The sequence below is a fragment of the Lampetra fluviatilis genome, chromosome 41, assembly GCF_964198595.1.
Source record: "Lampetra fluviatilis chromosome 41, kcLamFluv1.1, whole genome shotgun sequence".
Taxonomy (NCBI): Eukaryota; Metazoa; Chordata; class Hyperoartia; order Petromyzontiformes; family Petromyzontidae; genus Lampetra; species Lampetra fluviatilis.
This window is the reverse complement of record NC_136315.1, coordinates 196558-340095: the sequence shown is the minus strand read 5'-3', so window position 1 is coordinate 340095 and position 143538 is coordinate 196558. Positions and strand designations below refer to the sequence as shown.

General features: G+C 46.6%; 7 protein-coding genes, 1 long non-coding RNA gene and 2 other non-coding genes across 18 annotated transcripts; 2 read left to right on the top strand and 8 right to left on the bottom strand.

The window, feature by feature from the left end:
* Window positions 1-5329: 5329 nt before the first annotated feature.
* LOC144946567 (glycine N-acyltransferase-like) lies at window positions 5330-12873 on the bottom strand. The gene is made up of 5 exons (XM_078875580.1): window positions 12797-12873; window positions 10290-10398; window positions 8689-8797; window positions 7598-7715; window positions 5330-5741 (listed from the first exon to the last, which is right to left on the bottom strand). The coding sequence occupies exons 1-5, from the start codon at window positions 12871-12873 to the stop codon at window positions 5330-5332; spliced, it is 825 nt and encodes a 274-aa protein (XP_078731706.1).
* Window positions 12874-34105: 21232 nt separating this feature from the next.
* LOC144946586 (adiponectin-like) lies at window positions 34106-36902 on the bottom strand. Its single transcript, XM_078875603.1, has 3 exons — window positions 36842-36902; window positions 35563-35875; window positions 34106-34674 (listed from the first exon to the last, which is right to left on the bottom strand). The coding sequence occupies exons 2-3, from the start codon at window positions 35861-35863 to the stop codon at window positions 34181-34183; spliced, it is 795 nt and encodes a 264-aa protein (XP_078731729.1). The 5' UTR covers window positions 35864-35875; window positions 36842-36902; the 3' UTR covers window positions 34106-34180.
* A 6671-nt stretch (window positions 36903-43573) lies between these two features.
* OCSTAMP (osteoclast stimulatory transmembrane protein) lies at window positions 43574-47513 on the bottom strand. Its single transcript, XM_078875579.1, has 2 exons — window positions 46440-47513; window positions 43574-44107 (listed from the first exon to the last, which is right to left on the bottom strand). Exons 1-2 carry the CDS (start codon window positions 47511-47513, stop codon window positions 43574-43576), a joined length of 1608 nt encoding a protein of 535 aa, XP_078731705.1.
* A 791-nt stretch (window positions 47514-48304) lies between these two features.
* On the top strand, window positions 48305-61711 carry DCSTAMP (dendrocyte expressed seven transmembrane protein). The gene is made up of 4 exons (XM_078875578.1): window positions 48305-48311; window positions 53541-54595; window positions 58428-58762; window positions 61308-61711. Exons 1-4 carry the CDS (start codon window positions 48305-48307, stop codon window positions 61366-61368), a joined length of 1458 nt encoding a protein of 485 aa, XP_078731704.1. The 3' UTR covers window positions 61369-61711.
* Window positions 61712-63034: 1323 nt separating this feature from the next.
* CCAR1 (cell division cycle and apoptosis regulator 1) lies at window positions 63035-96515 on the bottom strand. 8 transcript variants are annotated; one of them, XM_078875197.1, is made up of 26 exons: window positions 96507-96515; window positions 88648-88733; window positions 87167-87366; window positions 85685-85726; window positions 85277-85560; window positions 84430-84544; window positions 83585-83689; window positions 79973-80201; window positions 79555-79620; window positions 78455-78584; window positions 77806-77955; window positions 76799-77027; window positions 75770-75883; window positions 75013-75179; window positions 73455-73665; window positions 72189-72266; window positions 71476-71661; window positions 69675-69866; window positions 69061-69456; window positions 68163-68283; window positions 67867-67928; window positions 66783-66917; window positions 66047-66182; window positions 65669-65866; window positions 65088-65293; window positions 63035-64570 (listed from the first exon to the last, which is right to left on the bottom strand). In XM_078875197.1, exons 2-26 carry the CDS (start codon window positions 88715-88717, stop codon window positions 64508-64510), a joined length of 3885 nt encoding a protein of 1294 aa, XP_078731323.1. In that variant the 5' UTR covers window positions 88718-88733; window positions 96507-96515; the 3' UTR covers window positions 63035-64507. The 8 variants fall into 8 exon arrangements, with proteins under 8 accessions (XP_078731323.1, XP_078731320.1, XP_078731327.1 ...); XM_078875194.1 differs by lacking the exon at window positions 96507-96515 and adding an exon at window positions 90703-90870; XM_078875201.1 differs by lacking the exon at window positions 96507-96515 and adding an exon at window positions 90703-90870 and having other exon boundaries at window positions 73470-73665.
* Window positions 84902-85049, bottom strand: LOC144946620 (small nucleolar RNA SNORA79). Its single transcript, XR_013639919.1, has one exon. It is a non-coding gene; the product is annotated as a small nucleolar RNA SNORA79 (small nucleolar RNA).
* LOC144946621 (small nucleolar RNA SNORA79) lies at window positions 88221-88368 on the bottom strand. Its single transcript, XR_013639920.1, has one exon. It is a non-coding gene; the product is annotated as a small nucleolar RNA SNORA79 (small nucleolar RNA).
* Window positions 95860-118322, top strand: CFAP96 (cilia and flagella associated protein 96). Of its 2 annotated transcripts, none has more exons than XM_078875203.1 (8): window positions 95860-96013; window positions 96336-96451; window positions 97884-98103; window positions 99453-99590; window positions 100891-100966; window positions 107756-107935; window positions 114141-114328; window positions 117582-118322. In XM_078875203.1, exons 2-8 carry the CDS (start codon window positions 96355-96357, stop codon window positions 117631-117633), a joined length of 951 nt encoding a protein of 316 aa, XP_078731329.1. In that variant the 5' UTR covers window positions 95860-96013; window positions 96336-96354; the 3' UTR covers window positions 117634-118322. The 2 variants fall into 2 exon arrangements, with proteins under 2 accessions (XP_078731329.1, XP_078731330.1); XM_078875204.1 differs by having other exon boundaries at window positions 114141-114344; window positions 117582-117629.
* A 5065-nt stretch (window positions 118323-123387) lies between these two features.
* On the bottom strand, window positions 123388-133453 carry LOC144946585 (uncharacterized). Its single transcript, XM_078875602.1, has 4 exons — window positions 133043-133453; window positions 129494-129688; window positions 128063-128255; window positions 123388-124278 (listed from the first exon to the last, which is right to left on the bottom strand). Exons 1-4 carry the CDS (start codon window positions 133118-133120, stop codon window positions 124163-124165), a joined length of 582 nt encoding a protein of 193 aa, XP_078731728.1. The 5' UTR covers window positions 133121-133453; the 3' UTR covers window positions 123388-124162.
* A 174-nt stretch (window positions 133454-133627) lies between these two features.
* LOC144946584 (uncharacterized) lies at window positions 133628-139908 on the bottom strand. Its single transcript, XR_013639907.1, has 3 exons — window positions 139803-139908; window positions 137961-138119; window positions 133628-133743 (listed from the first exon to the last, which is right to left on the bottom strand). It is a non-coding gene; the product is annotated as an uncharacterized LOC144946584 (long non-coding RNA).
* Between the last annotated feature and the right edge of the window lie 3630 nt (window positions 139909-143538).

Below are 143538 nucleotides of genomic sequence, written 5' to 3'. Positions count from 1 at the left end.
AGTCACTTATAACTGCTTTGCCGTTACTTATTGCCAGTTATGAGCTCAGACTACTGTCCTATCATCTCAGAGTCCCTGACACGTAATAATATGCTACACAGTGGCAGTGGGGGTCGCAAAATGCCGATTTATTACTAATAAACCGCAATGATCCGATCGAAATGAGGGATTTTCAATCGGATCATTGGGAGTGGCACGTATCCAGCAGCATCGAGTAACACATCCGCAATCCAGCAACCAGGAGATGGGAGTTGTATATGTATGTTCAACTTCTTCCGCACCCAAACGTGCTAATCTGAGTTCGCGGTTTACACAAATATCGCCGCGCTATTGATGCACTCACCAGGCACGCAGCCACCATTTACGAGAGTTTTAACCCAGAAGTACGGTGCGCATGAAGTTCGACATCTAGTACATATTCTTGGTGCTTTCGGTAAAGCCACGTAAATGTAAAACTAAATATAACAAATAAAATAAAAATAAAAATTGCGCAGCCCTTTCCCCCGCCCACTCACTTTGGAAGCCCTTATAAGCAGCTACATTTGGGGGCTTGCCCCCACTTTTCTCTCCTCCTGATGAAGACCGCTTGTGTTGCGATCGAAACGTCGTGGGTTTTTTGCTTTTATTATTTTCAATTTTTTATTTTATCTTATTATTTTTATTTTATTTTCATTTTTTTTCTATTTACGTGACCTTACCGAAAGTACCAAGAATATGAATTCCTGCAGTCACGAAAGTTTTAAGTCTCGATATAGAGTACATAACAAAGCAGCCTTCGCTTAGGACCAGAATTTCAAGCACAACAAAGTTGGCAGTCTTAGCCCAACCATACCACTCGCTGCAGAACATCAGTCTTTCACTTAATGTGGCTTTTTTTCTGGTTATATATTTTGTTTTCCCTTTGCAGGACAGTGCCTCAAGCGTGTATGTTTATTGGAAAAAGGAAGTCACTCTGGAAAACGCGTTCTCAAGTCATTTCTTTGCATTTCTGACTCAGGATGGTGCACTGCCCATTGTAAAAAGAAATCTTCATCTTGTTCGATGCCAGTATAGCACAACTGAATTGCACATGCAAATAGTTTGTTTATATATAAATAAAAAGATGACTACTAAGAGAGTGTTATTGTTACGTATATGTATCAGTCGGTGGCGGATAATTGTTTCAACGCTGTGGGCACACATGACATTGTTTTCTCCGAGACCAAGGTGCTCTGCAAACCCTCGGGCCACCATCAGAGATTTGTTCATGAAGCCATCCAGATATACAAACACAGACACAACTTTAATCGAGAAGATGGATTCAGATTGAGCAATCATTGGAAGGACGTGATAGACCGCGCCAAGTTTTAACTGCTGTGATTCTCACTCACCCACCCGTGTCGTCTTGTTGCCCGATTACTAATTCGAGCTCCTTGCTAATATCTCCAGCCCCACCCGTCCCTGCACGCCACAAACCCTCCCCCTTGTGCCAGCCCCCACCCTTCCCTGCCCCCCCCTCTCCCTTGTGAACTCCTACAGCCACGACTCGACAAAACTCCCCCCCCCCCCTTTCCCCCCCCCCCTCACGTGCCTATATGAAGCCACAACAGCAGATCATTTCTCACCTGAAGACGCACGCTTGTGTTGCGACCGAGACGTCGTGTTTCCTTTCATTTTTTGTGTGTAGCCAACCGTGCTAATCAGAGGCACTGTGTGATTTAGCATTCTTGATCTGAGGTAAATTGTCTATCATACTCAATCATGACAGGACGTCAAGGTAGACATGCAAGTAAAATAGGTCAATTGTTTAACATCAAACGTTATAGTAGGTCACATTACCAGGGTTAATTCCTATTTTGTATTGGTATGGAGTGCAATGAACGATTAGGGCATTATATAAAATAAATAAAAAAGCTAGCTGCTCTTGCCATGAAGTGACAATGTTTGTTGTGTATAAGGCTTGGGTATTACGAGTCACTTTCCAATTTTCATCTGGTAAATGACGACACTCACTGGTTGGCTTTGTCCATTCATTGACCTGGCCACACATGAGCCCATTACGACGATGCCTATCACACCGCGGGTTTCAGCCCTGTCTTTGCACGCCACCTGGCGTTCGCCACCGATAATTCCACAACAGTCTCCGCATATTCTTTGGTTCTTTCGGTAAAGTCACGGAGATAAAATAAAAAAAATAAAGTGAATTAAAAAAACCACGAACGTAGAGTGTAATCGGAGTGAGTGTCCTGTCACAATCTTGCGGTGAGGCTCGTGAAGAACGCTACTGGGCAGCAGTTGGAGGCAGTCGCCCTCCAACAACAACGGCGTTGGCAAAGGAACGACGCTCGCAACCACGAGCGGAGCGCCGGGCGGATAAATAGCAGAAAGTTGGCACAGTAGGGGACAGCTGGTGCATCTGCCAGTCATCTCGGTCGGTCAACCCATGCCCCCTGGGTCTGTCCCGTGACCTCCCGTCAGCAAGCCTTCGCCACTTCACGTGGTGACCTCAGGGCACCTGGCCTGGCACAGACGCCGTGGTGACGTCGCTTCCACTTAGTGGCGAATGGCGGCTACAAAAGTGAGCCTCATTTTTGTTATCGCATTTGGCAGTTATGCACAAGCACAAATAATAAAAACTAAACTCGTAAAAAGCTGACCGGAAGAGGAAAATATAGTTGACATTTCAAGCAGTGTCCTGCATAAAAGAACGGTCTCTGCAATTAAAATCCATTGCATAACAATGCAGATGTGTATTGCGATGAAAGACCATTGCCTGAAATGTTGCCTGTTGTGTAATCTTTCCACTTGAGGGCAGTGCTATTGATGTTTTTTTTGGAAATTAAGGTCTGGATTTCAAGAAATAGGACTGAACAGCATTTGGAGCAATCAGTACTGGACAGACATTCAGGACCTGCTCAAGTCAGATGCGCTTTGCATGTTGAATTTATAATTGACCTCTGAAACTAAACTATCTAATTTACCAGGTAAAGTCCACGGAACGTTTAGCTCTTCTTGTTCAAACTTGACCTGACCACACGTGATAGATCATCATCGAAGTGGCTGATCGTAATCTGGGAATTTATAGTCGCCAAATAATCTGAATGCACGTTTCTAAATGTGGAGGTGCAAGACCTGGATAAAAATCCACGCGACCACAGGTTGAAAATGCGAACTCCTAATATACAGGGGAGTCAGGGTCGTGATTGAATCCACGACCTCCTGCATAACAGGTGAGGGAGATGATATCTCGCCAGCGCGGCACTTTGAGGCTTGGTGCTGGGAAATGGTGAATCCCAGGTCGTGTAATATTGCATTGATCACGAGGCTGAGTTGTGGAAGTTGTCCAAAAAGAGGCTAGCATGAGACCAAAATAGAGGAGGCGACAAGAGGAGCCACGATCTTCCAGGATACTTTGTTAATTTTGTTCACTCCGGGTAAATGACGTCACGCGATTTTGGACGATTTTTGACCCCCCCCCCCTCGTCTCACGGCGTCACTAAAAGTCAGACCCCCCTCCCCTTAAATATGACGTCACAAAGGTCTGCCCCCCCCCCCCCACAAAAATATCAAACATGCTTCAAATCGCTTTAAACTATTGTCATCGTAGAGCGTATTTAATGTGGCGCTGCACTCTGATGTTGTAGGAGAAAACATTTATAAAAAAAAAAGTATATTTAATTAAGTAGAACGTGTTGTCTATATTTATTTAAAGTTGCGCATTTTGATGTGACATCACACTTCTCAACCTCCCCCCCCCCCTCGTTACACATCGTCACAAATGTCTGACCCCCCCCCCCCCCAGGTGCGTGACGGCATTTATGGACGGCCCCTAAGGCCCATTGAGCTAGAAAGCTCTATTGTTCAAAAGCGATCAAAGGGGGTGGGCAAAGAGATATACATGGATACAATAAAAATATGTGACCAGAAATCAGGGTGGCATGATATAATTGAAAACTTTAAATATAACAGCGAATAATTTGAAAAGGGCTACAAATTGAGACATTCAGCATTGTAGACATTGTAGCAGGGCGTTGACTGGATCAAAATCAATAATGATAAGTTTGTTGAGTCAGATAAGACCCATTAGGTCAAAGGTAGCTCCATTGAGCCGGTCTCTTTTCAATCTCCCTTTTAAAAAGCACACTACAAATGAAGGAAATCCAAGGCTCATTTACACTATGAAGACTCACATAACCACATATTTAGTTTAGATAAGCAAAGCAATGTAGTTTTAAACGAATTGCAATTGGTGGTGTGCGCGATGGTTGTGTGCAAAAAACACTTGTAAATAGTGATGATGGTTACCAAACGTCATGAAGAACAGCACTAGAATCACATACCTGTCAACCCATATGGTTTACCCGTATTCTTGTCCAGGGAAATTGAGTTTTCAGGTCCATATGGCGTACAGCCGTTTCAATACGGGCAACAACAAAACTCATACATCCAAATAAAAAAAAGTCGTGGGACAGCATCAGCATGCAAGATCACAGACAGTAGCATAAGTAGCATAATTGACACCAATAATCAAAATTAATACATTAAAATTATTTAGTAAAATATTTTGGTCTATTTATTTGTGTTTCTCCCTTGTGAGGGGACTTTGTAGGATGAACGTTGACATTTATAAGGGCACGGGGTGACTAATAAGGTCTGAATTGGTCTGTGGTAACGTAGGCACTGATTAGGGGTTGACAGGTATGGGGTCCATATTCTATCTACGTGGCTTTACCGAAAGACGACCCAAAGAATATGAATTCCTGCAGTTACGAAAGCTTTAAGTCAAAGAATGGGATCATTATGTATAGGTATACATTGCACTCCGATTGTAGGTAGTAGCATTTCGGATACTATCTATTAGGAAATGAAACCCGGCTTATTTATGCAGCGATTCATTCACAACCAAAACAACATGCTCAGTCGGCGTTAAAATACTCCACCGACGTTGTGGAGACGGCGTGCGTGACACAGAGAGTCATGAAGTAAAACAAGGCCCTCCGATTGGTGCTTAACGGGCCTGAAAGGGGATTTGGTTAGAGGCAGGGAATTGAAGGCATTGGAGGAGAAGTACAACATGGAAAGAGTGGGAAAGCGATGATGATTGAAAGGGATGACGGTTGGAATCCGTTAAAAAAAATTGAACGCGATTGGCTGGAGGGAAAGCAGAAGGTCAAGGAACCTTAGGGAAATGGGCTTGAGGGATGTATCAATGGGAAGCGAGAGAGTTCGGGAGGCTTGGCGCAAAGGGAATCTTTGAAGGCAATGTCTCGTGATGGAAGTAATAAAGACTCCTGTTATTGAAGACTACTGTGTCGGGTGTCAGTACACGAATATTAAAACCTAAAACGCATCAGGGCTCTATAGTCACCCATACGTAACGGCGGCCATACAGCATAGAAAACCCAATCTCTGTTGCGAACTGCAAAGAAGCAGTGTTGTCTTCGTGAACATAACCGTATATAGGTGCATCCCCATGAAATTTGTCGAGAAGAGCTGCCATGCACTTGTGCAGGAGTCCCTTTCTGCGGTAGTCCGGTTTTACATATCCAAATGCCATTGATCCGTTTAAGTGGGTGAGCAGCCAGGCGACCGGATTTCCAGAACCGTCCAGCACAGAGCTATTGGGCAATCCTTTCGATATGCAAGCCTGGATTAAGCTAAGACCGTCAGGCTCGCCTCTGTGCGTCCACGAGTTCCACACCAATTCAACGTGGCTTGTATTCAATGTAGACATTTCCAGATCCAATTCAGACTTTCGAATTCTGCAAAACAGTAAAAACAATACATGCACAAGTGACTGACTGTCATGTCTTGAATTCACGGCTATGGTTACCACTGCTGAGGCACAAAACACTATAAAACTAAACTATTTTTATTTTACCAGGTAAGGCCCACTTTTGTGAGAGCTTATATATAATAGCTCAACAATGTGCAAACTTATATCATCCAAATAATCTAAACACATTTCTAAATCATTAGACCTTTTCTAGTACCAAAATATAATAATAGGTTTTCCCATTTTTTCATGCATATATTATCAGAGTGTGTGTCTTGTTTGCATTTTGACCACAAGTATTGTGGTTAATACACACATGATTCCTTGTAAAAAGATTTCAGTTTTGTTGTCAGAAAAAAGGGGGAAAACCCTATTGTTACATTTCTAAATGAGGAGGGAAAACCAGAGGACCTGGAGAAAAATCCCTGCAACCACAGGGAGAACATGCAAACTTCAAATATACAGGCGTCAGGGTCGAGGTCGAACTCACGACTTCATGTGTACCAGGCAAGGTAGTTAACATCTCGCTACCATGGCGCCCCTGGACATATCATGGGAAGAATATCTCACATGTCACAAGGGGGCAAAACTACATGTACGATGTTTTATACAAATTACAAAAAAATGCCTTTTTAATGTCCAGCAAGACTTATGGATTTCCCAAGAAAGCTACCTCAAAAAAGAGGATAGAGACTGGGAAAACCAGGGAATGTGGAAACCCACATTCCCTGGTACACCATAGAGCTGGATGTATCTCCGACCATCATCACATAACTATTGAACTGAAACATGTGCACCAAGCTCTCAAGGCGAATGGATATTCGGACTACACAATCCATAAAGCTATCACCCAACTGTAGGGAAAGAGCCATCTGAGGACCCAATCAAAACCTCACCTTGCCATACATAGCAGGGGTCACCAAAAATATTTCCCAAATCATGAGCAAACACAAGATCCAGGTTCGATTTAACAAAGTGCATCAAATTCGTGATCTGATCCCATCTGTGAAGGACACGATTCCTGACATGCAATATCCTTGCGTCTACAAACGAAGCTGTATCTGCGGCAGCAGTTACTTTGGGGAAACGAAGTGACACGTCTCGGACCGTGTTCGTGAGCATAAGTCAAATTTCAAACATGGGAGGACCAACACTTCAGCCGTGGCGGATCATTGTTTAAATGCGTTTGGCTCACACGAAATTGATTTCTCTAAGACGAAGGTACTTTGCAAGCCCACTGGCTATCAACAAAGATTCGTTCATGAAGCCATCCATATAAACAGACACAGACACCATTTCAACCGAGAGGATGGGTACAAACTTAGTAATTATTGGACGGATGTCATCAACCAGTTTAAGTCATAACTTGGCTGTGACGTTTCCATCTTGTCACCTTCCGATGTTAGTTTTATTTCACTAACGATGGGATAAGCAATTCCAGTTCCTGCGGTGTCACCCCTTGCGTTGGGCGTACCACAAGTTGTTTTTTTCTCCATGCGTCTCCCCTTCTCTTGTTTTCTCCGATTTCACATTAAAAGAACCATCTCCGCTCGTGCTAGCCCCAGGGCACTCGTGCCCCGCCCACTTTGTCCTGGTACCAGGACGCTTTGGCTACGCCCATTTTAAACCTTTAAAGCAGCTTCCCCACTTTTTTCCCACCTGATGACGGTCGCTTGTGTTGCGATCGAAACGTCGTGGTTTTTTAATTATTATTTTTGAACCCATCTACGTGGCTTTACCGAAAGACCCCAAAAATATAATTAATTACGATTTTGACTTCCGTTTAAAAGAGACCCCGGGGTCCCGCCATAATGTTCAAATGTAGCACGGCGTGCCTTGTACCTGAGTGTGGCAGGCTCATTCGTTGTGGCCATGTAGTAGTAGTCCGATTGCCGGGATACACGGACATCTTTTTTGGCCGCCATATCATTGATACATTCTTGAAAATCGGCGTCTACACCTGTTACACACAAAACGTTCAACTCAACGAAACATGGCAGTGTAACGGTCGAGGAGTTCTCCAGACAAAGATACATATAAACATACCAGGTGTGCCACGTATTACTTTAGATAATTTAACAATGGCAAGAAATGGTAGCTGACTTGCTATGGTATTTAAAAAATAATTACGAATATACATGCCAGATTATCTATTGACTGTGGTTTTAATGTGGTTCTTCCCAGTTTGCTTTTCAATAATAAAAAATATTGACACTGTACGTCAATAACACGGCCTTGAAAGGAAAATATATAATAATTTCTAGCGTTGACCTTTTTTTAAAGCACATAGGCCAGAGTGGGTGAGAATTGGAGACTACATGTTACACCATGGGGCCTTCTAAGAATATGAACAGTATAAATTGGCACATAAATACAACAATCAAAAATGTACGACTACATACACCAATTTGTATTTAAAGCTTAAATTATTCAACGTTGCTGCCACATTGAATTATAGTTAAAATAAGTGCATTATCTACTCACTCAGATTCCTCAGCATAATCCAGTCCGCTTATACAGTAATACCTCGTTATGCTTATATTCAATAAACAAAGTTTCAGTATCACACACTTTGGATTTTTTTTACCATTATTTTACACAGAAAGCTGAAAATGAAGTAAAATAATAAACGCACTCAAATGTATAAATACATAATAAATTGAGCGATCTACAGTACAAAATGAATAAGAATAAAATAGTTTATTCACTATGTTTCTTTAATTTGTCAGTTTTTTATTTTAATACTGTACAATATAAAATAATTATTTTCAATATAAATTGTCTTTGTTTTACAATATCAGTGGCAATGTATGCAGTGTTTATGGTATGAAATGGTCAGTTATGAAGGTTTCGGACACAACCTCATTGCACTAATGTTAGAAGTTATTCAACGTAGGAAGTTCAATATACGAAGCTCCACGCAGACATTTCACCTTCCAGCATGAAGGGTTTCTTCCATTCCACAACATTCCACAGGTTAGCAAAGCTGCTTGGGTTGGATGCAAATGTGGAATATTTGGGCAATGAGAGCTTTTCACCAGCCTTAAAAAGGGAAGATTGCAACATGACACAAAGTATTAGTCAAACTTAAAAAGAAACTAGTCAATAAAACACTAACATCTAAATGTTTTGAGCTCAAAGAAAGTCGCTGCAATGCAATTGGTATAGATACGTTCACCCATTATTTGCATGCATATTTGGTGAAAGCCTTAAGGAAATCATTTGTGATAGCCCTCTGCTCACGAGAGCGAACATTGTGGATTGTTATAAGGCAGTGATTCTCAAAGTGTGGTTCCCTGTACCACTGGTGGTCCATGACGATCCTCCAGTGATCCGCGGGCTATGAATCAAACACACCTTGATCCGAAAACAATGACGTTTACACCTCTTGTTTCGGACGTAGAATTTATATTTTACCCATAATTTATTTGAAAATGAAGTTAGGTAAACTCACAAATTAAACTACCGTAAACCCAAGATCTAAATAGCACCCATAAAAATAATACCTGCGTTTTAATATTTTGTATTTATGTTCCGGTAATACGAATAATTCAGTATGACTGTTTTTTTTTATAGAGAGAAGTGAATGCGTCTTGTCACTATGGGTGGGGAAGCTGGGTGGTCCGCGGTCTACGGGCCAAACAAATTTGAGAAACACCACTTTCAGGTGATGTGTTCTACCCAAGCCAACTTACTTTTCATAGCAATCAACATCATGCCTCTTAACTCGTGCACGCTCTCAATTCCTTGTGTTCCTCCATCTCAGTGTAATGTAAGGCAGTGGGGTTCTCAAGCGGGGGTAGGCGGACCCCTGGGGATACGTGGCAATGTCCCAGGGGGTGCGTAAGGTGATTTATGAATGTGTGAAATTATATCATACATGAGAGCCATTGGTGAATAATCGTGTATGAATCTATAAATATAAAATAGCTACGATTTGTTTTATCCATATGGCAACCTAGAACGATATAAAATACCTTTCTAAACTCATTGATCGTAAACAATGTGCTTTCCAAGAGTAACCACTGAGTGTGAACAAATTTCGTCTCGCATGGAGAGCCTTTGTTTTTTTTAATTCACTTGCAAGCTACCAGCTAGTTAGGATACCTCACAAAATGGACAATTGGTTAAAATATTGATGTACGTTTATTTCTCAGAGCCATGTGGGGTCAGGCAAGGTGGCACTCTTCAACAAGGCGTAAAGTATCCAAAAAAGGTTAAGAACCACTGATTTAAAGCATCCATTTCCGTGCCCTGTTGGAGTAACTAAATTGTGAACTTCACAAGCAGGAATGGTTTAAAAACAGAACAATAAAAACCTCTCAGATCACTCGCCAAAATACTGGGCATGCAACTCTCATGAATCACCATCATCCATTTCAAATGACCTTGACATGTCCAAGAGGCTTGTGAGGGCCTTGTAGACCTCAGTGGCTGTGCAAGATAGGGGCACCCATACTAGTCGGGTACTTGGCAAGAGACGGGACAAAATGTGGTGCCTTCAACCCCCCCTGACCCCATACATATAACTCACCTGGTACGTTGGCTGCACAATTACAGCCTGAAAGTTCGGCCAAGAGTCCACGTAAACGTCCATTGGCCCCGACATGCCGTCTAGTCCATAGTACAACCACCCATACGTCGGCAGGCACACAATACTGTAGTTCATTCATTTTTGCAGTTTAGAGATTAAGATGATGGGAGCTGATGACAATGGATGTATGCATGCACGTTGAACTTCTTTCACATCATACATAGCCAACCATGCTAAATCAGAGGTGTGTGTGGAAGGACAACAAACCAAACACAAAAAGCAGTTCTAAAGAAATGAGTGTTCAATCTAGATTATTTAAAAGCGCATAGCTCCAGTGGCTTCCTAATGTTGGAAGGAAGAGCATTCCAGACGGCCGCAGAAGCGCACCTGAAAGCGCGCAATGCGGTGACCGTCTGTGTTAGATGGCCAGCCAGAAGCCGCTGCGAGGATCACCGAAGTTCGCTTCGTGGTTTATGCTCCTCCACGGAGCAGGATGGACATAACATATTAGAACAATGGATGAAGAGAACTTAAACAATAATGAAACGTTAGGGTAACGGATATTTGATGACCTTGATGAAGATTACGATTCTGAACGTATGATGAAGACTCTGATAAGAGATAGGTAAAGTTGAGCGAGGTGAAAGGAGGATGGTGTATTACGGAGATGATAATGACGCTTCTTCACTCAGGAAGGCCTCACCGAGTCCAAGACTATATCAGGGGGAATCTTGACTTAAAACTTTCGTGACTGCAGGAATTCATATTCTTTGGGTCTTTCGGTAAAGCCACGTAGATAGAACAATAATAAAAATATCACGACGTTTCGATCGCAACAGAAGCAATCATCATCAGGTGAAAAAATATAGCGGGAAAGCTACTGAGGCAGGAACATTTTTTTAGCGGGACAGCTGCTGAGGCAGGATGTTATAAAAGTTTGAGATTGGTGTAGCCCAAGGGTCATAAGCGAAGTGGGCGGGGCTAGAGCTAAAATTTGCATGTAAATGTAAGATCGGAGAGCTGAGCTACCTCCACGACGAAGAAGCTGTGAATGTGGCCATTGTATTGTGAGAGATTAGCATGTCAATGTAAGAAAAACGAGAGCCACCACCACATCGAGGAAAACGAGCAATGGTGGCTGTGTTAGTGAGACATTTAGCCTGTTAATATAAAGACATTTAACCTGGTAAAGTAACTCAGAGAGTCCAAAATAACTGCTAACATCGGCAGATAAGATGGAAACATCACAGCCAGTTATGATTTAAACTGGTTAATAACGTCCTTCCAATGATTGCTCATTTTATACCCATCTTTTCGGTTCAAATTGTCCTGTGTTTATATATCTGGATGGCTTCATGCACGAATTTTGCTGATAGACAGTGGATTTGCAGAGTACCTTCATCTTGGAAAAATAAATGTTGTGTGTGCCCACAGCGTTAATACAATGATCAACCACGGCCGAGGTATTGGTCCTACCATGTTTCAGATCTGCTTTATGTTTACGAACACGGTCCGAGACATGTCACTTAGTTTCCCCAATGTAACTACTGCCACAGACACAGCTTCGTTTGTAGACACCGGGGTATTGCATGTCAGGGATCACATCTTTCACAGATGGGATCAGATCACGAATTTTATGTACTGTGTTGAATCGAACCTGGATCTTGTGTTTACCCATGATTTTGGAAATCTTTTTGGTAACCCCAGCTATGTATGGCAAGGTGATGGTTTTGATTGGTCCTGAGATGGTTCTTTCCCAGCGGTTGGGGTGACAGCTTTACGGATTGTGTAGTCTGAATATCCATTCATCTTGATGGCTTGGTGTACGTGCTACAGTTCACTGGCTAGGTGGTGATGGTCGGAAATACATCGAGCTCTATGGTGTAGAGTTTGATTAGGGAATTCTTCTGGGATGGATGGTGGTGGGAGTCAGGTTTTAGGTAGGCATCCATATGGGTGGCTTTCTTGTAGACAGTGTGCCATTGAGCCAACTGGTCTTTTTTTGATTAACACATTCAAGAATGGTAGCTTGCCATCCTTTTCAACCTCCATGGTGAATTTGATGGCTGGGTGTATGGAATTGATGTGGTTGAAGAATTGGTCCAGAGTTGGTAGGCCATGTGACCATATGACGAACGTGTCATCTACATACTACTTCCAAAAGGAAGGACGTAGGGTGGGATGCCTGGATGGCATCTGTCTCAATTTTCCATGAAATATTGGCTACAACTGCAAATAAGGGAGAACCCATTGGGGTACCTTCAACTTGTTTGTAGAATTTTACAATGTATTTGGTGCACTGCCCTCTGCTGTCAATAACGTGCCTCTGCAGCATCCTACAGCACCTGTGTCATGCGTGTTGATGGCCCATCCAAGCACTATCCGGTGCTCAAACGCTGCTTAGCTTCGAAGAGCTGATGAGATCGGGTGCATTCAGGATGCTTTGGTCAGAGGCAATCAAACAGAGTTCCAGTTAATATCAAGTGGTGCTGCTGAGTTCGCTCACCTCGGCTGAGTGAGGAAGGCTGCGAGACAAGGCCACCATCAGCTCCCTCAAGTGCTGCCTGCTGCGCAGAATGATCATTCTGTTGTCTGTGAGACCACGGTCAGCGGATGGAACACACACATGTACGTAGCAACACAATTAGCAGTTACTGGTTACAGATTTTGGATATACATTCTTGACCAAAGGCACTCCACCAACTCACTATGACAAAACAAATAAAAAAAGCACTCGTGTTCGAATCAATCTTTGGAAGAACGTAATCAAACAGGTGGGGTGTTGACTGTTGTGTTGGCCGACTCTCTGTGTTGTATTGCATTATATTTCCAAGTTTTCTATGTTTGTTTTCTCATTCGTTTGTACCTGATGATGGTTGCTTGTGTTGCAATCGAAACGTCGTATTCTATTATTATTTCATTTAATTTCAATGTGACTTTATCGAAAGAACCATTTATGAGTTACGAAACTGTTTGTGTGTCGTCTGCGGCTTTCGCAAAACTCCCAAAAACTCCCAAACAATTCCTATTTAATTCCTCATGCCAACCCATCGATATATCGAAACCGCGATCGGGAAAGTCGCGATGCAGAAGGGTCGACTGTGTATCTTTTTTCTTTTGTTTTATTTTAAACATAAATGAATATGCAACGGAAAACAATATTAGGGGTCAATTAATTGGGGGGGGGGGGTGTGGGGGTCACAAGATATCTGAACCACCCTGTGGAGTCATAACCATTCAGCCTTGCGATCAATTAACACAGAAGCACGATGAATACACACTTGAGGTATATTCATGTCAGAGCCCCCCCCCTCCTAATGTTTAGCGGGCGTTGTGCGTCCGGCTCCGTGGTACAATGCCAAAATAGAATAACAACCCACGTACATCTCGGTGAGATTTAAAAACTAAATTTCTTACGGTTACGAGTGGAGTGCTGTGAAGATGCCGATTGCAATTCGGCTATTGTGGATCGCGTTATTCCGAACGTGTGTGGAGGTAGTGTATAGCAAACGTGTGGTGCACCTTCGTACGTGCAGGGCTCACAAGTGACGTCATCACAGATATTCTATTTTAAGGACGAAACAGGAGGATTTCTCCACAAATCTGGCTGTCCGCCTGATGAAGCGAGTTGTAATTACTGGCCAAACGTCGTACTCAGATTGTAAATGTTGTGGATTTGCTGTCCAACACACCGGTTAGTTCTGTACTAGTAACGAATTGCCATGTTCTGTTTACTTGACAAACCTTACTAATTGGCTGTGTCGGGTGGTGGCGGGTTTAAAGAAACATTTATATTTACGCGATCTAACCCCAAAAAGAAACCTGTATGATGGATATAATGATTCAACAGACAAGACGACGAGCTGGCCCTACTGTCCACATTCTTTGATATGTCTCGCATGTGGCGGACTAATGACACCGTTCAAACCACACGCTGCAAAACAAATGTTCGTTGCTGTCTGCGGCCCGTGTTGGACTCACCTGTGGTGATGATGAAGATGATGGATCGCTCGCTACCTACGGAGTCGTGCACTCCTCAACGTTCATAGCAGCACACGGGAAACCGCTGCTCGTACAGGAATCGCCTTGGGTAAGCCAGGTGCGGCATGTGAATGGAGGCCGCGCCTCAGCAGCGTGTAGATTATTCAGTCTGTCCGGTCATTGCCTCCGCCAGATTTGTTTTGCGTGTGCATACCAGTGAAACTGATGAGTTTAATCAGGCAAATAGCCCGATGAAGCTGGTTGCAATCAGATACCGTGCCAACCCATACGGTTTACCCCGTATTATTGTACATGGAAATTGAGTTTTCAGGTCCATACTGCGTACAGCCGTTTCAATACGGGCAAAAAATGTTGTCTATTTGTTTGTGTTTCTACCTTGCGATGGGATTTTATAGGATGAACGTTGAGATTTATAAGGGGCACGGGGTGACCAATAAGGTCTGAATTGGTCTGTAATCAGGTAGGGCACTGATAAGGGGTTGACAGGTAGGCAATCACCAGCGAAGCGTCGTAGTCAAAATTGTTAATGGAGTGGATATACTCTCCAACACGCAGGTGTGCTGAAGTAGTAACCAATCGGCACGTTTCGTTTACGTGAAAAACCTTCCTCTTTTGGCTGTGCTTGGGGTAGTGGTGGGTTAACGACACATTTTCATTGACGTGGTCTAACCCAGAAAAAACCCTTCATATTATGAAGAGTATTGCTCGCGAAAGCCTACTACTACTACGTGTTAAATACTACGTCTCTACTACTACGTGTTACTGGTAGTAACCTCCTGGTTAAACCAGCCCACAGGGAATTATTTCGTTTGTCCGTCGTGCAGGGGAGGAGCTGGGTGGGGAGAGAGGGGCTGGATGGAGAGGGGCTGAGTGGGGAGGTTGCGGAGGGGCTGGGTGGGGAGGGGAGGGTGGGGAGGGGCTGGGTGGGGAGGGGAGGGTGGGGAGGGGCTGAGTGGGGAGGGGAGAGTGGGGAGGGTGGGGAGGGGCTGAGTGGGGAGGGTGCGGAGGGGCTGAGTGGGGAGGGTGCGGAGGGCTGGGTGGGGAGGGTGGGGCTGGGTGGGGGGTGGGGAGGGTGGGGCTGGGTGGGCCGCTTAACCTACTCACGCCGGCTTGTGCCCGACCTCACAGTCGGGCATATTTGCGCAATACACCACGCCGCCGTTGACACTTGCCATTGACCGAGCAACCCAAAGTTACTACCAGCTCCCTCCGCAGGAATGTGTTAAATACTACGTGTCTACTACTACTACGTGTTAAACCCTCGAGGTTGAGTTGTCGAACTCGGAGCGCGGTGTCCCACGGTGTAAGCATCGCAGAGGTTTGAGAGGAGGAGAGAGCGAGCGAGCTGCAGGAGAGTTTGGAGCTCGCAAAAATTCGATCCTCTGGTTGAACCGTGAGTTCATCCAGGGACTTGGGTACCTAACGAGGACCGCGACGTTGAACGTTGATCCATTGCTGCTGTATTCACAGTCGCTCGTGATAGTCCAGACCATTGCACCCGGGCTTTCATTTTAGATGGCGTGAAGCGAGATGCCCAGGCCAACGCACAAGATGATCAATTTCCACTAACGTTGCGTATAGCAAGCAGTCGAACCGAGGTCACTGGGATTGGGGGGGGGGGGGTGCAATAAGCACTATATGACTACACTCTTTGGTTCGTTTGGTAAAGTCACGTAGGTAAAATAAATAAATAATAAATCACGACGTTTCGATCGCAACACAAGCAATCATCATCAGGTAGAAAGATACAGCAGTAGAACTGCTGAACAAGAAAGGACTGTTGCAACAAGAGGTTATATGTGGGTTTGAGGTGGGTGTCACCCAAGGGTAAGTAGGCGGGGTCAGAAATGGAAAGGAGTCCCGTTGCCGTGCGCACGCACAACAGATGCTCCAAGGATTGGCATGCTAAAGTCAACACGGGACTAGATAATAAGGCGTAAATACAAAATGTTAATTTCTTTAAAGTAACGAATTAATTGATTAATTGACGCCGATTTTGATACAAGCATGCATTGTCACCAGATCTGAGTACGTGTGCAAAATGTGGATTGATTGGACAACGGGAAATGGACGACATTTTGATTACAAGATTTGACCCATACAAACAGAGGAATCAAGTTAAGTAAAACCATTGAAAAACTGTTGAATAAAACCGTTGAAAAAACAAGTTAACGCTGGACAATTACTTTGATCATCAGTAACCACGATCTATATCCACTGCCAAATGAAGGTCTCCCCAAGTCAAAAGTATCTCTCAGAGTCCTTGTCATGCAGAAATCCATCGACCACCTGCACACGGGACAATTACATCGCTGCCACCCCACGGGAGACATCCCCTCGGGCGTGTTCCCTTCTTTGTATGTATGAACAGTACAGGAGTCCACGCACAGGGACTCTTCTACTTACGAACGAGTTAGGTCCACGCACAGGGACTCTTCTACTTACGAACGAGTTAGGTCCACGCACAGGGACTCTTCTACTTACGAACGAGTTAGGTCCACGCACAGGGACTCTTCTACTTACGAACGAGTTAGGTCCATGTAGAGGGACTCTTCTACTTACGAACGAGTTAGGTCCATGTACAGGGACTCTTCTACTTACAAACACGATATGTCGATTTGCATGGACTCTTCTACTTACGAACACGTTAGTTCCGTGTCAGGGACTCGAGTTAGGTCCATGTGTAGTGACTGACTCAGAGACACTATGAGTAGGAGGCACTCTGTTTATTAAACGGCCTTAACAGTTGACACTTGGTAATTACGGTTCCAGTCAGGACAGCTGGTAGACTGCCTGACTGGCGACGCCGAGACGGTGAAGACGGAGACGGCGGTGAAGACTCCAGCAGCACGACGGGGACCCCCCCCCCCCCCACTCCACACGACAGCCCCGAGGTCCCTTCCCGGGGCCCCTCTTATACTGCCAGCGTTGCCTGGCTCCGCCCCCGGCCACGCCCCCTTCTGAAACCTACTAGCGGGTTCTCGATGTGCCCCTTCAGTGACCTTTCCCCTACATCCCTCTCTGGTCTATCACGTGACCTGCTGTCAGTCAGGGCTGCTGTAAGCTGCAGATCCCCTTCCCTGCCAGCAGCCAGCGCTATGCTACGTGACCAATTCAATGTCACTACACTTGTGTCGTGAGTCACTTCGGAGGCACTAGAAGTAGAAGGCACTCACATTTATTCCAGCCATCACAGGCACAGGGGACAACTACATAACTGGTCATGATAGCTGGCACACTGCCTGACCAACAACGCCGAGGAGGTGAAGACGAAGACGTAGCATGATGGGTTCCATTCCAGACGACAGCCCTGACTCAGCGTCGGGACCTTCCTTTTATGCCCCCCAGCGTGGCCTGGCTCCGCGCTCGGCCGCGCCCCCTTCTGGAACCTACCAGAAGGTTCTGGGCTATACCCCACGTGTCCCCTCTGTCACCTTTGCCGTACATCCCTTACCCCGGCCTATCATGTCCCCTGCTAGCCGACCGAGCTGCTACGTTCTCAGATGCCCCTTCTCTGCCAGCAACCAGCGATACACACCTAAGTGACCCATTCTATGTCACTACACATGTATAGGGACTCCTCTACTTACGAACGAGTTACGTTCCAGAGGACTGTTCGTAAGGAGATTTGTTCATAAGTCCAACTTTACTCCAGTCGATTCCAAACATATGTAGTGGGTTCAATTTAGGTGCACACTTCTTGGGAGGCAACACTAATTTATTAGAACAGTAAGTATTATAACACTGTACATTACACATAGAGTGGTGACCACCGACCTACTCTAGCTAACACACACTTCTCTAACTCTCAGCTACTCTAGCGTGACCCAGCCAGGTGGGCTACTGGCAGGTCCGCTGACTGGAGGCTTGACTCTTCTTGGCGTCTTCACGATGCATCTTCATTCTTGGCACGGGCAGCCCCGAACCTCGTGAGGAGGCTGCTTATATGGGGCTCGGCGTGCCCGGGCCCCACCCCGGCCACGCCTCCCTTCGAGAACCCTCTCGAAGCCCCCCCCTGCTGTCCACGCGCCCCCCCCCCCCCCCGAGGTCCCCCTGGGCCCCCCGGCCCCCACTGGGATCCGGTCACGTGTCCAGCCGGGATCACAGCGAGTGCCACGGCCTCGCAGCACCCCCGTGGCCTCCCGAGTCCAGAATCGGCCCTTACGTCTTTCCCCCCTCCAGCCGGGATGACGTCATGTTTGTATGTAGACCCACGTGGTCGTGACGCTCCCGGCATAGTGACGTCACACGTGTGCGTGTATACACAGTAGTGATGCTACAATCACTACACATGTACGGCATGTACAATAAACACGGGGAATGGCTTTAAAAGTTGTATAAAGTAGAGGAGTCCCTGTATGTTGAACTTCTTTCGCACCGTACATAGCCACTCCCACACTCGTCTATTACACATGACCACCATCCCTTCTAGGAATGTGCCTTTCAGGGGCCGCCCGATAATCTAAATCCAGGGTGTCCGTTGCTTGAAGACTGAGCCTGTTGACGATGCCAATCCACTGAAAAAATATATCACACACATTAAATTTGAGGAAAAAATAACAATGTTCGTATCGCTCACCTTAGAATTACATTCACCTTCGTAACAAGTACAGTACTGCACTTGTCTGAGTTAACCTCAGCATTTTGCAAACCTAACGGTAGTATGTACACGGTCGAGAAGACAAAGAGATCTTGATTTGCAGCTTTCGTGACTGCAGGAATCCATACTCTTCGGTTATTTAGGCAAAGTCACGTAGGTAGATCGAAACGTCGTGATCTATTATTTCTACTTGACTTTACCAAAAGAACCAAAGAGTAAGATAAAGAGAGCTGCAAAAGTAAAGTGCTCAAGTGTGTTTATGTGCACAGATTTGATTAAGTTGAAGAGATAAAGCAATTATCCTTCATTCAACAACTATCCCACGGTTAGTGTATTGTGTAAATTGCTTTATGCGACACGCGTGTTCAAAGTCGGTCATCTGAGAAGTCACTCCACGCTCCTTTCCAGGAAAACCGACTCAGCGCCGAGCGCCAGATTTTGCAAAGCTCCTTCACTCCGAGCCGCAACGGTCAACTGGTACTCCGCCTACTGGCCCAGCTATAAAATAAGAGGCGACTTTAGTACCACTGAGCTGTCCACACTGAACACTGTGGTCGTCGTAGTGGCTTCTGTTTGCAGAACTACGGTCAGTAAGATTAATTTAGGGTTTGCCCAAGAGGAAAGTCTCATCACTTCCCAGTAGCTGCTCGATCATTCTGCGGCAGCTAGAAGGAATCTCTAGCATTGCTCTCACACATGATCTGCTAGCTGGGATTTAAAACGTTTGTTATGTTTTAGTTATAACTTTGATATTTTATACACAGGAATACTTGTTTGAAATTCAGCAGTGCCAATGACTCAGCACGAGTTAAGATGAGCGATATGGAGTAATTAATGTTATTTTCATATTTACAGAAAATAACTTAGGTAAACAGTGAACTTCATAATTGTTGAATAGTATGTGCATGCATTATTTAAATAATTTAACATCATAAAATTAATTTGTCATAATCATATGTTTTAGCATTGGTAGAGCTATGGAATTATGGTGCATATGGGAGTACGCAGATAGGAGGTGGAGAATATAATTCTTGGTGCTGGCGACCAATGTCCATTTCCATTTGCCTGTTTTCTTTCCTGAACTTCATATCTCTTCCAGCACGCTGCAGACGATGGCCCTGTGGCTGAGATCCAGTCTCGTGATGCTGCTCCTGCTGCAGGGGCAACTGCCGTTGCCGGCGATGGCTGCCGCAGATGTTCACGACAACGAGCAGGGAAAGTGTCGGGTGGACTACATGGCAATGCCAGGACTACCGGGAAACGCCGGGATCCCAGGAAACCCGGGCAATTTGGGCCTGGCTGGCCCGCCTGGGAAGGACGGGCGAGAAGGTCACCAGGGCCTTCCTGGCAAGAATGGCGAGAAAGGAGACATGGGAGAACAGGGCCTGAAAGGGGACAGAGGGAGCGTGGGAGAGACCGGTAAAACCACTTCACTGTTACTGCAACATTGCTGAGTTTTACAAAGATCAGATGTTAACTCGAGTGACTGCACTATTATAGAGAATAATCTATCGCGTTAAAGACACTGTTTTGACCAAATTATTCATATGTTGACAAAGGTTCTGCTTTTATGGAAGCTTATCAAATTCAACATTACTTATGCATTATTTGTTCATAAATCTGGTACGATTAACGTGTGTTTTTGAATGTGTTGGATTTTTCATCAAAATACGAATCGGGCCCAAATTGCTTTTACGAAACGTATGTGCATTGTTACAATTTAATTATGGGCCCATTTTTATAATCCAATGAAATATATATTTTATAAATACAAGTATGACAACATGTCTGAATAGCAACTGATATCATGAAAATATTAACATTTTCAATGTGCAGAAATCATGTATAATTGCTTTACAGGGTTGGCTGGAAAATTTGGACCGATGGGTCCCGCTGGACTGAAGGGGGATTGTGGACCTCAGGGTGAAAAGGGACACAAAGGAGATGCCCCACCTGACATCCCCATATCCGCATTCACCGTGGGTTTGACTGTGCCGAACCCTCCTAGTGGATCTCCTATCAGATTCAGCAAGGTCATGTACAATGTGCAGAATCATTACGACACGCTCCCCGGCAAGTTCATTTGTCGTTTCCCGGGCGTCTATTACTTTTCTTACCATCTCGCTGGAGGATCTGGCCCCACCCAGGTCTCCTTGAGACACAATGGACAAGCAGTCCAGAATACATATTCCTCTACCAGCAGCATTTACAGCATGTCAGGGGGCTCGGTGCTGCGCTTGAGAAAGGGCGATGAAGTGTGGGTGCAGACCGAAGGTGCTCACATCAAGGCTTACACAGACGTTACCACTGACAGCACTTTCTCTGGTTTCCTGATGTACCCTGACCTGCCTGAGCAGTTACATTAAATTTATCAACGAGCTCTGCTGGAAGTGTGATCGTTAACATGTAAGGTTTGTGGAGCAAAAAAGCACACAAACAGCACACGAATAAACATACACTCTTAGACAGCACATGAGCAAACCCATACTATATTATATCGTGTTCATTCACTCTTGCTGGCCGAGTCATCCTTGAAAAAGAGCTGCGTATCTCAATGGGTAATTTTACTCGGATAATAAACTTCTGAACTGTATAATTTTTCGTGGTTTTACTGCATAGAACTTCGATGTGTTTTTAGCTGTGCCGCGTGCTGTGCAGCATGATGTCCGACGTTTTGGTCCATGTGCTGGGAGCTTCTTCCGGCTCCGGCCATGCAATTTTTACACGTTGTGCTGAGGACTGCTTCAATAATCTGGATATTCACTTTTGCCATCAAGTACCAGCGAAAACTGCAATTGGCCACAAGTTCAAGGCTAAACAATATGCTTGCTGGTCATAACAAGTGGGGGCCCCCTTGCCATCCAGCCTCTTTCCAGAGGTCACTGAATCCACAAGCTGCCAGCATCAGTCCTCCACTTTTGGCAACAACCATCTGGTATTATGCCTCATCCATTCTAGTCCGTCTTTCACTCCATCAGTCCATCTTTTCTTTGTCGTCCCCTGCCTCTGTTTCCTTCCTCCACCAGCGTTGTTTTGCTGGATTCCTGTTTTTGGTGACCTTCCTCTGGCATGGTCAAACCGTAGCAGACTGTATTCCTTATTTCTTTAAATGCAAATATACGCACCAACTGTAATCACATATGTGCAAACAAATGCAGGTGAATATCCAATCCACAGGTAACTTTCTAAAATATTTGTTTATGCCGAATAGAGGAAAATTGGATTCGTTTATAATTTCAAGCGTATATATATATGTGTTGCACAATGCAATACTCAAACTCTGATAATCATTCATGTCTCACTATATACAATATTCACAGTCTGGGTATATATTAACACAGGTATAAACATGTTCATGAGTCTATAAATGCATACCGGTGGCCAAATACGTGAATTCCCAATATCAAATAAAATGGACGGTAAGCGAATTATTTCCACACAATGTCACGTGTAATGCTTTGAGATGGTACGTGTTATGGTGACAAAAAAATTCGCATGTGGATAAAAATTGTAATATTGTGTGATGATTTAAAATGAATCGGAATGATTGTACTTTCTTCATTGAAAATAATCCATGTTAACAGTAATTGTCGGCGTATGACAGCAATGTTTGTGGGGAATTATTTCATATAATCAACAGAAAAAATAAAGCATTACAGCGAATAATGAGTGGTGTTCACTGCATGTCATGTTTATACATTTAAGACACTTCTTCAATACAATTTTGATTTGAAGCTTTCGTGACTGCATGAATCCATACTCTTTGGTTCTTTCGGTAAAGTCACGTAGGTAGAAAAATAATCATAAAAAATGTTTTCCTACCTACGTGACTTTACCGAAAGAACCAAAAAGTATGCTTCAATAAATTTTACCAATATACAATAATAATGACGATTCCAATGGCTCCCACCCTCATACACCATCATCATATTAATCGTCTCCTCTGAAGCGGTTTAACACTACAGTATTTGTAAATTTCAGCATTTGTAATATTTGCTACGGCTGGTCGCACTCGTTACACACAAAGTGCTTGCCAGAAATGAACCACGATACAACCTTTGCCGATCTCACCAAAGGGCATCAACCAAAACGCGAACTCCGCTCATCCTCGCAACGGCTTTGGCTGACCATCGAACAAAGACGGTCACTGCATCTGTCGTCGTCTGGAGCGCTTTTGTGGCCGTCTGGAACGCTCTTCCTTCCGACATTAGGAAGCCACTGGAGCTGTGCACTTTTACATCTAAATTGAAAACTAATTTCTTTAGAACTCTTTTTTGTGTTTAGTTTGTTGTCCTAACCCCGTACCTCCAATTAGCACGGTTGGGTGTGTACGGTGCGGAAATTGTTCAACATGTGGTGTTTGATAAGTACACCAACTCAATGTATAGATAATTCACGTGTGTCCATACGTCTGTCATGCTCTTGATCTCACAAACGGTACGTGGGAGGATAACATCCATAAAACCAGAAATATTATCTTGCCCAAAACATTCCTGGGAAATTGTGTAAAAGGTGTGCGAATCGCAAATAAATGTAAAATTGCTTCATTCTTTTTCAATTAACTTGTCGCAACAAACAAATGTCTCTTCGTTAAGCAGGACTCGCACCACCCCCAGGCCACGGCTCACATCGTTGGGAAAGCCTTGATCCAGCAGTGGATTGACAGCGTGACATTAAATATTGTGATATAGATACGGTGCTACAACATTTGCAATTGGCCAGCTCGTGATTTCGGTATAAGATGAAGTTACCTCGCGAGCGCAACATGCGTTTGTAAATGTGGCTACACACCCAACGAGGCCACGGGGGTCAGTTGTAAGTTCAACTACAAAGATGCCTCTATGGACAAAATGCGTCCACTCAACAAAGGGCACCAGACCAGCCACAACCAGTGGTGGCCTGATGGCGGATGCGCTGGAGCATACTTCTGCACCCTCTTCAAAGCATTACCATTCAACATCATGACTTAGTAATCATCATAAACCAATCAACATCACTGTCAACTCACCAATCGCCTTAAAGCTTCATCATACGTCTTTCTTTCTCATTAATCTCAAGTCTCCGATTAGCACGGTTGGCTACGTACAATGCGAAAGAAGTTCAACATATATATGCATATGTACGTTGAACTTCTTTCACACCGTACGTAACCAACTGCGGTAATCGGAGGTGCGGGCGGAGGACAACAAACAAAACACACGAAGCAGTTCTCAAGGAATAAGTTTTCAATCTAGATGATTTAAAAGTGCATAGCTCCAGTGACTTCCTAGTATTAGAAGAAGAGCGTTCCAGACGGCCGCAGCAGCTCATCTGGAATAAGGACTTTTTTAAATAGCGGGGGGGGGGGAAAGGTTTGACTCACTCAAATACGAAGAAGCGGTGGAAGTTGTATCATTGTTAGGTGAGCAACACAGCACACGCGCAAGACAGCGACTAGACACCACGTTAATACATGTTTCATGAAGAGCAATATATCTCATAAACTCATTTCGTATTAAATGTTGTCGATAATTGAGGATGTATTAAAAAAGTGTGTTAAATATATTGCCGGAAATCAACCACGTAACTAATCACACACAGCAGCGCGTAGCATGAGATCGCACACACTATCCAGCAGAGGTGGGACCAAGTCATTGTTATGCAAGTCCAAGTCGAGTCGCAAGTCATCAAATTCATGACTCGAGTCTGACTCGAGTCCAAGTCACATGACTCGAGTCCACATCTCATAGGTGGGACAAAGTCATTGTTATGCAAGTCCAAGTCGAGTCGCAAGTCATCAAATTCATGACTCGAGTCTGACTCGAGTCCAAGTCACATGACTCGAGTCCACACCTCTGCTATCCAGCCACAATGGAACATACTACCACAATTTAAACCATTATTTTGTTTACCAGGTAAGGCCCACGGAGCAACAAAGCTTCTTATTGCGTGTGAATGTATCACAAACACATATACTCTGCACGCATGTTTCTGAATGAGGAGCAGGGAAACAGGAGGAGAACATGCACACTGCAAATAGACATCACGCGTGGAAGTGGGGATCGAACCCACGACCTCCTGTATACCAGGCGAGGGAGTTAACATCTCGACGTGACTTTACCGAAAGAACCAAAGAGTATGTCCACATACCACTTCGAACCAAGAATAATGCCGCGAGAGGGCACAATGGATAATAAGGCGATGAGGTGAAAACCATGTACGTCCGGTCACTGTTGTCTTCATACCACAGTATTCATTCATTTGTTCTGCGCGCGCGTACTGATGAAGCTGTGCTTGGCTGCCAAATGTCCCCCGAGGTTGAGCTGCGGAAGTCGGAGTGTGGCGTCCTACGGCGTGAGAACCGCAGCGGTTTGAGAGGACGAGACAGAGAGAGAGAGCTGCAGGTGGCGGTGAGGCCCGGAATGCGAGGAGAGTTTGGAGCTCGCAAAATTAGATCCTCTGGTTGAACCGTGAGTTCATCCGGGGACTTGGGTACCTAACGAGGCCCGCGACGTGAACGTTGATCCATTGCTGCTGTATTCACAGTCACTCGTGATATTGGCCAGACCATTGCACCCGGGCGTTCATTTTAGGTGGCGTGAAGCGAGATGCCCAGGCCAACGCACAAGATGCTCCATATTCTTGGTTCTTTCGGTAAAGTCACGTAGAAGGGAAATAATAAAATAATAGAAATAAAACATAGAGCGCTGTCTTTCCAACAGCTCTGTGCTTCACCTGAGGACGGCTGCTTGTGTTGTGGCCGAAACGTCGTGAGAATTTTATTTTATTATGTTTAATGTTTATTATTTTATTATTTCCCTTCTACGTGACTTTACCGAAAGAACCAAGAATATGAATCCCTGCAGTCACGAAAGCTTTAAATAGAAAAAAAAGATGATCCATTTCTACTTATGTTGCGCATAGCAAGCAGTCGAACCGAGGTCACTGGGATTGGAGGACAATACAACAACCACGTTACGATTTCTCGTGTAGCCTACGTAGACTGTTGAGGCAAGTATTGTTTGCGAGAACCTCGAGAGTCAACACGGGACGACAAGAAGGCCAGCCTTTGTCTCCCCAGCGCTGCTTTTTGCACCACCATTGAGTAGAGACAAAGGCAGCACTGCTTTTTGCACCACCGGGGGTACCCGTGCGTGCACATTCGTGAGCTGGTGCTCTTCTTACAAAACTGGCAAGAGATGAATTTCTGTTCCCTGATATTTCTGCTGAAATATGGACAAAAGACCAAGTGAAAATAACCCAAATGCACATTGTGGAACTGTGGTCACCCCGCTTGGCCTTACATTTGGGATGTGCATAACGGGAGATATAATAACAAGTCATTGGGCACGAACACTTTTGACAGCGGTTCCTTATAGAAGAGTACCTAAATGAGACAGAAATAATGCCAAATGCGGTAGCGTGCATGAACGACATGACTGCTGTCACTGCTTGACGCGTGACAAAAAAACAAGAAGTTTTTCGAGGATTTTGCACAAGCTATCACGTGTTTTCATGTCGGCAAAATATTTGATTCTGGGCATGTAAGGTCACCAATAAATGGACATTGGGGGGAAAAAACGATGATTCGACTCGGACAGCCGAGTCCAAGTCGGTCATCTGAGAAGTCACTCCACGCTCCTTCTCAGGAAAACTCGACTCAGCGCCGAGCGCCAGATTTTGCAAAGCTCCTTCACTCCGAGCCGCAACGTTCAACTGGTACTCCGCCTACTGGCCCAGCTATAAAATAAGAGGCGACTTCAGCACCACTGAGCTGTCCACACTGAACACTGTGGTCGTCGTAGCGGCTTCTGTTTGCAGAGCTTACGGTCAGTAAGATTAATTAATGGTTTTCCCAAGAGGAAAGTCTCATCATTTCCCAGTAGCTGCTCGGTCACTCTGTTAGACTGTAGCTCGAGGTAATTTCTAGCATCGCTCACACATTGTCTGCTAGCTAGGGTTTAAACAGTGTGAATTGATTTAGTTATTGCATTGATATGATACACACAGGAGTCCGTATTTGCAATTGAGTGGTCCCAAAGAGACAGGACCGGGTTTTATGTGGAAAATTTGCGAAATGGAAACATTACATGATGCTCTTTTCAGTTGCACAGACAACAACATAGGTAAACAGTGAATTGTATAATTATTAAAAAGTGTGTGAATACAGTAGTTTTTTAGAAACAATATAACAGCGCAGCTTGCATCGTTCTTAATTATATTTTTTCATTATTAGTAGAGCTATGGAATTATGGATCATATAGAAGTACGCAGCACTGGCTTTTAGGGTTAAGATGAGCGATATGGAGTAATTAATGTTACTTTCATTTTTACAGAAAACAACTTAAGTAAACAGTGAATTTCATAATTGTTGAATAGTATGTGCATTCAGTATTCAAATAATTTAACAGCACAAAATAAATTTGTCATAATCATATTTTTTCATCATTTGCAGAGCTATGGAAATATGGATCATATGTCAGTACGCAGATAGGCGGTGGAGAATATAATTCTGGGTGTTCATGACCAAATGTCACTTTCATTTGCCTGTGTTCTTAACTGGACTTCATATCTCTTCCAGCACGCTGCAGACGATGGCCCTGTGGCTGAGATCGAGTCTCGTAATGCTGCTCCTGAAGCAGCAAATGCTGTTGCCGGTGACGTCCGCCTTAAACAGCCACCCGCTAGAGCAGGGGAAGTGTCAGATGAGCTACATGGGACTGCCGGGGATACCGGGAAACCCTGGGATCCCAGGGAACCCAGGGAACCTGGGCCCAGTCGGCCCGACTGGGAGGGACGGGCGCGAAGGGAACCAGGGCCAGCCTGGCAAGAACGGCGAGAGAGGAGACCGGGGGGATCATGGCGTGAAAGGGGACAAAGGGAGCGCAGGAGAGGCCGGTAACAAACAAAAAACTGCACTGCCACTGGCACCATTGCCGGACATTGCAGAGTCTAGTAGATGTGCGGTGTGTCTATTGCGTTTAGCAGATTGTTTGGAATACATTATTTGTATTTGATGAAGGCGATCATATTCAGCATTGCTCATATATGTTTTTAGTACAGTATACGTTTTGGGTATTTTTTAAAATGTTCCTATGAGTCAATGGAACAATTAATGATGTTCTTTTCGTATAAATACAAATCAAGCCCGTACTACACGTCGGAGTTTTAAAACATGGCTGTCACATCGTTGCAATTCAATTATGGTCCAATTTTTATGCAATTAAATATTTACTTATAAATACAATTTGACAAAAAAACTTGCTTTACAGTAAATGGAAAAATTATTCTACGGGACATTTTTGCAAGTATCATGATGCCTTGCAATAGGTATCTATTTGGGGATGGAACATCTTAACACCTGTTTTATTGCCAGAAAGAGTAAACGGCCATTCTGCTCTGTTTCGTCATTCTTTACAATCCATTCGCAGGGTTGCCTGGAAAGATCGGGCCGATGGGTCCCGCTGGAGAGAGAGGGGATCGTGGACTTCAGGGTGAAAAGGGAGACAAAGGAGAAGTCCCGGCTGCCATCCCCAGATCCGCATTCACTGTGGGTCTGTCTGTATCGAACCCTCCCAGCGGATCTCCCGTCAGATTCAGCAAGGTCATGTACAATGAGCAGAATCATTACGACACGCTCACCGGCAGGTTCACTTGCCATTTCCCGGGCATCTATTACTTTGCTTACCATATCACCGGAGCATCTGGCACCACCCAGGTCTCCTTGAGACACAATGGACAAGCAGTTCAGAATACATATTCCTCTACCAGCAGCGTTTACAGCATGTCCGGTGCCTCAGTGCTGCGTTTGAGAAAGGGCGATGAAGTGTGGGTGCAGACCGAAGGTGCTCACATCAAGGCTTACACAGACGTTACCACTGACAGCACTTTCTCTGGTTTCCTGATGTACCCTGGCCTACCTTAACGGTTGCATTCAATTACTCGATTAGCTCTACTGGAAGTCTGACACTTAACATGTAAGGTACGTGATGCAAAAAGCACACAAACAGCACGTGAACTTACGTACACTATTAGACAGTACATGAGCCAACCCATACCTAGCATACTACCGGATCGTTTTTCATGGTTACGCTGCATAGAACTCCGATGTGTTTTTTGTTGTGCCGCGTCTTGTTCAGCATGACGTCTGACGTTTTGGTCCAAGTGCTGGTAGCTTCTTGAGGAAGCTTCTATCTGATAGGCAAATAAAAGCTGTCAGCACGCACAATTTACCCTGGCCGTGCATATGTTTAAGTGTTTTAATCTGGATATTCACTTTTGCTGTCAAGTACCAGCGAAAACTACCATTAGCCACTAGTTAAAGACCCAAAGAATGTGCTTGCTGGTCATAACAAGTGGACTCCATTGCCGTCCAGCCTCTCTACAGAAGCTGCTGAATCCACAAGCTGCCAGCATCAGTCCTTCACGTTTGGCAATAACCATATTTTATTATGCCTCTCCATTCTAGTCCGTTTTCAACTCCATCCGTCATCCTTTCTTAGTCGTCCCCTGCCTCTGTTTCCTTCCTCCACCAGCGTTGCTTTTGCTGGATTCCTGTTTGGTGGCATGACCAATCCATAGCAGTCTGCTTTTTAGCAAGACTGTCAATACAAATATACACACTAACTGTGATCATGTATCGTCAAGGAGCATACACCATCACGCAAATTCCGGTCATCCTCACAGTGGCGGCTTTTGGCTGGCCATCGAATAAAGATGGCCACTGCTTTGCGCGCTTTCAGATGAGTTCCTGTGCAATCTGGAACGCTCTTCCTTCCGAAATTAGGAAGCCACTTTTAAATCTAGATGAAGTACTAATTTTTAGTATTGCGTTTTGTGTTTAGTTTGTTGCCCCCCCCCCGCACCTCCGATTAGCACGGTTGGCGACGTACGGTGCGAAATAAGTTCAACATACATACATATAAACACATGTATGCCATTTTTCAATGCAAGACGCAGGCATTTTTATTAAATAATTGTAGGGCTTTTTGTATATTGCCGCATGCAATACTCAAACGGTGATATTATTTTTTGTGGCAGTATATATACGTGTTAGTACAAGTGTAGAGGTGTAATTGTGTAGATGTATGGGCACGGATGGGAAACAAACACAAGGGGCGTGGTTAGGGCTGTACACGGAGGAGGTGCTCGCACCGACGTCCGCACCTACATCCCCCACAGGCCCCTCCCGGGGGCCGAGTGCTATGAAAGGTGGTGAGCCGGAGGGCTCGAGGTCGAGTGTTAGCTTTAACCAGCGAAGAGTGAAGACCAGCTAGAATAGGCCCCGGAGCTCCCCTGGCTCGCTGTCCTTGTCAGGGCCGACCAGGGCAAGCCGGTGGCGTGGCCCCGAGAGCCCAGACTGACGTTCTTATAAGAGCCGGTCTGGAGACTCAGGTTGCCGGGATCCCAGCTTGACCAGGGCTGGGATAGGTAGCCTCCCCTAGCTCCGTAGTGGAGGACTCGGGCGTAGGTTAGCGGGGTTAGACGTTGTGTCTCCCTGATAGACGAGTGAAGGGGACGATACCCCTTCAAGTGTTGTGTGTACCCGTTACTGTGCACAAGTTGGTGTTAATAAATAAGTGTGCCTCCGACCCCGTCGTCAAAGCCTCCTGAATACTTACTACACAAGTATAAAAATGCACATTAACTCACAATTGCAAACCAGTAGCCAAATGCATAAAAATATATTATTCAACATAACACAATTAATGATAAGTACACAATTTGCGGTGACTTTATACAAACCAGATTTGAAAATGTTATCAAATCGGATATGTACTCCTTTGATAGGGTATGTTATATGGTGAAAGATAATTTTTTTTTTAATCTTTGTATTTAAAAAAAAAATCTGATGATTTAAAATGAATTTGAACTGTACTTTCTTTATTAATTTAAAATAATAAGTTTGAAATGTAATTTTCGGTGTTTGAGAGCAATGCTGCAGAGTATGTGTCGAGAATGATTTAACATAATCAACAAGCAGACAAAATAAAGCATTACATTGAGTAACACGTTGTGTTTACTGTCTGTTTATACAATTAAGCAACTGCTTCAAGAACTTTAATGAGAAACAATCATAATGATACGTCAATGGGTCCCACGTCATCATACTAATAGTCGCCTCTAAAGCAGTTTTCTCGTACAATATTTGGCAATGTCGACTTTAAAGGCATGGGGCACCGCGGTGGTGAGATGTTAACGACCTCGCCTGGTATACAGAAGGTGGTGGGTTTGATCCCGACACAAGCCGCCTGCATGTTTGGAGTTTGCGTGCTCTTCCCGTGGCCGTGTGGATTTGTCTCCGGGTCCTCCGGTCTGTACCCCCACATTAGAAACAACGCGTTTAGAGTATTTAGTTGCTATACATATCCATATGATAAGCCACTTAGTTGAGCAATATATGTGGCCAGGTCGCTTAATATATCTAACAACTACACGAACTCATAATTATAGCATTGTGCAGATGCTACTTGGGAAGCATTGGCGTCGTGCTTTGCACACTGCTGTGAAAAAGAGCTTCACAGCTCACCAGACGCGTTCGTTGGTTTCTCAATCCGCTTGTCCTGGCGAGGGCCGTGGCGGCAGCATGTCGAGTAGGGCGGTCAAGACCTCCCTTTCCCTGACGACAGACTCTAGCACTCCATTACTATACACTACTACATTATGGATTCCTGTTCCATAATTGAGCAAGCACACGCCCATGCAAGCACACCAGCACATGTCAAGGTAACCTTATTTGGACATGGCACACCTACATTACTTAAGTACGACAAAATAAGAATTGGTCTTACCCTTTCTGGCAATAAAACAGGTGTTAATATATTCAAATACCAAATAGATACCTTTTGCAAGGAATAAAGTCCGCATTAACCACACGTACCTCTGGCAAAACATGCAAACAAGCATGCTCTGATAATTATCATAATATATGGATTGTCTTTGAAAGTGATTGGCCAACACCAGAGGTGGCCGAGTCTCATCAGCGTCAGACCAGAGCGCACAGTAACAAGGACGATGCATGTATGGCTCGCGTTGAGCAGTTAAGTCGATTACACCTCCTTAACATTTTCATTATTTGCCATCTCGACATTTGTTATGGACGCACGTCACCACGCCGCACTGGCGGCACGAGGAGTTTGTTCTTCGCTGCGACTTCCTACCAACAGGAACTTATTGTGACGCCAGGCGTCGTGTAGAAAACGAATCCGATTATCCGAGGGTTATACATGGGTATTGACGGACCCTTTTTTTAACCGGCATGCTCTTGAATAAATTATGAACATTACTCATGCTAGCATGTTATGTGATAACAGTGATTACTATTGATAGACCATCAACGTTATCAAAGGCCCACCTGAGTGATATAATAACGTGTTTATTTTATTATTGTATACGGGAGTATGTTCAGGCGCCAAATGCCGAGGTCTGGTGGCCCACCAGAGGGATTCAGGAGAGAGAGAGATGTGATAGTTCGTGTGTGAAGATGTTTGCAAGCCAGTGATGCCATCCATATAGTTCTGGGTTCTTGAGGAACTCTGGACACACGCCATCACATCCCGGTCCTGTTGGTTGTTTGTGCGAGCTGATTAAAGGTGATGATGGTGAGTTAATTCTGGGCAGCTTGTTTGGTGAGCTTATCATTGGTGCCTTTGGAGATCTCCTCTCAACTGTGACGATGTGAAGGATGGTCATCATGGATCCCATCATCCGCAATGTTATCTCCAAATTTAATCCACTTATCTATTAAATTTTTTGCAGATAATTGCGGATAAATGGTCGTCGATAAGAGGTCATATATAATACTGGTGTTTCTGGTGTGAATTTGTATATGGAATACAGTAGAACTCTTATCCTCTGTCCTATTACCCACTGCTTCTATTACCTGTGAGTGCTATAGGGTCCACGAAAACTCCTACTATTTACACCTCAATTCATATTATTCCCCTGTTCTATTATAGAACGTTTTACTTTCATCCGTTACTTTTTCTCGGATAGATGTTGTGTGGCAGATTGATTCCATTATCTGGGGGTTACCCATGGGTATTTAGACTATTGGCGGTACACCAGTGCAGCATAACACCAGTCCTCATAAAACTGCCTAAAATCGATGGTTCATTCAGCCGACTGAGACTTGCAAAAAAAAGGTCAATAATGGCCGTTGATTTCGGTCCGTTGAATCGAGGAACCCTCCGAACCAAGTCTCGGGCACGAGGAGTCAAATCTGTCTTTGGCATACGGAGAAGCCAATTGTCTTCAGGTTGGGTGCTTGCTATACGTCAACAGACTGAGGCTTCGTGTTCAGCCCGATCATATAAAACTTCTCGAGAACTGATTTTGACGCACCACCATCACCCCGCAATATTTTCTGACAGGGGTTGCGAATCGTGGGAAAAGAAAAAATAATACCAAAAATGTGCTGTTTTTATACCGCGCACCACCGATGTACCGCCAATATGTCCACATGCATTATAAAAGCTCCTGAAGTAGTGGCTTAAGTAGTACACACATCCTGGACAATATACACGGCAGATGACTCATTGCATTGCTTTATTTTGTATATTCATGATATGAAATCATCCTCCACAAATACTATGCAGCATTCTTGATTTGAAGCTTTCGTGACTGCAGGAATCCATACTCTTTGGTTCTTTCGGTAAAGTCACGTGAGTAGAATAATAATAATAGATGACGACGTTTCGATCGCCACACAGACAACCGTCTTCAGGTGTCTTCAGGTGGCCGTTGACTGTGTGGCGATTGAAACGTCGTCATCTATTATTATAATTAATTTTCTTCTACCTACGTGACTTTACCGAAAGAACCCAAGAGTATACTATGCAGCATTGTTTTGACACATCAACCATTACTTTTAAAATGTATTATTTTACATTTTTTTAAGTAATGCTCAATAGTTTCAATGCAATTGAAGTGATCAGAATGATTTTTTAAAAAATGTCACTTACAAACAACTAATCACCATTTTTTTTATCAAAGAAGTACATATGCAATATTTGAATTAAATGTTTTTATTTTTATAAATCAATGCACATTGTTTTAGCAATAATTAACTCACCATCTATTATTATGCATTATGTTGTGTCTTTAGCTATTTGTAACTGTGTGTCTATGTGAATTAATCTGAGAGCCATAGAGCTCAACCATGAACACCTACACACTGGCACGCCGTGTACGTATATGTTGACGTATTGTCTCCCAGCGTACACACATGTCTACGTGCTGTTTGCGTGCTGTTTTGCACCACACCTTACGCGTTCAACGTCAGACTTCAAGCAAAGCTAAAAGCGCCTGTTCAAGGCAGGTCAGGATACATCAAGACACCCGAGAAAGTGCTGTCAGTGTTAACGTCTGTGTAAGCCTTGATGTGAACACCTTCGGTCTGCACCCACACTTCATCGCCCTTTCTCAAACGGAGCACTGAAGCGCCGGACAGGCTGTAAAGGTTGGCGGTTGAGGACATTTTTAACTGAACTGCTTGTCCATTGTGTCTCAAGGAGACCTGGGTGGTGCCAGACCCACCGGTGAGATGGTAGTCAAAGTAATAGACGCCCGGGAAATGGCAAGTGAACTTGCCGGTGAGCGTGTCGTAATGATTCTGCTCATTGTACATGACCTTGCCGAATTTTACAGGGGATCCGCTGGGAGGGTTCGATACAGACAGACCCACGGTGAATGCGGATCTGGGGATGGCAGCCGGGGCTTCTCCTTTGTCTCCCTTTTCTCCCTGAAGTCCACGATCCCCTCTCTCTCCAGCGGGACCCATCGGTCCGAATTTTCCAGGCAATCCTGTGAAAGGAAATAGTTTCTGCACATTGAAAACGAAGCATTTGCTTTGGGTTGCTGTAAGTCATGATTTTAGAAAACGGAGTTTATTATTATTTTCAGACTTGTATTTATCAGGAATATTTTTTTTTGGTATTCATGACTGGCCCATAATTTACGTGCAGACATTTTTTTTTGCAATGTCCAACTTTAGTAAAAGCATTGTTCTATTTTTATTTTTTACAATGCCACACTTCACTTGGGTTGTTTGCCTCAATGTTTTTAATGAGACATCAACACGTTTATAAAAAAGTTGTATTTAAAAAAACTTTTTTTAAACATACTTTAATGAAATGTACCGTACTACTAATGGAAGAACTCCACGACTCCAGAAAGTGGCCCCGAAGCTTGCCATAACGTAAGGGACTGTGGTCAATTACAGCCAACGTCAGTTGACCGTGGACAATTAGACCCAAGCCGAAACATAACATATACAAAAATATTTTAAAATATATGTATTTTATGATAGAATATAGTATTGTCATCAGTATGACATAAGTATACCAAGTTTACAGTCGATACCACATTGGGAAGTGGGTAAAAATTGAGTTACAAGATTTGAGGACACAAGAACGACAACAATGACGACAACGACGACAACAACAACAGACAGAGTGAGTTAAATAAGAGCGTGTAAAAATCAGTTTTATACTCTTGAATTAGGCACAATATATATCGCATATCCAAAAACATATTGAGGTAATGTTTAGAGCAGGACCTTTGTCAACATAGGAATACATTGGTCTAATCGTCTGCTTAATGCAAGAGGCACACTGAATGTGTGTGCTGTCACTAGAAGTTACATCTACTGGGAGGCCCAGCAATGGTGCAGTAAAAGTGCAGGGGATTTACCGGCCTCTCCTGCGCTCCCTTTGTCCCCTTTCAGGCCCTGATCGCCCTGGTCTCCTTTCTCGCCATTCTTTCCAGGCTGGCCCAGGTGACCTTCTCGCCCGTCCCTTCCTGAAGGGCCGACTGGGCCCAGACTGCCTGGGTTTCCTGGGATCCCAGGGTTTCCCGGTATCCCAGGTATTCCCGTGTAGCTCATCTGACACTTTCCCTGCTCGGCGGGGTGGATATCTGTGGAAGCCTTCGCTGGCAGCAGCGGCAGCAGCAGCATTAGCAGCAGGAGGCTGGATCCCAACCACAGGGCCATCTTCCGTAGCGGCTGCAAGTAACGACGTCCAGGAACCAGAGGCAAATGCAAAAGTGACATCGGGGTTATCAGCATCCGCAAGGAGATTCTCCAAATGACCCACAATTTTTTTCGGCCGACTGATGTTAAATCTAAAAAGAACCGTAACATGTGCAACCCTGCAATTACTTGCTCAAACCACTGATGACAGATGGGCCTACACTTGTGAGCTCTGTAGAGGGTACTTTGCGTACTCTTCCACGCTGGGCAGATATCTTTCCAGAGTTGGGAGTGCCCACACTTTACCTCACCTGTCAATCGACTAACCTGTATCAATGCATAACTACTGGGTGAACAGAGGCAGTGGGATTAAAGAACCGTTTACCATTGTTTCAGCTGCTAGATAGAATAGAACCGTTAACGTCTGGGTTGCAAGTCCATCGTGCCAACCTTTACACCAGGGCAGTAACTCTCATCTGATGAAAAGGTCTCATTATATAACTCCCATCTGTCTACCCCATTATGATCCATAATTCCATAGCTCCACCAATCATGTGAAGACATGATGAAGCATAATGCACGCTTTGCTGTTAAATTGGTTTCAGTACTAAATTTGCAGACTGCACAAACATTGTGAAATTGACTGCTTACCCAAATGTTCTTATGCTGAAATGAAGACACAGTTGTTAAATGCCTCCATATCGCTCACCTTAATCCTAAAATCAAGTGCCGAGTCTTTTGCACTGCTTAATTTTGAAGAAGCGCTCCCATGTGAAATTACAAAGCGATAAACAAAACATAACCTCACTTCATGACATGGTTCAACTAAAGCCACCAATTGATGCGTGGTTAGAATTGTGATATTAACTGAAACTTCGACCAGAACGCAATGCTATGCGATGCCTCTAGCTGTGGCGAAAGAGAGTGATTGAGGAGCCATTGTGAAAGCCATGATACTATTTCCCCCACGGGCCGGGACTCGAAATGAACCGCGAATACCTCAAAGTCACGCGGACGCTGATACGACGACGCCGGCCGCAACGTTCAACGGGGAACGGCTCTCACTGATGCTGAAGGTAAATGCCTCCTTTTTATAGCTGGGCCAGTAGGCGTGTCGGAGTGCCAGGGAAGGTAACGGGCTCAGGGTTGAGACATTTTGGGGTACATGGGGGGGGGGGGGGGGTGGCGGGGGAACAGGCGCTGAGTCCATCGCTCCTGGCGGAGGGACTCTCTGGGTGCGCGGCTCGGGTAACAACTGACTCGGACATCGCATTCGCAGCGAGGATCAAAGCGATGGAATGAAGCCTGATTACATTCCTGTTTTTTATGCATTGTTCAATTTCAGTAGGCTGCAATCTTGCACCACAAGTTCACGCGTGATTGTTCGCGAGCAAATGATCTGGCTTGAGGATTAAACCCGTGCGTGCTTTCAAATACATCAATAAATATCTTCGTTAGGAGCTGCGACTCACTCTGAATCAGTGCCCACGTGACTGCTGGTAATCTAACCACGTCAAGAAGCAGTACTGACAGACGATACATTCTACAACTTCACCGCCCCATTCTTTGCAGGTCATCAATAAATGTTTTATTATATTCTGATTCAATGTTTAGCATTTTTTATATAAACTGTGAATTGTGACGCTGTATAGTTTATTATATATGAGCACTTTCATCACCTCTTGCAGCCGTGTCCCCTGAGTGTCGCCTGTCTTGATCACAAAATTAAGGCTGGGCCTGTCAAGGACTCATTCAAATGTTTACGTAAATTCGTGGGGAAATCTTACATAACCCAAATAAAAGATTTGACTGACAATAATGATGAAAAAAGGTGACATCTCGTGAAACAGTCCCAGTAAAAGCACTTGGTTGTCATCACGAGAGGTAAGACCGTAAGAGTTTGTTTTACCTTCGTCTGTTGGCCTTCCCCCGCACCTCCGATTAGCACGGTTTGCTACGTACTGTTCCAAAGAAGTTCAACGTACATGCTTACGTTGTCTCGGAGTAGTCATACCGTAAAGCATGCTACCTCATTCGGCATTGTCTCTGGCTGACTTTAAGCCCTTTTATTTAAGGAACTGCTATCAAAGTGTGGATGCCTGTGTGCGGATCTACAACACACAATGCCTCAAGTTATGGGATTATGATAACTTACATTTCCGTAAAACGTCAGGGTCGGGTCATATCGGCTGACCCAATGAGAAGTCTCCAGTTTCCGAATGTGTGTTTAGGTCTTGTTCTTCCCATTTCATTTTTTTCTTCCAATTCGTGAAACAGAAGTGCCCCCCCCTTTTTGTAATCACAGTTTCAGCTCACGCACGTGTGCACCTGCGGATGCACACGTGCGTGTGTGTCGTGTGTGTGTGTGTAAGTGTCGTGTGTGTGTGAGAATGAGTGAGAATGGGAGCGGTGGTGTAGCGGTTAGCACACAGCGCTACAAAACCCGGCGACCCGAGTTCGATTCTCACTCACGACCAACATCAGTGATGATTATCTGAACCGGTCCTGGGCTGCCCCTAGGTCGACTCAGCTTCAAATGAGTACCTGGTGCGGTGTTTAAATATCGCCACTGTGGATACAAAGGCGGCCCGGCGTGGTTCTGGCCGCCCGCCCCCTCGTGTGCTGTGCGGACCTTCGTAGGTGCTCGCTAACAGCACTTGCCTCAACAGTCTGTTAAGGTTATGCGGGGGACCTTTGTCTTTGTGTGCGAGGGGCTGGTAACCTATCCACCTTAATTACCTAACCAATTAACCACGGTGGACACAATGAAGTGAGCTTGTGCCGGGGGGGACAGGCATCTATGAAATTCTCATTTGGCAAAACCGTATTATTTCCCGCCTTAGCGCGATTCCTCCAGAAACGGAAAGAAACCACTGCGGTTGGCCACGTGGAATGTGCGAATAGTCATTGTGGAGGAGAGACTGCCATTACTCTGGGGGAACTAGACCAGTCCAGTTACTCTGGTGGAATACAGGCGATCCGGTTGATTGGTTGTGGCTCCAATCACCATAAGGTGTGAACAGTCCTCCCCACTCGAGCCAGGAACCTGCCAAACAACAGGGAGAGGCTCTTCTTATGAAGAAAACAATGAGGGATAACGCGGAGGGGAAGTGTCGGACGCGGTGAGACTGCCCATTAACGTGAGGTGGGCTCATTTCTCTCATCAACGTCAGGTGAGGAATAGAGGTGATGATGGCTCATGCAACACGAATGACTTCCTGTCCCAGGTGCTGGTTAAAGTGGCCTCCCGGGATATAATCGTCTTATTGGGTGGCTTTAATGCCCGAGTGGATCGTGACACAAGCACCTGTGCTGGAGTAATTGGAAGACATGGGCCAGATCAGCTCAATAACAACAGTAGGAGGCTGCTAGACTTATGTGCAGCCCACGGGCTTGTAATCACCAACACTGTTCCGACATCAGCAAGAACATCTATATTGTAGTCACGGAGCAGCAAACGTGTGCCCACGCCATTGACACCAGGACCTACCATGGAACTGATCTGCCCACTGACCATTGGCTTGTCATCTGTAAGATGCGTCTGATATCCTTCATCTGCGGTGGTGGTCATCCAACCTAGGACCCCATGCAAACCCCCAATAGCCTGGTCTCATTTAGCTGATAAAGGTTGCAAGCAAGAATTTCATCATCGCTTACAGCTGGGGTTCGTATCGTCCCCCCCCCAACCCCTGCTTCTGATGCCGTTGGGAAGTGCGTGAGATTCAAAACTGTGGCTAATAGACTATTGAGGCAAGTGGTTATTGGTGATAACCTAATGAATCAACACGTAGGCTACACGGCATATTTGTATGAGACATAGTGCATAGCGGTATAGTGCATAGTATATTGCCCTGCAATCAGAGTGACCAAGGTCCGATTCCTGCCCTGCGCAATACAAGTGGAAATTGTTATCTGTGCCTTGGCCTGACCTAAAAGAGTGGATGTTGCAATGGCCTGGACAACATCAGTGCTATAAAAAAAAAGTGTTGGCCGCACGGACTTACGGTGCGGCGTGCAAGCTACTTGCTCACAGCAATTTCCCCATTTTGTCTATCTCGGCTAAAAGTGGGAATTATGTGCATTGCAAGTGAGAAGTAGCTTTCTATGCATGTGACTGGAGAAATGGTCTTCTAAATTAAAGACACCGCCCTTTCACGTTTCCATTGCATGTTTAACTATGACAAATCATGCAAGGAATACCGTTTTCACGGGAATTAAAATTGCTCAGCAAGTGGCAGGATGGCCACTCCTAATCATGTATATAATGTACACAGAACCCCACTAAATCTTGACTTAAAGCTTTCGTGATTGCAGGAATTTATATTCTTTGGGTCTTTCGGTAAAGTCACGTAGATAAGTTCAAAGAAAAAACAAAAGATAACAAAAAACTACAACGTTTCTATCGCAGCACAAGCATTCGTCATCAGGAAGAAAAAGAGGGGGACAGCTGCTGAGGCAGACTGTTTTAAAGGTTTAAAATGGGTGTAGCCCAAGGGTCATAAACGAAGTTGGCAGGGATAGTGATATTAATGTGAGAGATTAGCATGTGTATGTAAGATCGAAGAGCGGCCTCCATGACGCTTGTGTTGCGATCGAAACGTCGTCGTTTTTTGTTATTTTTTATTATTATTTTCTTTTAACCTATCTAAGTGACTTTACCGAAAGACCCAAAGAATAAGAAACCCCACTTTTACCCTTAAGACAGCTGGGACAGTTGCTATTAGCGAGCACCTATTGAGGTCGGAATGGCAAATGCCGATATAGTTCGGCCAGCACCATGCATGTCTTGGCGACCTTTGTCTCCTTACTTGTGTGATGTTGACTGCCCGACCGTACGTACCAGGTACTCATAGTAATCCGAGTCTAAACTCAGACCAAGGGACAAGAAAGCAAGCAAGCCAGCCACGTTATGTATAGCAAGGAGAATCACCTGGATGAATGCGAAATTAGGAGTGCAATGTACCGTATTAAACTGATAAGCCACTGTTACTCATCCCAACAAAAACAGCAAACCTCCATTATAGCCGTAAACAACTGTGGGCACATGTTCCGTTAATTGAACACCCACTAAGGTCGGAATAATGTACAGAATGGTTTGTGTTGACATAAACATGCCTGGTCACCTTTGTTTCCCCAGTGCTGTTGGTCACATACTACTGCCAAAGTGACTTATTTTAGGCCGAGTTGGATTCTGGGAGGCCCAGAAGTGGACCACATATCGCTCGCCATTGATGTCAACACACCCAGGTCATCAGGTTTGTAGTGCAGTGCGCCAAACACTCGGAGCACTGCTCTCCACAACAAACAAACCACACACACGCACACACGTTGGCTTTGGTTGGCCATCGAACAAAGACGGTCACTGCATCGCACGCTTTCAGATGCACTTCTGCGACTGTCTGAAAAAATATTCTTTATAATATCAGGAAGTCACTAGAGTTGTACACTTTTACATCATCTAGGTTTCAAACTCATTTCTTTAGAACTGCTTTTTGTGTTTAGTTTGTTGTCCTTCCCCTGCACCTCTGGTTAGCACGCTTGTCAACGTAGGGTGCCGCAATAAGTTTAACATACATACACATGCATCACCGACTCGCACTATTATTACAAAACAGTCTGGTAGCAGAAGAACTACTTCTGTTTTGCGATGTCTATCTGATCAAATATTGCACATTCTAAAACTCGCAAGTTCTCATTGTGGTAAATTCTCGTTTACCTATTTCATCATGCAACCCACGGGACACTTTGTTCACATACACATTGATAGAGCGGTAATGCAGCGGTTAGCGCGCTGCGCTACGAATCCGGCGACCCGAGTTCGATTCCCGCTTATGGCGAACACCAGTGACGATTATCTGAACCGGTCTTGGGCCACCCCTAGGTCGACTCTGCCTCAAATGAGTACCTGGCGCGGTGTATAAAATCATCGCCACGAGGAAGACAAAGGTGGGCGGGCGTGGTGCTGGCCACCCACCCCCTCGTATGCCGTGCCGGCCTTCATAGGTGCTACTCGCTAACAGCACTTTCCCCAACAGTCTGTTAAGGCTATACGGGGGATCTGTCCTTTTGTTGCCATTTAATGGTAGAATGTGCGTGATGACTACTCAGATACTGCGGTGATTATCGCCACTGCTTTCGTTTGGAGGTTTTTTAAAAAATATATACATTTTGCATTTAACAAAATATTTGTACGTTTATTATGCAAAGTGTCCTGGAAATGAATATATATGAAGGAATCTGATGAGCTATGAAGCTCTTTGCGGGTTGGCCAAGTGAAGAAACGGTTCAGAACCGGTTTTAAATATCACTCGCAATGACCAGTGTTAGCAATGATCGTAAAATAAAATTCAAAGCGCAGTGTGCTAACCACAGCAAAATTCCTCTAACCCGCTCACCGATGGTTCACATCCTGAAACATCTCCGTGGACCAATCTGTTGTCTGCACATCATATTACTGTATTGCTATTACCTGTGATTTGAAAGCGGTCTCTTTGAAGCCAATCATTCATTCTGTTATCCAAACTTTGTTGATAATAGCATCAGACAATAGCATCCCAAAACATTTGGCGCTGGTAGGAGGCGTTTTACTGAAGTAGTTTTATGGGGGGGGGGGGGGGGTTATTCTCACAAGCATCATTGTTATGATTATAATGTTGGATAACTTTTCTTGATATGCCTGAAATACGCTTTTGAAAAAGAGACCTAGGGAAATATTGGGAACTTAGGTCAGATCCAAAAACCATGAAAAGATAGAGTTTCGTATGGAAATCAATTTATTAAAATGAAGAGGAAAATATATTTCGAATTAGTAAAATATAACATGGCAAAATATGCAAATATTAAAAAGTCAACACAAAAAGTTACATCCGCTATCATCCTCATCATCACCACCGTTAACATCATTATCATCATCCAAAAATACAACTTCATATTTTAACATTTGCGTGTGCACAGCTTCATGCACCTGGCGATCTGAGTTTGATTCCCGGCCGCGTCTAACATCAGTGGTGAGTGATAGCAGAACCCACCACTCCCCCTTCACCAACCTGGCATGAGCCATCAGCAGCATCTTCGTCATCTTGGATGATCAAGATGCTGCTGATGATAACTGTATAGGGTGCACACATCCACACAATGAACCATCCACACATTTCCCCCCAAGAAAAGCAATCATCTCCAAAACTAAACTATTTTAACATAATATATATTTATAAAAGCGCCCTTTAAAAATAGTTGTCAGGGCGCTATAAAAGACACGTTAGGAAAGATTTTTAAACATTCAGACAGACGAGCAAGAAAAGTAGGGGAAGATAACAAAAGGAAACAAGCAAATAGCTACACAAGAGGAGAGGGAAATCAGAAGGCGGCGGGAGGCGAGACGAGGTGCCGGCGTCGCCTGCCAACCCGGAAGTCAGGATTTGTATTTGTACCAGGTAAGGCCCACTGAGCTATGTCGCAGCTCTTTCTCAGAAGCGACCTGCTGGCCACAAATGATAAGCTCGACGAAGTGGCTTGTCGTGTGGAGATTTATCTCAGCCAAATATACTTAAACGTAGGTTTTTAAATGTGGAGGGGAAAAAAACGGAGGACCCGGAGAAAAATCCACGCGACCACAGGGAGAACATGCAAACTCCAAATATACAGCAGCAGGCGTCAGGGTCGGGATCGAACTCACGTCCTCCTGCATACCAGGCGAGGGAGTTAACATCTCCTAGCCACCGTGGCGAGATATTACAGTGCCGTGGTGGCCACTTTCGGCACCGTCCCTGATCTTTTTGCCAATGCTTGCTCCAGCTGCTGCCTCAGCGGTAGCGTCCTTATCTGCTCCATCCCCTTGTCTCGCACTGGTTGCCCTGCCGATACCGAAACCTCCGACCGGTCCCCCCCACCGGCCACTCGCTTTGGCGCTCCAGCCCCCTTCCACCTCCTCAGACCCAATCTTCGCTCCGGCAATTGCTCCGGCGCCGGCTGCTGCCCGGCCCTGTGGCGGTGCAGCGTCTTCATCCGGGCGTGCAGCTGCAGGACGCGCCTGCTCTCCACCTCGGGGAAGAAGGAGGCGGCGATCTTGCGGCGCAGGCGGTGGGCGTACGAGCCCAGGAAGACGAGGACGAGCGCCAGCAGCAGCAGCGCGTACACGCCGATCGTCGCGTGCGGCGCCGGCGGGGACAGCTCCGTGCGGCACCGCGCGAACTCCAGGGTGAAGTTGGGCCGACGCAGCACTTTCGTCAGGTAGCGCCGGTCTTTAAACGTCTGGTCGATGTAAACCTGCGGGGCCCCATAGAGGGATTCATGACGATGCTGGTGCTGTTGGTGGTGATGATGATACGACTAGGAGTTTGCATTGGCGATGTCGGATTAGCCGAAGGCGGCGTTATCTAACCGATGGAAATTAATTATCGGAAACTATTTAAGAACTTCATAAAAGAAGGTTGCATGGAGGAAAATTAATGGCAAACACGGCAGGACATATATACCTCGGCAAAAGTATTAAAAGCTGATTTAAGATACAACCAATTAAATATATCGGTAAACAATAGGATGAATTTATCTTGGAAAAAAATATTTGATCATTAAAAATAGCATTACATCATTGCATATTGCCAGCTATGAAGGACTGACCAGAAACATTGACGAAGACAATGGGACAAAAGCTGAAATGTGCACAAAAGAGTGTGGAAACGTGCACGCTTGGCATTACACTGACATTCTAGATTTGAAGCTTTCGTGACTGCAAGGATTCATACTCTTAGGTTTTTTCGGTAAAGTCACCTAGGGAATGTTTTTTATTTTACTTATATTATAATTTCTATTATATTTTTTATAACTTATTTATTTATTCTTACCTATGTGGTGGTCATGATTTACACACGCGCCACAACCAGGGGGAGGGTAGAACCGGTCCGGACCGGTCGGGCCAACGGCGGTTGGAACCCCTCTGAGGGGAGGGGGCTGGCAGGAGCTACGATCCCCCAGAACCCCACCCCTGAGGGAGAAAGAGTATATAAGGCGGGTTCCCTGAGAGCGCGAGGCAGTCCGTCGCAAGCCGAAGCCAGAAGCCGCCTGGAGAAGAAGAAGACCCTGGGCCCCAAGCCGCCGACGTCCTTCTAAGGGCTGGGGCTCAGTGCGGTGCCAGTGGTCGTGGGGTTAGGACCCTGAGGTTCTCTCGGCCTGATGCCCTGGTGAGGGCCAGGTCCGGACAGGTCAGTGCTCAGGGACCCACCGGGCCAGCGGTGGGTCAGCCTCCCCTTAGGTCTAGCTAGCCGGAGGGCTAAAGTAGGGAGAGTCGTAGGTACGATAGCCGGGAGGCTGTACCTCCCCAGGTTGTGTTAGGGATTAGTGTAAACTGTTTGGTGAAATAAAGCGTGTTGCCTCTACGAAGACTCCGTCTCCCTCCAAGAGCATTACACCTACGTGACTTTACCGAAAAAACCTAAGAGTATTACACTGACACAGGAGGAGGAACACGTGGGTTCGAGAACAAGTTAGAGACTTGGACATAGGGTTGTCTTATCATCCCCATGGGCTGTGCCATTCTATCAACGAAGCTCCCCTTACTGTTTTCTCCACCATTTGGCGTGGGCCCCACCTCTGTTGGCCAGTCTCAACACTCACCACTCACCCGACAATACTCACCACTCACCCAACAATACTCACCACTCACCCAACAATACTCACCACCCTAGGTTGTGGCCTGGTAAAGGGGCAGTTACCCCTTTGCATTACAGTGTTACAAATAAAAGTGTTGCCTCTAAAAGTAACAACGTCTGGGACTCAGTTAGACCCACTACACATATAAGTACATTTTTATTTTGTGCCCATAACTCGGTAAGTTCTGGTGGCCAGATTAATGATGGAGTGGCAGCCCTAAGTGATGTCCATTTTATTGACCACAGACTAATGCTGGGTTGAGTCGACTTCCAAACCAGATTTGAATTAACAACCTTCTGTTGAGCACTCTTAACTGCAGTGCCAGCCAATCAAACATTTACACTCTGGGATACTGCTGTGGTGTAAAATGGTTATCACACTGTACAGTACTTGCAATTCTGAGGGTTGCCGGTTTGACCTCAGCACGGCAGTTGAAAAAACGGTGCCAATTTATTTAACCTATCCCGCGGGGCTCTGTCCACCATGGAGCATAAAAGGGGTCACCAGAGTTAGTTGATTCAAGAGCCGAATGGCTCACAGGGCTATACCTAATAAATGAACTTGAAGTTTAATGGTAAGTCTCGAGTTTTTTTAAATGGGGGCCCTTCCACCAGCAATGGCATGAGCAAGCCATTTTAGGGCCACACTTTTTACCTTTTTAATGATGAAATACCCTGAGACAAAGACAAAGATCCCTCTTATAGCCTAAACAGACTGTTGGGGCAAGTGCTGTTAGCGAATAGCACCTACTGTATGAGGGTCGGCATAGCACACGAGTTGGTGAGTGGCCAACACCACACCCGGCCGTCTTTGTCTCCCGAGTGGTGATGTTTTACACATCGCACCAGGTACTCATTTAAGGCGGAGTCAACCTAGTTCAATTCCCGTGAGCAGGTATCGAACTCTGATCGCCGGGTTCATAACGCACACGAGAGACTCACGCACGTGCCTCATAGTAGAGTCGCACTTCGGCATGCGCCGGCGGGATGGCATCGGCCAGGGCGAGCAACGTGTCGGTGAGAGCGTAGACCCCGTACTCGACGCCGATTGCAAGGGACACGAGGAGCAGCCAGGTGAAGAGGGTCAGGATGCTCAGGGGCCAGTTCTCCGTCTCCTTCCTTGACAGCCTCAGCGAGGTGGAGTCGACGAGCTGCCGCCTGCCATCCGCCTTGAGGCACCTCATGGCCTCCCCGCTCGGGTCGGTCTGCCGAGCCAGCGCGCGCAGCTCCTCCGTGATGTAGATGTTGTCGAAGAGGACGTCGGTGAGGTAGCTCCGCAGGTAGGCGGCCGACAGCGCGAGCACCAACAGCACGGACGCGACGGAAAACACCGTGCTGAGCACCGCGCGGACCTTCTCCACGGTGGCCTGGAACGTCTTGAAATTAGCCGCGACGTTGCGCGTCACGTTCTCCACCTTGAGCCTCAGCGAGTCGAGCTCCGTCGAGACGTCTCTGGTGTTGACGTCAAAGACGTAATTTGACTGGACGGAGTGGAACTGCAAGAGGCCCTTGACGGTCTGCGTCTCGACCGTGGCGTATTCGCGCACGACGGCCTCCCTGCGCGCCGAGTTGTTGATGACGCTGCGGATGCCGCTCAGGGCCTTGCACAGGGACACCTCGCCCAGCGCCCGGAGGTTGTGGAACGTGTTGGGAGCCGTGTGAACCGCGAGCAGCACCGCCGCGGCGTACAGGATGTACTCGCGGCCACGCTTCGTGCCCAGCGCCGGCACGACGAGCAGCGAAATGCAGCGCAGTTGCTTGGAAGAGAAGAGCAACGCGGCAGTCAGGGCCACGTAGGTGGCAGTCACGCCCAGGCGGATGGGTGGCCGCACCTCCTCCGCCTCCCACACCACCTTGAGCGCGAAGCAGCTGCTGAGCGCGGACGTTAGCAGGCACAGTGCGAGCAGAAGGCCACGCTCGCCCCGCGTAGTCGCGTGCGGTAGGCGGTACACGGAGTAAGCGGCGCGCAGGAGCCGTGCCGGGGCGCAGGATGTCACCTCGGGCCGATCGCGAGAGTCGTTCATGGTGGCGAGCGGCGGTCGATCTGTGGTCGGAGAGATGCGCACAAGCTCCTTCTGGTCAACGGAAATCCACGTTCGCACGCGCTCATAGCGTGGTGTCCTTCGATAATTTTCATAGGATAGGGCCACTTTCGCTAATAAAACATCATCAGTGTGAGGGCCATCACACATTTGAAATCATTGGGGTTTGACGGCACGACGATGGGGTGTTGTCACATTTATGTCCTGTAGGAGGCCGCACTAAAGGCCACCAGGGGCCGCCAGTGGCCCGTGGGCCTTGCAGTTAAGAACATTGTCTTATACTGATTGAATATCAAGAATAGCCCATGGAGTGACTGAGGTCATCAATCTCAAACCATGAACCACACAGTACAGCGCTGCCTTGTTCAATCATTAGCCAGCAGAATTTCAGATATTCATCAGACTGCTCCTGAAGCTATCCACTGACTTGCTAACCTTGCCACTGAACATGCTAACATTTCCGATCAACCCTCGACCATACGAAATAATGGGAAAGAAAATCGGGTATGAAACGCGTGTTTGATGAATTCCCAAGAGACAACATTTATGTAATGAGATATATAGGGAAATATGCATAATGTTCAACTTAAATCATCATACGACTATAAAAAATAATATATACCTCCAGTTCCTGGCCGGCTACTGGCCGGGCTGCGGGCCGTTTCCAACAAAACTAGCTGGGTAGCTGGCTGAAAGGGATGCTCCGTATAACAATGAAAAATTGACATGAATTGAAACGGCACAATTTTTGAAAATTTATGACAGCGACACCCATGACGGGCACGTTTTTTTATTGCTCAAACTGTTCAATTTGTGCTATGAATGTAATTATTTCACCAGAACAATATTTATATCCTCGAAAATATACGAAAACATCACAATACACGTTATATTGGCATTTTATTCCAATAAAAACATTACTTTCAGTACTCCGATTACAGGATTGCAGGAAGATGAAGAATGATAGCTGTCTCTGATTTTAAGTAAAGTGAATTTTCACACTATTTTACCTTTTTTAATGATATTTTACCAGGCAAGGCCCACCGAGCTATATAGCTCTTTCTCAGAATCGACCTGGCATATCAATGACGGCTCAACGAAGTGGCTTATCATCTGGACATTTACAGCAGCCAAATTCTCTAAACGCATGTTTATGAGTGTCGAGGAGAAACAACCGGAGGACCCAGAGAAGAATCCACGCCAACACGGGGAGAGAGAAACGCAAACTACAAATATACGGTCGTCAGGGTCGGGATCGAGTCCAAGACCTGTATACCAGCAAGTTAACAAACACAGCCCACTTCATCTAGCAGTGGTTTGAAAAATTACTGTTCAGAATGAATAATTATTGTTATTACTATATAGAACATGACATCATCTTGAGTCATTGAAATCAGTAGATGTGAAGTGCGCAGCTTACTTTGCTGATGGGCGGAGTGTTTTTTCGGAGCCGAGTCTCGTCTTTGCATGAGCGACCACGAGGTTTCTCCTCTTCAGGAGGAAGGAAATTTATATATAAAAAAAGTTGTTGACAGATTGCAAAACCATAATCTCCGTCTCAAAATGAGAAAAGAGGAAATTCCCACGTGACGAACCCCGGTCCCTTTTGCCGTGAGCTGTTGGTTAATGATCGGCGCAAACAGCAAAAGGTTTCGCCAGCATGGGAACACGTCGATGTAGGTGTCATGTCACTGAAATGCATTTTTTAAATGAATCTCTTTATATTATTAAAGAACGTTTCAATTGCAGGTGACACTATGTCCGTGTTTTGTAAATAACTGTCAGGCTAATGTAGGCCGTGCAATTACACAGAATTAGTGTGACTTGAAATGTTCTAAAATTGTATGGTGTAAAAATCTGTAGTTTGTTAATTTAATCATACATCGTTTGCTGATACTGTTACTTGTGCTCAAGCACAAATAACAAAATAACTTTACACATTTGTGAACAAAACTTCCTTAAAATATTGTTTTTCCTCTTAAGACAGAGTTATAGCGCAAATAATTAAATAAATATACATATTCGTCAACAAGACTTCCTTAATATTTTTTTTCCTTTTAATGTAGTGTTATTGATGAATGTGAGCATTTCGTAGGTTTGTTTAAAGGTTTGTCAATGAAAAATCAAGCCTTTTTGGGTATGTACGTTTGTAAACATTTTTTTTTATCACATATTGTATAAATGATGTGTATTTTACGTGTTTCATGTGTTACTTGGTAAGTGTCGGAGACTTGGTTTCTCCTCAGTGTGCATGTGGGGCTCGTCTGTTCTCCTGTAACGCGTGTTTTCATAACGCCAATTGTATATAACGCGATTAATGTATGAGGGAACACATTTGTTATAACGCAGATGCAAATTGGACATGCCGCGATTGAGTGAACAGAAGTACGTCGCCAGAGTATAAATAAGCGGTTGTACGGCTGCCTCAGCGTAGCATCACGCAAGGCAGGATGCTGCTCGATGCTTCTAGATGCTACGTGTATACGCATTTAATAATAATGCAATTTATAACGCGCGCAAATTTGCGGACGTAACGGCCGCAACTCAGAGGTGCGGAGCCAAGCTCAGAGTCTCTCTCGAGAGCACGTGGTTGTAGAGGTGAGATTTTAAGTGTCTCTTGAAGGAGACGATTGAGGTGATGCTGCGGATGTGCAGAGGGGTGACGGCGTTCCAGACTGTTGGGGCAGGCACCGAGAAGCGGCGCATATACGTGACCGTCCTGGATCTTGATATCAAGAGGAGGTCGTGAGTCGCGCTGCGTAGGCATCTGCTGCAAATCGTTAATAGTGAAGAGAGGTACGGGGGGCAGGCAGATGTGAAGACATGGTGGCAGAGGCAGGCGATCTTGTATGTGACCCTGCTGGCAATGGGTAGCCAGTGGAGGGCACGGAGAGAGGCGAGTGAGTCGAGCCGGGGATGAGTGCGGCCGATGACGACGCGTGCCAGGAGGTTGTTTTGTCGTCTTGGAAGTTGTTTAGGTTGCCAGAGGAGAACTGGACTAGGACGAAGTTGCAATAGTCGAGGCGAGACTCAACTATGCAGCGTGCCAATGTGTTGGCAGTTTCAGTGGAGATGAGAGGACGTAGGTGTCTGAGAGCCTTCAGGTGAAAGTTACATGAACTGATGATATGATTGGTTTGACGATCGGAGAATAACGTTGAATCTAGGATGACACTGAGGTAGCTGAAGTGATCGGTGAACCCGATGCTGTGACCAAAGATGTGTCTGTGTGTTGGGAGCACGGATGAGTTGAGACGTTGCCTGTGACCTGACATGATGGCCACTGACTTTGACGTATTAAGGGCAAGGTTGTGTGCAGAGAACCACTGTTGCAGGGCAGTGGTGGTGCATTCCGAGAGCCTCTCAAATCCAGACACATTTGGTAGAATTGATGGCGATGAACAGAATAGTGTCGTCCGCATATGAGTGGTGCTTGACACCGAAGCTTGCGATGAGGCAGCGGATCGGCGAAGTGTAGGCCGTGAACAGCAGGGGACCGAGCACGGAGCCCTGGGGGACGCCACGTGACGCTTTTGTTTCAGATGTGGACGAGCCCACCCTGACTGAGGATTGCTGATCAGAAGGTACGACAGTATCCACTTGAGTGTTGAGCCACATATACCGAAGTCGGATCTCAGGAGGGAAGTAAGGTTGATGGTGTTGGTTGACCCTACTTTCACCAACCCACACGGACCAGCGTGGTGAAGTATGATCACCCCCCCCACGACTTTCGTGGTGACACAATAATAATATGTTAAAGAGTCTCCCTCTATTCTGTTCCGTCACTCGTCACGTAAGCAGGTCCCAATGAGGCGGGACGAACTTCTTCCAATCTTTTTTTTTATCTCGTCGCTTCATGTAGACCTACTTCTTTTGTTTTACCTTTTCACTTGTAAAAGGTTATAGAAGGGCAGTCCTGCAATTACTTGCACCGGCCACTGCTGGCAGAAGGGCCTCTATTAGGGGCACCACGGTGGCGAGATGTTATCTGCCTCGCCTGGTATGAAGGAGGCGTGGGTTCAATCACGACCCTGACACCTGCTGTATATTTGGAGTCTGCATGTCTCTCCCCGTGGTCGCGTGGAATTTTCTCGGGGTCCTCCGGTTTTTTGTGAGGGTCGCTGGCCCCCGAGATCCCTCCCTCGGTACCCCTAACGGCCGGGTTAACCTCATTACTCGCCCCCTCGCTGCTAGGCGAACCGCTGCTGGGTTCTTCACCCATGGGGTGAGAGCCGTCGCTCGAGGATTCCCCTCCCCCGCGGGTCCGCGTAGTAGGCATGGTTAATTACGTACGCGCACACCCACACACAGCTCTGCGCGGCACTCACTCAACCCTGACCACTCACGTTAGGATCGCGCACCTGTATTATACACGTCGTGAACGTGCGCGCACACACACATACAGCTCCACACGCGATACCCACTCTTGCGCCGCTCTGCGCCGCGCTCGCCGCTCACGTTATGATCGCGCACCTGGGGTACGCCGATTACGCACGCCGCGAGCTTACGCATACACAGTACCACACGCGTTCACACTTATAACACGAGATCACACGAGGCCACGATCAGCTATTAATGATTTATTGTCTGCTACCTGGGACTGGTGTTAAATCAGTGAGTCGACGAGGCTGGCCTACGCTGATACCTCTATACCTATTCCCGATTTATCTGCTATGATTCTAATTCACCTTCTTACTCACTGTTAAGTGTCCACGGCGGTCCGCTGATCCTTGTGCTAACAGCGTACCTCGGTGCGTCGCACGGACGTCCGGGTCGCTGGCTGGAGCTGCGTCTGGTCGCCTGGCGCTGGAGTAAGAGAGCGATTTCCCCTTTGCGCTCCCCATTTATCCTCATTCCCGGACTCGGGCCCCTACCCCCTTCCCACGCACCGTGCGCCTTCGCTATGCTAATTAATCCTCTGTCCGCGCGGCGTAAACTCCAAACAATGGCACGCGCCCCCCTCGCCCGGGCCAGGCGGCTCCGCGGTGCCTTTGTTCCGTTAATCAATGAGCGACCTGCACGGCGCAAATTCCAATCAATCCCTTTCTCACGCACCGTGCGCCTTCGCTATTATTGCAGTTCAGATGCGCTGCGTGTTTTCTAATGATGCTCCTCCATCACAATGCTTATTCCCTCTGCCTGCCCCGTCGATACTTGCGTGTGTGGGGGGAAATGCGCCTCAACCGCGGTGGCCGAATGCCCCACGCCGCGACCACACCATATTAAGGCCGGCCGCAGCGCCGCAGTGCCACGTAGCACGGGGGAGGTCATCCAATTCCCTGATCGCCGGAAACCGTGAGAGTTAATCCCGATAAGGGTTTCTCGGATAAAAACCGGTCGATCAGGTGACCTTCCCTTCCAGCTCTATGGGGGGGGGGGGGGATGCGTGCGGGTGTGTTCATGTGAGGTGAGGTGAGGGGGACGCGGGGTCGGCTCCGTCGCTTGGTGGTGGCGAGGTCGTAGGTGGGGCGCCTGCTGAACGGCTTCGTGGCGGCGGCATGACATTTTCCCACCACATTTATAAACATGCGTTTAGAGTATTTGGCTGCAATTTCCACATTATAAGCCATTTCGTCGAGCTATGATTTGTTATAGCCAGGTCGCTTCTGAAAAAAAGAGATTCATATCTCAGCGGGCCTTACCTGGTAAAATAAAAATAATTAAGAGTTATAGTTTAAGAGGGAGCTCATGAGAACAACTCAACAGGGTATCTGACCGATACTCTTCCATGCTGGCCACGCGACTCCGAAGCGATGGGAGTATCCGCACTTGACCCAAGCACACGCGGCCTGCTGATTGACCATCCGGCGTGTAGCCACATACACCGTGGCCTGCAAAGAGGCGGGGAAGATTGAATAAACTTTCCCGTTCTTTGTGCTCGGAGATCGAGTCGAACTGGCAACTTCTGGATTGCAGAGTCCAGCGTGGTAACCGTTCCTTTTTGTTTGCCTTCCTCTTCTGTTGTAAGCATTGTGTAAAAAGCAAAAATCCGTGGGTGTCGCTAACCAGGGCCCGAGTTCTCAATGACGGTCTCCCAGAGCCTCTCGCCACTCGCATTCCGCGGAGGCACCCTGCGCTCGCCCTGGCAGCGGCTGCGCCTCCTGGGCGGCTGCGCGCTCGTGTCGTCCGTCTGCGGCGCCGCGCTCTTCTGCAGCCTCCGCTTCGGCTTCGGCTGTGCTCTCGCCACGTCGCTGCTCGTGGCCGGGCCGCTCGCCGCCGCTGCCGCCGTCCTCGCGTTCCTCTCCCGGCAGGCGCGGTGCCTGGCGGCGCTGCTCGTCCTCGCGAGCGGCGCCAAAGAGGCACGGGGCGCCCTCGCCTCGGCAGCTGTCGTCCTCGCGCTCACGCGCAGCCTGAGCAACGTGACGCGGAACATCGACATCCTCATCGAGTGCTTCGAGTGCGTCGTCAAAGCCTCCCTGCAGGGCATCAAAGAGTTCGTGTGCACCGTCAAAGAGGCCGTCGATTTGCTCTATGCCATCACCAAAGAGATCACGAGAGCGCTCAACGACTTTTTCGGGGGCATGACGTTTAGCAAGATTGGGGACGAGCGCTCCGTGGGAACCGTGGTGACATGCAACGCGAGCCTGCAGGCCATCGAGGGCATCAGGAACTACACGGAGGGCATCTTCGCGCGGCTCAACGGTGTCGCCGACGTGCTCTGTCATCCGCTGTTCAACGCCGTCCTGGTCATCCTCAACCTGCTGATCATGCTCATCTTGGCAGGCCACTACTTCAGGCGCTACAGACAGAAGCTAAGTTTTGACAACGTCTACATCACCAACCAGTTCTGCAGCATTGACAGGGAGCTGAGCCGGCGTGGGGAGGAACACGTGCTCCCATTGCTGAAGGTCGAGCGGGAAAAATTGGTCATCCTCAGCTCCCTGGCGCTGTCAAGCGTGGAACGACGGGCGATGGTGCGTTACGCCGTGCCGGTTATTACCAACGGCCTGCTCTGTGCCGTGGCCATTGTGGTGGACTACGGGGTCTTCCTGCTCGTCGATGTCGTCTACAGGCACATGGACAGCATCGCACACGAGCACATATCATTGGATATGAACGTCGAGGTAGGAAGGCTGACGAGTTTGTTACTTTGGATCAGATAATGGTAGGTTTTTACCCTTTTAACTGGTACAAAACTGACACCTTTATTCAAGGCATCATGTTTGCAATGACCACAACACAAGTAGTCAATAAAGCAAACAAAAAGAAGCAACTCTGATAAGGATAATAATATGCACTGTCCTTGAAGTTATTATCCTTATCAGGGTTGCTTCTTTTTGTTTGCTTTATTGACTACTTGTGTTGTGGTCATTGCAAACATGATGCCTTGAATAAAGGTGTCAGTTTTGTACCAGTTAAAAGGGTAAAAACCTACCATTATATTTGCCACTGGTAAAAGAGATCTCATAGTGTAAATGTTTGGATCAGATCTTTAGATGTACGAGAGATAAGTTGCAGATTTACACTTTTTAGATTTTGGGGTTTTCAAAAAAATGTGAATTCTTTTCACTTTTTCATATAATTTACATTGTATAATAATTGAACGTGCCTTCGTGCTAACAAAATTGACATCACTTGATGCCAGGTGACACAACAACCTTGTGGGAAATGGGTGGAAGTGATATCATGGAAGTGGAGTTCCTTCTTGCGAAATCACACCTTTGGATTAACATGAAATAAAAACAAACTTCGGACCATCCGTAATTTTATATCTTGACATTGTTTGGAATTTTCGTAATTATACACTACTAGCTTTACTACCCGGCTTCGCCCGGGACTTGGATTCACCACGGCTGGCCGCCTTTGTCTCCCCAGTGGCGATGTTGACACACCACACCACTTACTCGTTTGAGGCTGAGTCGACCTAGGGGAGGCCCAGGACCGGTTCAAATAATCGTCACCGGCGGTGGCCGTGAGCGGGAATCGAACTCGGGTGGCCTGGTTCGTAGCGCAGTGCGCGAATCGCTACGCAGTCGCTGCCCCCACACATACACGCGCTTGCTGCAGACACAACTTTCAGGGTGCGTACGGTAGTAAACGATTGAAATAATAAAGCAATGCTGCGCGAAGAACGCCTTAGACCTGTAACACATTTGTATTTCACTTTACGCTTCCGCACACGGGTCACATGACAGATGTGACGTCACAGCTCACTTGCCGTGCAAAATATATGCATAATTGCGCGCCCCCTCCAAAAAAAAATATACAAAAGTCTATTTTTATAATTTTTGCATGGTGTACAGTCTGGAAAGTACCTACATAGCAAATATCAAGTTTGTTGCATGTCGGGAAGTACGCTAAACATTTTGAACAGACACATTCACAAATTTCCCTTTTATATATATAGATAAAAATAAAAACTACGTTTTGCTGGCTGGAGGGAGAAGACATGCGGTTGGACACATCCAAAGAACGTGTGCGTTGATCGTAATTCCGATTTGATTTAAATAGCATCGTTCATGTAAAATTGCATCTCACAATCACCAAGGAACCACAGACAAGCTGAAAGACAACAGCCAAGCAGTTAGGCTGCACCAACAATTTCCCAAGTTCTGCAGTCCTCTGTTTCTTACAGTGTTTTCAGCGAATTCATGAATGTTTAAACACGTGGAAGAAAACATGAGTCCCAAAAGAAACCCACATGTGTGAAGGGCAACGCTTTATCCCAGCCCAATGTACATATGTAGATTAGTCCACACTTTTTCTGTATTGCCTTCTGGCAGGCCAGTGTATGGCACTTCAGGAAGGGCTTTTGGCAACTGTATGATCGACCAACCCTGGCGTGTGCCCTCATCGCCCAGCTAAATCTGGAACACATTGCTATAAGGTACTCGTGTAGAAAGGCCTCCATTTGCGGTGTGCAGTGGCACATGTCTCAAGTGCAGGGAACTGGAGGAAAGGTGCTGCACATGGCGATGTGCTATCTGTCAGTGCTATTTCTTCACAGGCAAGGGATTTATCCGAGCATTCGAGACTCCTCCTGTGTACAAACGCAGGAGGAGACTGTATTGGTCAAAGCTGTGCAATACAAAGAGGAACCTCCTAAAGAAGAACAAACATAGGATGGAGATTTTTTGTTTCCTGTGTCGAAAGACGCTCTACACATTTTTACATCAGAAGTAGAACATGCAATCAAAACAGCTAAGTCAGGCAAAGCGTGCGGGCCCGACACAATCCATGTAGAATTGCTCAAACTATTAGACAGTAACAACATACGACAACTGACTAATTGGTACAATCAAATATACAATGGCAATAAAATTCCATCCGACTGGCTACAATCCATCTTTGTGGCCATACCAAAGAAAGCAACAAGCCGGAAATGCGAGGACTACAGACTGATAAGCTTGATGAGCCACGTGCTGAAAGTCTTCCTGAAGGTGATCCAACAGCGCATACGCTCCACATGCGAAAATGCATTGAAGAACACACAGTTTGGCTTCTGCAAAGGACTAGGCACAAGAGAAGGAATCTTCTGTCTACAGATACCACTACAGCGATGCTACGAACATCAGAAAGAAGTGTACATCTGCTTCATATATTACGAGAAAGCCTTTGACTCAGTCGACCACGACCGACTAGCAGCTCTATTAAAACAACTGGGACTAGATAAAAACGACATCAACTTCATCATTGCTCTTTATTGGAAGCAAACAGCCCAACTCCGATATGACAACGAATTGACAGACCCAACACCAATACAAAAAGGTGTACGACAAGGCTGCCCACTTTCACCCAGTCTTTTCAACATCTACTCGGAGTAGATTTTTGATCGAACACTAGCAGATAAAAACATTGGTATTAAAGTCAATGGACAATACATCAACAACATCAGGTATGCCGACGACACTGCACTGCTGGCCGATTCGGAACAAGACCTACAACAAATCTTGGACGAGGTTGCCACAGAGAGTCAAATATGGGGCTTACGAATTAATAAAAAGAAAACAAAGGTTATGAAGGTCAGCCGAACTACAAGCGAAATAACAATCAAGCTTGGCAGCGAAAAATTGGAACAAGTACACCGATTTAAATACCTTGGTGTAATCATTGACGATCAGTTGAACCATGAAGTCGAAATCAAGAGCAGAATTGAACAAGCAAGGCAAGCATTTATTAAATGGAAAACACTCCTTGCAGACCGCAACTTGAGTACATCACTGAAACTGCGCACACTGAAATGCTACATCTGGTCAATTTTGCTGTACGGAGTAGAGACGTGGACACTGACAACAACAGCAACAAAAAGGCTCGAAGCTTTCGAGATGTGGCTGTATCGAAGAATGCTGAAAATCCCATGGACAGCCAAAACCACCAATACACAAGTTCTGCAAGATATGGGCACTGACAGGCAACTGCTGAAGACCATCATGAGCAGGAAGTGTTACTGCCTAGGCCACATTGCCCGAAACGACCACAAATACCAGCTATTAAAGCTAATCCTGGAAGGAAAAATCGAAGGGAAAAAACGACCAGGACGGCCAAAAACGACATGGCTCAGTAACATCAAAACATGGCTACAATTAACAGCAGCACAAACTCTACACGCCGTGCTAGACCGGGACCAATGTCATCGTGAAGTCGCACACGCCGTTAGGCAGCACTAAAGAAGAAGAAGTGTCCTTTATATAATTCGCAATTGTTGGCACAAGATAAATATATAAATGACTGTCATGAATATCCTAAGGCAATGTTCGTCGGGAACATAAGGTCTGGATAATTGCTGCTAACCACTCCTGCTTCACAGCCACTTGACCTGAGTGACCTCACTTGAGCCTGGCATTAAACTCAATGAATTTGTGTGTGCTGTATTCAGCTCATACGTACGTACGTACGTCCATCGTCATTGTTCTACTAACTTTGGAAATTATTTATTTTTGTTTATCCTTTTTTCAGGTCAACTTATTCATGATTGTGTTACTCCCCGTGCTGAAGAGAAGCCAATCGTTTCAGAACAACCTGTCGCTCATTGCCGACAAGTGCTTCGACAAAAATCGCCCTCCGACGCCTCCCGACAAGGGCACGATCGTCAAGGTGTGCGTGCTCTTCGCTGCGCTCGCCCTCTTCTCGCTCTCGTCAGCCTTCATCAACCGGCTGCGGCGCAAGGTCGTCAGTCTGTTCTACCCCGAGAGGGAGGTGCAGCGCATCCTGTACCTCCACACGAAGATCTTGGACAAGCGCAGGAAACGGCCCAGGGAAACCATCAAACTGCACAGGACCTTACTGCAAAGGTGTGTGAGTAGGTCCCTATTTAACCATGAGTACATTCTGGTGTTCTCGCCATTCTCATCGGACGATGCTATCACGGATGTGCTACGTTTCTCAGTGTGGTAGCTTTTGCAGTAGGCAGGCAATGTATATTCTAAATAGAGTAATTTTCAGATTTTTTTTCTTTCAAATTTGGACCATGGCCTACTCTTTTTCGCATGTCACGGGACCTTTGACATCCACTGTGAAGTAGATACAGTAATGCATATCTCTGGTTAATATGCTCAGTGTTATCCAGGGTCGGCCATGTGTCTTGAAACACGAACCTTTGCAACAAGCGGAAAACGTGCCACTTCTCGGCCCTACTGTGAGCCTTTTCTGGTTAGCAAAATAAACCAAAAACCTTTCACTTTACCAGAACTGTCAAGGAACAGCACTGCAGTGACTCAAAAAGGGCTCCCACAAGAGAGCTCTAGAGGACATTTTGGCCCACTCTTCCATGCTGGACAGATAGTGTGGAAAGACCCACACTTTACTCCACCACACGTGACCTGCCAATCAACTGTGGTGTACAAATTGACACTGTCGAGTGTGGAGTATGTGTTTAACTTCTTTCCCACCGTATGTAGCGAACCGTGCTAATCAGAGGTGGACAGAGGTGGACAATTTAATCAACTTTCCCAACTGCCGTACTGGTAAATCTTACAGAATTGTCGACTTATGGATTACAAGTCAGTGTGTTAACCTGTATACCAGGCAGTATCCTTCCCCAGAAAAGTCTCACTGAATCTAAACATAATTTTTCACGAGCAATGAATCTGGCTTAATCCACCTCTATATAAACGAGTGTCCAGTGCAGCGTGTTAGAATCAAAATATGTATACGATGCGCTATAAAGCTATTTTCACAGATGTCCAGTTGGGGCAGATCAGAAAGTTATAACAATTTAAACTTCTAAACTAATTTATATTTTACCAGGTAAGGCCCACTGAGCTGCGTAGCTCTTTTTCAGAAGCTACTTGGCCACAAATGACAGCTCGACGAAGTGGCTTGTCACGTGTAAACTTATAGCAGCCATACATGTTGCTAAATGTGGAGGGATAAATCGGAGAACCCGGAGAAAAATCGACACCACCACGGGGAGAACATGCAACTCCAAATAGAGAGCAGGCGAGGCAGATACCATCTCGCCGTGGGTCTATATAAAAACACGATGGGAGTGCAAAGTATAGTAAAGGTAACCACATCACTAAAACATGTACAAAAACTAAACTTGTATTTTACCAGGTAAAGCCCACTAGCTAATAGCTTCTTTTTTCAGAGGTTACCTGGCCACAAATTACCGTATTTTCCCACAGACGCATATAACCCGCAGACGCATTTACCCCGCAAAAATTGCGTTTTGTGTAAAAAAAGAAATCAGATAGCCCGCACCTCCATATACCCCGCATGCATTCATATATTTAACGTCGTTACCGCAGCTTAATTCCATCATTAATACGAAGTTTACATTTGTAATACATTCCACTATCAATTGTTAACATTAAAATCATAACGTGCATAAAGAAAACAAACTAACCGGAAACGAGTGAACAATAAATAAGTAACACAAGTAAATATTCAAGAAATAAGTAACATAACTGGTAGATAAGTAGTTTTAGCACTGGTAGATTGCGCACTGCACAGATAATAGCGGCACTACGGTAACGCCGTCGACTCGCCCCCACCCCCAGCTGCCCCACCCCCACCTCTCTCTCCCCCCAGCTGCCCCACCCCCCAGCTGCCCCACCCCCCAGCTGCCCCACCCCCCACCTCTCCCTCCCTCCAGCTGCCCCACCCCCCACCCCCCAGCTGCCCCACCCCCCAGCTGCCCCACCCCCCACCCCCCAGCTGCCCTACCTCCCTCTCCCCCCAGCTGCCCCACCCCTCAACCCCCACTTCTCTCCCCAGCTCTCCCGTCGCCGTAAACAGTGCGCGCACTTCAAACATTGTCGTTTAATTGTACAAATTAATTTAAAACGTGATTAACATGTGCAATTTTAGTGTGAGCGGTTTATTCAGCAGTGCTTGGATAGTGGATAGTCCTACCATGAAAACATTAAACGGGCTATGACGTGTCACACGTGTAAAATACTTTTGGGATAGCCCACACCTCCATACAACCCCCAGGGTCTTGTTTGTAAAAGTGGTCTACCCCGCGGGTTCCATGCGGGAAAATACATCCAAGTGGCTCACCATCTGGAAATGTATGGCAGCCATGGGCATTGGAAAATATAGGCAGCTGAACGTCGTCACACGATCACCTTGTGCGCTGTACCCGCCTTCATATGGGATTACAAAACTTGTGCTAACAATCTGTTTGATAGGGATCTTTTGTCTTTGTACACCAAAGTAAATGATTGCATATTCTTTATGCGCGACACATTTTTATTAATTCTAGATTTGAAGCTTTCGTGACTGCAAGGATTCATATTCTTAGGTTTTTTCGGTAACACACGTATCCAATTATGGAGCTGTGCAGAATATTTGCAGCATATACTCACGTGTGCTTCTCCCGAATTTTTGCAGCATAATGAAACGTGGCAAGCGGGACACCTCGAAGAAACTTGAGCCACTTGGGAGTTTCTAATCTCCTATGTGCCTTCATCAGTGGGAGACCGCAATCACGTAAACACATCTCTTACCTTGTCGATATGTCCAGATTATGTCCTGGGGCTGTCGAGCACATTATAAATGATCATAGCTTTTCCCCAGCTGTCGGCATCTCTCACAATGTAACAATGCAGAAGGTTCCTGCACACGAGATGTTTTCATCACTTCATCATCTCCACGATGGGTGTCTGCTCGGGAATGGTCCCTTTCTTTTGGCCGCCAATTCATGATCGACATTCACCACCCAGCTCCTAATAATAAGTGAAGCGTCCAGCCCAAGACCACTTAACAGTTCATATCTCTGCCTCTTAAAATGCATGGTCTCGAATCCATTGACCCTTTTTCTGACTCTCGGTGTAATTCGAAGCACGCATCTCTCTCCGGTTCTGCAACTGTTAAACTTGTATCCCATGTACAGAATAAAATCTTAAATCTTTGCCTTCAACCTACCACTTGACTTGGCGATGACAAAACACCTCCGACAGATGTGCTCCACACACTGTGCTCCTCACACTGTGCTCACACTGCAGGCGCAGTGTGCTCCTGCAGTGTGCAGGACCACACTGTGCCGAATTCGATAAAAAGGCTCTTATTTTGGTTGCAGACCCCCTGGGTGAGGCCAATAAGTGAGCAGTGTGCAGGAGCACAGTGCTGCAGTGTGAGCAGTGTGAGCAGTGTGAGGAGCACACTGTGCTCCTCACTTATTGGCCTCACCCAGGGGGTCTGCAACCAAAATGAGCCATTTTTTTTAATGGAATTCGGTAAAAAAAATACAATATTTCCAGAGCCGCAATGCACGTGGTGAGTACGAGAGTCCCCAATACATAACGTCAGGAAGCAGTCCTTACAAAGCCTAACGGTTCTGGAACCGAACGTCGCCCAACCCCTCCCCGGTCTATCCTGTAGCACTGTTAATAACATCAACGCTCACAGTGCACCCGAATCAAACTGGCACGTGAACCGAGTGCTTTAGAGTATACACATAAAACCATTAATATGTAACTGCATCTACATCTTAAATTACGCTACATGGTATGCAGCTGCAAAAATGGCAGTGTATTATTGCATGTGACCATATCGCCTGGAGTGTGCCGATCTCATCAGATTTTGAAAGCAGTCGAGAGCCTGGTTAGCACAAACCGTTCGTTATATGCTGTGGGAGCTTCGTGGTGGGGAGAGGAGCAAAATCCATTGTTTTTATGTACTTCTATGTTCACGCGTCTGCCTTCACCACTGGCCAGTCTTCAGCATGGTCAAATGTCTCAACCTGCACGGCTTCGGAGGCCCTCACCCAGCAATGAATGTATAAAAGGGATGTAGGTGTGTGTACTTCGTGTATACAATCTGGCCTTGTGACAACTGCTTATTACGATGGTTCGACCTGAGATCACAACGTCGCGAGCTCAAATCCCAGTGGAGGGTGAACTCAGCCCAAAAACCCAACCAGGGCTACGAAAACTATTACGGTGTTGTGTGAAGTCAACAGAAGTTGTTCAAGTCACACCTCCCTCGACCAGACATTCAACTTTTCTCATTGGCTCAGGACTGTACGGTGGAAGGATCATTGAAACGCAATCTACATTAACAACCATTAAGTGTGTAAAACTGTTCACTATAATATGGGATGGGCGAGTATTTTAAAAAGAAAAACAAGTCTAAAGCATATTTATTGCTGCAACAATTTCACAAAATATCAAAACACATCACAATAGAACTTATTTCATCTTATGCTATTGTGTCAAATATATTGTTTGCCACAACACTGTGCAGAACACTTACACTGCATTCCTGTACTTGTTCTTCAGCAATACAATGAGCCTGAGGTTGCAGTTTGCATCTTCGTTTGCTTGCAACTGACAGAAATTTAGTATTTGCTACACACACAAATGTGAAGTTCTGTGCATTTATGCACAAACGCTACATCGAATTTAACGTACAAAATGACATGTGCATTGCATTAATTTTACTTTAAGATCTGTAGATTTTGCTTCATTTGGTAAACAAGTCTAGTTGTACAAAATGTACATATGAGGACCAATTCTGAGATCTGGCCAAATTGCAATCAGGCATGATCCAGATGAAGTGGTAAAAGGGACCTGTCCCTCATTTCCCAACTGCGTACAACTGTGAGAGAGACGATTGGCCATGTTGGCTCAAGTCTTATGGAATCCGGCTCTGGTGCAGTGCTGCACAAAACTCGCGACACGGACATTTACCTAAGCTTGGGATGTATGTACAAAGCACAGGATACAAGAGTATCCTCAAAGATAACGTGGGCAGACATTCAATGCCCTGCATACAAATGGGGATTTATTTGCAGACTCCTCAAAATTTTTACGTTTAAAAAAAATTAAAATCACACTCAAAACTCACTTGAACAGAATTCAATGCAATGCAGACCAATTGTTTGTCACGTGTGCACGCTGTGTGGAAATGTCACATGCCAGAGTCCCAGTTAAGAACTATACTGCACAGCATCTAATGGTAGCACTGGATTGTGTGTTGCAGAAATCGCTCGTTGATTTTCGGCAGTTTCGGTGGGTTTTTTTCTCCAACTTTCCTTTGTGTTTTCATCATGTAAAAAGTAAGTTAAATACAATTACAGGCTGTAAATGTCCTCAATTTGGCCACGATGGAAATAGCAGGGTTTTGTTGAAAAAAAACCCAGATATTTCCGGGGCACCCATTCCTTTAATTTTATAGTATTTCTTGGACACACCTTAGCATAAAAAATTGCCCAGAAAGCACAATGGCTCAGCACTAGACAATACCACAGTGGCAGACCTCTATAAAGGTGTGAACACAGAGAGTTCCGTAAGCACAAGGAAATGTTTCTCCCACAGGGGTTGACTTTGTTCTCCGGTATAAATATGGGTGTTTTGGTTCGGCACCCAACAGAATCAGGAAACGCACCGAGGAACAAGACTGTCACCAATCTGACTCTTTTTTTACTTGCACGCATTCATATGCTCTACTTTCCTGTGGCCAAATTACCATGTTGCCGACAGACAACTGCGTTATCACCACTGGACCACGTGCACCAGTCAGCCAAACCCCCGCTAGGAGCGAAGGCTACAGTTTTTTCCACAATTACGTCATCCACCAATCTCCGCAGATCATGCGTCAGCCCCATTCTCCACAGGCTCTTCCGCTTCCGGTTTCGTCTCCTCTTCGAGTTTCTGTTCAACAGAAAATAAGACGTTAGTAAAACAAAGCCTTGGGCCAATACTTGATTTTCGCTCAGCTCACAAAGCATCATGGTCTCTTTAATGCTGTCAATGCGAACCGTAAGTACTTGCGTCCCATCAAATTTTGCTCTGTGTCTCGTGATTATCATACAATTGCGGTTCTTATTTTACAAAGGTGTAAAATGAAGCAACCCAAATATGTAATGTGTAATATGAACTGACATCCATTGCCTCAATATGGCTGAAACCCACGATACACCACACATCATGATGCAGCTGCAGTGCCAAGTTTTTACACCTTGTCTCGAAAGTTATGGCAGTGATGTCACGATTCACGTCATGAGGGCGCTTTTGCGGCGCTGCTTAGTCATGTGTGATGACCCACAGCCTAGGTAAAAAACACATCTAGGAGCACGTATGGTGTTTGTGTTGTATTTTCTTTGCATAAAATGAATTGGGCTTTCACAGACGCTCAGACAGCAAGGAGACGTTGCGATAATGAGCTCACCTCCTTGACAGCGCCGGTGATGCCGGCCAGCAGGTTGGAGAGGCCAGATGAGGTGCTCTGCAGCAGCTTGGTGAAGGCGCTGTGGCGCTGCTCTAGGCTCCGCAGCTTGTCCTCCACCCCGCTCAAACGGCTGTTTGTCTCCTTCAGCTCCAGCGACAGCGCCAGGTTTGTGTCACCAGTGGCACTCATGCTGGCGTTGAGCTCCTCTGCACAAGTGAGAAATTGGCGAAAGCGGGACATTTCGGAAGTTTAAACGGAGTCCTTTATGTGCCAGACCTTGCCCTCGTGGAACTATGGCAGAGAAGACAACTCATAATTGTGAAGTTGTAAGTTTTAATCCCAGCCTTCAACTCGCTTGCTCAAGCATCATTGAGGGGTCCATAAAATGATCATCAATTTATGGAAAGTCAGCAGAGGTTGTACTATGACTTGAATTTCAAGACATATTTACTCATTAAAAATATATATATGTACGTAAAAATGTCCTGCATGGGATACCTACTTGTTATCATCCACCTTGCTAATCCTACAAAAACCAATATCACACACACCCACACTTTGAGGAAATGCCAAATGCTTACCCATCTTCAGCTGTAGAGCCTGATACTGGCACTCCAGGTCATCGCGCGCTCGCTCGCTCCGCTCCAGCTTTTGCAGGAGGCTGCCCACGTCCACCAGCGCCCCCTGATAGGTGACCATGCTGGACTGAATCTCCGCGTCGCCAGGCTTCCTCTTTGCCGCCACTCTGCTGAGCGTGAAGGGCAGCATAGGCCTGTTTCCTGCGTCGTGGCCATACACACATGGCACGGGCAAGGTCACATGTCGCTATCGCGGCCGTCATCCAGCAGCAGACTGACAAAAGGGACCGTAACATGAGCACTTAGAGACATTTTAAGACACCGCAGGTCCGCTGTAGCAGTGGGGTGTGGTCAGACTCGGACAGCCTCCCCCCCCCCCACCTTGCGCGAGAATTTCCTCCAACGTGGAGCTTTGTTCGGGCCGCGTCTCGCTCACCGACTCTCCTTCCAAGGCGTCCGTCAGCTTGCGATAGTTACACACGTCGCGTACCATCACTTTGGACAGCAGCTTCTTGATCTGCAATGCAGACGAAACGTCAACACCGTCACTGCCGCCCCCCAAGTGGGAAATGCGATCCACGACAATGAATATTCGGCGATATTTTCAGGACCGCTCCTATCTATCATTCAGACCATCCACGTTTAAATGATTGTGGCGGAGGATGCACGAGATGGGTACATGGGCACATTGTCATACAAGCCATTAGGTAACACAGTTTTTAATTTGTAATTACACCTGCAGGTCATGGGGGTTATTTAACCATATTTTACCATGCTGGTCAGTGTGAATTAAAAACCCAGAGCATTGACTTGAGAGCAATGACGTACAGTAAAACAAGGTCGTTTGGCTGCACTGCCCTCTGCTGCCCATTATGTTATGACAGCTTTTAAGACTTGTTATGAAAGGTGGTAAGCTATACAAGTACTATCCATGCTCAAACCAGCTTAACTTACGGGAAATTACATTAGGCACATTCCGGGCGATTTGGTGAAAGGCTCATTCGTCATAGCAAATGGGTCACTAAATGTATACAGAGGCACGTTACGGGAAGGCACAAATTAGCCACGAGTCGTGCAGTGCATTCACTTTGGGGACGGCAGGTCTCTCTATTCGTACTTGCGCTCGTGACATGTGCAGACCCAGCGTGTACAGAATTTCCTCCAAGTCCTTCTCCTGCAGGTAGCCCGTGTGGCTCTGGTCAAAGTATCCGAAAGCGAGCAGGAGGTCTCGGTATACAGTGACCTTCTTCTCCTGCCAGGCCAGCACACAGAAACGAGGCGTGTGAACACCCGCCAATCAAAAGAGAGAAACATAACATTGACTTAAAGCTTTCGTGACTGCAGGAATTCATATTATTTGGGTCTTTTGGTAAAGTCACGTAGATAGGTTCAAAGAAAATAAATAAACAAAACTACGACGTTTTGATCGCAACACAAGCGTTCGTCGTCAGGAAGATGACGAATGCTTGTGTTGCGATCGAAACGATGGAAACGTCGTAGTTTTTTGTTATTTTTTCTTATTTTCTTTGAACCTATCTACGTGACTTTACCGAAAGACCCAAAGAATATGAATAAACATAACATTGTCGACGTGAAGGGGCTTTGGGTTAAAACGCACCTCATATTAGTACGGTTGGCTATGTAGGGTACGAAACAAGTTAAACATACATACATACGTAACAAAGCACCACGGATCTGTGTTCCCAGTGATAATAATGTTCACGCATCTTTCAGAGGTATGCTAAAGACAATTTTAATGGCACGCCTGTAGGAAGGTTGCATTCCAACAGTTTTCACACCACAGCGACTTTGATGGAATGCTACTGGCGGCAATCCTGAAGTCAAGTAATTTTTTCAACAATGAAGCTTCAAACTAAGACAACCTAGGAAAGAATCTACGCGAGATATCTGCTTCATGGGGGGCTGCCTTCCTTGAAGCCACACTCCAGTGTCTCTACGGCTGCAGTGCCTTCTGGTTTTCAATTCAATAGAGTTCTAAAGAACTTAACCGAAACCATGATTGATATAATGCTTAAATAGGCCTTTTTCAGTGTTTTCAGCTGTTAAGCAGTTAAAGATGTCAAGCTCTCTGTGAAACGTGTAGAATTCGGGTATACGAGGACTGAAGTTGTGCACCCCTACTTTAAGTTCCCAAGTGATAATTATGAAGTTTCACAGTGAACATTTTAAATCACAACTACCTTTTCTTTCACAGTTTTTTCTTTGGCTTTCCGGTCTCCTTTTTTGTCATCTTTTTTGTCATCTGCAATTCAACAAAACAGCAGGCAGCATAAACTCGTAACACATATTGTAGCTGTGTTCTGCGACTTGTGATATTTTTTATTTAATATGCCTAAATTTTTTAAACCTTGCTTACAGGAACAAGATAAGCACTTTTTAGCATAATGTTCGACCAAACAGCATGTGTATATTGTAGAAATCCATAACATTGCATGTAGGTGTTCCCACCAGTTTTTGTGGCCGTGGATGAACTCACCCTCTTTATCATCGTCGTCATCTTCCTCATCGGCCGAGTTAGAAGCCTCCTCTTCCCTCGACTCGGAGTCCTTGTCCTCCTCCTCCTCCTCTGCCTTGAGCTGCCCCTCGCTCTCCTCTGCCTTCATGTACAAACAGAACATTATCAGCATCAACGTCGCCATCACCGAACATCACCAAAAACCGTCGCCCACATACCCCATTCCACCCGAGTAAGAATTGTGCGGTGACTAACACGGGGCATGTATGGTGCTTTGTCAATGACACAGTTGAAATGCAGCGACTAGTTTATGAGATTGGTGGGGGAAATGAGATGCCAGTCAGAATCATTATAGCAAGTAAGTGTCCAACAGGCAAGCGGTATAGTGAAGTGTTATTCACACCCTCTGGTTTCCTTCTACATGTAACAATGTAAACATATAGAGCTTTTTTTTCAATCCACTGCTGGATGATGGCCTCCACACGCCGTGCTGGTCGTGGCGGTTATGTGAACATACTTCAACACGGTGGTCAGTCGCGAGATGGTGAATGTGCGAATCACTGATGTTGAAACATTTCTGCATTGCCCTCTGCTGCGCAAAAATGTATAAATGTAAAAATACTTTACATCCCAAATTATAATCCATCTGAAAATTCATCTCTAATATACAGGTGAGGATTTTTCTTGGATACACATCATATTATGCTCTACTATAAATATTAAGGCACACAAAAAAATGCAACCAAGTTAAAAGCACTCTTTGGTTCTTTCGGTAAAGTCCTGTAGATAAAAAATTAATAGATCACGACGTTTCGATCGCAACACAAGCGACCGTCTTTACCGAAAGAACCAAAGAGTATGGATTCCTGCAGTCACGAAAGCTTCAAATCAAGTTAAAAGCAGAAAATAAAAGGATTACTTTTTCATCTTTCTCGTCGTCGGTTTTCCGTTTCTTGGCCTTGGGCTCTTCCTGATCTTTGCCCTCGTTTTCCACCTTCTCCTTTTTCACGACAACAACCTTCTCCGTGTCCTTGTCGTCGCTGTCCTTCTTGGCCTCTTTCTTCTCCACCACTTTCTTCTCCACCTCTTTCTTCTCCACCTCTTTCTTCTCCACCTCTTTCTTCTCCACCTCTTTCTTCTCCACCTCTTTCTTCTCCACCTCCTTCTTCTTCGAATCCTTTTTGTCAGTCTCTTTCTTATCCCTCTTGTCCTTTTTCTCATCCTTCTTCTCCGGAGCGGCCATCAGCGCCCGGTAGATGCGGAACCCAAAGTCCCTCTGCAGCATTTCATTGAAAAGCTCTGCGAAGAGCGACACCTACGTGGGAGGTGAGGGGGGGTGGGCAGTGAAATCTGAGGCAGAGGCGTCAGCCGGACTTGCGCTGCAATGTGAAGTACGTGAAAGCTGGACACAAGCACACCTTATCGAAGTAACACATCCTAAAATTTGTGAAAGTAATTTACTTCTGTTTACACGGATTCAACGAGAGGTTTGTGTGTGTGGTTTTGGCTTTAAGTGGGGCATGAGCCGGGTACCTCAAACGAGTGCTCCTTGTTATCCTCGATTCGGTAGTCGAGCAGCACGCTGAGCGACATGACGCTGCAGTCGAACTTTCCGCTCTTGGCAGTGCGGTTGGGGTGCACGATGATGGAAGGCATCTCGGGCAGCGTGTAACGCCGCTCTTTGCGCAGGCGTTCGTTCTCCTCCTGCCGCTTCTTCTCCTCGTCCTGAAACAAAGCGGTTATACGGTCGAATTTAGTTGCTGAGTTTATCCAGCCAGGTGGTGGGGGTGAATTTTGACTTAAAACTTTCATGACTGCAGGAATTCATATTCTTCTTTCGGTAAAGTCACGTAGATAGAAAAATAATAATAAAAACACTAATGTAGACTGTAGCCTGGTTCTTAATCCGAGTGAGTGTACTGGCAATCTATGTGGACTGTAGCCTGGTTATTAAGCTGGGTGAGTGTACTGGCAGTCTATAATGTAGACTGTAGGCAGGTTTTAAGCTGGTGAGCGTATTGGCAGTCTATAATGTAGACTGTAGCAATGGTTATTAAATTGAGTGAGCGTACTGGCAGTCTATAATACAGACTGTAGCCTGATTCTTAACCTGAGTGAGTGCACTGGCAGTCTATAATGTAGAGTTATTCTGGTTCTTTCAGTAACAAAAATAAAAAAACAAAAACCACGACGTTTAGATCGCAACACAAGCGGTCGTCATCAGGAACAGGGGGGTTAGCCTCTAAAGGCAAACTGTTTATAAAGGTTTAGAGATGGGCGGGGCAGCTAATGTTAATGTGGGAGAAAACCCGACACCGACAGTAGGCCAACACCAATCAAAGCAATGCACCTCTCTCCACACACCCACACTGCTGACGGTGGAGGTTGACAAGAACACACAAATCAAGACATGACCCAAAGTGGTTTATGACATCTTTCAAATGATTGCTGAGTTTATAACAATCCTCTCGGTTTAAATTGTCTGTGTCTGAAAAAATGGATGGCTTCATGAACGAATCTTTCATGAGAGCCAGTAGGCTTGCAAAGTACCATCGTCTTAGAGAAATCAATTTCGCGCGAGCCAGCTGCATTAAAACAATGATCAGCTACGGCAGAAGTATTGGTTCTACAGTTTCAAATCTGCCTTATGCTCACGAACACGGTCCGAGATATAGTTTCCCCAATGTAACTGCTGCCGCAGATACAGCTTAGTTTGTAGACGCCGGGATATTGCATGTCAGGAATATTGTCCTCCACAAATGGGATCAGATCACGAATTTGATGTACCGTGTTAAATCAAAACCATCACCTTGCCATACATAGCAGGAGTAACCAAAAAGATTTCCAAAATCATGAACAAACACATTTTAGACTGCCAATACGCTCACCAGCTTAAAACCAGGCTACAGTCTACATTATAGACTGCTAGTACACTCACCCAGCTTAACCATTGCTATAGTCTACATTGTAGACTGCCAGTACACTCACCAAACTTAATAACCAGGCTACAGTCCACATTATAGATTGCCAGTACACTCACTCCGATTAAGAACCAGGCTACAGTGTACATTTTTATTACTTTTATTCATTTTATTTTTTTTATCTACTTGACTTTACCGAAAGAACCAACAAATAGGTGGTGGGGTGGTTAGAGAACCCGTCTCTCATTCAGGTCACAAGTTTAAATCCCTGAAGGGTGCCGACCAGGACTATTATCAGGTAGTTGTTACTTGCCTACTCATTTGGAAAAGTTTTGGAATCATTCGATGGTAAATAAAACACAAAAAGAGTGTGTAATGCATCAATGAACGTTCATTGCAACGAGTGGCACCACCTCTTCGGTCTCCTCGGCGGGCTTCTTCTCCTCCTCCACCTCCTCAGCCTCGGCCTTCTCACTCGCCTCCTGCTCCTCCACCTCCAACTCCTGCTTCAGCTGTTTGATTAGCCGCGCCACCAGCTGCGACTTGAGACCCTTGGCGTTCATGCTCCTCACCTCTAGCTCCTTGCGCAGAGAACTCACCTGCCGGTTGAGCATGGGCACGGCGCAGGATCACACACATACACGCAGGTTCACAAGTGAATCATTGCATACGATATGGCCCAGTACTTGTGCAGCCCTTTGTAAATCCACTGCCCGATGAGGGTGTCTTTCCACCACGTGCAGGTTGTGGCGGTTGACCATTCTGGTCAGGATGGGTTGGCGAAAGGAAAATAGATGTGTTGGCATCGAATTACAGATGTTTTATACTGCCAACTGCTTGCCAGCACGTAGCCCGGCAACAACTATCCCATGACAGATATGCATACTGAAGACAATTTAAATATGATGATCAAACACCAAAGTTTGAAAATGTGTGATGCAAGCAAAGACAATGAAGAGCGTGCGAGCCGCAATGTCAAAATACCATCAGGACCCTAAGCTGCTGATGTCACCAAACGCCTCTATCTATTACTTTCTGTTTCTAGACGCCACAGCCATTGCAGCATCAACCCAAGTCTGTTCTGGCAGTGTAAACAACGGTGAAGTAAACATCCACTTGGTCTTACCTTCATCGTCTTGGGATCCAGCTTAGAGTGGTGCGTCGGAGTCGTGAGTTTACCATTTTCATCCTTTTCTTCATCATCCTGTCCAAACAGATTGGAGAAACGCTAAATTAGTCACGCGTAGCAAAGGCACGTCCTCCCATGCAAGCTGCCTTCAAACCTTCCACCAACAGCGCTTGCTCTCGTTAGAGCAGTTTGGAAAAGATATACTTCCTTCTGCTTAAGACATTCCTGTGGTGCTTTAGACACAGTCCGAGATGCCCCTAAGTGAATGGACACATGAGCTCTGATGCAACCAGTCAATCACAAGAGAAATCTGCAAATCACAAAAGCATTTCATCAGTGTTGGGGTATACAGGGCAAGGGCTTTGGTAGGGGGCATAGATGGGACAAGACACGGGGAGGGCAAGGGTAGGGAGAAGCTTTGACAGTTCCTACCTACAAAAGCACGCTATTCACTATGAATTTTGATAAACTTACTGTGTTTTTTAGTTGATGGAGTAGAACTGTAAACTTCATACGAGAACATAATAAGTATGGAAACGGCATAGAAATCCAGCTGTAAGATTACCCTTGTTTGTACATGGTCTGGAGCTCTCCGATCACATCATTACTATTATACCCACAGCCAACAAAGTGTGGCCGTATTTTCACGAAAGACTACGACGTTAGTGTATTAAAAATCTTACTTCCAACAGTGGATAGGCTTTGGAGATACAAGGACACACTCAGGGTTTCTTTTTTCTTAAAAAATTTGGCTCCAGGCACTCCATGCGTCTCCCAATTGGAAACGTTCAGATGAGGCACGAACTGCACCAACGGGGGACATCACGCTAACGAAAAAGCCACGAGAGTTGGAGCACCGATCCAAACAACAGGCCGCGCATCTTCTCGGCGGCGACACTGAAAAGTAGATCTCCTCCAGCTGGCGTCGAGCGGCAACCGCGACAACACAAAGGGAATGATTTTGAAAGAGGACGTGTAGGACGCTACACTGACGACGTTGGCTCAGCGAGTACATTTTGGCCAACATCATCTTCCCGTAGTCCACCAACACCACCAACAACAATTCAACGGCAACAACAACACACAGAGACATGTGTAGCCTAAACGGTATAGGAAGCGGGAAGGGGGTTCCGGGGTTGAGGGGGGGCAGGGAGCGGGCAGTGGAAGTAGAATGAAGGGTCGGGGTAATGGGGGAGAGCGTAAGAATGACGGGAGCTAGGGCACAAGGGCAGGCGGGTGGGCGAGTGGGATTGGTTTCAGTGCCTGTTCTCCGTCCACCTCCTTGTTCGCGGCCTGCGATTTGCCCGTCAGCTGCTGCTTGTAGCCTCGCGAGAGCGCCTCCCACTCCAAACGGGTGGGGGTGCAGTGCCAAACATCCGGGAGAAAAATAACCACAGTCTCCACGCGAGCCGCCACCTTCCGCCCTTTGTGCAGCTCCTCCGGGCGGTGGTAGCGGATCTCTGCGAAACGGTACCTGCCGCCCCCGTAAAGGGGCGCACCACCGGAAAAGGAAAGACCTGTCAGGACCTTTCTTATTAATGCTATTAATATCATCTTCATCGTCAACATCGTCATATCTTATATATATAAAAAAAAAAAAAATCGCTTACCACTTTCACAAATAAGACAGGATAATTCTGAACCGGCCTCAGTCACCGATACAAGTGTAGGCTTATTGATGGGATTTGTCAGTGAATGGGTGCAAAGGAAGAATGAATTTCGACCATAGACAGTTGACGAGTGCACAAGACGTGGGACGCGACACTCTCACCCTCCCTCCCTAGGCCCTCCCAAGGAAGCACACGCAAATGCACGGGAACGACAGCTGTCACGTGGGGGCACGGCGAGACAAAAACGAACGACAATTGTACACGCAACGGCACAAGCAGACACCAACGACAGCACGCGCTTTGGACACTTGACAAACGCCGTTAAAAAACGCATGAAGTGCAATGCTCCTTGGGTTTGTCTTGAGGGTGGAATAAAGGCACAAAAATGTCACTGTTGGCAGATATTTTGTGGAGTGAAATAAGAAAAGATTAGATATAGATGTGCAATGGATAAAATACGTACATGGTTTGTATACTCATTGCTAATTATATAAACATACATACAACTATAACAAGATTATGGATATTAACATGAACGTACATTTAATGTCAGCCAACATCTGCAAACATACAGCTTACAAATGATAGGCGTGTACAATGTTTGTGTTTAAAGTACAAGACATAAATCTTAATTACCCCTTAAAATAACGTGCTAACATTTCGAGTTGTCTCTGGCTTGAGGTCCCATGACTTGTTATTGGGACTTTCAGCTACAGGATTTGGAAGTTGAAAAGTTTTTAAAAATATTCTTCAACTAATTAATCAATGGAGGACCCCTTTCTGCATATTTTATATTTTGATGTCATTTATATATCAAAGAATAGCTTCAATGAGTACCCAAAGACACTTGCATTTGGATATTTGTGCAAATCCATTTTTAGCATTATTTTGCATGTGGGTAAACCAGGGTACCTGGAAAAATAATCATTGCATACCATAGCGTGCAAAAATCAATAAAGACAGATTCATGAACCCACTCTCTCTACTGTAATATCGTGGCCACCCCACAACCAGTAGGTTTTGGACTTTCCCAAATGTACATGATCTACCAACACTTTCCTACAAAACACTGGATTACAGGCCATGTGCCAATACACCCGCTTCATGAGTTGCATACAAAATATAATTAACCTCGTTACAAAAACATGTATAAGTTTTCCCAAATTTTCAACCACTAAGTGAATTGTGTTAGGCCCCTGGGCCCTGCTTACCACTGCGTGCAGGTACTCAGGTCGATGCCGGTGAGGGCTCGTGTGCAGCGCACGGCTGTTTTGATGAGCACGGAAGGGTCCATGTCAGGGTTGGGCCCATCCAAGGATGGGGACCACGGGCCTCCGATGGCCATGGCCTCGTCTTTACCCTTTTGTCCGACAAGGAACTGAGACAATGATCGAGGGCGGTCATTAACCGAGCGGTCACATCACAGGGTACTACTGTATAAATCATGCTGTGCAATCATCTCTGACAACGGTGTTCTTCAACACAAATAAATTACACCTTTCTACCATATTTCAACATCAATGTGGCACATGAAGGTTAGGGTAACAAGTTGTTAAAATAGCTTAGGCTTGTCATTAAATAACAATAGCTTAAAGCGGGACGTTTCTGGGTGGGTCAGAGGTCAGAGTACCAAGCTGGTAACACTGAGATCCTGGGTTCAAATCTGGGTAGCCGTCCATGGTTGAATCAGGTTCTCTAGTGAAAAAAACATATCAAGTTGACTGCCATGCAACAAACAGTACCCTCAATCAGTGGGTGGAAAATGTGTCACCTAGCGTGGATCCAGAAGTTACTCAATATATCATAGGCAGTTCTGAAATAGATCCTTCCATGGAACACTCGAACACAGAGGGCTGCACTGCTCTGTGAATGTTCCTCCCGGATTCTTAGTCTCATGAAATTAAGGTGATGGATAGCACAATTGGGATTGCAATGGAGAAAAATAAACAGATTAAGGCAAGGTATTACCTTGATAAGCCGTGCCGGATGTTGGAAAGTCTCCTTGGCTTCATCTAAGACCTCAGCCAAAACACAGGACTTCTGATAAATCTCGTCCAGAGATGGGCTGGCCATGAGCATCACCTGAAAACAACGAATGCACCAGACAAGACCATGTGTGTTTAACACGTAGGCTTTCGCAACCAATATTATTGATAATGAAGATTTTTGGGTTAGATCGCGTAAGTATAAATGTGTCGAAACCCTCCACCACCCGATACGGCCAATCAGTAAGGTATTTGTCACGTAAACAAAATGCCAAATAGTTACAATCTGAGTACTCAACCTATCTACGTGAATAGTAGATAGGTTAAAACCTATCTCCGTGACTTTACCGAAAGACCCAAAGAATCATAACTATTTGGTGTTTATTTACGTGACAAATCCCTTACCGATTGGCCGTGTTGGGTGGTGGAGGGTTTCGACACATTTATACTTACGCGATCTAACCCAAAAACCTTTATTATGAAGACCATGTATGTACTCATATCAGTATAGGGACTTCTACAAATACATATATCCATTTTTCATCGCATTTTCACCATCCCATGTGTATCGTTTCTAATTTCTCCATTTTATTTGTACAATTTTGCATGATTCGTTCGCAAAAAAAACATTATATGATTTGCATATAATTCGTCATAAATAATAAATTCTTAAATGCAATCGATGAAAGTCTAACATAAGAATCTATGTTAATTGATGAATCGATGCATCATTACCCACCTGATGGGTACATATCTCCAAGTCAAATAGTTTTTTTGGGTTGGGTCTTTCTTGTAAAAGGCAAAGACTTTGTCAGTCGGACTTGCTCAATCATTGGCAATAAAATAACACTCTCGACACTGCTGGGCATCTCATATTTGGTTTGTTGTTGCGTCTCTCCCCCCCCTTCCCTGTTACTTTGTCCCCTTGTTCCTAACTTGTTCTCCCCACGTCCTTATTACCGATGAAATAAAACGGTAAAAAAGGAAGTGTTAGGAGTTCGTAGTAACCAACCTTGGCACTGTACAGGTGGTTGACATCGGAGGGCTCGAGGCTGGCCGAGTCACCGGCATGCAGGGGCTCCACCTCCTTGTGCAAGACGTGGAAGCTGCACGTCTGGCCCAGCGCGAAGGGACGTGCCATCGGGAAGGCTTCCACCCACGTGAACTGCGTGTCGAAGAAGTCGCTGGGGATGTACAGGTTCTGGTAGCGGCGCCGCAGCTCCATCAGGTCGCAGCCGGCACTGCCGCACACATAAGGGCAAGGGGGGTTTGCGGAAAGGGACGTTAGAACTATCAAGAAGAGCTCGAAGTGGACAGGTGTCGAATATGGATTTGAGGATTTGCATTTATGTGGCGTTGCTGAAATGCCTCAAACTCAAAGCACCTTACATCTCATCTCAACCATTCCAATGCCAAGCGAGAGTTTAGCCAAGGGGACCCCCCCCGTGGTAGCCGTCCCTGTGCAACAAAGGGCGCACGTATGCAGCACCGGCCTGCAAAACGGGCACCGAGTTGTTACCGCTGAGCTTAAACTGTGTTCTCAAGTAAACTGTGTTTTCAAGAATAGTGTGTTGATGGTCACAGTGCAGTCACGAATGATGCCACCGATGATAATGGTGCTAATTATGAAGCCAAATTATGCTTATTGGTGCTAAATACAATGATTTTGGCGATGGTAGCAATGATAATCTTTGTGCCAAGAAACCAAATCGGCTATAATGGTGACATTAAAAAGAAAAAGATATATAACTGCAATATACATTTTCTGATACTTGCCTTCTATTTCTACTGTTCGCCTTTTGGCATGCTCTGGTCTGACACTGGTAAGACAAGGCCATAAAGAAGGCTGTCTGGTGTGGGCAAATCAGTTTAAAAGACAATGCATATATAATTATCAGAGCATATTGTTTGCATGTTTTACCACGAGAATGTGTGGTTAATGCCGACTTGATTCCATGGTGTTCGATTGATTGGTATAGTGACAATGATGATGGTAATGTCGACGACAACGTTACCGACCAGTCGAGGGAGAAGCGGGAGAACTCGACGGTGTAGCGAGGGGCCGTGCGGCGGGGCCGGCGGGGCGAGCGTTCGCGTTCTCTGTCGCGGCGCGGCGAACGGGAGCGCTTCCTCACGGGCGAGCGAGAGCGGCGCCGGTCCCTCTCACGGCTACACCACACAAGCAATCATATGTGGGCACACATAATTCACACACATGGGCACAAGCACACACACACACATGACACACATGTACCATTTTCTGTCCACCTGCCTCTCAGAGGTTCGGAGGACCATATAATCAAGTGTTTGAAACCGTTTACAATAATAATCGTCAGTGATTAAACTCATCTAAACTTCCACGATCATCACCACACGTGTTAATGACCATACACATTCAACATAAAACATTACTCGAGTGACGTAGATACAAATTACAAATTGATGTTGACAGAAATTACAAATTAATATATATACAAATTAACTGTGTTCTGCAATTTAGATACAAATTACCAATGACTTTTAAGACGTGCAATTTAGATACCGACTGCAAACTACAATTGTACGAAAGGACATCCAAAATGAATTTAGCTACTGCCCATAGCTGTTAAGAGACAGGGGACTCTCATCTCAAATAAGAACCAGCACTCACACCGTACGCTTCACGTACCTCTGGTTCTCTCGCCGGGGGAAGGGGGCCTCCAAGCGGTCGGGCCGCACTGACATCCTCCCTGTAGGCTCCATCCTGCGCATGGGGGCCGGGCTGTTCATGGGCCGGCCCTGGTTCTGCAGCATCCCCACTGTGGTGGGGTGAGTATGGCAAGTGTGTGCAGGGCGGGAGGAGAGAAAGAGAAAACATAACATGAGGCACCCATGACAACTGCTGCGAGTTGGCAAGGTGCAATTAATTAGTGACTTTACCGAAAGAACCAAGAAGAAGGTGCAATTAATTATTTTATTCATTTAACCATTTTTATTTTACCAGGTACGGGCCACTGAACTATATAGCTCTTGTTCAGAAGCAACCTGGCCACTAATGACAGCTCAACAAAGTGCCTTATCACGTGGAAATTTATATTAGCCAAAATACTCTAAATGCATGTTTCTAAAATGTAGAAGGAAAACTCGGAGGATCCAGAGAAAAATTCACGCGACCATGGGGAGAACATACGAGCTCCAAATATAGAACAGGCGTCAGGGTAGGGATATAATCCACAAACTTCTGCCTACCAGGCGAGGTAGTTAACATCTCGCCACCGTGGCACCTCTGAAGTCAATGTTCCAGCAGAACTTAATTTGGCCACATCACCTTGCATTGCAAAAAAAAAAATTTGCAGTTTTTATTTATGCTTTCTTTTTTACAAAAGCGTACACATAAAAACTCAGACATGTATACATGAATGTGATGTGAAAAGTGTTCAGTCTATAATCTCTTTCGTATGGCTGAATGAATAGCAACTTAGAAGTCAGTTTCCAGTGTAGTTAGATGGGAAATGGCTTCCATGGACGTATGGCAGATTGCTTTCAATGGCTTGGCTTAATTTTCAGCATTCACAGTGGTTCGCGATTTGGTCGATGGTCTGGTCGTTGTTACCGCAATTTCAGATTTTAAAAATCTATGTTATTAGGGTGCCGTGGTCAAGGGGCTTCTGGAATCGTAGTTCAGAGGTGGCTTTAGTAAACTGTGGTAGGTACCCATCTGCTTTGATGTGCGTAAACCGTTAAGAGACAGGAGAGAAGCACGTTTTCTCTAGGAATCATGATACGTACATCCAAAACAAACATCGTGGGAGTGTTGTGATGTCCAGATGCTGTTGTTGCTCTCCAAATTCACACCTATGGAAGACAACAAGCTATATGTACATACAAGTGAAGCTGAGGGGGGAATGAAGGGGCAATGGTGCAATGATGATGATTGTCATCATCATCATCAGCCATGGTCTATCCACCGATGGATGAAAGCCTCCCCATTCCATCACAATCTGATATAGTGGTTAGCATGGGGAGGCATCGGTGGTGATTGGCATGGGGAGGCCCTCATCCAGGAGTGGATCGACAAAAGTAGGCTGTATATGTAAATGTACCTATGAACATTATCCAACTGTACAGTCTTCTCACGAAATAAAGTGAAGAGCAAGCAAGGAAGAATGCGTTGAGCCCATGTTCAATTCAGGACTACGGCGCTCACCTTGCTGCAGGAGCTGCTGAGCGGCCTGCGGTTGCTGTGCAAACAGGGTGGATGCGAGCAGCGCCCCCGACTGCAGCACCTGCTGCGTTTGCAGGGCCTGCTGCGCCTGCTGCGCCTGCTGCGCCTGCTGTGACTGGAAGGGCTGCATCGCCGCCTGAGCCGCCTGAGCCGCAGCAGCCACAAACGCCGGCGTCTGCATGGGAGACTGGGTGGGCTGCACCATGTTCTGCTGGAATGAGATGAACGGGATGGTTACATTTTTGGGCAAAGCAAAATACAAATTGGTATATATGCATAACTTCTCACACCAACGATTAGCATGGTTGGCTACGTACGGTGCGAAACAAGTTGAACATACATACCCCGTAGACCATATTTCAATGCAGTGCTGCATTAAGAACTGCCCATGCGGTGTCGGTAATGGGGGCCGTTTGAACACAGGCGGTCTCCGACGACCGGTCGAATTTACGACGATCCACATTCACGACGTTAACATAAAGCCAACAGAGAACGATTTACAAAGCAGAAACTCGATTTACGACGCAGCTTCCAACATGACTCCGAACACATTTAAAGTCAGTTTGGTTTCCGATGTGACTTGGCGTGGAGCTTTTGTTATTCCCAAGTGTTTTGTGGATTTTTGCCTATTAAACCCTGTTAAATATGGACGATATAAAAGGAAATGCACATCGGCAAGTGATGTTTTTGTTGACTGTCTATGGGAAAATAGGGTCCGATTTACGACGATCCGATTTACGACGATGCAATTTACGACGATCCGATTTACGACGATGCAATTTACGACGATCCGATTTACGACAGGCTTTCCAGGAATGCATTGTGTTGTAAAAGCAGGTTCCGCCTGGACTTCTAAACTGAAACTCAACTTCATTTTTACTTAAAACTTTAGTGAGTGGAGGAATTCATAATCTTTGCTTCTTTCGGTAAAGTCACGTAGATAGAAAATTTAAAAAAATTAAGTGAATAAAAATAAGAATAATAAAATAAACAAAAAACGCACTAATGTAGACTGTAGCCTGGTTCTAAATCGGAGTGAGTGTACTGGCAGTCTATAATGTAGACTGTAGCCTTGTTCTAAATCGGAGTGAGTGTACTGGCAGTCTATAATGTAGACTGTAGCCTGGTTATTAAGCTGTTGAGCGTACTGGCAGTCTATAATGTAGACTGTAGCCTGTTTATTAAGCTGGTGAGCGTACTGGCAGTCTATAATGTAGACTGTAGCCTGGTTCTTAACCTGAAAAAAAAAACCCACGAAGTTTCGATCGCAACACAAGCAGTCGTCATCAGGAAAAGGCTCTAAAGGCAAACTGTTTATAAAGGTTTAGAGATGGGCGCAGCCCAAGTGTGTCAGCAGCATGAGCGGGGCAGCTATGGAAGCAACGACAACGCAGTGGGTCCACACCAATCAAAGGGCCGCCAGGCAATCATTGTACCTAGCTCCAAACACCCACACTGCTGACGGTGGAGGTTGACAAAAAAACACAAATCAAATCATGACCCAAAGTGGTTGATGACATATTTTCAATGCAAGGCACCTGCAAACCATGTTTTATCCATTCCCTCGTCAAAACACTACACCATAGAGCTCAATGTATCTCCGACCATGAACACCTAACCAGTGAACTCAAACACGTACACCAGGCTCTCAAGGCGAATGGATATTCTGACTACACAATCCGCAAAGCCATCACCCCAACCATGAGGAAGGAGCCATCTGAGGATCCAATCAAAATCATGACCTTGCCTTACACAGCAGGGGTAACCAAAAATATTTCCCAAATCGTGAACAAAAACAAGATCCAGGTCCGATTTAACACAGTACATAAAATTCGAGATCTGATCACATCTGTGAAGGACAAAATTCCTGACATGCAACATCTCGGCGTCTACAAACTAAGCAGTACCTGCGGCAGCAGTTACATTAGGGAAACTAAGCGACACGTCTCAGACCGTGTCCGTGAACATAAGGCAGATTTGAAACACGGCAGGACCAATACTTCTGCCGTGGCCGATCATTATTTTTATGCGGCTAGCTCACACGAAATTGATTTCTCTAAGACGATGGTATTTTGCAAGCCTACTGGCTATCAACAAAGCTTAGTTCATGAAGCCATCCATATATACAGACAAATTTTCAACAGAGAGGATGGTTATAAACTCAGCAATTATTGAAAAGATGTCATCAACCACTTTGGGTCATGACTTGATTTGTGTTTTCTTGTCAACCTCCACCATCAGCACTGTGGGTGTGTGGAGCTAGGTACAATGATTGCCTGGCGGCCCTTTGATTGGTGTAGACCCACTGCGTTGTTGCTTCCTTAGCTGCCACGCCCATGCTGCTGAGACACTTGGGCTACGCCCATCTCTAAAACTTTATAAACAGTTTGCCTTTAGAGGCTAACCCCCCTTTTCCTAATGACGACCGCTTGTGTTGCGATCGAAACGTCATGGATTTTGCTTTTATTTTATTCAGGTTAAGAACCAGGCTACAGTCTACATTATAGACTGCCAGTACACTCACCGAGGTTAAGAACCATGGCTACAGTCTACATTATAGACTGCCAGTACACTCACTCTGATTTAGAACCAGGCTACAGTCTACATAATAGACTGCCAGTACCCTCACTCTGATTTAGAACCAGGCTACAGTCTACATTAGTGTTTTTTAGTTTTTTCTTATTTTTATTCACTTAATTTGTATTATTATTTTTCTTCTATCTACGTGACTTTACCGAAAGAACCAAATAATATATAACTCAACTATTTTATATTTTACCAGGTAAAGCCCACTAAACTATTCGTTATCTTTAAAAAGCGACCTGGCCACAAATGTTAGCTCAATGAAGTGGCTTATCATGTAGAAATTTATAGCAGCCAAATAATCGAAAACCCATGTTTCTAAATGTGAAGGAAAAAACCAAAGGACCTGGAGAAAAACCCACACAACCACGGGGAGAGAACATGCAAACTCTAAATATACAGGTATCAAAGGGTCGAGATCGAACCCACGATCTCCTGCTTACCAGGCGGGGGATATAACATCTCGCCATCGCTTGTCAGTGTGGGCTAGTGATAAGGATTGAGGACCTGTTCAGATATTACACGCCAATGAAGTTAATCTCTTGAAGGACATCGAACTGAGATTTATGGATCCATCACGCAGTGCTCCATCCACTGCACCGTCACTAAACACACTGGTACTTTTATAGTTGTAGATATCATAAATCATTTCAAAAGCAAATAGAGCATTATCTATTTAAAGTAGCAGGATTCCGGACGATGGAGACAACACAAGACAATGAGTGACTTTGCACTGATCCAAGGTTGACGGAGGGATTTTGACAGTAAGCCATGGTTACTGGAGCAGAGAGCACACACAGAGGGGAGTAGAGAAAGATGGTCGTGGACAGGTAGGCAGAGGGAAGTCCACATAACCTTGATGGTGAGTGCAATCGTGACATTGTGAGCCAGTGGAGTACAGTTATTGTCGTCACATTATTACCCACATCCCTTAAGACGAGGGAGTGAACACAGTGCACATGTGACAGTTGTCCCTGTTGTGCAGAGGGGCTTGTTGTGCTGCATTCCTACCTGTTGAGACATGCCCTGCGACGCCACGGTGTAGCCCTGCTGCTGCATCATCTGTGCCGCCTGCATGGTGGGAGCTTGTGGAGGCTTCATGAGCCCCTGACTTTGCTGTAGAAACAAATGACAGGAGCAATTGTCGCACCGATACTTTGACTGGTGTTGAAATTGTAAAGGAACTGGACAAGTGTCCAAGGGAAGCGATTCAATTGCAAGTAGACAACATACACCTGCCATTATGATTTATGATACACATTACTTAATCAGTGTGCAATCTCCAAAAATATAATTAAGTCATTTGTTAATCTTAAAAGAACCAAAGAATAATTTGTTAATCCCATACTAATGAAGGCCTCTCCACCTTGTGTTGGTCATTGGGGATGTTGGCTATACTTCGCAACATTGGGCAATATTGGTTGGAGAAGGGGGGGGGTGAACTCCAGGACTAATTCAGATATCATTCGCCACTGGCATTATCGGCGGCTGGGAACTGAACTTGGGTCGCCAGATTCAATGCGGGGCGAGGTAATGCACTGCATCACCGATTTCCCACCACCCCCACAAAGAAAAAAAAAACATGCGAATGTACAAGTTGTGAACCAGTGATAAGCTTTCTAAAATAAAGTACAGAATATAAAACAGCTTTGCATGGGAACTTATATTTGTGGGAACTTACATGAAGATAATATTCAAAACAAATAAAGAGGGAAGTCATAAAAACAAGTGCTCTATCAACCTCAGGACAAAACTAAAAACAGCAAATGTGCCGAGGGCACAGGCCATAAACCATGACCGCGACATTGCAGCGAGTGCGGCAGTGGTGGTTGGGGGTGCACAGGCACAGCGCTTACTGCAGTGGGCAAGGTTTGAACGCGTTGAGCGTTCCACTTGAAGGGCATGTTGGGGTTGTACGTGGCTTCCACCAGCACACGGTCACCTAGAAGGGGTGCCTTACCCTTCACAGCACTGCAATTGGGGGGGGGGGGGGGGGGGAGATAAGAGAAAGTCAGTGGTACATGCGGGTAGCGGAACTTTACAGTGCAAGGCACCTGCAAACCATGTTTTACTCATCACTTATCCACGGTGAGTGTAACGATAGACATAGTTGCTCGTTTTAAATATTGACTTAAGCAACCTACTTTTTAAAATGAAGATTGTCTGTTGAGCTACAATGGTCAACGCATGAAAATGCTCCATATAGTATTGTAGTGATTGCTGGACGGATTAAACGGTACGAGTCTATACATGAAACATGTTACACGAACACACATACGGTTGGCATGTGTATCCCATTTAATGTAAGCGCAATGTTAAAAAACACTTTTTTGTCTGACTCCACAATTTTCCAAACACAGGAGAAGACAGACCGCCTGCCTCACACGTGTCTAGAGTGAATAAAGTCACTTGCTCTGCGATGGCTCAAAATCTCACCACTGTGGCTCCCAGTGGCAAGAGGAACGAAGAGCCATCACTCTTTTTCATATCTATACTACACTACGATTACAAACTTTACAGAAGCCTAACTTGTACATTTACAGAAGCAAACAATAGATTTACATATATTATGACGTCACAGCCAATGACAGTTCCTTCAGTATTGCTGCATTGACCAAATGAAAGGAAGCATTCACCAGCCACGGGAAGATGCCACAATGCCCTCTCTGGTTCAGAGTTTAGAATTCAGCTCTTCAGACTCACCTTAGCTGGAAGAAAACATCATCATCTATAAATCCAAAGTTATCGTGCAGCTTAGTGATGACGCCTGTGAAGACACGCTGCTTCTGAGCGACGCTTTGCGTCACGGAGACAGCTGCCGCCTGTTGCTGCTGTTGCTGTTGTTGCTGCTGCTGTTGCTGCTGCTGCTGCTGTTGTTGATGCTGCTGTTGCTGCTGCTGAATGATGCGTGGCGTTGGATAGGACACGGTCATCTGCTGCGCCTGCTGTGGAGCGGCGAGGCTCGTCGGCATCGCCAGCGTCTGCTGCTATGAGACAAGTCAAGTACGAGTTAATTCCATTGTCCTCATTAAGACAATTTCACTTCCAGCAGTGCTGATGCTGCATGCAATGTTCACTGATGTGTGCTAGCAGCAGAAAGAAAAACCATACCTGCTGAACATTGTAGAGATTCTGTTGCGTCTGCTGAAATTGCTAGGATAGAGTAATGACAAAAAGTTAACTTTTAACGCAACGCATAGTATTTTACTCGTCAAATCCTTGTCTGGTAGCGATTCCCATAACAACGAAAGCAAAAAAAGCAGTGCTTGGGTAATGTGGTGATTTAAATTTAACCATTTGTGGGAAGACAATATCTTCCTGAGGTATGTTTTCAGGAAATAAAAATTGTTAGTTAATGACCGACAAAACCTAAACAATTCATATTCAGGGTTCTAAGCATCTTGAGAATGCAGCTTAAATGGAATTAAACATCGTCTTTCAGCAATCAAAATTAAGCCATTTAGTCTAAATTACTTCTTACCAAGTGAATTTTTACAAAGCACATCTGGATTCAATATTTCTGATATTGCCTGCAGTCTGTGAATGTCATCATGTTGCCAACAAAATCACACAACACTGTTTATCCAGGCATAACAGCACATATTTATAAAGCTCTACATTGTGCACATGAAAAACATGAAATACTTTAATGACCAATTTTAATATCATAGACCTCAAAGGGCACATTTTATTTCTGATTCCATCCAGCCTTAAAACTGTAATCACATATTTTTAAATGTCGGTGTGATTTTATTTTTAAACATGAAGCAAGACATATCCATGTCCAGACAGAAAAAATGAAGCATTGTGCTACTTCTCATTTTAGAATTTAATAGACAGCATTGTTCTTTGTTCAAATACAACTTGCGTAATCTAGTTATAATAACCTTTTGAATGGTTCGCAATAATTTAATCTAATTGCAACATTAAAACCATACTCCTGGCACAAAAGTCGCTCTTTTTTAATTTTATTTTCGAAAAAGGGGCAGTTAGTGCTGACATATGATGAGGGCTAAGTTTAATCTGTAAATTAACACACCATGCGGAAATATGCACATATATTCCTTTGACAGACTTTTGACAAGTGGTAATTTGAATTTTTTAAATGTCAGCCCAATAAATGAAAAAACACAATTCAAATTTGCAGTTAAAAATGTACAAATGCAAGTCAATTTCAACATTACATTTATAAAGCTATTTTTACACATAGCCACAACATGGTTTATACACAAAACAGCAGAGAAAATGCCACATTAAACAGATGTTCCATTACATGTACCTTAAAGGTCTCTAATGATGCAAATTTATGTAATTTCTAATGTTAATTGAGAGTACACGTGTAAGCTAAAAGCTTGTTTTACCAATGTAAGCTTTAGCAAATATATAGGGGACATTTATTAAAATTTACACGTAACTATCTGAAGTGTATTTTCTATAGAACAAGGGCCACAGGTCAGAGGTCACAATATGCATGGGGGACACAAGTCAAACTTGCAATCACCAAGTAACTGCTCACCCTACATGGTGTCAACAATTTAACATTAACTGATAGTAGAGTATCAAAAGATCTCATTGCCTGCACTGGCTGATTACCTGCAACACAGCAGCTTGCTGTTGCTGTTGAAGAGCTGCCACCTGCTGCTGTTGCTGCTGCTGCTGCTGCAGTACCACAGCCGTCTGTGCGATGGGGTAGGCGGCGGTGGCCTGAGTGCCCATGCCGGTGGCAATTCCCACCGATTGCTGGCCATAGAGAGCGGGCGACACGCCCAGAAGCGAAGTCTGTTGCTGCAGAGCTGCAGAGAGCATCCCCGCGCAGTGTAGGTCATTCGGGATACTTGATCACACTTCACCACGCTGGTTATTGTGGGTGTGTGAAGCCGGGGAGCACAGAATAAGAAAGTTTCGACCAAAATGTTTAATATGCTGCACATCCCTCTGCTGACAATGTAGCTCCACAATTAGCTTATAACATATCTTTTATGCATGCTAGTCACCCATCCAAACACTATCCAGGATCAACCCATTTATATATTACAGAAGCCCCCTGTGACCTGTCATTACCCTTAACAACACTTCAATGATAATAATGCAAATGCTTCTCACTAAGGAACAGTCAAAAAGCAGATTATGATACCATCACAAGGCAGTGTGAATAATGAATAAGGCGGGTTATTTGTCCCGGCTAAAGTGTGCAAATCATAAGCATGCATGTTAAAGTGTGCACATAAGCATGCATATAAGCTTGCGTAATACGAAACTCATAAACCTCTAAAATAAACATATCCCGATGAGCCAACAGTACACATATTACTGATGAAATTGATACTATGCTGTCCTCAGGGTGTTGAGAGCAAACATACCAAGTTATCTACAGAACACAAAAAAACTTAATTCATAAAAGCACCACACATTGAAAATTATGATGCTCATGAAAATTAGTTTTGAATGTGACCGAGGATTTTGTGGGTATACAAATAAATAATTACATTCCATATATTGGATTCTTTATTGCTGTACAGCAATACAGTAATGGTGAAATTAATGGAAAATGACACAAAATGTGACTGCACGTGCAAGTGTATGGAAAAACAATAAATATGTAAACAGGTACACGCAAAGACCTTGGTGAACAAATAAAATGCACTGTTTTTGTCCAACTCCGCAATTTTCCAAACACGGGAGAAGACAGACCGTCTGCCCCACACGTGTCTAGAGTGAATAAAGTCACTTGCTCTGCGATGACTCAAAATCTCACCACTGTGGCTCTCGATGGCAAGAGGAACGAAGGGCCATCGCTGTGCTTCTTATTAATACAATAATACTGGAGTGTGCCGGTGATGCACTGCCCTAGAAGTCCTGTTGACCAGAGTTCGATTCCCACCACGGTTAACATCAGTGGTGAATTATATCTAAACTGGCCATACTCACCAGCTACGTGCAGTATGGTCAAGCAACCTCCATAAACAATACTGCGCGGAGAGAAATTTATCCGGTAGTGGATTATAATTAGTGCTCATTAAATAAAACAATACAAACACAAACGGCGACATTACGACGATAAAGCACGCGCTTACAGGGTTGGGAAACGCCAGTAGAAAACTGCGTTGCCCACGGAGGATTCTTCTGTCCTCCATACTGCGCCATCGTCGTCGAAGACTTTCTGGCAAAAACGTGACGTGCAAGCACAACACAAAAATAAATCGGTGATTCCACTTGATATTCTTTTGTATTGTTGTGCCTAGTTATACACTTCTGGGTGTATTCCTTCCTATTGTTGTGTCTAGTTCTACACTGCTGGGGCGCCACGGTGATGAGATGTTAACTACCTTGCCTGGTATGCAGGAGGTAGTAGGTTCGAACCCGACCCTGGCGTCTGTATATTTGGAGTTTGAATGTTTTCCCCGTGGTTATGTGGATTTTTTTCCGGATCCTCCGGTTTTTTCCTCCACATTTAGAATCACATGCCTTTAAGAGTATTTGACTGCTTTACATTTCGACATAAGCCACTTCGTTGAGCTATCATTTGTGGCCAGGTCGCTTCTGAAAAACAGCTATATAGCTCAGTGGGCCTTACCTGGTAAGATAAAAAAAAAGTTTCGTTTCGTTTTAATAATGTATTAAACTACCCTACAAACTATAACACTGCGAAAGGGAATTAAGTAATGACATTGTAGTTGTGGTTTGTTGCCTTTTACTGGATGTTGTCATCAGGAGTGCCATTACAGTGGTGGTGGGAGATATAATAATGATGATCACGACGAGGGCACATTGCCCAAATTTAACAGCAATGTTGCAAATCAACATAACCGTATGTACAAAAATAAACACAATTTCCTGCTGTGCCCAAAGTTGGCACCTCATGCTCGTACTGCCGAGTTAATGATAGGAATGCCTGTGCATTACTTTAACGAAAGTGCAATGTTAATAAATGCCACTCTCGATCGTGGAAATGATGAAATAACACCGGTCATGAAATGCAATCCAATGGCTTGCCAAATAACATACGTATCGACTACGTACGTGTCTTACCCCACCTTCAAAATATCCGTCATGACCCTGACATACATAACCCGAAATAATTTCAGCTTTCTCTCACACAATACATGCTTCAATTCTTATCACAGAGTTCACGATACAGTAGCCTCGTTTCCATTGAAATATCTCAAAGAATTAGTCGTTATGTGCACGTAAAGTTGATACAAAGCTACGTGGTTTCTTTTGGGCTAATAACCCTGTTTACAAGAATGTATGCACCCAAAACATTGACTTTGCACGAGGTGGAAAATCGAAGTTTATGTAATGTTAAGTACCAATCGGTATTCTGCGCACATTGTGACACCATTTCACGACAGTACACGCACGACACGTTAAATAACTTTGCAATAATGTCCGTAATTTTGACGGACATTAAGCACCTACTTAAGCCCTTGAGGGCCTCGTCCAGAAATGAATTGACCGAGGCTGACGATCTAAGCCCCCAACTCAGCCAGTGGTGCAAATTCGACATTCCTGACAGGCACCACGTCGCACCGGTGCTGCTCCACGATGTACCCATTTGATCGATCTCAGAGGTTTTAAATAATTATACAATCGTGTATAGTCGAGCCCGTTGCCCGAGGTAAAACAAAACCATGCTTCTCCGCTCAATCGGGCAATGGCTACATCATCTCAGACTCCAGCAATGGGAATTCCATATTAAACACGGGCAGGTCCATTTCCACGCAGACAACCACTGTCCACAACTCGCTCTCTCGTCCTAGTGTCGCGTGCACAGTCGCTTCTGCGTTATAACCATGTTCATCATCAACAACATCAACAGCAGCAGCGAGAAGTCGACCGCTCAACGCGGGCCTCGCCAAGCCGCCTTCGGTCACGACGCGGCGCGATGCAGCAACGAAGCCGCCGAGCTCCGCTCGCAACCTCGTCGCATCAGCAGTGCCCCGTGTCGTCGGTGCTGGTGGTCCTTCTCGGTACGCCTCACACATCCCTCTCTCCTTTTAGATTCTAGTCGCGGGTTGTGAGTGGGGGAGGTGAAGGCCGCGGCCTACAAGCCCGGGCCTCGCGTCTCAAGCCCGACTCGTGCCACCAGCACCAGCGGCATTGACGCGACCCGAATCGCTTCAACTCACCTCTTCTTGTTGAATAGATATAATTAGGCGCAACTAGAAGTGAAACTTTGCATTGAATGATAACAAAAAGATAGCGAGTAATCTCTCACTCGTACATTTGTTGTTGCTGTCGAGCCTTTAAACAACAAAATCCTCCACGGTCACCGCGCTCTCCCGCTAAACGGCGATTCCGAGCGATTGAATCTCCCAGCGCGCTTCGGCCGCGGGCCCGCCCTGAGCCGCTCCGATTGGCCGACAGCAGCGGGCCGCGCTTATTAGCCGTGGGGAATCTGAGGCGGTGCGCGTGCGGTAATTGCGGTTGTGGGGGGGACGGTTACCAACCCGGTTTCCAGTGTGAGCACTGAGCCCCCACCACTTTCGTCAACCTCCAAATATTTCGCGAACCAAACCAGACGCTGCTAGTTATTTGACATTGTGTATTAGCCTTGGTGAGGATTTTTTTTATTGTTCCGCGAGCCACCGGGGGGGGGGGGGGAGCTCCGCGAAGCGCATGTTGGGAACCACTGGCGTTTCGGAATTTGTGTGAGCACGTGGTGAGTGTGGAGGTTCGGAACGCGCTCGCCAACCCCCAGCAAGTGTCCCAACGTGGACGTCTGTTCGGAATGCTCAACTTACTTTTTGGGTCTTTCGGTAAAGCCGCTCTCTACGTGGCTTTGCCGAAAGACCCAAGGAATATTAATTCCTGCAGTCACGAAAGCTTTAAGTGAAGATTTATACTCTACATACTTTATATACATCAAAGCATTGGCGTTATACCATTTGCTGCAATAATACAGGCGTTAAGATGCTTAAACATCGAATGGACATCTATTGCAAGGCATCAAGTCTGTGTGTGACACATGCTTATGGTAAAACATGCAAACGAACTCGGTTGATAGTGATCGATATGCATTGCTGTTGAAACTGATTGGCCTGCACAAGAGACAGCCTCCTCTGGCGGAGAACGCCAAAAGGCGAACGGTACAACGGCAATACGATACCAAGTACTGTATCTTTTTCAAGGGAGACTTGGAATACAGTCATAAGTCACAGTCTACCCTGCCTACCCAACCCATCATACCTGTCAACCCATGAGGTCTAACCCGTGTTCTTGTGCAAGTGAATTGAGTTTGCAGGTCCATGCGGAGTGCAGCCGTTTCAATACGGGCGAACACAATGTGTTGTCTATTTGTGTTTCTCGCTTGTGATGGGACTTTGTAGGATGAAGGTTGAGATGTATAAGGGGCACGGGGTGACCAATACGTTCTGAATTGGTCTGCAATAAGGTAGGGCACCGACAAGAGGTTGACGAGGCGTGCGAGCCGGCCTTGCGATGATGCTACAATCTATGAGCACGCGCTCACGCGCTGCATTGCATCGCTCCATCTCCGCGGCGGATGTGATCTCGGCCGCGTTCTCTCTTCACCTTTGGCTAGAAACTCCCGTCATTTGCTCTCGACCACCGGTCATCGTCCCTTTTAGCCGTGGCCTGCCAAAGTCATCATTAAGCGGTCAAACACGAAGTCTCTCCAACTTGCTCTACAATTCACGTCTCTTTCGAGCGTAATCCAAGGCGCGCAACTGCTTCGCGCGTTTGTGAAATGCTTATTATCCATTGTCTTCTGTTTCTGAGCCACAATATTACGCGTCGTAGCGGGTAAAATGCAGCGATGAAAACTTAATCATTATTCAGGCACAATTGTTGGGGTGTTGATTTGCAACACTTTATTCAGTTTCCCAACCTCACGCAACCTCGCACAAGAAACGGTCAGGAACGGTCACTCGGGGACAACAACAAGGCACGGTGAGGGTGTCTCCATGGTTACAGGACAACATTCAGTCTCCTCTCTTGATTTGAAGCTTTCGCGACTGCAGGAATCCATATTCTGGTTCTTTCGGTAAAGCCACGTAGGTATGAAATACAATTGTATTTTAAGTCCCATCACAAGGGAAAACATTTTATTTTATACCTACGTGACTTTACCGAAAGAACCAAATAGTGTTTCGTTTTCTGTCATCATCCAGAAGTTTATTGACAAAAGGCTGACAGTTATTCCTATTATTTAATACATTACTGGAATAGGAAACATCAGTAAAAGGTTCCATTTTTACCGTAACATACTTTAAATTAGCATATATTATTGGATGGAGTATATGAAATAATGATGCATTGACTTATCTAATGTTATCGATTCTTAAGGCTTTGGTTTTTTTGGGTTAGATCGCGTAAATATATAAATGTGTCGTTAAAACCTACCACCACCCGGCAGCCAACTAGTAAGGGTTGTCACGTAAACAGAACGTGCCAATTCGTCACTAGTACAACACTAGTGTATAGTGTAGTGTATAGTGTAGTGTACTAGTACAGCACTAGTGTAGTGTATAGTGTAGTATACTAGTACAGCACTAACCGGTGTGTTGGAGAGCCAAGCCACAACATTTACAATCCGAGTACGACGTTTCACCAGTAATTACAACTAGCTTCATCAGGCAACAGCCAGATTTGTGGAGAAGTCTTACTGCTTCTGCGCTCTTGCACATTTATATATTTACGCGATCTAACCAAAAAAACCTCTGTAATGGATGATATTGGTCGCGAAAGCCTACGTGTTAAACCTAAGACGAAGTATGTAGTATTACCGTATCAATTCATATGGTTATACGATAACGCGCATTTTTTATTTTTCTGGAGACGAATTTGTTGTTACCTGTGGCACAGCACACGAAGAGGAGCAGGGTAATACTGTGTGTGTGTGTGTGTTGAACTCCATTCGCACCGTACGTAGCCAACCGTGCTAATCGGATGTGCGGGGTGGGGGACAGCAAAACTAAATGCAAAAGGCAGTTCTCAAGAAATGAGTTTTCAATCTCGACTTAAAAGTTATCAATCCAGATAACGTATGGAAAAGGGGGGAAGAGAGGAGAGCTCGGATGGGAAATCATGTGAAAGGGAACGAAACGAAAGGTGAGCATAGGGAGGAAGAGGCTTATATAAGGGCCACCAGCTGAACGGATTGTGTGTTTTCACAGAGTGTTGAGGGTTGGGGGATAGGCTCAGAGTGGTGGGAGACCACACGCAAGTCACGCGATGTACGGGAGGCTTGAGATGATTTCGATATCTAGATCGGGAGGCATGAGCCGAAGGGATTTTACGTCCCGAAGGTGCAGACGATTTTAACAGATGTGGTGTACATGTATCTTGCAGTGTGGTCACGCACTGGCAGCAGTGGAGAAGGAGCAACCTCTCATCGACGGGAGGTTTTAACAAGAGGTGGTGTTGGACTGGCATCGCGAGCGTAGCCGCATCTTAAAGTCTAATACCAACAACTACAGCAGGTGGCTACACGTTCAATAGGCACTGTTTTGATGTTTGTCTCACTTGGGTTGTACAGAAGGAACTTGATTTATCAATAGGCTTGATTTCACCAGCTAAAAGCTCATTGATACTTCAACGACACCATCTCTATGATACTTCAAGTCTATATTTGAAAGGTGGCCTGGATCAACAAGTGACAACCAATGAAGACTTAACAGCTGTTTACTCCATTTGTAACATAAGTAAACTTAGACTACTATTCCCACAGATTTGGGACGAATCTAAACCGAACCTAAACCCATACCCCTAATCCTGAACCATAACTGTAACTCCAAACCCTACACCCAGACCCCTAACTACAAACCCTGAACCATATCCCGAAATCTTAAGTGTAACACCTGACTCTAACCTCTGAACCATAACAGTGACACCTAAGCCCTGAACCCTGACTAACACCTAACCATAAACCCTAACAATAACCCCAAACCATAACCCGTTAATCATACATGAAAACGAAACAAGTGGCATCCCTTCATTTCGCGAAGACAGTGAAACCCGAGGAAGGTCTGTGATATAAATTTCACCTTGTCTATCATTGGATATAACCAGAAAATCCGGTTGCAGAAGTCACTTCCAAATAAATATTGTCCTATTTAGCTCTTGCCTTAATATAGGGGTTTTTTTGGGGTTAGATCGCATAAATAGAAATTTGTCGTTAAACCCGCCGCCACCCGATGTAGCCAACTAGTAAGGGGTTTGTCGCGTAAACGGAACATGCCAATTCGTTACTAGTGTAATAGAGTTCACGACTCTTGGACGCCGGAGTTGGAGGCACACGGGTTTTATTCACACAGCACGGTTCTGGCATACAACACTAGAGGGGGTGTCGGCCCCCTCACCCGGCTAGCTGGGGATACACGCGCTAGCTACTTCCTAGCCTGCCTCCTAGTCCTCCTCTAACGGGCTAGGGGAGGCTATCTGGCCCGACACTGGTAAGTCGGGCCCGGTACCCTGAGTCCCAGACCAGCGCTGACAAGAGCACCGGCTCTGGATCTCGGGACCACGCCGCTGGCTCGGTCCTGTTCGGCCCTGATAAGGACGGCGAACCAGGGGAGTCCAGGGCTCTAGCTAAGACGTCTTCAGTCTTCACTGGTTAGCTTCACAAGAACCCCGAGCCCTCCCATACATCCCCTTTTATACCCAACCCCCCGCTGAGGGGTGGGGCCCCCCCGGGGTGCCTGGCGCGGACGTCGTAGAGAGCACCTCCCCGTGCACTCACGTAGCCCCGCCCACTGTGTTTGTTTGCCATAAGCTGCCATGCATAACGGGCTCTCTCTCTAACACCCCTACACTAGTACAGCACACCGGTGTGTTGGAGAGTAAATCCACAACATTTACAATCTGAGTACGACGTTTCGCCAGTTATTACAACTAGCATCATCAGGCGGACAGCCAGATTTGTGGCGGACAGCAGCTCTTGCCTGCTAAGAGCATCTGAATCAAAGAGGCACACATACTTCAGTGCAGTACTTGTGTGGGTGAAGTGGTCGGTGGAGTGGTTAGCGCGCGCGCCCCGCGTGCTATGAACCCGGCAACGTGAGAGTTTGATTACCGGCCGTGGCTGACATCAGTGGCCCCCTCCACCGACTGGCACTGACCAGCATGGTGAAGTATGGTGAAACAAAACCCCCCGTGAGGCCTACGTCCAACAATGGATTGACAAGGCCATGTGCATTGTAGACAGTACTCTTTACATGCGAGTGTGTGTGTATTAAGGTATGCCAATCATGCCTTTGCTATGGAACTTATTACCACCCAATGCTGCTACCAAGGCAACAGAGCCACAACACGGCAGACCTATTGTTACAACTACCACCACGGCAGTGGCAACTTAACTTCCCCGATGCTGTCACGTTTAAAATGTGAGCACCGCTACAGCAGCTGCAGCTAAAGTGTAGATATTGTCGTGCTCTACTTGCTGTCCTTTGGAATTCCCTCTTGTGCGGCATATAGAAGGTAAGTGCAGGTTTAACCTCAACCATTGACCGCTGCTCAGTAATACCTGGGGATCTGTGATACTCTCAGCTTCGTGTTGCACAGTTGCATTGTGTATTTACGGCATGTACGTCAGTAAGTACACGTGCAGCCCTTCTGTCAATCAACTGCTGGATGAGCGCCTCCCCAAGCTGAACAGGTTGTGAGGATTATGTGACGATAGTCCACGCTGGTTAATGTTAAAGCTGCAGGGGGAGACCTTTGTAAATATATTAACTGTACCATGTATATGTGTATGCTTGTGTGTGTTTATATTGCGTGTGTTTGTGCGCATGGCTACAAGGGTCGCACACAGCCCAGCCATGCCGAGCGACGGTAAAACAGACATGGAGCGCGTGGGGCTCTTCAGCGAGCTGGGATACATCAGCATCGGCGACAAATACAAGTCCAGCTTCAACAGTGCGTGCCACTCGCTCGCTCACTCACATCACAGAAGGTCACACTCATTACTCACATATGTGCTTGCCACAAATGAACCACGACACCTCGCTGATCTCGTCAAGGAGCATAAACCACCGTCACGCGAACTCCGGTGGTCATCCTGGCAACAGCGGCTTTTGGACGGCCATCGAACAAAGACGGTCACCACATCGCGCGCTTTCAGATGTGCTTCAGCAGTCGTCTGGAACGCCCTTCCCCCCTTTCGATATTAGGAAGCCACTGGAGCTATGCACTGTTAAATATAGAGAACTGCTATTTGTGTTTAGTTTGTTGTCCTTCTCCCACACCTCCGATTAGCATGATTGGCTACATACAGTGCAAAAGAAGTTCAACATACATACATGGCATTGGGATAAAAGTTGTGGGAAATTACAAAAAACTTCGCATTGCCAGCGCCTCGTTTCTGCTGTTCCCTTGAGTTGACTCATCTCTCCCTGTGGCCTCTCTCTCTCCTTTGTCTCATTTTCTCTCTTCGTCCGTATGATGGCTTCTGCACTCTTTAACAACACGACCTTTCTTTGATACTTGCATGCATACATACACACACAACCCTTTTTGTGAGTGCACTGCTGGATGAGGGCCTCCGCACGCTGTGCATCATGGGGATTGTTATTTGGCCACACTAACCACACAACGATCGTACTGGTGAGTGAAGGTTGGTGAAGTCGGGTAGTGGGGGGTCTGAGGGGGATAATGTTGGCCACAGCTGGGAATCAAACAAAGATATATCCAGGTTCAGAGCGAAGTGAATTAGACACTCAAAAGGCCAGGCGTGGTGGTGGTGTAACGCTACCAACCAGCACTGCTCTAAAGCTGGGCTTAGTGGAATCGTGCAGAGATTGTTATGCGCATTAGGCACCTTCCTGCATGGCTTCGAGGTTTCGAGTGAATGGCAGTACAGCAAGTAGATTTCTGACCCTTGTTAGTTACCCTTCCAGGTGTGTGGATTTCCTCTGGGCACTCCGGTTTCCTCCCATGTAACCAAAAAGACACTCCATCAGGTGAAGATGCAGCCCGGTAATGAATTGCTCACACCACTGCTGGTGGAAAGGGAGCTCTAGAACCCCTCTAGAGGGTATTTAGCGTACTCTTCCATTATGGCCAGACTTCTTGGAAGAGATGGGAGTACCCACACTTTACCCCACCACACGCGACGTGCCAATAAACTCACTGCAGCGAACTCATGTATACTGCTGGGTGGACAGAGGTGGTGGGGGGGGGGATAAAAAAAAAACTTGCTCCATTGTTTCAACTGCCACGCTGGGAATTCGAATCAAACCAGCAACCTCTGGGTCACACGTCCAGTGTGCTACCCATTCCTCCAATGTCGCAGTGGTGCCTATTCGCAGTGGTTGATGCGGGCGGTGGGCCCCTGCTGCGTGCCCAACAGAGGCGTTCAACGCGGCGGCCAACCACGGCCGCCAGATGCTAACGGAGGGACCCAAGTCGCGCTCGGCGCTCCCGGCCGGGTACTTCTCGCAAGGGTTCACACGCGTCATGCAGGGCGAGGCCTACAGCGACCCCATCAAGATCCGCCGCCAGCGGCGCCTGCAGGAGGCCAAGAAGAACCTGGGGAAGGCCCTGCTGCCGAGCAGCTGCCCCAAGAAACCGTGAGTCTCTGGGCGGTCGAGGCAACGTGGGCCGTAGAGCTGGAATATAACCGTGCGCTCGGTGGCGCAGCTGTTGAATGTGCAGGCCTGGCAACTGCACTGGGGCTCATGGGCCAGAGGAGCCCAGGCACCTGGGCTATGAAGAGGGGGTGAAATTCGACAGGGAACAGAGTTCGTTATTTATCACTTCTGACAACCGTGCCACACTACTGCATACGTTTATTCATCTGGTGATGTCATGCCGTTGTTTAGTCCATGTGAACGACTGGGTAGTTCTGGGAGCTCAAAATACTCGTACGAATTTTATGTGTAACGAAAATGTAAACAATTAGAATCATATAATTTATATTTTACCATATTTTTATTGAGAGACTGTGTGTTGTCTTAGTGCAGGGGTCGGCAACCAAAATAACAAGAAGAGCCATTTCTTTCCAATTCGGTACAAAATTCAGTAATTCAAGAGCCGCAATGCATCTGAGTACATACTGTACTCACGTACATATCGTCAAGAAGCAGCCCGTAAAGAGCCGCATGCGGCTCCGGAGCCGTAGGTTGCCGACCCCTGTCTTAGTGTGATCTGCAACTGCTTTTACTGTTGTTTTACTGCCTTGCCCAAGCTTAGGAATTGGTGTGCTTATGCAATTTGAACTTATATACTTTATCTATTTCTACATATTTATTTTTAGTGATTTGCTTACCTTACCTATACTTTACACTCCTATTGTTTTTTTTATTGTTGTAACTGACACCGCACCCTGACTGGACATCTGTGAAAAGAGCTTTGCAGCTCATCGGATTTCTCCAGGATTAATACAGATTCTGACATGAGACCCCATGGAGGCTAACAGTCACTTATTTTCAGAGTAACCCTGTGTCAAACAAAGTAAACACCTTAACAATTATAACGATGTCAGAGCTCTGTCCCACCAGTGTCAAGATGGTCAGCTGACATTTAACCAATGTGGTAAATGTAAAAAAATGTGGCAAATGTGCCGTTACGATATCGTTGATGTTCAATCTTGATTTGAAGCTTTCGTGACTGCAGGAAGCCATACTCTTTGGTTCTTTCGGTAAAGTCACGTAGGTAGAAAAATTAAATAAAAAATAACATCCCGACGTTTCGATCGCAAAACAAGCGGTCGTCCTCAGGCGAAAAAAAAACCCAGCAGTGGAACTGCTGAACCAGCGAGAGAGCTGTTACAACAAGGTTATATGATAACCTGACCGCTTGTGTTGCGATCGAAACGTCGTGATATATTATTTTATTTTATTTTTCTACCTACGTGACTTTACCGAAAGAACCAAAGAGTATCGTTGATGTTATTTTGCAACCTACGCTGTGTGCACAGGTCTGGGCTGGGCAGTTACTACGGCACGCTGGGTGGCCCGATCCCAGCCTTGAGTCCAGCCCAGCTCTCCAAGAAGCCATACAGCGCGCCGGGGAGGAACTTTGTCACGAACCCACCGAAGAAAGGAACTGGATATGGGTACGGATGGACAAGTGGGCAGTTGAAACCAGAATGTTGTTTTATGTGTTGCACCTCATCGTCTCTCAGTAAGGTATTGTTTAAATACCCTGAATGTTCTTTAATTTGTCTTTTCTGGAATATTGAAAAGAGGAAGATGGAAGACCTATGACTAGAAGTAGAAGGGAATACATCGTATACAGAGACTTGGGAAGTAACAGTAATAAGAGTGGAGAAGGTGGTGACAGATAGAAGAAGGTGGAGGGGACAGCACAGGCGGATATGCATAATGCTGCCTGGCGATGAGGTTTTTTTTTATTCATGATAATTTTAAGTCTTGGTGATTGAAAGCCTCTTCAGGTGGACTTTTTGGTGATTGTAGCTTTGTGGCTACTTAAACATTCGGGAGTTGATCTGTTATGTTTAGACTCGAGGTGGTTTGCTCTCACGTTTGGTGATGTGACTGCGGCTTTAATGTCCGTGAGACATTCAGATGGTAAGGAAAAATTGCCAAACGACTGCAACACTCAAATAGTTGAGTTTGTGACGGCTTGGCTAAGTAACAAACACACTGACCTCTTTGCTAACAAACCGACCCGTTGTGTACACGTACAGCCTTTGTGAACAGGCACAGCCTTTTTGTCAATCCACATCGTGCATGTGGTGTGGTAGGGGTTATTCGACCACACATCACCATGCTGGTCGATGCGGATTGGCCAAGGCGGGGAGCATAGAAGTACAGTACAATTTTGACTTAAAAGCTTTTGTGACTGCAGGAATTCAGATTGAAATATGCGGGGTACAGGTGCCCTGGGGCCAGCACAAGTGGAGATGGTGATGTTAATGTGGGAAATTAAAAAACACTTGTTGCACTTGTTGGGCACAAGTGCAGTGTGCTGGCCCCAGGGCACCTGCCCCCCGCCCACTTCACTCTGACACTTGGGCTGCGCCCATCTTAAACCTTGAAAGACAGCTTGCCTCTCGGAGTTTACCCCCCTTTTTCACACCTGAAGACGGTCGCTTGTGCTGCGATCGAAACGTCGTGGTTTTTTGTTTATTTTAATTTTGAACCTATCTACGTGACAACAGAGCCCCGTAGCGTATAACGACCTGCTATTCATGTTGGTCGTCTTTCCAAGCACTAGCCAGGCTCAAACCTGCTTCGTTTTTAAGATCTGATGAAAGCAGGCACATTTCAAGTGATTAGTACGGTTGGCTACGTAGGGTGCGAAAGATGTTCAACATACATACATACATTTGGTCATAGGCCATTTCTTGAAGGTGTCTCTGTGGAATGTAAATGTTCGTTTTTTGGTGACAGGTACCCCCAGGTGATGATTGGATCCCTGCCTCCATATATGCCGGACCCGTACGACCGCGCAAAAGAGATCCGCAGGGTAAGCAATTAAGTAATCGGTAAAAAACGTTACCCTGTAGGTGAACTCTGGCTCCAACTGGACAACAAATTCTGGCTCTGGGTTCTTCCAATGTGCACATGTCACACATGGCTGAGAGCTTATAACGATGCGTTACAAACCTCTTTTTAATGAATATCCCAATTGATTTGTCAGACGCAGGTAAGCGACCTGCTGTTGTAAGAGGTTCAGCATAGTCTCATAAGGCACGCACTGAACAAGTACATTCGGCTCACACGCTCGTTAGAAAATAATTTTCTAAATAAAACGCATTCTAATAACAAACCCTCGGCCATGTGTTTCTATGCAACAGTGGTGCTTCGTCAGTCGCGGCACTGATTGTTTAAACATTAATCTGGAGGTCAAAGTTGTTTTCAGTATTCTTGCTCCTGTATTGAGAATCGTATGGAAATTTACCAGCCGTTCATTCATTACCCAGTTGTGACGAAACCCACGGAACACTCGGTGATGCAAGCCAAGGTACAGTTTGTGTGCGGGCACTCGCTGATGTGTGCCTTCTGGAATTGAGCCATGTTGATGAGGGTAATCCATACATTGTACTTTAAAACAAATGCTAAAGACCTGCATGGTGATGAGACAATGAAAATTGTTTCATCACAATTGCTTGACTACCATATTCTCCATATTATTTAGAGTATTTGGCTGCTATAAATTTCCACACGATGAGCCACTTAATTGGGCTATCATTTGTAGCCAGGTCGCTTCTGAAAAAGAGCTATATAGCTTAGTGGGTCTCATCTGCTAAAATAAAAATAAAAAAGAAAGACCCAAAGAGTAGAGTAAAAATAAGAATAGTTAAGTTATAAGATGCTACAGAAAGTACGATACACCCTACGCTTGTGCACGTTCTCAATAACGTTATAACAGTCTGATCTCAGGCACACAACTATCTGCCCAACTTTGTGCTCTGAAATACAGGGGAATGAGTGCCTCTTATAATCCAGAGAACACGACCTTCGATCACGAATCTGGAAAAGCTCATTTTCTGAAATCAGTACTCTATTGTGCCGATGTTCTCTTCTCTTTAACTTCTGGCGTTTGTAACTTGAACAGTTAAACTCAACTATTAACCTATTTTAATTGTAGCATGTAAGGCCTACTGAGCTATGTAGCTATCTTTCAGAGCGACCTGGCCACAGATGAGAGCTCAACGAAGTTGCTTATCGCGTGGAATGAATAATTTTTAGTTTGTCTCATTTGTGCCATTTTGTTAACACTATGAGCCTAAATGTGATTTTAGCATCTACTTTGCAAAAGTAGAGAATTGCTGATTCTCATACCTACAATTCGAGCATGTGTATCGGGATTGCAGCCATCAATTCAACTCGCATATCAATGCATCGTTACTTGCTGCAGCAGCCTTTAACAGACTGTTGGGACAAGTGCTGTTAGCGAGTAGCACCTACGAAGGCCGGCACGGCACACGAGGGGGTGGGTGTCCAACACCACGCAGGTCCACCTTTGTCGTCCCACTGCTAATGTTTACGCACCGCACCAGGTACTCAAGGCCGGGTCGACCTAGGGAAGGCCCCTGGACCAGTTCAGATAATCGCCACTGCTATCAGTCGTGATCGGGAATCGAACTCGGGTTGCCGGGTTTCGTTGCAGTGCCGCAAACTGCCGCGCAGCTGCGGCAGTCGCACTTGGGTACGGACGCAGGCGTCACTCCCCACAAGGGGGAGACCTTCGCATGTGTGCACTGCCGCACGTGACAATGAGGGTGGTTGGGCAGCCATCAGTGGGGCAAACTCGCCTGGGGATTGTTACCATGGGCAACACTGTGTGCAGTGCTTCAAATGAAAAGCAGCAGGAAGAGAGAGATAGGAGGTTTGGTGCTGGTGTGGAAGAAAATGCTGAAAAAAATCGATTCCTAATTATTTCAGGTCAGATCGTGCCTGTATAATGTCAGTGTTCTTTTTTGGTATTATAACCCTCCAACACCCAGCCGAGCCAATAAAACAAAGTTGCCACGCATGCACAAATGTCAATTGATGTGGTTTATGAATAAAACCAGTGGAGTGTTAAAAAGCTCGCAAATTATTGACAATATTTGTAGGACGTTTCGCCGCAAATGAAAGCTGGAAATACTTGTATATGTGCGTATACTTGTGCTGTGTACTTCTATATGTACATGTACCGCCCTTTTGCCAGTCCACTGCTGGATGAGGGCCTCCCCAGGGGCACATTTGACCATACCCCACCACGCTGGTTAATGTGGATGGTTTTATGAAGGCAGGTAGCATCGCCGTGGTGGCATAGATCTACTGTATACTAAAGCATAGACATACAATACAACTATTATAAGAGTGCCGTGGTGGGAAAATGTTAACTCCCTCACCTGGTATGCAGGAGGTCGTGGTTTCGATCTGGACCATGATGCCTGGTTTGTTTTGGAATTTCCAAGTTCTCCCCAAGGTCGAGTGGATTTTTCTCCGGGTCCTCCAGTATTTCCCTGCACATTTAAACACATGCATTTAGAGTATTTGGTCGCTATACATTTCCACGTGATAACTTCGTTGAGCTATCATTTGTGGCCAGGTCACTTCTGAAAAAGGCTATATAGCTCAGTGAGCCTTCACTGGTAAAATAAAAACTAGTTTTTAGTTTTAGATCTTGCTTCAGCACCCTGTGGGGACCACCACACAGCACAGTGCCACAGCCACATACAACAACCGGGCGAGCATCTCGGTTGAACGGCTATCCAGGCTCACCTCTTGCTTAGCTTCTGAGATGTGAGGAGATGAGGCAACCCAATCACAATCGCTGATCCATTAGAACATGTTTACGAAGTTTATACGTCACACGATGGCACTTTCGTCAGAGAAAGCGGCCGGTACACCATGGAGAAGCGCCATTGCGTGTTACTTTGTCCTGCATGTAACGACGACAGTAATACACTTGATTCAGCCAGTGCGATTGCACACTCTGCATCGCCATTATATTGCATGAATTGAGTTTTGATCCAACTGGCCAGGATTGGATGAAGACATAGCCAGCTATTCACCCAGGTAACCGGGGAGAGGCAGACTTGGATCGTAACTGACTTATCATGACAAGCACAAACAGTCACCTATATTTAAGAATGCACAATTGAAGAGTAAATGAACAACATTCATCTTCTTCGTTCTTTCGGTAAAGTCACGTGGAAGGGAAATAATAAAGTAATAACAATTATATTATGTTTTATTTTTATTATTTTATTATTTCCTTTTTACGTGACTTTACCGAAAGAACCAAGAAGATGAATCCCTGCAGTCACGAAAGCTTTAAATCGAAAAACAACATTCAATTAAGAAGAAGAAATAATCAAATCAAGCTTAAATATTTTATCAATGATTCTTGTACTGCCTGGGACACCATTCCAATATCGAACAAGGCTACTGTTGAAAACACCGGTAAAACCAATCAACCTCTTGAGAGGAAAAACGTCACCATGAAAGTGCAGTACTTGGTGAACGTTGGTATCATCTCTCGCTCTTTTGGTTTTGCTGTTACCGTGAATACTTCGTAGGCATTTGCCGTTGTCTGATGTAGCCCTGCGATTGTGTTGTCGGGTGGTACCACGTGTTGTTGGGTACGGTGTCCGACGTTTCCACGCACGTGCTGGAAGCTCCTTCTTAGCTCTTAAAGAAGCTCCCAATGTCAACACGTACGTTGAACTTCCTTCGCACCGTACGTAGCCAGCCGTGCTGATCGGAGGCGCGGCGGAAGGGCGACAGCAAACTAAATACAAAAACAAATGTCGGACACCGTGCCGAACAACGCACGGTCCAACCCCGAATACATCGGAGAGTAGTCGTCACTATTTTGACGAGTTGCGCAGTTGAGTCGGTGATGCTGGTATCTAAAGACGAGTCAATAACTAAAACACACATTCTTAAAAGACTCTCTCTTTTAAACGCATCACAACAAATGATCACCACTCATTAAATAAACTACGCAGCCTCACCCGTCAAATAATTACGAGTCAACGCATCTGAGCTACGTTTATCTTGAAAAGAGCTTTGACATGCGAACTCTAATGGTATGCTAAAATGGAGAACAATTACCTCGCCAATTACTTTAATGGCCACCTGGGCCAAAAATAACCCACGCGCTGAGTCTCGAAAGACAACCCAGTCTCGTAGCTGTTCATATTCAGCCTGCGCACTTTAGCATGGCAATTTCCGAAGAAGGGGACATTATCTCTTGGTTACTCTTAATGGCGCACCTGGTTTGCTCGCTTTGCAGGAGAAAGATCCTCCCACCAACCGTGCGAGTGAGTGAGTGAGCGCGCATTCGTGACCTTTGCAAAGGTGATGTCGTGGCTATGTTTAACTCGCTAGGCCCACTGGGGAGATTTTCAGAGTAGTTCTTTGCAGACGGTAAGCAACCTAATTATGTACTGTCTCGGTAGGTGTCTCATGCATATGTGACCATTTATCTACTTACAACGAGGTGAAAGTCTATTGAGTCTTTTTCAAGGGACACCTAGGAAAGTAGAAAAGTACAAATTGCAACGGTCATACAGCATCAAAACAAATAAAGTATCATCATTATCAACATCTGTGATTAATCCACTGCTGGATGAAGGTCACCCCAAGCTGTTGCCATCTTTTTACGGGTTCTGCAACATAACAATCCACCTAGCACCCGCACGCGAGCTCATTTCGTTGCTCCATCTCCGCGATGGTTGTACTCGGACGTGGTTCCAATCCTTTAGCTACCACCGCCATCACTGCTGTAATCTTATTAACTAAGGTAGGGCTTAAAACAGCCATGCATTCACATCGTCTGAGCACTGAATCTTAAGAACCCATTAAAAACTACCGGGAAAGGAATTGTTATTCAATGTAATGCAGATGCAACACCCACCCTGCCTCCGGGTGGGTGGATCACAGGCGTGCACCACCACCACCACCACGCCATCTCTAAGCAAGGCGTGCACCACCACCACCACGCCATCTCTAAGCCAGGTATAGCTGAGCCATGTGCTAGAGAGAAAAAAACCCATTTAAGCCACAAATATATATTTTTAAAAGATAACCAAGGTATTCTAGCTTAATTGGAACACATTATTCACTCTTCATTTGAAGCTTTCGTGACTGTAGGAATCCATACTCTTTTGTTCTTTTGGTAAAGTCACGTAGATAGAAAATTTATAGATCACGACGTTTCGATCGCAACACAAGCAATCGTCATCAGGTGAGACAAACACAGCAGGAGAGATGGCCGCAAAACAAACTCAACAATTCACATTTTGCAGCCACTTCTAGACTCAACAAAAAAAAGACGTTGCCAACGAGAGGCACAGAGAGACAGACAGGCACAGAGGCATATATAGAGAACGATGCGGACACAGACAAAGAGACAAAAGACACACAGATACAGAGATAAATAGATGGACGAAACTATTCATAGGCACTTCCAGATTGTGGGTTGTCATATTTTTTTAAAGATATCCTTCAAAGGATAATCGTGGAACAGTACTGGATGCTTTAACCTCAGAGTTATGTTAAACTGCACACGCGTGTCCTGGACTGTCTGTGCAAAATCTGTTCACCAATATCCATTATCGAGGTTTTTGGGTTAGATTGTGTAAATATGAATGTGTCGTGAAACCCGCCACCACCCGACAGCGAATTAGTAGGGTTTATCACATAAACTAAATGTGCCAATTCATTACTTGTTCAGCACACGGGTGTGTTGGAGAGTAATTGTAGACGTTGTGGGTTTACTCTCCAGCACATCGTCGTGCTGAACTAATAATAACATTTTGTTTACATGACAAACTTTACTATTTTGCTGTGTCGGGTGGTGGTGGGTTTAACGACACATTTCTATTTACGTGATCTAACCCAAAAAAAACTATTAGGGGTATCATTTAAAATCAGCCGTAGCTTGACTCTTTTTTGTTGTTTTGAGAACATGGCGTTGGGAATCCAAGGATTTTCGAGGTCTCCTACCTTCAGATTCCACACCTGTGTGTTCCCCGGTCATGGGACCAGACTTTGGAAGATCGAGGTGCACAATGGCATTGGAGTGGAAGTGCCCTCTTAAGCCTTCCTGGCACATTCAGTAAAAATAACAGCCTCTGTTTAAATAGGGGGAGAGAGAGAGAGAAAATAATGGTGTCAGTGGCCCAATGAAGCCCTGTAGATAGAACACTGACACCTTTGTCTCCCCCCCCCCCCCCCCATTGGGAATTTACTTAGACCTCCTCTGCTTGTATTAACAAAGAAAGCGTCGAAAGTGGACAACTATGTTTCAACCCGAATTAACCGGCCAACGCTTCGTACTCGATGTCGGGAATGGCTGGGCACTCGTCGATTAATATGGATTCGATTAAACGTCGCGGCGATAAAGCCGTCAACAACTTTAAAATGTCCACGTTGAGCTGTTAAAGCTGCTGCAAAGGTGTCGGGCTGCCATGCGTGTTCATGCATCAGTTAACGTCACGGGCAAAGTCAAAATCTTATTAAAGGTCCGTCGACTGAAACGTCAAGATATTCCTTCCAAGTGACAGAATTAACTGCCTGCTTCATTTTTTTTACACACGTGTTATTCTAAGTGTGTGAGATCGCTGAAAGCTGTGTATGTAAGTATGTGGCAGTATGTAAAGCTGAGGTGGCACTCAGGCATCCGTGTGCCCAAAGAGGAAAGTTTTCAAACGGCACCTGCTACCAGGTACTACACATGTGTGGTATAAAAAAACACAGACACTGACGAGGAGAATCGAACACCTGGCGGCGTTTTGTCTCTCGCCTACAGAAGGAGATGGAGACTCACAAGAAGATGGTGAAGGGGGCTCCCTTCCGCCTCAACCTGCACCCCCTGGACATCTTCGACGTGAACCCGTACCGCTCGGACCGGCCCGCCCGCGCGGCCCACCCGCCCCGCGCCACCAAGTTCTCGGAGAAGGCCTTCAAGCCCAGCTCTCCAGCCAAGAAGGTCAGAGAGCGGCCGCCTCCGTTACGGCAAAGGCACCCAGCTGAGAGTGTCATGCTTTCGCTCCCTGCGATAATAAAACTAAATTTGAACTTTTTCTTTTACCAGGTAAAGCCTATTGAGCTATGTAGCTCTTTTTCAGAAGCGACCTGGTCTGCAAATGAAAGCTCAACTAAATGGCTTATCATGAGGACATTTATAGCAGCCAAATACTCTTAAACGAATTGTTTCCAAATGTGGGGGGAAAAACCGGAGGACCCAGAGAAACTTCCACATAACCGCAGGGAGAGAGAACATGCAAACTCCAAATATACAGGCGTCAAAGTTGGGATTGAACCCACTGCCTCCTGCATACCAGGCGAGAGAGTTAACATCTCGCCACCGCGGCACCCAGGGGAGCCTCGCCTAGTTCCAAGACTCTTATTCAATGAAAACTCTAAACACATTTGTTAATAACATGGCCTAAAAAAGCACATAACAGTTGATGTTTCTACTGCAGTGCTCAATGAGGCTTTATGCAATATGTATTTTTGTACTGACAGCCCGTATTTTACTCCGATGCGAGGGACACGGCGAGCGCTCACCGGTAGCTTCACCGATGCTCACGACGGCACCGGCGGTGATAATTGTGACAATTATCTTTTTTTTCTCCCGTCCTGCACGACTCGAAGTGGAGAGCCAGCAAGCCTTTGGCAGGGCCCACTTTAACGTTGACGCGTTGTTTGCGGCGGGCAAACAGCGGGCCACAGTTCCCATGCCATCAAACACCTTTGGCACACAGTGCCCCAACAAGGACAACAATTGAGTGTCTCGTTGAGAAGCAATTATCGGCTCTCGCCCCCCCCCCCCAGCCTCTCCCATCCACTGACACAACAGCAGCTCGGTGCAAACTCGGTAGGCCAGTGGTTGAAAATTGCATCGTGCATTGGTCTTCAATTACATTTCTGGCGAATAAAATTGGCACGTATGCTGACAAGCTGTGTCACACGTCACGCACGCACAGGCGTGATGACGTCGCATTGCATCGTGACGTCATGACGTGGGCATATGCGAGCACTTATCTGTGCCTCTTCCTTGTCTCCAGGTTTCTCATCTCTCTCTCTCTTATCTCTCATTCATCTCACTAATCTGTATCTCTTTAAGTCTTGGGGCGATCCGTAGCTCTCGGTAATAGGGCAGCACTCAATTGCGGTGACGTAGCTCCACTGCGGTGAAGTATGGGTGCAGCCCTTTGCCAATTCACTGACGGATGAGGGGTGCCCCACAGCATGCCCATACTTTACACTCGACCATACTTTACCACGACAATTACTGTGATACCTCCCTTGATTTAGACTTCATAAAAGGGAGAAAATATTACAGTGGCAAAAAGTTAAAATGTTACTTCATCTGCGGGAAGAAGTAGTACAATAGACCTGTCAAGCTTCAACAAGGCAACTTATCGATGAAAATGCATAAAAAAAGCAAGAACACGGCTCAATTTGGCGGCAATTTACGTGGTTAATTTCGCGAAAGCTTATGTCATGACTGTAATCGTGAACTGTAGTTAGGCAGAAATTCTGCTTTAATCTGCGATCCATCGGGCGGTTGTGCTGCATCATGCGAGAGGGTGGCTCGATCGGGATTTGCTGGACCAACATCGGCTCCAACAGAAATCACGCACTCGGAGCCACTAAGCCGCGTTGACTTTGCCGCGTCTCTGAGAATCGTTTCAGACTCATTTTCTCACAGCCGCTGTGATGTTCAGGATATTCGGGGGTGTGGGTAAAGTTTTTTTTTTTTTCAGGGCAGGGGGGGTTGTGTCTGCGCCAGTCAGAATCTGTTTTTGTTGTTGTGCCACTCTTACGGGGTTATTTAGTTGAACATTCACACGTGAATTGATTCGCGTGCTTAGTAAGCAGCTCAAACATCGAAAGGGCCTATTTATAGATATACAAGCAAGAAGTACCCGGCGTTGCCTGGGCGAAAAAGACACACATACACATCGACTTACACACAGACATCGACCCACACACAAACAAACACTTCGACTTACACACACACATATGGACTCACACACAGACATCGACTTTAGACACACACACATGGATTTGCATACAAATCGACTCACACACACATAGACTTACACACAACAACAACCGTCATTCGCCATTAAGTGGCGGTGACATCACCACGACGCTTGTGCCAGGCCACGTGCACCTTGAGGCCACGTGAAGTGTCAAACGCCCGCTGGCAGGAGGTCATGGGGCAGACCCAGGTGCCACGGGTCGACTGACTGAGATGACTGAGATGACTGGCTGATGCACCACCTATGCCCCCTACTGTGCCAACTTGCTGTGCTTTAGTCACCCGGCGCTCCGCTCATTGTTGTGAGCATCGCTCTTCCACCCTCCGTTGTTGTTGGAGGGCGACTGCCTCCAACTGCCCAGTAGCGTCCTTCCCGAGCCTCCTCCACCAAGGCCGATCTTGACACCGCTGGTACCAGTCATCGGCAAGTCCACTCAGCTCCACGTCCTCCTGTACCACATCACTCCATCTCTTCTCTAGCCCGTGCCGCGCCCGTTTAGCCCCCTCGATCCGGCCGAACAAAAGCTGTTTAGGCATGCGGTGGCCGGGCATGCGGGCTACATGACCCAGCCAACGCAGCCTTGCCTGCCGGAGGAGCTCACCGATGGGACTTTGCCCCGATCTTTCAAGGATTTGTGAGCTCCTCACACAATCCAGCCTGGTTAACCCAGGATGGATCGTAGGCAGGCCACTAAATGTTTCTAACCGGCGAAGATGCTCCATTAGAGGGGTCCACATTTCGCAAGCGTAGAGAAGGGAGGGAATGACCGTGGCCGAGAAGACCTGAAGCTTCGTGTGGAACGAGAGACCAGGTAGCTTCCACACAGCGTTACGCAACCGATGAAAAGATAGTGCCGCACCTCTTAGTGGAACGTTCCAGTTTCAGCAGCAGTGTCTCTAACTCCTCCACTGAGAGAGCAGCAATTACCAGATCATCGGCATACATAACGTGGTTGAGCAATAGGGAGCCATCTCTTGACCGCACCCGGGCATCGATCAGCCTCCCATTATATCTGTACCAAATGGAAATTCCTCCAGTACAGCTATTGAAGGCTTCACAAACTACGTGGTCAAAATAGATGTTAAATAATGTTGGAGCCAGAGGACATCCCTGTCGCACCCCAAGGTGTACAGGGAATGGCTCTGACTCCCGGCCACGTAGTTTTACCCGGGCCCGCTCACCATCATGAAGGTCCTTAATGAGCGTGAGCAGAGGGTCAGGGACTCCGAAAGCACGAAGAACAACCCAGAGCCCAGGCCTACTAATGGTATCATAGGACTTACCGAAAAAACCTAAGAGTATGGTATCATAGGCCTTGACCAGGTCAATAAAGCAGAGATGTCGATCTTGTTGGACTTCCCTACACCTCTGCTGTAGTAGACGGACAGAAAATATGGCATCTGTGCAGGACCGCCCTTTCCTGAAACCGCATTGGGGCTCCGCAAGCCTCTCCTCAGCATGCCTAACAAGGCGATGTTGAATAATCCTTGCCAGGACCTTTCCTGGCACACAGAGGAGTGAGATGCCCCTGTAATTGTTACAGTCTGTGCGGTCCCCCTTCTTAAAGAGGGGGACCACCAGGGCATCCTTCCAAACCTGTGAAACCCATCCAGTGGCCCAGACTGTTATGATGTCATGTAGGGCAGTTTGTGCACAAACGCCACCTTCCCTCAGCATTTCGCTTGGGAGATCATCTCTGCCCGGTGCCTTTCCTGGTCTCAGACTCTGGATCGCCTTCAGTACTTCCTCAACAGATGGCACCTCAGCCAGCCACTCACAGGGGGTGACTTTCTTTTCCAATATTTGAGGCACCGCAGCCTCAGCAGGGTCATCCCCACTTTGTGCCACGATGTTTTCCTGGCTGAGGGATTTCCCCTCCCCCAGGACCTCACAGAAATGCTCAGCAAATCTGCAAACCAGTTGCTGGAGGTCGGAGATTGGATCACCGTTTTTTCCCCTAATGATGGTAATAGGTGTGGCGCTGCAGGTTACTTTTTTTATGGAATTAAATAAGGATTTGTGGTCGTGGGCCATTGAGGCAGACTCCATCTCCTCAGCAACCCGCGACCACCACCCATCCTTGCAGTGCCTCATGGCTCTCCGAACCTCCGAGCGAAGGCTGCAGTAAGCCTCCTCATTCTCCGACGTGGGATGCTGTAGCCGATGAGAGTGGGCTTGTCGCTTTTTCTCAACCATCCTGAACACCTCCTCTGTCAGCCAGGGTCTCTGGGGAGGTCTGGACCATGCACCCAAAGCAGCCATTGCAGCTGCATGAGCCACAGTCCTAAACCTCGCCCATTTCCCCTCAACATCAGGAGGAGTGGGGGACGATGCCAACCCCAGCCGCAAGCAATGATGAAATTCTCGCTTGCAACTTTCATCAGCTAGCTGAGATCATGCCACTAAGGGTTTGAATGGGGTCCTGGGTGTACACCCACCACTGGAGTGGAAGAATGGCAGGCACATCTTACAGATGACAAGTCGATGGTCAGTGGGCAGATCAGCTCCACGGTAGGTCCTGGTGTCAAGGACATGGGCCGGCATCCGCTGTTCCGTCACTATGTAGTCCAGCAGATGTTCTTGCTTGGCCCCGGCACGCATCCATGATGTTGTGTGGATGCGCTGATGCTGGAACAGCGTGTTGGTAATTACAAGCCCACGGGCTGCACACAAATCTAGCAGCCTCCTGCTGTTGTTATTGAGCTGATCTGGCCCATGCATTCCAATCACTAGAGACCGGGTGCCAGCATCATGACCAACTCGGGCATTGAAGTCACCCAACAAGATGACTCTATCCCGAGGGGCCACTTTAGCTAGCACCTGTGACAGGAGGTCATAGAAGGCATCTGACTCATCGGCCTTGCCTGCATCCTTCCACGGATGTTTGTCTTCAGTGGGGGCATAAGTCACCATGGGGTCTTATGGCGTGGTACCTGGATACTTTTTTTCAACATAAACCCCAAGGTTTGCGAGCCAAATCCTTCGCAAGTTTCGTCCACAGACACAGATAGACAGACAAAAAAATACATTTATAGGTAAGATATTTTTTACACTATATTAGAAAAAAGTATTGCTGGCTGGCTGGCACGCGGGTAACGTTACCGCACAAATCTGCGTGATGGCGTCACCCGCATCTCACAGAATTGAGATGGGTTCGTGCGTCGCACTGATGTCACATCTTCTCCCTGCCCACCCTCTACCCTGGGCCGTGTATCCGGAGCAAATACACGGCCATTGCAAGTTTTCATTGTGAAAATAAACTCCCTTGCTGCAGAATTCGAAAGCTTGTACAGCACCGATCAGTATTTGTGTTGAATTATGTAAAACAAAATACATTTCACTGAACCTCATGACTAATTCGGGAATGGTCCTGGATTGGGATGGTTGGCAAATTCACAGGGCCATAGAATAGTGGGACAGTTTGCCCTAGCCCTGAGAACTGGGTGAGCCTCACAAAGGCCTGAGGTGCCCTAAATAAATATCCTTCATGTGTAAGACAAACTGGAGCAGCCATAAGAAAGCCATTTCACGTAAGTAGATAACTGACATATTTCAGTATGGATAGGTCAACAACCCACTTACTGTACTGTCACCTGTGCGTACAAGTAGATAATTAACAAAAATCTGTACACACCACACCAGGTACTCATTAGAGGTTGAGTCGGCCATGGGGAGGTCCAAGATCAGTTCAGATAATCATTACTGGTGTTCGTGGCCGTGAGCGGGGAACGAACTTGGGTCTCGTGCATTGAGGTTATTTAGATAACTTTTTTGCAATAAATTTCCACATGATAAGCCACTTTGTTGAGCTATCATTTGTGGCCAGGTTGCTTCTGAAAAAGAAGTTAATACTTCAGTGAGCTTTGCCTGGCAGGATGGGGATGGTCTAGTTTTATTTGTATGTGTTTGGGTGATTTGTTTACCTTTCTTGTACTTTGCCCTCCTATCGTGTTTTGTATTATTTGTTGTTGCAACGTTCTTACCCGCCCTGACTGGAAATCTGCGTGAAAGAGCTTTATCGCTCATCAGATTGCTCCGGTCCAAATAAATATTCAGATTTGTCGTACAGTGCGCTAACCGCGACATTAACGCTCTCCACGAAACACATCCCGTTTGCGCAAACCCTCATGTTTTCGGCAGATGGGCGGCATGAAGGCAGGCACGTTCGACTCGTACCCATCGCACTCGGAGGACGCATACATCGTCAAGCGAGCATCGGCCCTCGCGGGGGGCAGCGGCGGCACCAAAGGAGGGGGCCACGTGTTCCGCCCGTCACCCGGCCCCAAGAGCACACCGGTCCGGAGCATCATGGATGCCAACATCATCAAGTAAAGATGGCCGGTGGTGGGCGGGCAGGCAGCACTTGCAGACAATGGCTCGAGGGGAGACTTGTTCCCGCTCTCGTTACATTTGCTTTTGGATTTTATCGTCGACTCGATGGTTTTCCCGCGGCGTTGCCACTCATGATATTAGCTTTGTGAGCTTTTGGCATTAATGTTGAATCTTCAGTATCCCGAGTATGCCTCTCAGTTTCACTCTGCGAGCTTCGAGAAATAACTTTGAGCCCTAAGAATCCTACAGTTGTTTGACCATACCTCACCTAACCACACTGGCCATTGTGGATTTGTGAAGGTCGGAGGACGGAGCTCCAGGACTGGTTCAGATGTTGCTCGCCACTGATGTTAGCCGTGGGCAGGAATCAAACTCGCGTAGGTCGCAGGTTCATTGGGCTCGTGGCGCTGTGCACTAACCACCGTGCCACCGCGCACCATTAATTGCGAAGACTTGTATGTATGCATGTTGAACTTCTTTCGCACCGCACGTAGCCAATCGTGCTAATCGCTGGTGCGGGCAAAGGACAACAAACTCAAGACTTGTGCAAAACGAGCCTTGTCGTGTTCAGGGCACAGTCTTGAGGGTGATCGGCAAGTGCACGCAAAACAAATCTGAACCATGTTCTTTGCCGACACGATGTTTAATATATTCTTCCCTTTAAGACTCTTATCGTCCACTTGAGTTTAAGTAAGTCTGGCGTCATCGCTTTCGTTGAGAGGGGGTGGCGGGGAGAATAAGAAGCGGAGTGCCTTTAAATTGTTTACGCAGCTCCAGCCCCACAGGTAATCTCTCGCTCAGTCAAGCAGAGCGGGAGGCCCTGTGATGCCCGCAGGGTGGTGGCGGGGAGTTGCCTGATGGTTCTGGGTTGAAAAGTTGACATCGTCACTCATTCCCCCAGCTGTGCTCTTTGTGCCTTTTATAACAACGTACATCACCCCTTTTGTCAGCTCCACTGCCGTTGTTGGTTGTTGGGGGTTGATTGACCATACTTCATCGCATTGGCGAAGGGCTGGCTTAGCTATCGCTCACAATTAATGCACGATAGCGCTTGTGAATTGCCGCCACGGTGGCTAGGAGATGTTAACTACCTTGCCTGGTATACAGGAGGTCGTGGGTTCGATCTTGACGCCTGTATATTTGGAGTTTGCGTGTCTCTCCCCGTGGTCCCGTGGATTTTTCTCTGGGCCCTCCGGGTTTTCCCTCCACATTTAGAAACATGCGTTTAAAGTATTTGGCTGCTATAAATATCCATGCGATAAGCCATATAATTTTTTGGCCAGGTCGCTTTTAAAAAAAGAGCTATAAAGCTCAGTGGGCCTTACCTGGTAAGATGAAAAATAGTTAATAGTAGTTTTATAGTTTATTGAAGTGTCACTGGGTTTGTGCAGTTATGAATAACAATGTTGTGAAACCCCACACCTTACCCTGCCACGGTACATTCTGGCGGATGAAAAGAGCAATTGAGGAAAAGTGCAGGACACGTCGCTGGAAGGGATTATGACCAATGTCCGAGGCGAATGACGGAGCGGCAGCCAATGGAGGCAAAAAAGAGACCCATCCATCGCGGAGATGGAGCGGTGAAAGTGGCCAAATGCACGGGCACTTGACGGATTGTTGCATCACAGCACCGTGAGATGGAGCAACAGCTTGGGAGGCCTCGGGCAAGCGCCAGGGGACCGATGATAGTGTCGATCAAATAAAGCAAACGGATGCTTGTCATCTGTGATTAATAGTCGTCGGCGGTGGCCTGGCAAGCACTGGCTAACTGACGAGCATGCCGAGGGCCACACCTGAGGGCGGTCCACGGAGACGCGTGCCATTGCGCCCAGGCCGTGAGCTCGCAGCGCTTGGCAATGGCACCGCCATCCCCTCCCCCCACCTTGGGCGGGACACTCCCCTCGTCACCCACCCCCAACTCCATGATTGCTGCTCATCCCGTTGTGACTCTAATTCCGACCCTTAGAAACGACAGGGGCATGCGCTTTAATTTTTAGCCACGGGCTCTTTTTCCCATTCAATGGAAGTCCTCCCCTGCCCCTCCCCCCTCCTTCGACTGCCCCCCCTTCCGCCCCCCCTCCCCATTGCCCTACGGTCGGCAACAATAGCTGCGACGATAATAGCGGCGCTGGTCCAGAATGGGGGGGGTGGTTTCTTTTGAGATTGTTTATTTTTTTTGTTTTGACTGTCCGAGTGTATTCTTGTTGCTATAGTCCCCGTGATTAATGACGTTACGATTCGAGGGTGCGTGCGCGTGTGCGCGTGCCCAGCCCCCCCCCCCAGCGTGGCGCTGGAATGTGCCGCCACGGTGGTTGTTTATTCGGTCCCCCGCGTGTGCGCGAGAGACTCTCTTCTGCCTTTCCCAGGCTCGCGTGGCACGGAGCAGGCTCCCGCTCTCTTGGCAGCCGCCGCTCCCGTCGGAATGTCAGGCAGCGCTCGCTGCTGTTGCCTTGCCAACCTTGCCCACCTCATTGACTTATTTATTTTAATTAACCAGAAGTCAACTCTGCAAATTTGTATATATTTTTTACGTATATTTTTGTTCCCCTAATGTTATTCCGGTTGGGTTAACGACGTCACGTCCTAAGACGAATCCGTTTTCATCTCGCACAGTAACACAACCCTTCGTGTTAGATAACAGCCCATGGAAGTGGGTATGACAGAGCTACCTCTGAGATCCCTTCAAATAGTATTTGGTAAGGGGTAGAACTTTCCCACCTACTCTTCTGCAGAGTGGTGTTTGTCGCATTTCAGTCACCGATACACCGAATTAGCAGGAGCTGGAATTTAGCCAAATTAAATGCAGAACCAAATTAATATGGCGACTGGGCTCAGGCCATCAACCCACTACACTTAAAAACCCCGGTTTAATCACAGGCAACTTTCCTGGATCTAAGCACAGAATCTCAGCGGTGCAAGCTCGGCACTCTGACCTGAGAAAAGTCAGTGGCTCCTCTGAAGTTGGAATTTTCTCTGGGTCCTCTGGTCTTTTCCCTCAATATTTAGAAACATGCATTTGAGTATTTGGCTGCTATAAATGTTCACGTGACAATCCACTTTGTTGAGCTATTGTTTGTGATAGCCAGGTCACTTCTGAAAAAGAGCTACGTAGCTCAGTGGGCCTTACCTAGTAAAATAAACGTAGCGCTTCTAGTTTTAGATGATCTCATGCCGTGGGGCTCAGACGGCACCGTCTCATGTCGGGTTGTTGTCGTGTTGTGCTCCCCACCCCATCGCTCTCTTCTGCAGATCCATTAACAGGCAGAACTGCAATCTGGTGCAGCGGGTGATGGCTTACTGAAATCCCCACCCGAGTGTCGTCACGGGGCGCTGGCAGCGGAAGTCTTGGACCTGCCGCTCTCTAATCTTCGCGCAGGGCACGAGGCAGCGGGGGTCCGGCGGAACAGCAGGGCAGCACCCGAAGCCGAGGCAATGACCCAGTTGACCCCCCCAACTTCTCACTTCAACAGCAAACACCGAGACCGTGCTGCGTGCACACAAGGGCACGTCTTGTTGCTTTACATACACACGATCCATAAAAGATCATTTTTGGAAATGCAATGCATCTTTGTCCGTCCCTTCTATCTGCTCGTCATCGATGATGGGGCCCAAACTAATTTCCGCCATGGTTCTCTTTCGCTCGCCGGTACCACCGCTTCACTCGCTCTCAATCCTTCCTCTCAGCTATCTTCATCCTGCATCGATCTGCACGCATGTCTTTCCCCTCCTCTTGCTTCCTCCCAGTGTTGTCTCACATTGGCAAGTACAGTTGATCCTGTCCGGTCTCATAAGGGGGGGGGGGGGCGCCTGAACCACTGCATCGTGCCATTTTTTCAAGTAGGCTTTAACTTAGCAATTTGTTCTCAGGTTCACAAAGTAAGTCGTATGCACATTTATCCCTTGGAAATTAAACACGATAGCACAAAGGTGGAAGATACAATATAATTCAATCACTGTAACAAGAGGTGGATATTTAATAACTTACACAGAATAAAATAAAAGTACAAATATCTTGTTTTTATTCGTAAATTACACTGGCAAGTACAATTCATAGTCTTTGCCTGGTGTGCGCGTTTAAAAAACAACTTTTGTTGAATCCTGGACGTGTTGAATTACAGTTTATCATACAAACTGCTTTAATTACAAATAATTAGCCTCGAGAGAGAGAAATAGAAGTTGTTGGCATGTTTGGCCTGGAGAAGGGGAGGGTGTTATGTTCCGAGGGGCCCCGGTTAGGATTAGAGAGGCATGAATGGGCCGGCAAAGTTAAGTGTCGTGTCTTGGCACACCCAACGCGGGACATTTCACATGACTTACCGCGCGCCAGATAGTTCAAGTCATTTATCCCTGATGGGGTAACGTGCGGATTAGCAGACATGGGAAAGTTGATGTAACTGGGACCAGATACAAAAGACAAAGATCTCCGGTTTTGCCCCAGAGAATGTGCGGGGCAAGTGCTGTTGGTGAACACCACCAGAGCTGGCATGACACACAATGGGGGGGGGGGTTCTGACCCCCCCCAAAAAGACACCTGGCTGCCCCTTTGGCACCCTGAGCACAGATGTTGCACAATCATTCGAGATCAGGATGCAGGGGGACTGTAACACGGTGCGCTATTACTACAAAAAAGACAGACCCCCTGGATAGCCCGAGCAGACTGTTGGGGCAAGGCTAGCACGGCAGATGAGGGGGTGGTGGGTAGCCAGCACCACGCCCGGCCGCCTTTGTCTCCCCAGTGACGAGATGTTATCTCCCTCACCTGGTATGCAGGAGGTCGTGTGTTAGATCCCAACCCTGATGCTTGTATATTTGGAGTTTGCGTGTCTCTCCCCGTGGTCGTGTGGATTTTTCTCCAGGTCCTTCGGTTTCCCCCCACATTTATAATCAACACGCATTTTGATTATTTGGCTGCTATAGATTTCCACATAAGCCACTAAGTTGAGATATTATTTGTGGCCAGGTCACTTCTGAAAAAGAGCCATATAGCTTAGTGGACCTTGTCTGGTAAAATAAAAACTTAAATAGTGGCGATGTTCACACACCACACCAGGTACTCATTTAAGGATGAGTCGACCGAGGGGAGGCCCAGAACCAATTCACTGGTGTTGGCCATGAGCGGGAATTGACATCGCGTTGCCGGATTCGTAGCACAGTGCGCTAACCATTGCACTACTGCTCCCCACGCTATAACTACTACAAGACAAACACCTATCCTTTAGCCTTTAACAGACTGTTGGGCCAAGTGCTGTTAGCTAGCACCTATGAAGGCCGGCACCGCACATGAGGTGGTGGGTGGCCAGCACCACGCCCGGCCGTCTTGGTCTCCCGAGTGGCGATGTTTACACACAGTACCAGGTACTCATTTGATGCCGAGTCGACCTCGGGGAGGCCCAGGACCGGTTCACATAATCGTCACTGGTGTTGGCCGCGAGCGGGAAGTGAACTCAGGTTTCCAGGTTCGTAGCGCTGCGCGATAACCCCTGTAGTAATATAGGTACTACACACACCTAAAAATGGATGTGCAGTCGGGTGGTGTGCTTTTGCAAATTGCGTTATCCTATACAGGTGTAGTAACGCTCACGACTCGTTCACACCGGAGTTGGAGGCACACTTGTTTATTTAACACCAACGTTATGACATACACATTTGAGGGGGTATCGGCCCCCTCACCCGTCTATCTGAGGACACACCTCTCTAGCTAACCCTAGCCTGCCTCTGAGTCCTCCACTAATGGGCTAGGGGAGGCTATCTTGGCCCGACACTGGTCAGTCGGGCCCGGTACCCAGAGTCCAGACCAGCACTGGCTCTGGCCCTGGTACCACGCCACTGGCTCGAGCCTGCGCGGTCCTGATAAGGACGGCGTACCAGGGGGAGTCCAGGGCTCTCTCTAAGACGTCTTCCGTCTTCTCTCCTTTAGCTAAACATCACTCCCGAGCCCTTCGATACATTCCCCTTTTATACCCAACCCCTCCCTGAGGGGTGGGGCCCCGGGGGATCATAACGACCGAATCGACCCCCCAGGGTGTCTGGCGCGGACGTCGCAGAGGGCACCTGCTCGTGCACTCATGTAGCCCCGCCTACTGTGTTTGTTTACCATAGGCTGCCATGCATAACGGGCTCTCTCTCTAACACCCCTACACAGGTATGAAATTCTTACTAATCTACTTCGATGACAGTAAAGTGGGCAAAGGTCACAAGCAACTACACACACCGGGATTTAAAAGCACAAAACTGAGTAAGCTACTTGTCGTTCCATAACACAACCCCCTATAGCAATATAACCATGTTGGGTCACGTGCTGTTAGCGGGTACCTATTTAGGCTGGCATGGCACACAAAGGGTTGTGTAGCCCAGCATCACAGCCCATCTGCTTTTGTTGCTCAAGTGCCATTGAAAATCCACCACACCCGGTACTCATTGAAGGCTCAGTTGGCCTAGGGGAGGCCCAGGACCGGTCTATATAATTTCCACTGATGTTATCTATGACCAGGAATTAAACTCAGGTCACCAGATTAGTAGCGCAGTGTGCTAACCAATACGCCTACTGCTCCACCTTTGTGCGAGTGTGCAGAACAAATGCCCTTTGTGTAGCATTCATAGACTGTTGGAGCTGCTAGCGAGCAGCTGTAAAGCCCGACACGGCACACCAGCCGGTGGTGTGGCAAAGACCACGCCCGACCGCCTTTGTCTCCCAAATGTGTGCGCCCACCACCTGCACTCGGATATGAAAACGACTTAACAACATGGCCACTCGCAGTCACAATAACTTGGACAACAAATCGAACAGCAGTCAGGACGGATCATTTATGGAAACGAGTTGTATTTAAAAATCAGCACATGCCACTGTTAAAATTCTAAATCCAAAATATTGCTAATAAAATAGTGACCAGAACCTTATGGCTTACGACCCACAAAACCGTGTTGGAGTAGTGTATTAATAAGGAACTTTCACATTGAATTTAGCAATTAATCTTACAATAATTTCAGAATAAAACTAATTTTCCAAACAAGATTGATATATTTGCTGGATATACAAACCAATAAACGGATCAATTCCAGATACTTTGACAAAAATTCCAGTGTGTGAAATAGCTTAAGTGGACATGATAATTTGTACGGCTGTACATTAGTGTAATAATCCACGACTCTTGACTTATGAGATTTGATCATATGGAATGTGCAATTATGTTCAAAAGAGAGGTGGGCGATATTAAATCTTAAACAAATCTGGGCCAAATGCATAAAATAAACAGCAAGCAATTTGGACATTCCATGAATTCCTACACAAAGTTACTTTAGAATTTTTTTAAGCCAGAAAAATCCGCAGTTGAAATAAATGGCTTTGAAATTACCGCTGAATGAAGGAGTTGTCGAAGCAGAAAGGTCACCTTGAAATATAGACTTTTAAAACCGCAGAGGTGAAACCCACCACCTCAATCACAACAGGCATGCCGATTGCACATTGACGTTGCAGGAATGTCCGCAATGTAAAAAAAAGTTCCCCGACTCCGTCCGATTAAAAATGCTGTGCAGCTGCTCAGGTGTTCCGTAACAGCTATGCAAAACCTAACAAAGGCCCAATGTATTTTTTTTGCTCAAACAGGTGTTCCTGCAAAAACGGCTATGACCTTGGTCCGTAAGGAACATGCAACCATTATGAAGGAACATTACGTTGGCGCGCATTTCTTAAAAAAAGTTTTTTTTTGTCAGTAAAATTTTAACTACAAGCAAAATAAACCTCAACATTCCAAACCTGCAATAATTTCATCCTCCAGTCATGAACCAATAGTTTTCAACATATGATAAAACCAGTGCTAAAATATCTACAAACTGCTTGTTGGTTAAAGGGATACGCTCATTAAAAATGGATAAGGCAGCTGATAATCGGCAAAGCGATTACTGTTAGCGACAGAGGTGAAAACGGCATTTTTTAAAAATGTGACGTAGTTAAGAGAGAATCATCGCAATTGGCTGGAAACAATAGCAACCCACAGCGCGAATACAGCGTTGGGCATGCATTCGCTACATTACCCGGTCTCTACCAATCACTGTACTGGTGGAAGGATACCAATTCTTGCGGAGCAGTGCTGCGTAAAGACAGCGATTTATTCCGTACTCCCCAATATAGTTTCGTAAACCTGTATACAATTAACTTTTGTTTTACGAATTAAAATGTTCAACTCAAATTCTCAGCTTTTTTCCCCCCTCTGACCAGTGCACATCACATACCACAACTGCCAATCCTAAAAGATGTTAAGTGCCAAGCTGCCATTTGTTTGGTACATTTACCACATTGAGAAAATATCTTGACAATTTTCGTTTTTCAACATAAGGCTATGCGGTAAATGGATTTAAACATTGCCAGTCTACCATAAAGTTCACAAGTATGCTGTGCCGTACATTCATGTAGTGTTCTCAGAGACAGTCTTTTAACCAGAAAAATACTTAAACGTCTTGTTGCGATCGTGCAAATCAAGTTCAGAAACTCGCTGAATTTGACTACAAAGAGGGCACAAGCATGAATTCAGATGTTGAACTGCCCTTTTGGCAATACAATCCAGCAGCTTAAATAGGTGACGTTGAGAAGTAGGAAGAGGGGATTTCAGAGTTCGGTAAAGCTTAGAGGGAGGGGGATTTGGGGATTTCTTGATGCAAGGATAAAAAATTCCAGATCGTGCAGCGCTGCTCGTTCCATTGACTTGCGCACACCAGTCAGCTTTGCCTGCAGGGGGGCACCTGCAGGGGGGCACCGCGCAGGCAAAGGCACCGGGGCCCTCAGCCCTCCAGAAAGCTGACAGATTTAAAAGAACAAAAGAACTCTCTCTGCAGGGAGACAGCCCAACGAAGGCTCCTTGTGATGTACACGTTATTGTACATGTGTACAATTGTACATGTGTACAATTGTACATGTGTACAATAACCCCCTAGCTGGTCATGGCGATTATTATGGAGCCCCTGTGTCAAGCCACTGCTGGATGAGGGCCTCCCGACACCATGCGAATCACGGGGGGGGGGGGGGGAGGGAGTTATCTGGCCAGCGTGGGTTAAAGTGGGCAGCATAGATGCGGGAATGTGTACCGTACAATAATAGATCTTGCTGCAATGCACTCTGCTGGCAGCAGCCTATAGCGCTGGTCATTCATGGCGATCGCCCATACAAGCACGACCTAGGCTCAACCCCGCTTGCAGTAATCGCACGTCACAAATACACCACCGCCGGGTGCGCTGAACCCAACGCCATCTCACAATAAAAATCCTCCGAGCAGCTCCGAGCATCAGCCGAGCACTTAAGTAACACATCAGTGCAGAGGAGGTGTGGGGTCGAGGGTGAAATTGAGATAGGGAAGAGAGATGATGGCGAGAGTACCTTGCAGAGCTGAGGATCAAAATCGATTACATCGTTGGAAAATTGTCATCGATTATTTTTCCTGGTCGATTATTCGGGCCCTACTTAATATTGACGGCCACCCCGACATCCTGCCTCCCGAAAGCAGGAAACCCCCTACGAGCCTCCACCAGCGTGATGGGGCTGGTGATGTCAACAAGCCCAGCCCACCACCTCCCATCCAGCGGCATACATGAGAACAGAGGTGAGACTTACCCCCACCCCCCAACTTGGTGTTTTCTGATTTGTCGAGCAATCGCTTTCTTACATAATCGGTGAGGCCAGCTCGAGCACCTGTAAAGGCGAGCAGTATCGCCACGCCGTAGGGCTGGGTTGGTTCGTGTTTATTGCTGGAGCGAGGGCGGCTCTCATCCCGCCATTAGTGCTGCCTGCTCCCACCACCCCCCTCCGGTCCCAACACAATGCGGCGAACGGACTCCACCGTCTACGGTAGCGAGTTGAGGACGTGCTTCTTGGGGGCCATGGACCCCCGGTCCTTCTCCACGAGGGCGGCGTCGACGTGACCGTGGGTGTTGACCGAGCAGCTGCGTCTCGGCATGCCTACACAGGACGGTGGGTGGGGACAAAGAAAAATCCAAGCACCTGCCGTGAGAACAATGGATAGCAAAAATAAAATCAAGTTTAAATTTAAATAAACTAAATTTATAAACTTGACTTTTTATTTTACCAGGTAAGCCCCACCGAGCTATATAGATCTTTTTCAGAAGCAACCTGGCTATCACAAATGATAGCCCAATTAAGTGGCTTATCACGTGGAAATTTATAGCAGTCAAAAAATCAATACGCATGTTGATTCTAAATGGAGGGGAAAATCACACTTTTGTCATGTTTGCCATGTGTTAGTTGCAAACCGCACCTCTCCATAACAAAGGCTCAGTCCTTTGTTATACAGTCTACTCTTGGTCTTAAGCCTCACCTTACCATATTAATAAAAAAAGTGTGCCGTTCCTGGCCCTTCCCCCCTCAACCATTATATATACGGGGTAATATTTCTTGTGATCTCTCATTTACTTGATACAGCTGTCGTGGCTGTGACGGTTCCACCTGAAGACGGAGGCTTGTGTTGCTTCCGAAACGTCGTGAATTTTTTTTTTTACTTTTATTAATTTAAAATTTTTTACCTATGTGACTTTACCGAAAAAACCTAAGAGAAGAAAAAAAATCAGAAAACCCATAGAAAAATCCATGCGACCACGGGGAGAGCATGCATACTCCAAACATACAGGCCTCAGGGTTGGAATCGAACCCACAACCTCCTGTATACCAAGCGAGGTAGTTGACATCTCGCCACCACAGTACCCTCAGGCCTGATAATCCACGGATGAAGGCCTCCCTCCCCAAGCCGCTGCCATCTCTCACGAACCCGTGATGTACCAATCCACCTCGCGCCAGATTTCATTGCTCCGTCTCCGTGGTGGACGCGACCTCTCGGGCACATGCCCCTCCATGGCGGCCACTCCATTGCTCGTCTCGACCCACCGGCCATCAACCCCTTTCAGCGACGTATCCTTCCCGAACCTACTTCTCTTTCTCCACAGCCAAAGTAACTGATTGTAACCTAAGTGAGCGCTCAAATCCATGCGTTACTCTTCCTGCCTCTCAGTGCAAGTCAAAGCATACACCCCTCGCCATGTTTCTCTGTGCAATTTTCAGCCTTTTTGTTCCGTTTTCTTCATCAATTTCCATGTTTCTGATCGGCAGGCGATTTACGCCGATTAAAAAACGTGTGCAAGTAATACCTCGTGCAGCCAGCTTTGGCTGCAAAGTTTGGCCGTACATGTTATGTATCACTGTTACATTGTTTTTTATAGCTTCATTTTCGTGATTTTGAAAATGTTTTGGTTTTGCCATGTTTGTCTGTTGTAGTACAGAGTTAGCATTATAACTTTAATCTACAGTGTCTTATGGTTGTTATTGTTTGACTTGCATCCCACTAGGATTTTTGCACACAGCGTTGAAATACGGTGCTTTTTCTGGAAGAATTTGCTGTTTCTTCCTGGATTTTTCTGTTGCATGTAGTCACTTTAAGATGTTTCTTGTTCATGTTTTTGTTTTGTTGCACCAGAGTCAAGAGCCACATGGCTCACAGGGTTATACCTCATAAATGAAACTGAAATGAAACTGAAAAACAAGGCATATGCGTTCCACGATGTCACTTCGTTATCAGAAACTTTGTTACCAGAGTAAGATATAACCTGGGAGGCATCGGGATGCTTTCCAGGACTTCAGAGAAGAGGGGAGGGGGGTAACAATAAAAAAAGACATGGCTGCACAGTTGCACTTGGTCTGTCCACTTGGTGTAGAGTGGCGTTTCAAGGTGGACTGCGCCAACCAGAATGCACGCACCACGTCACTTGTCATCTCTCCCGCCTTCTCCCCAAAGAGATGCATTTATGCCTCACTTTTTGCCCAGTAAGGCCGCTTAGCACTAGATGATCATCAGTTGCATGACATAAATGGGGGTTAGTAAAAAAAATCTATTTGTCACTGCAAAAAAAAAGACGCAATCACACTTTACTAACACGAGGTAAAACTCGTGCAGTGGAGGGCCGGAAAGAGGGAAGGCTGGGGACACACACCTCTGATTGTGCCGAGTGAGGAAGACTCGCAAAGCTCTCTACAGTCGACGAACCCCACTCGGTCGCGCTTACAGGACACGCACGGCGTTCGGATTATTCAGAAGCTTCGTTCCGAGAGGATTCATTAACAGAGGTATTACTGTGTTTCGGCAAATTGGTAAGGTGCGTTTCATCATCAAGTCCGGCTTTCCAAAACCACACCAACTCGCCTACCCCTCTTTCGTTTCATCACTCCAATGCACGCCTGTTAATCGTTCCATGTGCGTGTCTTTTTTTACTGGACCTCAGTAATTATATTGTCTTGTGGAGCTATGACACGCTGGTGCAAAGTACAATGTTGCAAAATGGGCTCACAAGTGAACACGGAAGCAGCACCTTTACTGAAACAGGAAATAAAATATATATGGATCTGTATTTTCAGCGAATTTCTTATTCTGTTTTGGCATATGGCAATATATTCAGGAGCTAAATGCCAATGTCGAGGTCTGTTGCTAGCCACGATGAGAGGGCTTCAGGAGAGAGTTCGTGTAATTTTGCTAATCCAACTCATAGGCTAAAGGAGTGCAGACTACGTGGCTTACAACATGGTTAATAGTTTGTGTTGCATTGCGACGATTGCACTACTGTGGCTTGTCTTTATTTTTCAATTCACGAATAAGATGTGCACATCGACCTGCTCTTGAGCTGATGTTCTGATGTGGTTGATGGCCACACCACCGATGCCAGAGGAATGTCAAATCCAGGAGGGCCAATTTTTGGGCCTTGGAGGCAGTGCCGGAGGTCGTGAATTTTTATTAATAACCATGCCAAGATCTCAGCCTTCACTGTGAATGATCAAAACTATAATAAAGAGGAGCACAATGACGATACAAATAACTATCATATAGGTAATTGTAATTGTGGTGTTAATGACGTAGGTTTAAGGCAGTAGTTTTTAATATTTTGGTATGGCTGCTGCCCTCACCCAACGAATACCATTGGTCCTTCCCAGGTCAAGGTCACAATATACAGGGCAATCACATGGCCACGACTCTAGCCACTGTGACGTTACCAAGGCATTTGCTTCATATTGTGCAGTCTGTCGCCGCAACATGGCGCTGATGTTCCCCGCGTCCATTAAAAGTTTCTCCTGCACGGTATCCATGCTGCATCCTGCACCCCCCCCCACACCCCTCCTGCCAAAATGGATGCTCAACCCACCGGTTGAAAACTGCTGTGTTAGTTGAGAATGTGGTGGTAATGGCAAAGAAGAATTTTATCAAGTTAATTTCTGACGGTGATGATGTCGACGACGATGCCGATGGTGATGGGACTGATAATTGAACCCCGAAACCCCGGACGCTGAGCCAAACGAGCCACGTCCCATCCTTCCCACGCCCGCAAGACCCTGTGGGGCTCAGGCACTCACGCGTGACGCCACTCGTGGCAAGATGTTAACTCCCTCGCCTGGTATGCAGGAGGTCCTGGGTTCGATTCCAACCCCAACGCCTGTATATTTGGAGTTTGAATGTCTCTCCCCCTGTGGTCGCGTGGATTTTTTTCCGGGTCCTCCGGATTTTCCCTCCACATTTAGAATCACTGTGCATTTGAAGTATTTGGCCGCTATGAATTTCCACGTGATAAGCCATTTCGTTGAGCTATAATTTGTGGCCAGGTTACTTCTGGAAAAAAGAGCTACATAGCTCAGTGGGCCTTACCTGGTGAAATAAAAAAATAGTTTTAGTTTAGTCACGAGCATCAGGCACCTGCAGCTCCCGGGGGCGGCCGCTGCCTGTGCACAGCGGCGCCGAGCGTCTCCGCAGCGACGAACGTCTCTGCGGCGACGTCGGAGTGTGAGCGGAGCCTCGGGCCAGCGCTGCCTGGAGACTGCGCCAGTGACAGCCAGTGCTGCTGCACCCAAGCGCGCGTCCCGCACCGGCAGGCGGACAGCAGCAGGCCCTGAGTGAGAGGTGGGAGGGGAGAAGTGAGGACGGGGGCTGTCTCCCCATGTCCGTTCCAAAGCAGAGTAACCAATAAAGGCGACATGGTGGTTCTGACAAGAAGCCGCCAGGCTTGTTCAGAACACATGGAAATGTTTTTGCGGTCACTCACTCTCTATCATCGTCGTCAGCATCATTGTTACTGCATCATTCTACTGTGTAGCATAATCATAATTAAAGTCAGGTTAATTTGTAAACTATTATTTAATAATTTAATGTTTTTATATTTAATTTACGTTTATTATAACCAATTTAAAAAAAATTATTTAACAGCTTATTTATGTATTTATTTAAGGTAATTCATTGAAAAGATGAGTTTTCGTAGGCCAATATCATTATCCGCAAAATTTTATATTCACGAGTATCTCCGGAACGCATCCGTTGTGAACAACGAGGGAACCCTGCACTCCCTTTGAACACAATTAAAGTTCCATCATTTGGCTAGTGTTGAGGAGCACGCGTGTATGTTGGAAGTATCTCCACCTCAGAGGGAAATGAGGCCGAATGAAGAAGTTTGAACCCGAGCGAGGGGTTACTAAAAATTATCGGAGAGCGGACGAGAAAGGCGCACGAGGAGAAGGGCTAAGAGGGAGATGCCACCCAGTGCAGGGCAGACAGCAGTATAGGAGGGAAGACCGAGGGTGAGGGGGGAGGATGCGGATCAGATGAGACACGATGGTGGGTGCGACTGGAGAAGAGGCGCAGTTACCCACACGGGCCTTGGAGTGGCACCCAAGGGGAAGTTCTAAAGCCGAATTGGGGAGGAACTTCCACAAGCGAGGTCATCTCACTCTCCAATTAGTCTCGTATCGATTAATCTATATTAATAAACTCCACACAAATTCAATTGATACGTGTTTCACACGCGTGAACATTTGTTTAAATAAACGAAATACTTAATTATTTAATGCCGAATTATCAAGCTTATGCACACACACACTGAACATTGCATCAACGTCAGCACTTTGTGGGGGGTGTCAACAGTGGCTCACCTATAAATACACTCACCCCCGACCATAGGAATGTGAAATTTCAACCACTGGCTCATGGCCGTTAAAAGGAGATGGGCACCATCTCGCTGAACATTTTGGAGCAGGAAATAACTTCGGACATTATTTTTTCCTGGACGCAAAAGTGACTGCGAGGAAATGCACAAGCAGATCGGAGTGCGGGGCCTTTTGTGGCGTCGGGCCTGACCTGTTGGAACCTCTGGGCCTGCAGGTCATTTTGTAGATGCACGAGCTGCTGCTGGAGCCTCCTGTTGGCCTCATTGAGGTGCCCCATCTTCTCCATGAGGCGGCACAGTTGGTCCAGGTGGCACAGCCCCATGCCCACGCCCACCGCTGCAGCAGCTTTTGCCTGAACGTCGGCCAGTAACGCTGGATTAGACACCTGGGCCCATGTGATCAATGAGTGTCGGCGGCAGCAACAGCGATCACAGAAGCAGCAATCGCAACATCAGCAATAGCATTATCAGCAACAGCAGTAAAAGCAGCAGCAATAGTAGCAGCACCATCAACAGCATCAGCAACAGCTGCGGAAATAGCTGCAGTAATAGCAATAGCTACAGCAGTAGCAGCAATAGCACCTGCAGCAGTAGCATCGGTCAGACATAACAAAGTGTCATGAAACACAATGTCTTGGACACAAGCTGGCTAACACGCACCAACTGTTACACAGACGTGAACGGCGACAAATTGCATTCGTGCTTTCCTAATAAGGTAAAAATTGTGTTCGTTAGCTCTGTTCGTCTGCCTGTAACGGCAGCAGCGGCTGGGAGGTGGGAGGGGATGACTCGTAGAGACGAGCCAATGTGAACGGAACTTTAGTCAAAAGTAGTGTTGCTATTCGGAACTTACCAGACTAAACTGGCCACGTTTATCAAAGGATTACCAAGGTTTCATCTTCTTGGTTCTTTCGGTAAAGTCACGTAGAAGGGAAGTAATAAAATAATAAAAATAAAACATAATAAAATAATTCTCACGACGTTTCGGCCACAACGCAAGCAGCCGTCCTCAGGTGAAGACCAGGTCGGGAGACGCTGTCTCCCCGACAGACGCTGTCTCCCCGACAGACGCTGTCTCCCCGACAGACGCTGTCTCCCCGACAGACGCTGTCTCCCCGACAGACGCTGTCTCCCCGACAGACGCTGTCTCCCCGACAGACGCTGTCTCCCCGACAGACGCTGTCTCCCCGACAGACGCTGTCTCCCCGACAGACGCTGTCTCCCCGACAGACGCTGTCTCCCCGACAGACGCTGTCTCCCCGACAGACGCTGTCTCCCCGACAGACGCTGTCTCCCCGACAGACGCTGTCTCCCCGACAGACGCTGTCTCCCCGACAGACGCTGTCTCCCCGACAGACGCTGTCTCCCCGACAGACGCTGTCTCCCCGACAGACGCTGTCTCCCCGACAGACGCTGTCTCCCCGACAGACGCTGTCTCCCCGACAGACGCTGTCTCCCCGACAGACGCTGTCTCCCCGACAGACGCTGTCTCCCCGACAGACGCTGTCTCCCCGACAGACGCTGTCTCCCCGACAGACGCTGTCTCCCCGACAGACGCTGTCTCCCCGACAGACGCTGTCTCCCCGACAGACGCTGTCTCCCCGACAGACGCTGTCTCCCCGACAGACGCTGTCTCCCCGACAGACGCTGTCTCCCCGACAGACGCTGTCTCCCCGACAGACGCTGTCTCCCCGACAGACCTGGTCTTCACCTGAGGACGGCTGCTTGCGTTGTGGCCGAAACGTCGTGAGAATTATTTTATTGTGTTTTATTTTTATTATTTTATTACTTCCCTTCTACGTGACTTTACCGAAAGAACCAAGAAGATGAATCCCTGCAGTCACGAAAGCTTTAAATCGAAAAGATTACCAAGGTCTCAAGAGACACGCCACGGCGTGCAAACACGCAAACGTGTTTTACCCCCGACAGCTAAATTCAATATGTCCGAGGACAAAGGAACGTTGGAAAGTGCTGCACACTCCATGCATTTGTCATGGCTATTGGGTAACCTGTTGCTTGTAGCAGAGATGCTTTAGCAACCTAACCCTATGGTTTATTTTTCATCAACTGGATCTGCCAAGGCCAAAAGATTTAACATTGACCAGTGGAAAAGGTGTCCATTCACAAGCCAATTCTAGCCAGACTGATCTAGGCCTCAAAAGCAATGACCTTGGACCACAGTTTGGTTTGCAGCTCGGCATCACGCACGGACACGGACGTTCCCAACTGCTGTGCAGATCAACTATGATTACCATCGCAGAACACATTCATTTAATACGCAGCTATAACCTAAATCAACACCCACATTTATCATTAGAATTGCCTCAGCTCAGCAGGCGATTGAGAAGCGGACTCCATTTTATTCTGGCGAATTGCCCGATGATGCTGGATGCAATTGCCAGCGAAACGTCATACTCAAAAATTTAAAATTTTGCGGTTTCACGCTTCAACACACCGGTGGGCTAAAGTAATGAACTATTTGTCTTTTGTCAACGTGACACTTTTTTTTGCTGATTGGCCGTGTCGGGTGGTGGAGGGTTACGACACATTTATAAATAACGCGATCTAACCCAAAAACGATGATTATGCCTCGATATTCCTTTGTTAATATTTTTACCATTTATATTAAATGTCTTCCTTTCTCCAGTCGAGTTTTCAGAAAACATCTTCGAATGTCGCTGTAAATCACTTTGGCACAGCTGTCACTCCCTATCCAACTCCCATTCTATGGTATTATCGATCGAGCCACTTTCATCATGTAACCTGTTTTCCAATTTTTGTAAATGGTCTTAAATCACCTGTACTATTTTAAATGTAGGCCCTGGTAGGTATATATCCACTGCAGAGACAGAGCAATGAAATCAGCTCGTGCCACAGGTGCTACTAGATTGATTGTCACTTCGCAAGGCAGCGAGATATGTCCACAGCAGGGGAGGCCTTCAGTCAGCAGTGGATTGATCATGGCTGATGAGGATTCCTTTTTTTCTCTCTCTTTTCTGTGTGTATCTACTAAACTGGCAATCACACAAAAACCAGGCCCCCGCAATCATGAAGCAAATGTGTCCGTATGACAGCCGCCATTCACTGCGGCACTTATACCAGGCCAGGTGCACTTTGAGGTCACGTGAAGTGTCTAAGGCTTGCTGGCAGGGTGTCACGGGACAGACCTGAGTGTTATGGGTTAATGGAGATGACTGGACATATCAGGACATAAACACATACATAGAGTACATGCATGTGTACCAAATTATTTCTAATAACCAAGACCAAAAATGTGGCTTGGCTGCTTAACTATACAATACCTGCTCTTGAATGTAAATGCAGACGGCGGGTGACTGGCTCGTCTTTAAAGTACGTGGGCCACCTTTAGGTGTTACACACTACAATTGGTGTCAACAAGGCTTAAGCCAAGGCTTCCCCTTCCTGTCAGGGGCTCACAGCCTTTTGGCTCAAAGCGGAGTGCTTATCCCAACTACTGCTGCCGCCGCTCGCCACTAAGCATGTAAAACGGCTCGGAACTACTCAACGGTGGCAGTAAGCCTGGGACTCGGATCAGACCGCCTTACATCGCCAATACAAATCAGTTACGCTTGTACATAGGGCCGCAGCCAGGCAGATTACCTTGGATCAGGCTCAATAGATTGGTGCGGGGCAACGGTTTATTTGGCAGCCGGGTGGGTTGGGTAATGCGGATAGACAAAGATGACGATTTTGACCACAGTGAAGCGTGAATAGCCCACCTGAACACGGCGCTCATGCAGTCCGTCAGTGCGATCCGCGCTCTTCTCCTTCAGCGGCCGCTCCATCTCCACTCCCATACGACGCTCGCCCGTCTCCCTGCGCCTCCTGCCCGCTACTTGCGAGACACTCGGTGTCGGCTTTTTGTCCGATGATGCCCCGCTCGCAACCTCGTCTTCAGACTCTACTGAGGGCTCCCGGACACCGTCCTCGTCCACGAGCTCGAGTCTCTGAGCCTCCCCAGACTCGTGGCCTCGGGGATATTTCCCCGCCGCTTTCCTGCCTCTTTGAGGCTGGGCCGACGGATGGCGCTCGCCAGGCAGGTCCGAGAGCACTGCCACCGGCGATCCGTCGACAGAGCCGGACACGCCGCCGGGAGCACAGTTCCGATGCCTCAAGGGCACCGTCGTCACGGCCGGGTCGTTGTCATCAGCGTCATCGTTGGCGGTAGCGACGACGACCACGGCTGTTCCCGGGGACGGAGGAGCGCTACTCGAGACCTCGACGCCAGAGTCGTGCGAGCAGCGGGTGCGCAGGCCGCGGCTGATCCTCCACGCGGCCCGCGAAGTTTTTCGGTGGAAGGGGAAGCCGGGGATGCCGTGGCGGCCACCCGCGTACCAGGGCCGCCGCACAGGGCTGCGGTCCGGCGCGGGCCCCACCCTAAGCAGGGTCACGGCGGGGACGCCGCCGCCGCCGGCGTTTTCTGTGTGACAGAGCGCGGGGTCGGTGGCATCGGGGTTAGGTGCCGAATACACTGCATACTGTGTCAACCCACGTGGTTTACCCCGTATTCTTGTACAGGAAACGAAGTTTTCAGGTCCATATGGCATACAGCATTTTCAATACAGGCAACAACAAAATAATTGGCTCATTGTTTGTGTTTCTCCCTTGTGATGGGACTTTGTAGGGTGAACGTTGAGATTTATAAGGGCACAGGGTGACCAATGAGGTCTGAGGTTGACAGGTGACAGGAGGCACGATAATGAATAAAGTTGATGACGATTGATGAATAGGAGGCAAGGAAGTAGGTTCATCAAACATGCATCATAAGTAGGAGTGCGTTAATGGCAATGCAGTTCTGTTGATTTCAGATGTGCAATAGATCTGGGCCAAGATACCACAGTGGCGAGATATTATCTCCTTTGCCTGGTATGCAGGAGATAGGGGGTTCGATCCCAACCCTGACTCCTGTATATTTGGAGTTTGTGTGTCTCTCTCCTATGGTCACGTGGATTTTTTTTATCCGAGATCCTCCAGTTTCCCCCCCCACATTTAGAAAAATGCACTGAGATTATTTCATCATTTGCCTGCTCGACATTGATAATTATTTGCCACTTCGTAGAGCTATCATTTGTGGGCAGGTTGCTTTTAAAAAATAAGTAAAAATCTCAGTGGGCTTTAGTTGGTAAAATAAAACGGGGTTTTTTGTGATTTGCTTACCTTTCCTATACTTTGCACTCCTGTCGTGTTTTTGTATTGTTTGTTGTTGCAACCTTCTGACCCCATGTCCCTATTGGACATCTGTGAATAAAAAACTTTATAGCTCATCGGATTCCTCCAGTATAAATAAAGATTCTGAGGTGCTTTGGCTACTAAGTCCCAAGTCCAGCCATCAAACAAAGACAGTTATTACATTGCGCGTTTTCAGTTGCACTTCTACGGCCGTTCTGCTATTAGGAAGCCACTGGAGCTCTGCACTTGTAAATCATTTAGATTGAAAACTCATTTCTTGAGAACTGCTTTTTGTGTTTAGCTTGTCGTCCTTCTCCTACACCTCCAATTAGTACGGATGGCTACGTACAGTGATAAAGAAGTTTAATATACATACGTACATAAATGCCAGCCAATGCAATGCCACTGGTACAATGCCTTAGTGAAAATGTGTATGGTGTGGTTAAAGAAATGCATTTTTTTTTTAATGTGATCAATCAAATCTAAATCCGAGATAGTCTTCAACTGCATGACAATTCGATTTATTTACGCTACTCCGAATATTTTTTATTATTATTGTTTCTGAATAGAGGATGAAAGCCCTACATCAAAGTGACCGCCACCAACTCAGATGGACTACATACAATATAGATAATAGTAAAGTAAATTGCAATGAAGGAATGAATATAAAATACTCCTCATTGCTACACGGCAACTCTTTGTTTTACATTGTACGAAATTAATACGGCACATATACTGCGATGATGAAGTCTGCTCAACTTAGAGATCATAACGATGTCGATGATAACAAGAACGCGTCATTTCAGCAATTGCCTTGGGCCCTTCTGAAAGGATGAGCTTGGGGCAGCGCAAAATAAATCCGCTGGGCCAGCGCTGCGTGAACCTGACGACTGCCAATCATGGCAAAGCTGTATCATGGTGAGGAGGGGAGGTCGCAAGAACCGAAGATCAATCAATATCTATTTACACAGCGCACTTAAAAGGCCGTCTCAGGGCGATTTACATGGCAATCGCTGATCTCTTCAAAGGAGCATAAACCACTCACCGGAACTCCGGTCATCCTAGCAGCAGCGGCTTTCGGCTAACCATCGAACAAAGGTGGTCACCGCATCGCGCGCCTTCAGTTGCGCTTCTGCAGCCTTCTGGAACGCTCTCCCTTCCGATAGAAGGAAGCCACTGGAGCTATGCACTTTTCAATCCAAATTGAAAACTCGTAAATGTTTGTGTTTAGTTTGTTGTCCTTCCCCCGCACCTCCGATTAGCATGGTTGGCTACGTACGGTGCAAATGAAGATCAACATACATACATATGTGCATGAATGTCAAACACCTCCAAAATTTCACAACAAATACGTGACAGTTTAAAATAACAAAGCAATGTGCCAAAGGTAATGAACTTTAAAACGAATAAAATCTCATTACATTATAATAACCATTATGCTTGTTTATCCACGAAATTCCTGCCAAGTTTTTTTACAGTGGAGGTGATGTTGCTTTAAGTAATACCAATTGTGTAATTTGTAGGTAGTTATAAATCACTAGGATGTTTGACCAGTACCAATTATATTGTCTATGTTAAGCTATAGAAGAAACCTGGTAGAAAAACACATGCAGAATAGGGGTAGAAACATTAACACACAAAAGGCACTGACTCTTGCATCGAACCGATGTCCTTGTTGAGGAACTGGCGTTGACACTGAGCCCCGCCTGCCACCTCAATTCAGCCGAACGACTACGAGTCAAGGGAATGATGTACGTGCGTTGAACTTCTTCCACGCCGTACATAGCCAACCGTGATAATCGGAGGTTTCAGAAGAAAGGACAACAAAATGACGCAGATACCCAGCTGGCCTCGTGCATTTGCGCAAAACAACAGATGCAACACGGCGATGGGCATGGTGAACATGAGCAGGCATGGACTGTGGAGGTCAACAATATGGGTGGCAGGGATTATGCTCAAGTTACTGCCGTCCCAGTGTCTCCATTGATTCAGGTGGACGACCTCCCACCAAAGTCTACTTTTGTGCGAGGTCAGACAAATGTCCAGGAGTCGCCACAAACAATGGACTGGTCCGACCACCTCTCTACACATCATACGTTATAGGGTGAAGGATCCGCGGGAAAACAATTGGCGTAATTAGAGTAAAACAAATTCAATAGAGGCTGCCATTTTGAAGCAGATTTGTCACGTTGCAAAAACGCTGAGTACCACGCGTCACGCAGTGAGCGCGATTAACACGCCGGAGTGTAAAACACATATTAGTGGTGTCGAGTTTACACCGACCTCTGGACAATGCGGAACCTCCAGTGACCTCGGCCACCGAGGAGTCACATTGTTCACCAATATTCCTATAACTGCGCTAAAGCCTACTATTAAGAGTGGTGCCAAAGATTCCAAGCCTAGCGACTTGCTAATACGGTACACACAAGCGTGTGTGTGGCGGTATAGAGGTGACAAAATCACAATTACTGCAAGACAAAATTGAGACATGGGGGCACAAAATGGATAGGGGGAATGTTCTAGCAACACGGACGTTACGGTGGCACAGTGGCTATCGTGGTGCACTGTGACTCGGGTAACTCGAGTTTGATTCCTGGCCATGGCCACATCAGCGGGCGAGTGAATACATGAACCCGGTCCTGGGTCACACTTCTCACAACCAGCACTAACCACGAGGTTGGTGAAGTGTGGTCGGACAATAGGATGACTGACATAGCGAGGCCTTTCATCACTCACCACCGATGTTAGCAATGCCTGGAAATCTCACTCGGATTGCCGGGTCCATAACACAGCATGCCACTGCACTTCTGCTCCCCTTCATATTGAACATCCAAACACTTTTTGCTTGTGATCAATTTAAAATCAGTCCTTGTTATTATATACAGACATTACATTTCTTAAATATTCTTTTATATGATCAATTCACCTAATCTCAGAAGCCAAGCAGGAGGAGGTTTGCACCTGGGTGGCAGTGTTTCGAAGGTTAACCACCGTGTGTGCAAAGCAGGGTCGTCACAGGCAATATCAACCTATATGAGCACACTCTATAGACACACATATATGTAGGATGGACAACAACAACAACAGTATAATTAAAAGTGTGTTGTTTGGGGAAAATGGAAGGAACCGGAAATAGAGGAAGACCTAATGGAGAATTCCTTGATGACAACCACCAGAGATTGGTGCCAGAAAGATGTGCGCACTACTTGAGCAGATTGGCACAAGGCAAGTGGAAAGCAATTGACGAAACGTGCAGTGGACACCTACAGGCTATCTGCCCACGGATCATGGTGATAATGATTACTTCTAAGGTCCCACATTTACGATGCCCTCCACCCCCTCTGGTGACGAAATATGACATGGTCAAATAGCCACGACAATGCGCCCCCACCCCCAAAGTGTGAAGAGGCCCTCATCCAGCAGTGGGTTCACAAGAAGCGCGGTTTGTGTACTTGCTCGTATTCTCACCGGCGTGGTTCGGGCCAGGGATGACGAACACGTCCTTTCTCTTGCGGAACATCCTCGGCGGTGGCACTTCGAGTCGTCCAGAAAGAGGGGACGGCGGTTGATCGACGATAACGCTGTCCGGCCAAGGGAGGGGTTGCTTGTCAGCAAATTCAAAAATTGCTGCAAAAGCGACGCGAGGGACACATTCCTGCGTTGTTATGAAGACATTGAGCAGGGTGGTCAATGCTTGGAGACGCGATGCAAGTAGAGACATTGATTTGGCACATTCTTTACATTCCATGTAGCTGTGATATAGCCAGCACCAGCACTGAACCCGTCCACGATTATCGTGATCAACACACAGAGAGAAAAGATTAATACGTAATGGGTGTAAAACTCATTGCCCTCCGATATACCAATACTTTATGTAACATACTACAATTTGAAATGTATGAATCTTGAACTTTCGCACACGTACATAGTCAAATGTGCTAATTGGAGGTGCGAAATATATTTGGATTACGGACGTACTGTAATTTGAACGTAGTTTTTAACTCGGATTGCCGAGCCACAAGCTCAACGACCCACAAAGCACCTATTGAAGATGTAATAGAAAATAGATTCTTAAACTAGGCAGGAATATAATAACCGTATACGAATGGCTCTCTAAATCCACCGCGGGAGCCGTTCAACAATACTTGTTTTACCACGCTGGTCATAGCGGGTTGATGAATGAAGCGGACCGGTTCCGATATCACTTCAACGGCTAGTGTTAGCCGTGGCCAGGATTCTAACTCTACCAATAATACATTGAACATCGGAGCCGTGCGTTGGTTCAACGGTTCCAACCACATGGCCAATGTTGGGCCTAATGTGTCATTGTTAGCTGGGTGACGAGATATCCGTGGAACTGTGTGCTGACCGATTGCGCCACGGCCTTCGCCATACACCCAACCACTACACACCGGTATACACAATTTACACTTGTCGTTATGTCCTTATCTCCCTCATTAACATCGGTCTCCATTCGACTAAAATTCGATTTGACGGCATTAATACACGTAAAAAAATACAATTCCATCCACGCAATATGTACAGCCCACAGAGAATACGCACCTGAGGACCCAGTGCCGACGCCGAACGAAAAAGATGCGAAACAGGTTCACGTTGGAATCCCATCAACTGAAGTACAATGCATTTTTGCGCGAATAATGTTTAACTGAACACACGTGCATCATTAAAGAGTAAACGCTACACAGGTGTATAACATTCCGAGACGGGCACTATTGTACCGGTGGAACTCATTGATAATGGCACCACACAAACACTCAAAACGGAACGCCGCTGTTACCAAAGTCCAAACGCAAGCACCATTGTGACTAAGCACGCGAATGTAAAACATATACCAACGACAGTGTACATGAGAGAGAGAGAGAGAGAAAAATAATTACACTTGCCGAGCACAAGTAAAAAAGAAAAGAGACCAAGCGTTGAACACGATTCTGGAATTGAACGAGGTGATCAAAGTTTGTGAAAGGGGGGGGAGGCGATGGGAGGAGGGCGTTGTCGAGTGGTGTGCGAGGTCGGGAAGCAGGCGAGCACAGATCCACAGGGATGGGTGTTGTTGTTGTGTTGTTGCAATGCGCGGAAGGTGTGTTGGTGGCCGAATACGGCATGTTCGAGACGGAATGTGTCCTCATTTATTTTATACTTTCAAGAGGTCACTTGCGTGCACACATTTCACACATCGCCGGAAATATGTTACAAGCAGTTCCACGTGTCTGTATTGTTCGGACGCACACAACAACAAACATAAAAACCACCACAACAACATATTACGTCCTTAAAAAAAATCACGAATACCTGGGATTGCCTCCTCGGTGAAGTATAATCCTGTGGATGTTTCTTCGCCGTTATCTGTTAATGAGGTTAGTTATCAACTCTTGTCTACACATTACTCACCGCGGCTACCGACACAGCCACAGCCCGTGTGTAAATTAACTCTTGCCTTGGCCCCCACCTTCGTCGAGCGTAGTTTAAAGGCCCAGGCGACGTCACTTAGCAGGTCTCCGATTGGGCCACGAATTAATTTGGGGATATTTTTTTTCGTTTGTTCAAAGGATTTATGATCGGCCAATCCGAGACGTGCATCTTTGAGACGACGCAGACACACCTTGAACACGCGGGCTGCCGTGGGCACGAGCTGGAGGTCCATCAAAGATAAGAGTATTCATGTATGACGATGGGGGGGTGCGATAGGACGTTAGTGGCTTCTATGAAATGAACGGAGCTCACAGAGACTTTGATGTTGAGAGACGTTCAATGGAGCGGCTACTACAACACGACAACGTTCAAAGTGGAGTCATTTGCATTAGCAAAACATTCACCTGCACAGTCGGTCCAATGCTCAGGACGAGGGCCTCCCCACGCCGTGCGGGTCGTGGGGGTATTTGACCGGACTACGCTGCGCTGGTCACAGTGATGGTTGGTGTAGGCCGGAGAGAACATGGAAGTACAGTACAATAAAAGGATGTTGCTGTAATGCCCTCTGCAGCCCACTTTGTACCCAGGGAATTGCCTATAATCACCTACAATTCTTCATGCAGACTCCAGTCTGCTTAGCTTACGATTATTTGACGAAATTTGGCGAATCATGGGTGATGAGCGCGTAGGCATAACGTGATAATTAACGTGAACCCTATTTTTAGTTTAATCGTGATTTCTATACTTTGGCACTATATGATAATTGGGCACAGTTATCCGTGTGCTATGGAGGTGTTCAGACCATTGCCCGAAGCGACACAACACAATATACTAAAACTGTAATCTATTTTTTTTTACCAGGTAATGCCCACTGCGATGATATAGCTCTGGCCAGAAATGATAGCTCAAATAAGTGACTTATCTTTTGGACATGTTTAGCAGCCAAATACGTTTAGAATCAACGCCTGACGTTCAAACGCGTAACGTTGATTCTAAATGTGGAGGGAAAAACCGGAGGACCCGGAGAAAAATCCACCCGACCACGTGGAATGAGAAATACGCAAACTCTAAATATACAGACGCCGTCAGGGTCGGGATCGAACCCATGGCTGCTTGTATACCAGACGAGATAGATAAAATCTCACCACCGAGACGCCCTTATACCGCGTCTAAATACTACCGTAAATCCCAAAACGATTCACACACAAGGCTTTGCTTTAAAGGAAAATAAGTAACAAATCACCGCGTTGAAAACGTCGCCTGCTCTGCACACCGTATATGTGTAGTGGTGATACGCGCTGGATGTATATGTCGTGTGCCAGCGCGTATGTACGGGTGTGTGTGCGGTGACGCGCGCTGACGGGGAGGAGCAGGCGTCAGTGCGCGGGTGGGGGTAGTGCTGCTGATTGGCTGTGTGCCGGTGACGCGCCCAGAGGGAGTGATCGGGTAGCAGCGCGGTGTGATTGGTTGGGGAGTGGAAACACGCGCTGAGCGGAACCGGATCGTGGGGATAGAGCGTGGGGATTGGGTAACTGAGGAGCGGTGCCGACGTTGAGGTCCGCATCCGCTCCGTCTCCCGGGAAGAAGGGGTATATAAGGTGATGCACAGAGGAGCAGAGGGGAGAAGTGGAACCATCTAAGAATGAAGAGGAAGGTGCAGAGATAGAGCCCGGAGAGGAGAGTAAGGGAGAGTAGAAGCTGAGTAATGTATAGTGTGTAGCCAGCGAGATAGAACGGTCTACACGAGCTGAGTAATGTGTAGTGTGTAGCCAGCGAGATAGAACGGTCTACACGAGCTGAGTAATGTGTAGTGTGTAGCCAGCGAGAGAGAACGGTCTGCACGAGCCGAGTATGCATACGGTGTAGCCAGCGAGAGAGGAAGGTCTGCACGAGCCGAGTATGCATACGGTGTAGCCAGCGAGAGCGGTGCAAAGTCTACACGAGGCGAGTGGAGAGTGTAGCAGAGGCGCAGAGTCTACACGAGGCGAGAGAGGAGTGTAGCCGAGGCGCGGAGTCTACACGAGGCACAGAGAGCCGGCAGCACAGAATCCTGAGTCAAGAGAAGTGCAGTGTGAAGAAGAGAGGCCACGCGTTGTATTGTTACAAGTCAAGATTTAATAAAAGAAGTGTGTTCCCGTCAAGGAGTTTCCTGCCGTCATTTTCCAATACTTCATCTGGCGTCAGAAGTGAAACGGGCTTCCAAGTATGGAGACGAGGAAGACCCGTAGGACCCACGGGATTGACCGCGAGGAAGACCTGGACGACTCGGAGCCGCTGGTGGCGGGGGGTGAGGAAGAGGACTTGCCCACGCTGCAGGGTCCGTCGACGGCGCCGGCCGAGCGACCGGGGACAGACGCCGGGCTTCGTGAGGCGCACTCCCGACTGGCGGAGCTGCTGCTCGCCGCCGCGTCCATCTTGGCGGAGATCAGCTCGTCGGGAGGAGCGGGGACGGTGGGGGACATTTTACAAGGTCGCCCCGCAGATTCCCGCCAAAACGAATGGGGGATTCCCGCCATTGCGCCTGGGCCTACTTTTGGCGGGAACGGCGAGCGCCACGTGGTGGTGGGTTCCCAAGCGCGCGCATCGACGTCATCAGCGCGCGAGGGGGTCCGCCATCTTACGTCTGCTGCTGGAGCCGCCATCTGAGACACCGACGGACAGGCGGAGAGGAACCACGAGGCGGATGACTTCATTTTTCAGCAGCGCCTGCCCACATTGTCAGCCTTCAAGGCGGAAGGCGGAGACTGGGGCCAATTTCAGCGAAGGTTTTTGGCGCATCAAGAGATGTCAGCGTGGTCCGATGCTACAGCGCTGCGGGCATTGCCCGCCATGCTGGACGACGATGCGCTCGCGGCCTTCAGGGCTGCACGGAAGTCGGACCGCTCCACGCTGAAGGATGCGCTGGGTTTGTTGGCCAGGGTCTACGGGCCTCCCTCTACATGCCGCCATCAGTTCTACGCAAGACGGAAAGCGGCCACGGAGACCGCGCTGGCCTATCGCACGGCGTTGCTGGCTCTTGCTGATGCTGCGTTCCCTCGGATGGACGAGGAGGGCCAAGACGCGATGGTTTTGGAGCAGCTGCTCAAGTTGGCGCAGGACCTGGGGGTCCCTATCAACACAGCTGACGACATTGATATTTCTTCTTTGAGAGTCGCCACGAGTATTCAAGCGCACGAGGCCCTACAACGGAAGCAAGGCGTTGGTTGCAACGCTGCTGTCGTCGCAGCCCCGGGGTTGGTGGTCGCCGAACCCCAAGTCGTCAGCCCACGAGAGGAGGCGTTCGCCACGGGACGACCAGGGGACTGGAGGCCTGGGGCCCGGTCGCCTCTGCGATCGGGCCGAAAGTCGGAGCAACCAAGATCTACTCCGACCCTCGTCACGTGCTATAACTGCGGCCTCCGGGGCCACGTGGCGTCCGGGTGCCGCGCTCCGCGGCAGCGCGCCATGGGAGCTCGGCTGGACGACGACCGAGAGCCCAAGTCATCTCTACAATCCCCGGCAAGTCGCGGCACCTCACACGCTCGGCCTGTTTATTCGGCACACATGGGACGCCGCGTTGCGGCGGAGGAGGGCCGGTTAAGGTTCGGGGATTCGGGTCGGCGAGGGGGGTTCGGCC

Bases quoted from the DNA above. Each gene is read 5' to 3' on its own strand.
- LOC144946585 (XM_078875602.1), bottom strand. From the start codon at position 133,120: ATGGGAGTGGAGATGGAGCGGCCGCTGAAGGAGAAGAGCGCGGATCGC. The intron at 129,689-133,042 runs GTGGGCTATTCA...ACATGGGCCCAG, and splicing joins TGCATGAGCGCCGTGTTCAG to GTGTCTAATCCAGCGTTACT. The intron at 128,256-129,493 runs GTCAGGCCCGAC...CCTCTCACTCAG, and splicing joins AGGCCCAGAGGTTCCAACAG to GGCCTGCTGCTGTCCGCCTG.
- DCSTAMP (XM_078875578.1), top strand. The intron at 54,596-58,427 runs GTAGGAAGGCTG...TCCTTTTTTCAG, and splicing joins CATTGGATATGAACGTCGAG to GTCAACTTATTCATGATTGT. The intron at 58,763-61,307 runs GTGTGTGAGTAG...GAATTTTTGCAG, and splicing joins CACAGGACCTTACTGCAAAG to CATAATGAAACGTGGCAAGC.
- CFAP96 (XM_078875203.1), top strand. From the start codon at position 96,355: ATGCCGAGCGACGGTAAAACAGACATGGAGCGCGTGGGGCTCTTCAGC. The intron at 96,452-97,883 runs GTGCGTGCCACT...CGTGCCCAACAG, and splicing joins ATACAAGTCCAGCTTCAACA to AGGCGTTCAACGCGGCGGCC. The intron at 98,104-99,452 runs GTGAGTCTCTGG...CTGTGTGCACAG, and splicing joins AGCAGCTGCCCCAAGAAACC to GTCTGGGCTGGGCAGTTACT.
- CCAR1 (XM_078875197.1), bottom strand. From the start codon at position 88,717: ATGGCGCAGTATGGAGGACAGAAGAATCCTCCGTGGGCAACGCAGTTT. The intron at 87,367-88,647 runs GTAAGCGCGTGC...TGCTCTCTGCAG, and splicing joins TACTGGCGTTTCCCAACCCT to CTCTGCAGCAACAGACTTCG. The intron at 66,183-66,782 runs GTACGAATAGAG...TCTGCATTGCAG, and splicing joins TGCACATGTCACGAGCGCAA to ATCAAGAAGCTGCTGTCCAA.
- LOC144946586 (XM_078875603.1), bottom strand. From the start codon at position 35,863: ATGGCCCTGTGGTTGGGATCCAGCCTCCTGCTGCTAATGCTGCTGCTG. The intron at 34,675-35,562 runs GTAAATCCCCTG...TTCCTTTCACAG, and splicing joins AGGGAGCGCAGGAGAGGCCG to GATTGCCTGGAAAATTCGGA.
- LOC144946567 (XM_078875580.1), bottom strand. From the start codon at position 12,873: ATGATCATTCTGCGCAGCAGGCAGCACTTGAGGGAGCTGATGGTGGCC. The intron at 7,716-8,688 runs GTGAAATGTCTG...TGTGTGTAACAG, and splicing joins GAAACCCTTCATGCTGGAAG to GTGTAGACGCCGATTTTCAA. The intron at 5,742-7,597 runs GTACAAGGCACG...ACTGTTTTGCAG, and splicing joins AATGAGCCTGCCACACTCAG to AATTCGAAAGTCTGAATTGG.
- OCSTAMP (XM_078875579.1), bottom strand. From the start codon at position 47,513: ATGAACGACTCTCGCGATCGGCCCGAGGTGACATCCTGCGCCCCGGCA. The intron at 44,108-46,439 runs GCACGTGCGTGA...GGGGCCCCGCAG, and splicing joins AAGTGCGACTCTACTATGAG to GTTTACATCGACCAGACGTT.